Source organism: Callithrix jacchus, chromosome 16 (assembly GCF_049354715.1).
Source record: "Callithrix jacchus isolate 240 chromosome 16, calJac240_pri, whole genome shotgun sequence".
In the NCBI taxonomy this organism is placed as follows: Eukaryota; Metazoa; Chordata; class Mammalia; order Primates; family Cebidae; genus Callithrix; species Callithrix jacchus.
The window spans coordinates 70845434-70967329 of NC_133517.1; the positions used below are offsets into that span (position 1 = coordinate 70845434).

Consider the following 121896-nt stretch of genomic DNA (forward strand, 5'->3'; position numbering starts at 1 on the left):
AATGATACCACAAACATCTTGCTATACATGTTCTTGGCATATATGTGAGTATTTCTGAAGGATATAATCTCTGAAGTGAAATTTCTACATAAAGGTCATGCACAATTCAAATTTTGATAGGAACGACCATATGGTCCTCTATGAAAGATGGTGCCAATTTTCAATAATGCTAATAACATACTCTAATGTTTGAAAGTATTTGCCTATTCATAGGCAAAAAACAGTATATTGTTTAAGTTTCTATTAGTATTTTGTTTTTTACAACCTGAATGAGTCTTACTTATTCTGCCAAAAATTCAAAAATTCAAATCAGTGGGCCCCTAGTTTTCTTCTATTGCAAACATTTGAATTCAGTCCTAAGCACTCGGTTGCTGGATTCACTCAGTGAATTTATTTTCTTTTTTGTTTGAGACAGAGTGTCACTCTGTTGCCTGGGCTGGAGTGCAGTGGCGCGATCTTGGCTTACTTTAAGCTTTGCCTCCTGGGTTCAAGCGATTCTCCTGCCTCAGCCTCCCGAGTAGCTGGGATTACAGGCGTGCACCTCATGCCTGGCTAATTTTTGTATTTTTAGTAGATGAGATTTCACCATGTTGGCCAGGTTTTAAACCCCTGACCTCAAATGATCTGCCTGCCTTGACCTCCCAATGCATTGGGATTACAGGTGTGAGCCACTGCACCTGGCCCCACTCAGTGAATTCTAAAGTTCAATCTATGAACTTAACAGAAAGGTAATGGTGAAGAGTATCCGAAATTATATTTCTTTTAAAAATATAAATTAGGAAATACAGCTTTATATCCTCAGTGGCTTCCAATAGCACTTAGAATGAAATCTAAGGTCTTTACCATTTCTTCTTTTTTTTTGAGACGGAGTTTCGCTCTTGGTACCCAGGCTGGAGTGCAATGGCGCGATCTCGGCTCACTGCAACCTCCACCTCCTGGGTTCAGGCAATTCTCCTGCCTCAACCTCCTGTGTAGCTGGGATTATAGGCACACGCCACCATGCCCAGCTAATTTTTTGTATTTTTAGTAGAGATGGGGTTTCACCATGTTGACCAGGATGATCTTGATCTCTTGACCTCGTGATCCACCCGCCTCGGCCTCCCAAAGTGCTGGGATTACAGGCGTGAGCCACTGCGCCCGGCCAGCTCACTTCTTATCACCCTCTCTTGCAGAGTATATTCTAGCAGACAGGTCTATGTTTATTTTCCTAAACACACCAAGGTCTTTTTTGCATTATAGCAGTATCATTCAGACTTTCTGACTATTAACCTGCCTAAGAAATACACTGTGCATCATGACTCAATGCCCACATACGTGTGTTTACGTATGTATCTGACACTAAAATTTAACCAAACAATTTCCATCTGTATGATGATGCGCCCTAATATCATCTATTCTGACTTACTCCAGTCTTTCATTTAGGGAGAAAATGTGCTGTTACCCATTACACTGATTTTACAACGTACTAATTCAAGATTTAAGGTTTGCAAAATAAGAGGAGTCCTGAAGTGTACCCAGGTTCCTTCCTGGATGGCAGAGTCACTGGCCTCCTTTCCGTTTTTACCGTCTCAGCAAAAATGCTATCCTTATTTGCTGTTCTATCTTAATTTGCTGTTCTGCCACATGCCCTGTTTATTTCCTTTATGACAATTTTCCAAAATTATAATTGCCTATTCCCATCATTTTTTGGAAACAATCTATTTATTTTTATTAATTTATTTTTTTTGAGATGGAGGCTCACTCTGCTGCCCAGGCTGGAGTGCAGTAGTGCAATCTAGGCTCACTGCAACCTCTGCCTCTCAGGCGCAAGTGATTCTCATGCCTCAGGTTCCTGCGTTGCTGGGTTTACAGGTGCCTGCTACCATGCTGGCTAATTTTTGTATTTTTAGTAAAGACACAGACGGTTTCACCACGTTGACCAGGCTGGTCTCAAACTCTTGACCTCAAGTGATCAGCCCACCTTGACCTTCCAAAGTGCTGGGATTACAGGCATAAGCCACTGCACCCAGCCCCACAGATTTGTATCCCTCTATTGTATGTCTCTTCCCACTAGAATAAGGGCAAAGACCTCAATTGCTTTGAGCACCACTGTGTACCTAGTGCTTAAGATAGGACTTGGATAATAATAAGTGCTCAATAAATATTTCTGAATGAATAAAGAGATTCTTGTTTTTTACACTCTGAGATGTTGTTACATAGCTCAGCACATTTATATGCCCTGCTAATTTTGATCATAGAACATTTTCTCACATCATTTTTTAATCAGGAGCTTCCTAGTTTTCCCTTTTAAAATAAAATATCAAAAGGTGACAGTGCATATTCTATTTCCAGATGCATTTATATGTGATGCTAAGAGTAGGGACTGCAAGGCAGACTACTTGGCTAGCGTTACCCACCTCTTCATCCCCAAATGACCTTGAATGAAATGAGAAATAAAGGAAATGTGTAGATTGATTGTTTCAAGAAAATATCATAACCAACATCTGAATAGAACTTAGTATTTCACCCAACAATTTTTCATACATCTAAACCTTATAGTACTCCTGCTGGAAAAAGTAGAGGGCTTATGAAATAATAACAATACTGACTGTTCATTGAGGGCTCTCTTGGTGCCAGCTTCTACTGACTCATTCTCATTTTTCTCACAATAGCCCTGTAAGGCCGCATTTATGCCCATTTTAAGAGTGCTGCTGAGGAGGTTAGGTAAGCAGGGTGGCACAGCTGCTAAGTGATGAGACTGAGATTCCAGGGCCAATTTTTCCAATCCTGTGGTGAGATGATTTGGTAGGCAGAATACTGTCCCCTCTGCCAAAAGATCTCCACATTTGAATCCCTGGAACCTGTGAATATGTTACCTTTCACGGCAAAAGGGACTTTGCTTGTATGATTAAGCTAAGGATCTTGAGATGGAGAGATTAGCCTAAATTATCTGGGAGCACCCAATGTAATCCCAAGCCTCTTTACCAGAGGGAGGCAGTCCTGGCTGCTTCTATTTAACATAATGTTTTGAAGGTTTATTCAAATTATAGCGTGTATCAGTATTTCCTTCCTCCCCCCCGCCACACCGTTTTTTTTGGAGACAGAGTCTCACTCTGTCATCCAGGCTGGGGTGCAGTAGTATGACCTCAGCTCACTGCAGCCTCTGTCTCCTGGGTTCAAGTGATTCCCCTGCCTCAGCCTTCTGAGTAGCTGGGATTACAGGCATCTACCACCATGCCCAGCTAATTTTTTGCATTTTATTAGAGACAGGGTTTCAACATGTTGCCCAGGCTGGTCTTGAATTCCTGCCTCAAGTGATCTGCCTGCCTCAGCCTCCCAAACTGCTGGGATTACAGGCGTGAGACACCATGCCCTGCCAGTATTTCTTTCCTTTCTATGGCTGGTCTCAAACTTTTGACTGCAGGTGATCCATCCACTTCAGCCTCCTAAAGTGCTGGGGTTACAAACGTGAGCCACCGCGCCTGGCCTATAATTTCTTAAGGAATACAAATATTCCATTGTTTGTATATACTATATTTTGCTTGTCCATTCATTTGTTCATGGACATTTGGGTTGTTTACACATTTTGGCTCTTGGGAATCATTTTATGAACATTGGCATGCAGGTATTTGAGTTCCTGTTTTCAACTATTTTGGGAACATATTTAAAAGTGAAATTGCTGGATTATATGTTAATTCTACAGTAGCTTTTTGAAGAACTGCCAAACTGTTCTTCATAGCAGCTACACCATTATCTTTTACCATCTTTCATTCAATATTTTAATATGTAATGCTTCCTGTTTTCTTAAACTTTTTTGCAACATTTTACTATGTTTTGGACAACTCTGGATGGTCTTGATTAAGATCAATGAAAAGCAGAATTTTTTCAGCTTTTTAATTTGAAGGCAGGAGGGAGTCATAATGGTAGTGATGATAGTAAGTTTATACCTATATAGCACATGAAAGTGCGAGGCCCTATTGCAAGCAGTTTCTATATGTAAACTCATTTAGTCCTGCAGAGAACCCTAAGAAGTAGGTTGAGGTATTTATTATTAATCTCTCTATCTTGCAGTTAAGGTAATGGAAGCACAGAGAGGTCATGAAATTTGCTAAGCGCATATGAAATTAATTCCTTGCCTGTTTCCTAAGACAGTTGTTCTCAAAGTGTGGATCCTGTGCCAGCAATAGCAACATCATCTGAGAACTTGTTAGGAAAGCAAATTCTCAGGCCCGCGGCAGCCCTTCCGAATCACAAGCTCTGGGGGTAGGGCCCAGCCATCTGACTAAAGAAGCACTCCAGGTGATCCCGATGCAGCTGAAGTTTGAGAAGCACTGCCCCAAAAGATTTTCTTATAGAGTGAAGTTAGGATCGCCAGATAAAATACAGGACACTCAGTAAAATTTGAATTTCAGATAAGCAATGAATACATTTTTTTAGTACAAGTAAGTATGTCCCAGATATTGCATCTTATATTTTCACTTGCTAAATCTGCTAACTCTAATGTTCAGAGTTTCATTGTAAGGATTTGGCAACTGTTATGGATGTCCCATCATTTCCAATTTATTTGCAAATGGCTGAAATAGTCAACTGAGAGGAAATGACTGTGTCAAGGTTCTCAGTGCACTTAAGAAATTATAGGCCAGGCGCGGTGGCTCACGCTTGTAATCCCAGCACTTTAGGAGGCCGAAGTGGATGGATCACCTGCAGTCAAAAGTTTGAGACCAGCCTGGCCAACATATTGAAACCCTGTCTCTGCTAAAAATACAAGAAATTAGCTGTGCATGGTGGCAGGCACCTGTAATCTCAGCTACTTGGGAGGCTGAGGCAGGAGAATCACTTGAACCCAGAAGGCGAAGATTGCAGTGAGCTGAGATTGTGCCACTGCTCTCCAGCCTGGGTAATGGACCAAGACTCTGTCTCAAAAAAAAAACAAAAGAAAAAGAATGGCACGAGAAAAGATGGGCGCATGGTGAGATTCTTCCACATGCTACGTGTCAATGTGCATTCCAATGAATTAACTCACCTAATTGTGATGGCTTCTTACTATTTGATAGACGGCAAAACTTAGCTGACTCTCTTGTGGTCACAAAATGAGTAGCAGGAGGGCCGGCCAAAACACACACTGCAGGTTACTTTATGGAATCAATAAATCAATTTCGATTTTTGTAACCAGATTGTGTGTGTGTGTGTGTGTGTGTGTGTGTGTGTGTGTGAAATTGGATAAGAAAATGTCAGAGTGAATTACACCTATCTTTAGCAAGGATTCTACTGGGTTAAATTTTTATTATGTTTTTGCTTTATTATATGTATTAACAGTAAGGGTAAATTTCTTTTTAATGATTTTTGTTGTTTCTTTTACAAAGACCTCCAGTGTGTGTAGGTACAGGATATATTTTTGTGAACTGAGGTTAAAAAGGTAGGAAAAGACCAGGCATGGTGGCTCATGCTTGTAATCACAGCCCTTTGGGAGACAGGCTGAGGTGGGTGGATCACCTGAGGTCAGGAGTTCGAGACCAGCCTGGTCAACATGGTGAAACACTGTCTCTGCTAAAGATACAAAAATTAGCCAGGTGTGGTGGTGGGTGCCTCTGATCCCATCTATTCGGGAGGCTAAGGCAGGAGAATTGCTTGAGCCCAGGAGGTGGAGGCTGCAGTGAACCAAGATAAAGCCACTGCACTCCAGCCTGGATGACAGAGACAGACTCTGTCAAAAAGAAAGCAGTAAAGGAAGAAAGAAAGGAAGGAAAACACTGCACTGAAATGTTATCTCCATGAGAACAGCGATTTTCACCTGTTTTCAAAATTTTCTTCTAAGTCTCCAACACTTGTCACACACTCAACGCACATTTGTTGGTGAATGAATGCAGCTGGGGACCGTATTATATAGGTCATTGGGTTCCACGATAAAGTCTGAATTTTATTTTGAATGAAATAAGAAGTCATTGAAAGGTATTAATCAGGGGTGCAACTTGATCTGATCTGTGATTGTAGAAGGTCACCTTAGGTTTTGTGTATAGAACAGATTTGCAGGGAAATGAAAGATGTAAGAGTGGAAATGAAGGACTTTTCAAGTAGCTCTAGGATAGACCATGATATCTAGAACTAGGATAATAGGTACAGTAGACAGATTTGAAATATGTTCTCTAGGTAGACTTCCAGATGGATTAGATTCAGGGGGAGGGACTCAGAGTGAAGGAAATTAGAGTCAAGAATGATTTTTGACCTAAGAAAGTAAATGACAGTGAAGAAGTTAACCTGGTAGAGGATAGGCTGATGTTGGGGAGAAGGGAAAGTTGAGAAAGTTCAAGAATGAAGGGCAGGGGTGATCTCAACCACAGATTCAGCAGTGCCAGAGCTGAAACCTTTGATGTGTCCACAGCTCTGGGTTAGACACACTAGGAAATAGCAACTCTGTTCAGAAATATAGGTACTGCTTCATTAGTTGTGTACTTTCTGCAAAGATTAGATTAAGGAGCCAAAAGTTATTTGAGAGTAATAAAGGAATTATAACACATTCAACTGTGGGATGTGGTTGGGGGTGAGAGTAGGTGTGGGCCTTTTTGGTCATGTCCAACAGCAAAGGCAATACTCATTTGTAAAATAATGTGTTTCCTAATCACGTTTCACATTTGATCTTTGCATACTCTCTTTGAGGTATCATTACTCTCCAACTTGAATAAGTATGGAAATTGAGCCTCAGGGAAGGAGGAATAAAATGTTTATTGAGCATATCCTATAAGGCAGGCCCCATGCTTAGAACTTAACAAATGCTATTTTATTTAATCATAAGTATGACCTTGGAGGTTGCCACTGTGATTCCCATTTTACAGAGAAAATATAGCTTTCATATGATCATAGAGCTATGAAATATACCCACTACTATAGGACCAACAGGCTTATATGCCCACTGGGCAGTAACAGAGCCATTACACTGAGACAGCAGGGTTTACAGCAGAGAAAGTTTAATAATCATGGCACTGAGCAAGTTGATGAGAGGAGACCCTCAAATCTTCATCACCCCAAGGAGTTTTGGGTTGAGGTTTTAAGGGGATTGTGGAGGGTGAAGGGCTAGAAAATTGGAGTTGTTCATTAATCAAGGCAAAGGGATGAAGTCGTCAGGATGTGGAAACTGCATTTTTTGGTGAGTCAGCTCCTCATGGAATCCTTCAGATTAGCTGGCAACAGTGGGGTCCTTCAGACTAGTTGAGTCAGTAGATTCATATCTCTGCAGGACCTGAAGGAGTACCTCAAAGGTGTACTTAATATTTCTTAATCAAGCTGTTACCTACACAGCAGTTAAGGGAACTATAATCTCCTAACAGGGTGGACAAGGGCACCAAACAACTCAAACAACTATGAGGAAGCAGGTCAAAGAGTGAGCTGACCTCATGATTAATTCTGACCATGCTGTAAACTTGGTTTATGTTTATTTCTCCCCCTCTCTTTTTCCCTGAATAATTTTCTGAAGTTAATAGCAGTGGTTCACCACTAGGATGCAATCCCCAGTTATCTGAATCCTGGACCAAATCTCCTCCTGTGGCATGGTTATTTCTAGCCATTACACCCATTTCATTTCAAGCCTTTCCCAAATCACATAACCCCAAAGGCGTCTCTTCAGATTGCCACAATGTTGCTGAAAGTTTGAGTAGAAGAACATTAGACTTCCAGATTTAGATCTTTAGTGGCCTCTGTTACTCTGAAAAATGAGTTGATGAGGGCAAGAGATTGAACAAACCCAACTGAAAGATGACAGAGAGCTTGGGCTCCTGTGTGTAAAGGGCATTGGTTTTTTTTTTGAACTTTTTATTTGGGCATGATTTCAAACTTGGATGAATAAGCATTGTGCAAAGAACTGCCTACCCTTTACACTGATTGATTAGCATTTTGTAAAGTGCAAATGGAAGAAATGTTTTTAATATTATTCTTGTCCGAGGATTCTATGTCTAGCAGCTTTTCAATTCCTTATTTAATTGTACTTGAGCTCAGAACTCATGTTTATTCTTTTCCACTCAAGTTCTCCATTCCAGTCTTTTATCATTGCTCAGGATTTCCTTCTCTCTCACATGGCAGGTAAGAGTTTGGCCTTCCCACTACTCAGCTTGGATTTGGGTTACTGTTCCCCCACTTACCAGTCATTGTAACTTTTGAAGACGCAGTTTCCTCATCTGAAGGAGCATCTTCTTTTTTTCTGGAGACGGAGTCTTGCTCTGTCACCCAAGCAGATTCGATCTTGGCTTACCGCCGCATCCGCTTCCCGGGTTAAAGCTATTTTCCTGCCTCAGCCTCCTAAGTAGCTGGGATTACAGGGACACACCACTACGTGCCGCTAATTATTGTCTTTTTTAGTAGAGAAGGGGTTTCACTATGTTGATCGGGCTGGACTCAAACTCCTGACCTCGTGATCCACCCACCTTGGCCTCCCAAAGTGCTGGAATTACAGGTGCGAGCCATCGCTCCCAATCAGAGCATCTTAAGTGAGTATTTGTGACGATTACATGGAATTATGTGAGAGAGTTTAACCACTGCAATGAACTGAATGCTTTGTTTCTCCAAAATTCCTATGTTGAAATCCTAACTTCCAAGATACGATGATATTTGGAGGTGGTGCCTTTGGGAGGTAACTAGGTCATGGGAGTGGAACTCTCATGAATGGGCTTAGTGTCTTTACAAAGGAACCCAGAGAACTCTCTTGCTTTCTTTCCACCCCATGAAGATACCTAGAAATCGGCAGTCTGGAACCCAGAAAAGGGTCTTCCCCAGAACCTGATCTCAAACTTCTAGCCTCCAGAACTGTGAGAAGTAAATTTCTGTTTGAAAGCCATCCAGTCTATGGCAATTTTTTATAGTGGTCTGAACGGTCTAAGACAGTTACAGCACCAGACCAGAGTAAATTCTTCTAGAAATGCACTCTCACTTGCAAAGGACCCATATCTGGCTCATAATCACTTGCACAGCTGTACAAGTTGTTAGACTCTTGGGACACTTCCGCACCAGTTGGTGAATAGCAGCTTCCCTGAAACTCACCTCTCATCACTATAGCGCCCCCATCTTTCTGGGCACTTGGCCTCTTCCCTGGGACGCCTGTGGAATCTCCACAGTACAACCAACTGCTACATGCCTACAAAGCTGGGGCCTCAGCACCCTGCTGCAGTTCTATGTACAGCCTCTGATTGGTTGATAACTGCTGGAAAATGTTAATATCCTTGCTGGATATTAGCTTAGTGCCTATAAACATCGTCACCCCCATTTACAAATGACAAAGGAAATGAAAGAGGGAATTATGTAACCCTGCCCAAGGTCATACAGCCAATAACGACTTAAACCTGAGGCTGCACAGTTTCTAAAACCACTTCCAGTCTCCCTGGAATCAGGGTCCTTGTCTCCAGGACTGGTTCAGGCCCTGTACCCTTGGTCAGGGGGGATTTGATTTGTCGAAGGAGGAACAGAGCAAGTTTAGAATAAGTCTGTTTGGCTTCTTTGCCTGTATCGGCATTGTCTACACGGAGAAATTTTCCTTGCCTTTTCGTTAAGGGCAAATAGTCAAGTTCAATGGTCAATTTTAGCCCAGAGATCAAACTCGACTTGTTAATTATTCACACAGTTCGTAACTCTGCTCTTCTCTTGTAACTGTTAAACCGGTTGAGAGAAGTTAGAACTACAAAGCTGGTTTTAAAAAAAAAAGAAAAAAAAAAACTTTTTGAAAATAACTTTTTGAAGCAGAGCATACAAACATTTTTAGAAAGAAAATGTGAGTCAATGAAAGCAAAGATACACAGAGAGGGAAACTTAGCCTTGAGGGCCAGACAGAATCCTCACATGAGTTCTGTATTATCAGACATAAGAAGTAATAAGTAACCTCTGTTTCACCATTTGGAAAATAGGAATGAGTATGTTGAAGAATTGTTTAGAGTAAGATACAATGGGTGTAAGGTCAGTGCCTGGCACCAGGATTGAAAGGCAAAGTATTTACTAATCTGGACTACAGGCACAGGGGATAAACCAAAGAGGGTCACTGTGAATCGGCATTCCAGAGGCTTCTAGCATGCAAGGAGTTAACCCTTACCTTGCAGAATCATGGAGGACAAGGATTCGCTCATTTACCAACCTGTATGGAAATCTTTTAGCAGCTGTACCCACATGTCCGACTGAGGAGCAACCCTGCCTGGCAGTAGAAGAAAGTGCTCAGCTACTCTTCATTATGTGAGGAAGAGCACCAACAAGAGACAGCTAATAATTTAGGGGTTGGTTTGTTTCCAGTGGTACAGGAGGGGTAAAGTGAAAGGAGCAGCCCTTCTCCCTCCTGCCTCTCATCCCCACTCCCCAGAGACAACAATTAGTGAGCAGATTCTTATATCTCTTTCCAGAAATTAGCCAATTAGCCTTCTTTCCTTCCATACAAATGGAATCATAATGTAATAATTGCTAGTGTTGATCATGTGTCTGCTATGTGCCTGGACATGTTTTAAACCTCTTGTATGGACTATATATTGTTTAATCCTTACGATGGCCCTTTGAAATAGGTATTGCCTTTATTTACATTCTTCATATGGGGAAATTGAGGCCTCAAAATGTTCAGTCATTTGCCTAAAGTCACAGAGTAGACCAGGACCCAGGAAGGTAATATATTTTATCTTAGTTTTATGCTTGCACAGCATTTCTTAATATGAATGAATCATAGTTTAACTTATTGTTGAATATTGAAGTTGTCTGAATCTGTTTTAACAATTACGGCTACACTGAATATATTTGTGTATTTATCTTTGCAGTTTTAACTTTTGTTTCATGTCCCCTTTGTTCCAGATATTCTGGGATCTTCTTTACATACATTCTGTCATTTTAAAAGTGACAACTACTCCAATCAGTTAGGAATCATCCATTTTGCAGATAAGGATATTGAAGCTACAAATAGTTAAGTAACTCGCCCAATGTCCCAGAGTTAATGAATGGCAGAGGCTAAAATTGACTTTAGGCTACATGATTCCAGAGCCCACCATACCACTTTCTTTATGGAATATACATGGTAGTGCATGAAAACTCCCAAAAGAACTGCTCACATCTATAGAAATCTTATTTTTCTAATACTATCACCCCTCTATTATTTTTCTTGAGTATTGATCTCACTGAGACTCAGTCTTTTTCCTGATAAAATGGGATAGTAATACTACTAGGAACAGAGTTGTGTCCCCCCAAAATTCATATGTTGAAGCCTGAACTTCCAATGTGATGGTATGGGGAGGTGGGGCTTGGGGAGATGATTAGGGTTAGGTGAGGTCATGAGGGTGGGGCGCTTAAGGTAAGATTGGTGCCCTTGTGAGAAGAGACACCAGACAGACAGCTTGCTTTTGCTCTCTCTCCTGACCATGTGGAGACACAGCAAGAAGGTGGCCATCTGCAAATCAAGAAAACCCTCACCAGTAGCTAATCATGCTGGCACACTCAGTGTGGATGTCCAGCTTCCAAAACTGTGAAAAAATAAATATCTGTTGTTTAAGCTGCCCAGTCTATGGTATTTTGTCAACAACAGCTGGAGTAGACTAATATACCTACTTAATAAAATTATTAGAAAGAGTAGCAGAAACAAGGTAAAAAATTTCTAGAAAAATGTCTTGTTTCTTTTTCTTTCTTTCTTTCTTTCTTTTTTTAACACAGCATCTCTCTCATTCTGTCACTCAGACTACAGTTCAGTGGCACAATCTCAGCTCATTGCAGCATCTACTGCCTGAGCTCAACTGATCTTCCTAACTTAGCCTCCTGAATAGCTGGGACCACAGCCACATGCCACCATGACTAGCTAATTTTTTTGTATTTTTTGTAGAAACAGGGTCTCACTTTGTCACCTAGGCTGTTCTCAAACTCCTGAGTTCAACTGATCCACCCACCTCAGCTTCCCAAAGTGCTGGGATTATAGGTATGAGCCACTGCACATGGCCAAAATATCTAGAATAATTTCTAACATGAGTTATGGAGTTACTAGATATTATTTTTAGAGCTTCAAATGTGCATTAATTTCCTAGAGCTGTCATGATGAAATACCACAAAGTGGGTGGCTCAACAACAGAAATTAATTCTCTACAATTTTGGAGGCTATAAATCCAAAAGCAAAATGTTGCCAGGGCTATACTGTCTTCAAAGCCTCTAGGGCAGAATCCTTCTCTGTCTTTTCCTAGCTTCTGGTAGCCCCAGGTATCCAGTGGCTTGTGGGAGCATCACTCCAATAGCTGCCTCCATCATCACATAGCATTCCCCCTGCATGTCTGTCTTCATATGGCTGCCTTCTGTAAGGATGCCGGTCACTTTGGCGTAAGAGCTCACCATACTTTAGTAGCATCTCATGTTAACTAATTACATCTGCAATGGTCCTGTTTCCAAATTAAGGTCACATCCTGAGATACTGGGGATAGGGCTTCAATATATATTTTCTGGAGGAAGCAATTTAGTGCGTAACAATCTATAATAGATTACTTCATCCAATCTTCACAGCAACCCAGTGAAGCAGATAATATTGTAATTCTTCCCATTCTAGAGATGAGAACACAGATATGGTTTGGCGCTGTGTCCCCTCCTAAATCTCATGGTGAATTGTAATTCCCAATGTTAGGGAAGGGAGCTAATGAGAGGTGATTGAATCATGGGGGCGAATTTCCCCTTTGCTTCTTGTGTGCTAGTGAGTTATGAGATCTCGTTGTATAAAAGTGTGTAACACTTTCTCTTGCACTCTTTCTCCCTCTCTCTCCTGCTCTGCCATGGTAAGACGTCCTTGCTTCCCCTCACATTCCATTATAAGTTTAAGTTTCCAGAGGCCTCCCAGCCATGCTTTCTGTACAGCCTCTGGAGCTGTGAGTCAGCAAAACCTCTTTTCTTCATAAATTACCCAGTCTGAGGTAGTTCTTTATAGCAGTGTGAGAACGAACCAGTACAGACACTGAGGCTCAGAGAATACACATAATTTGTCTAAGGTCACCTAGAGACTAATTATGTGTTTTACTGCTTCTCGATTTATAAGAGTTTAGGGGCATAGTAGGCTATGATCTAAATGTTGGCATCTCCCTAAAATTCCTATGTTGAAACCTAACCCCAAATGCAATAGTATTAAGAAGTGTGGCCTTTGGAAGTTCATGAGAATGGAGCCCTCATGAATGGAGCCCTCCCATATAAAAGAGGTTTGTGGGAGCTTGTCTCCTTTTTCACCATGCAAGATCACGTGGAGGATCATCTATGAGGAATATCTATGTGCCCTCACCAGACACCAAATCTCTTGATCTTAGAATTCTCAGCATTTAGAACTGTCAGCAACAAATTTCTGTTGTTTGTAAATTATCCAGTGAATGGCATTTTGTTATAGCAGCCTGAACTAAGACACAGGCACTCAGAAGAAAAGTAAGTTCGTTATTTTTTGTTTTATTTAATTTTAAAATACCTCACAAATGACTGTATATCCTATCACAATGTTTAGCAAACATTTTCTGAAAAGGTGCAATTGATATTTTAGGGTTTGTAGTTGGTATGATCATTTTCTTCTGCAACAACTGAACTCTGATATTAGAGTATAAAAACAGCTGAAGATAATAAATACACAAGTGATCATGACTGTTTTCCAATAAAGCATTATTTGAAAAAATAAACAGTGGCTGGCTGTGGCCAATGGAGCCTTAGTTTTCCTGTCTTTGCCCCAGTCTTAAGTAGCTTCATGTTGTCCTAAGTGACTGTGGTTGATATGATTATTGTTCTCTATTCTCTTCCCTCTGCCATCCTGTGATCTTGCAGTGCACTGTAGTGTGGGCTGAGTATATGTCCCTACCCCATTATCATTGGCTTATTTAAATTACATATTTTAGCCAAGAGAATGTTAATAAATGTGATGTGAGACCTAAATGTGCCCTCACTCTGGCTGGCATCTTTCTCTTTCATAATCCTACATGAGAAGTGCATACACTGGGCAGCTGCTGGTCCCAGGAGAATATGGAGGCCTATAGCACAGACCTACTAAGCCCAATACACAGACTGGAGTCTAAAGTCTACTCAAGCCCAGCATATTGTAGCTGACTCTCAGATCCAGGTGAGAGATAAACGTTTATACTTTCAAGCCACGTGATTTGTGGATTGATTTGTTGCCCAATATTAGCTGATAAAGATTAAAGAAAATAGACTCATCCTTAGATTCATCCCTTTTCCTGGGAGATACTTACAAGTGGACTGGGCCACCCAACTTTTGTTTTAGAAACGGAACCAAAATATCAGGGAACATCTCACCAGAAGGCTGTGCTTATTATCATGCATCTCCCTGTAGTAGCAACAGAAACGCCAAAATAATGACAAGATGCAGAGGCAGCAGTGGGGAAAAGCATCTTAGTTATGTAATTGAGCTTCAAGTCTAGAGATTGCCTCTATGACTTTGGGCAGGAGATTGATGTGTTTCTCCATCTGCAAGGCAGGTCCAGGAATACTACTTTCTCTAGATTTGGGAAGAGACTGAATAGCAAAGCACATATCTGGCACAAAGTAAACAAGTTATAAACCTCGTAAAGTTCAGGAAAATTAGTAAAGCCGGAAGTGGCATTTTATATCCTAAGTAAGCCATGTAGGCCTTAGGTAGGATGTCCAAGAATTCTCTGAAGTCAGATGATTAGTACTATGACCATCACATAATAGACTTGCAATCAATGTTGCCCCAGTGTTGTTCAGGCCTCTGAGGGTAGGTAGTTCTGGGGACTGTCGTTGTTAGCTTAGTTTTCCAGTGTCAGACGCGGGTTTTAACTTCATAGAGCAAAACTTGAAGTTAGCAATCTAGCATTTTTCTTCTTCAGAGCTCCCTGTCTTCTCTTGCACCTGTACTCAATTGGCTCTTTATGCAAATTCTCACTAGGTACAAGTGACTGATAATGATGGAAGGTAAACTTTGGTAGGAATGTGATAAACGTTTTACAGCTATGGGCTTTTTATTGTTTTCTTTTTCTTTTTAAGTAGCAGCTTTATTGAGATATAACCGATATACCCTAAAGTTTATTTTTTCTAAGAGTACAACTCATGGCGTAATAAGAAGCCCATTGTATGGATCTACCACATTTTGTTTATCTATTTATCAGTTGATGAATACTTTAGTTGCCTCTATATTTTGGCAATTATAAATAATGCTACCATTTGCTGGTATTCTTTGATACACAACATTTTAGAAGTTTGATGCAGTCTAGTTTATTTTTTATTTTATCTTTTGTGTTTCAGTGTCATATCTAAGAATCGATGGCCTAATCTAAGGCCATGAAGACTTACTCCTAAGTTTTCTTCTAAGAGTTGTAGAATTTTGGACCCTACGTGCAGATTTTTGTATACTTTCGAGTTGACTCTTTTATATGGTGTTAAGTAGGGGTCCAGTTTTATTCTTTCGTATGTGGATATCCAGCTGTTCCAATAGCTGAAACACTGTTCTTTCCTCACCAGAAGGTCTTGGTACTCTTGTCAAAGTTCAATCAACTTTAAATATTTGGGTTTATTTCTGGAATCTTAATTTTTTACATTGATCTATATGTCTGACCTCATGCCAGTTTCTCACTGTCTTGATTTCTGTGGTTTTGGTAAGTATTGAAATCAGAAATTGTGTTCTCGCTTTTTGAATTGTATTGGCTATCCTGTGACTCTTGCATTTCCGTATAAATTTTAGAATTGATTTGTCAATTTCCACAAAAAATGCCAGCTGGGTTTTGACAGGGATTGCATTGAACTTGCAGATTAAATTGAAAAATAATTGCCATCTTAGCAGTATTGTCTTTCAAGCCACAAACATGGGATGTCTTTTCATTTACTGACTATTTCCTTTCAGTGGTGTTTCTAATTTTCACTGTAAAAGTCTTGTATTTATTTTGTTAAGCATATTCATAAGTGTTTTTTCTTTTTGATGCTATTATAAATGGAATTGTTTTCTCAATTTCATCTTCAGAGAGTTCAAGTGTATAGAAATGTATTTGATTTCTGTTTGCTGATTTTATATCTTGCAATCTTGCTGAACTCATTTACTAGTTCTAATATATTTTTAAGTTGATCTTTTAGGATTTCTACAAACAAGACTATTTTTTCTCTTAATAGAGATAGTTTTACTTTTTCCTTTTAAACTGGATGCTCCCTTCTTCCTTCCTTCCTTTCTTTTTCATTATTTCTTCTTTTTTTCTTTCTGTCTCTCGCTTTCTTTTTTTCTTTCCTCACTCTTTCTTTCTTTTTTTTAATTGATCTGGCAAAAACTTTTTTATTTAGATGGAGTCTCACTCTGTTGCCCAAGTGGCAACATGAGGTGGCATGATTATAGCTCACCACAACTGACACCTTCCAGATTCAAGTGACTCTCACACTTGTCTCCCAAGTAGCTGGGACTACAGGGTAACAAAACCACGCCTGGTAATTTTTCTATTTTTAGTAGGGACAGGGTTTCACCACGTAGGCCCGACTGGTCTCAAATTCCTGACCTCAGGTTATCCGCCCACCTTGGCCTCCCAAAGTGCTGGGATTAAGGCATGAGCCACTGCACCTGGCCACTGGCAAGAACTTTCAGCACAATACTGCATATAAGTTTCAAGCGTGGATTGGTCAGGCTTAGTGGCTGACACTTGTAATCCCAATGCTTTTGGAAGCCAAGGCAAGAGGATCACTTGAGCCCAGCAGTTTGAGACCAGCCTGAGCAACATAGGGAGACTTCATCTCTACAAAACAAAACAAAACAACAACAACAACAACAACAACAAAACCCCAAAAACAAGGCTGGGCACAGTGGCTCATGCCTATAATCCCAGCACTTTGGGAATCCAAGGTGGGTGGATCACTTGAGGCCCGGAGTTTGAGACCAGCCTGGCCAACATGGCAAAAACTATTCTCTACTAAAAATTCAAAAATTAGGCAGGTGTGGTGATGCATTCTGGTAATCCCTGCTACTCAAGTGGCTGAGGCACGAGAATTGTTTGAACGGGGAAGGTGGATGTTGCAGTGAGCCATAATTGCGCCACTGTACTCCTGCCTGGGAACAGAGCAAGACTGTCTAAAAAGAAAAAATTAACCGGGTGTGGTGGCATGGCCTGTGGTCTTAGCTACTAGGGAGGCTGACGCAGGAGGATCACTTGAAATCAAGAAAGAGGTTGATGTTTTGATGTTACACAGTGAGTTATGATTGTGCCACTATACTCCAGCCTGGGTGACAGAACAAGACACTGTCTCAAAAAAAAAAAAAAAAAAGTAGACATCTTGTCTTGTTCCTGATCTTAAAGAACTTTCTGTTTTTCATTATTAAGATAAGAATTGTGGGTTTTTTGTAGATACCTCTGTACCCCAGTTTCAAGCGATTCTCGTGCCTCAGCCTCCCAAGTAGCTGGGATTACAGGTGACCACCACCATGCCCGAGTAATTTTTTGTGTTTTTTGGTAGAGGCAGGGTTTCACCATGCTGGCCAGGCAAGTCTCAAACTTCTGACCTCAGGTGATCCACCCGCCTTGGCCATCTGCAACCTCTGCCTCCCCGGTTCAAGCAATTCTTCCACCCCAGCCACCTAGGAAGCTGAGATTACAGGCTCGAGCCACCATACCCAGCTAATTTTTGTATTTTTAGTAGAGATGGGATTTCACCATCTTGGTCAAGCTGGTCTCAAACTCCTGACCCTCAGGCAATCCACCTGCCTTGGCCTCCCAAAGTGCTGGGATTGAAGGCATGAGCCACCAGGCCTGGCTGATTTTTTTTTTTTCCTTAGGTTATTGGGAAACAGGTGATGTTTGGTTACATGACTAAGTTCTTCAGCGGTGATTCGTGAGATTTTGGTTCACCCATCACCCGAGCAGTATACACTGTACCCAATTTGAGTCTTTTATCCCTCACTGCCTTCCTACCCTTTCCCCCTGAGTCCCCAAAGTCCATTGTGTCATTCTTATGCCTTTGCATCCTCATAGCTTAGTTTAGATCCCATTTATGAGTGAGAACATACAATGTTTGGTTTTCCACTCCTGAGTTACTTCACTTAGAATAATGGTCTCCAGTCTCATCCAGGTCACTGTGAATTATGAATGCCATTAATTCATTCCTAAATCAAGTCTTTTTTTTTTTTTTTTTTGACACAGAGTCAAAAAAAAAAAAACTCTGTTGCCCAGACTGGAGTGCAGTGGCACAATATTGGCTCACTGCAACCTCCGCCTTCCGGGTTCAAGTAATTCTCCTTCCTCAACCTCCTGAGTAGCAGGGATTATAGGCACACACCACCATGCCCAGTGAATTTTTGTATTTTTAGTAGAGCTGGGTTTTCACCATATTGGTCAGGCTAGTCTCAATCTCCTGACCTTGTGATCTACCTGCCTCAGTTTCCCAATGTGCTGGGATTACAGGCATGAGCCACCGCACCTGGCCTAAATCAAGTCTTATATAACAAAACTTAATCATGGGAGTGACCATCTTATATTCACAGGATCTGCTCACACTCTGGGGAGCGAGGGGGCAATGACTTGCTCATGGGGACACGGCTGGTAAGAAGCAAGATAATTCTTCTGAATCTGAGTAGGACGGCCTCTGTTCTGCCCCCACACCTGCTGGCCAGGTTAAAGGTCAGTCCTTCCTATGTTTTGTTTGTTGCAAGGCAAACATTGAGGACATTAGTACCCGAGGCCTTTTGAAGGGACTTTGCTCTGAATTCGTCTCCTCGTGGGCTCCTGCATTCCCTGCCTGTGTGTTTGGGGAGAACACCTGAGCATAGAAAACAGTATTAACCAGGAGTTTTGATAAAATGGAGTTTTCAGGGGTGAATTGCAATTTAAATAGCTGAAAAATTCCATTTACTTTCAGCAGTGTATTTTGAATGCTCCCTCTGAGCCAGCTGAAAGGGAGCACACAGTCATCTCCTGCAGAAAGAAAATGGAATTTTTATTTTTGTCTTGAAAGTGCCTCGAAATCAACAATCTCAAGGCTAGCAGTGGGGCCTCAATGAAGACATCATCAGAAAGAACAGCAGAAGGTCCTGAAGGTAGTCAGCCATCAACCAAACTCACTCACTTTAATGGTTTTGCATATGCTAGAAGAAATTAACCATTTAAGACCAGCCTTCCTACCTCTCTATGCTCAATCTCCTGGTTCAATGTGTCTAATTATCTAAATGATAATGAATTTTCTATGGTGCCAATTCAAACCTTTTCATTATTCGTGTCTTTCTATAGTAACGCAAATAGCCGTTGATAGCCTTTATCAATCAATCCTTCAAACATTTCAGGACAGTGGAGCTGGGATGTGGGTTCCCGCTCCACATTTTCTTTAGCTGGCTCCTGCACAAACTCCCCAGCCGCTGTGGGAAGGTGGTCTCACCATCTACAGAGGCTAGCCCCCTTGTTTTAAAGTGGGAGCAAACTTGGTAGGTGTATTTCATGCTCCAGAGCTCCCGGTGCAATCAGGCTCGTACTAGACTCCAGCTGAGATGACATCCGGCTTAGCCGCCTTCCCATTCTACCTACTGCACATCCTCCCCACCTGAGAGCCCTCCCCAGGGTTTCACATGCATTCAAAATCAGTGTCAGGTGCTGCTTTGAAGGCACTGACCTAGGAGAGTGATTAATAGTAAATAAGGTCTGCTATACCCTTCCTGTATCTAAATTAAAAAATAAAATGAAAATTACATCCAGGAATTAAAGACCTTGCTGTAAAAAACATTCATTTAAGTAACGTAGTCCCACTTTTTCCCACTAGTTTGGAAGTCAGGTACCTCTCAACCTCGGTTATCTGGAACATAGAAAAGGCCTATAGGGAACTAACCTAGATATTGCAAAATAAAAGACAGTCTGTAACTTTATCTCTTTTTAAAGTGCAGGTTTTAGAATGACTCCTCTTTGACACGCTGGGCAGCTGCACCTGGGTGAGTGCAACCTCTCCAGCCCTTCAGTTCCTGTCTGTAAATGCGAGCTCACCCTACAGTCTCACAGTGTCCCTGGGAAGACAAATATATAATAATACAACAAATGGGTTAGTACATATCAGGGCTTCAAAGAACAGAGCTTTTGTTATTAAGGCCTTGGTGTGACAGGGTACACACAATTTTAGATTGGTTACAGGCCAATTTCTATTTCAATTCTGAGGTTCAAAGCAGATTTTTTTCTTACACACAAACAAAAACAAAACCTCCACAGCTCTGAGTGAAGCAAAAACGAACTTGAATGTTGTCTTTCACCGTGCTGGCTTCCCTTTGGAGAGGAAAGGGATGGACTGCTGAACCGGGGGAGAATAAGGGTGATGATGTTCCAGCATAGTGAGGTGGATATGGACAGCAAAGACAAATGGGCATTGTCCTGGGTCCCTGGAAGGCTGGTGAGCATCAAGTTTCTGGATCTGCCTCAACCAGAGAAAGGGAAGCAAATGTGTGAGGTTGCTTGTGTTAGCATTTATCGAATCGGGAAGCAGGTGCTCTGTGGATGTTTGTCTTACTGCCTGTAATTTTATGTAAGGTTGAAGTATTTAAAAATTAAAAAAATAGTAAATGTAACAAAGGACTAAAGGAGAATTAATTTTTTTTTAAATTTTTTGAGACAGAGTCTTGCTCTCTTGCCCAGGCTGGAGTGCAGTGCAGCTCACTGCAACCTCCGCCTCCTGGGTTCAAGCCATTCTCCTGACTCAGCCTCCCAAGTAGCTGGGACTACAGGCACCTGACACCACACCTGGGTAATTTTTTGTATTTTTAGTAGAGCCAGAGTTTCACTGACTTAGCCAGGATGGTCTCAATCTGCTGACCTAGTGATCCACCTGCCTTAGACTTCCAAAGTGCTGGGATTACAGGCGTGAGCCACCATGTCCGGATAAAGGAGAATTATTAAACCCACATTGTGAAATGAACTAAGCATGGTATAATTTACGTTGTCCTTAAGTCAAGTTAATATTTATGCACCATGTACATGCATGTGTGAATATATATACATGTGTGAATATATATATATGTGTGTGTGCATGTATATATCCATCAATCTCTCTATAGAGACAGTTACATGCTAAATGATTATATTCACATAATATATGCATATATTTTGCACACGTGATTTTAACTGAATCCTCTTACCAGCTTACATGGCATCTGCCCTGAGTTAACAAACGAGAGAATGTTTGGGTCCTGTTTTTACTCTGTTATTGCCCATTTCTCCTTAGATTTCAGGTTAGCCTCCTGGCCTCAGGTCTTTGATGAGTTCAAGAAGCGTTTTTCATGTGCAACTTGTCCAGCTTGTCTATTGTTGGAAGGGTGGGAGCAGTGTTCTTTCTAGCCCTCTATATTCTGAGCTGAAACAGAAGTCTCTGCATTAAAATGTTGAATCTAACCATGTGCCCTGGTTTAGAAAGCATTCCTTTTTTGTTTAAAATAATTATTGTAGTTAATTTCTCTTTCCCAGATTCCCAGTGAAGTTGAACATCTGTTCTGCTCCTCATCAGTCATCTGTAGCCCCCCAGAGTCAGCGTAGTCCCAGATCTGCTCTCTGGAGTCCTGGGTGGGAGGATCTGGGGATCTAGACAGGGAGGAAGATACAGAAGATTGATTTGGGGAGGCAGAAGAATTGGTAGAAGCGGTCCCTGGTCACCAGTCTCAGCTTGTTCCTTAGGGTATGCTCATCTCTTGGGTGAAAATCATTCTGCCACACATTCCCTTTCATTCCTCCAGGAGCTGACCTGCACTCCCAGGATAATTTATTTTAATGAGAACTTCATTCTCAGTCATCCTACCAACAGACTCCAGCTAGAAGACAAAGGACTCAGAACTGGACTCTGGCCCTCTCTAAAGCAAAGTGAAGGAAGTGGTATCCATCAGAGTGCTGGGAGGAGACACCACCTGCAGATCGGTATCATTCGAAGAGAGTTTAACCTTGTCCATAATGTGGTGAGCAGCATATAAGAAACCCAAGAGAAGAGGCAGTACCAGGGCTAGTAAGAACAAATTTCTTTTTTCTTTTTTTGAGACAGAGTTTCCCTCTTGTTGCCCAGGATGGACTGCGGTGGTGCAATCTTGGCTCCCTGCAACCTCTCCCTCCCGAGATCAAGCACTTCTCCTGCCTCAGCCTCCCGAGTAGCTGAAACTACAGGCACCTGCTACCAGGCCAGGCTAAGTTTTGTAGTTTTAGTAGAGATGGGTTTTCATCATATTGGCCAGGCTGGTCTGGAACTCCTGACCTTGTGATTTACCCTCCTCAGCCTCCCAAATTGCTGGGATTAGAGGCGTGAGCCACTATGCCCAGCCAGTAAGAACAAATTTCTTTTGTCACCCCTATGTCCCAGAAAAAGAAGGAGAGAGAGCTCTTTGAACCTGGAAACAGAGGGGGCTCCGTGAGAAGCTTCCTGACCCTAGTGAAACTCGAGGGGGAGGAAGGTGGCATCTCCAGGTATGAATCTGAGAGTAAATACGCCACCTCCTTCTCCCTCTCTCCCTCTTTCTTCTGCTGGCACTTAGAATTGGCCAAAGCCAATTGTGAGCCAAATGGCAACAAATCCATTGATACATGCAGAGAGGTCAGCCAGCCAGGCACAGAGGGGAAGGGTGGAGAGTGGATATGGACTGGGGAATGGGACATGTCCAGCACTAAGTTGATGGGGACGATATCTCATCAGGTACTCATAGCTATTCAAAGATTTGTTGAGTTAAATGCTAAAGTATGGTATACTGATATTTATTTTACACTGATAATTCAATCGCTATTTGAATCACCCTGCAAGGGGTTTGCTATTCTTACCTCCCTGGAAAGCAAGTCAGAGAGTGATTAGTTACATGCTGAAAGTCACACAGCTATAAAGTAGTAAGACCAGATTTCAGTGGAAGTTTATAAGGCTTCAAAGTCCTTCCTAATAACCACTGCACTAGGCAAACTTGTTCTTTCTTCTCTTTGTGTAGTGCTCAATACTAGACTCTTCTCCCTCAGCACCCTTAGGAGCCTTTTGGACCTGGCTCCTCCCCTCCCTTCCCGTCCCCTCTCTTCTCCTCTCCTCTCCTTCTCTTTCTTCTTTTTTCAGATGGAATCTTGCTGCTCTCTCGCCCAGGCTGCACTGCAGTAGTGCAATCTCAATTCACTGCAACCTCCACCTCCCAGATTTAAGCAATTCTAATGCCTCAGCTTCCTGAGTAGCCAGGATTGGCACCTGCAGGTGCATGCCACCGCACCCAGCTAATTTTTGTATTTTTCGTAGAGATGGGATTTTGCCATGTTGGCCAGGCTGGTCTCAAACTCCTGACCTCAAGTGATCCATCTGCCTTGGCCTCCCAAAGTGCTGGGATTACAGGCATGAATCACTGCACCTGACCTGGTTCCTTACCTTTCTTTCCTCTCCTACTGTAGTCTAAGTTACTGTTCACAGCATTAAGAAATTTGACTCGTGCACTACAAGTCAAGACCAGGACCTGGAATGCTGGCAAGTAAGCAGGGCACAAGGTGGACAGTCAGAGCCAGAGAGCCACAAAGAGTGACCCAGAAGAAGAGAAGGTGGAGGCCGCTTGTGTGGTGTCCTGCTTTACCTGTAGTGTGGCGGTCAACCTAGGGAAAATGAGATGCAAAGATGATAAGCCTAAGTTGGAACAGCTCCCAAACAAGTGTGTGAACATTCACTCCCTGAAGTGTGTGAAGGTGACATTGCTTTCGTCCAGCAAAATTAGCTAATATTTGTACAGCACTTTAGTATTTAAAACAATACTAATACACATTCCCAAGTATTTTCCCACTGGTTTCCTATAAAAAATAGAGAGCAGGCTGGGCGTGGTGGCTCACTCCTGTAATCCCAGCGCTTTGGGAGGCCAAGGCAGGCAGATCATGAGGTCAAGAGATCCAGACCATCCTGGCCAACATGGCAAAACCCTGTCTCTACTAAAAATACAAAAATTAGCGGGGCATGGTGGTAGGAGCCTGTAATTCCACCTACTCAGGAGGCTCAGGCAGAGGAACACTTGAACTGGGAAGGCAGAGGTTGCAGTGCGCCGAGATCGTGCCACTGCACTCCAGCCTGGGCAACAAGAGTGAGACGACTCCATCTCAAAACAAACAAACAAAACAAAACAGAACAATGAGCCTTCCTTACTGACATTTTTCACCGTGAGAGTGCAGTCTCAATGACCAAAAATAGGTTTGTGCCAGGCAGGGAAAGTGGAATATTTTACTAAACTGTGGGCTTCCTGAAGGTAGTGTTATTGTATTTTGGTGTCCCCAGCATCCAATATGGTGTCTGGTATTTAGTAGCCACACAGATGCACCTCAACTAGCAATGAGGTTATGTCCCAATAAACCCACCACAAGCTGGAAAATCCCAGACCAAACCACTGTAAGTTGGGGACTGTTTTTTTGGTATTTTTTTTGAGACAGAGTCTAGCTTTGTTGCCAGGATGGAATGCAGTGGTGTTATCAGTCTCGACCTCCCAGGCGCAAGTGATCCTCCCACCTCAGCCTCCCAAGTAGCTGGGACACAGTGTGAGCCACCATGGCCAGCTAATTTTTGTATTTTTTGTAGAGATAGGATCCCACTACACTGCCTAGGCTAGTCTTGTCTTGAACTACTGGACTCAAGTGATCATCCCACCCTGGCCTCCCACAGTGCTCAGATGATAGGCATGAGCCACCCTGCCTGGCCTATACTTATTAAATGAATGAATTAAAAGTAGAGTAAGTAATAGAACAATGAAGGGATTTGGGAGCAAGTAACAGCAGACACATAATTCTGGTTCTATTGCTTATTAAGTGAGAATCTTGGAGGGAAGTCATCTAGTCTTTCTGGGCTTTAGCCTTCTCATATATGAAATTGGGGAAAAGAAAAATTCCTATGACTGCATGATTGTTGGGAAGTAACACCACACACACACACACACACACACACACACACACACACACACAATCTCACTCTCAACACCACCATCGCATCTAGCAAGATAACCATGATAACGTGATGATGGTGATTATGGGGATTAAAGAGCACTTTCCATTGGGGGATCCTACATATTTTTTTCTGCCTCCATTATTTGAAAGAGTTTCTTTTCACTCTGTTGCCTAGGCCAGAGTGCAGTGATCTTGGCTTACTGCAACTTCCGCCTCCCAGGTTCAAGTGATTCTCCTACTTCAGCCTTCTGAGTAGCTGGGATTATAGGCACATGCTGCCACGGCCAGCTAATTTTGGTGTTTTTAGTAGAGATGAGGTTTTACCATGATGGCCAGGCTATTCTCAAACTCCTAACCTCAAGTGATCCACCTGCCTCGGCCTCCCAAAGTGCTAGGATTACAGATGTGAGCCACTGTGCCTGGCTCCCACCAACACACTAGTCTTAAACTTTCCATTTGAGAAAAGAGCAGATGAGAAAGCTGTTCATGAAGCAAGGTGACTTCTGTTATTAAATCAACACCACAGGGCAGGCTCGCTCTCCCCTACTTACTATTTTTACGAAGAAAGGTTTAAAAGCCACCCCACAGCATCCTCTCAGAGGTAAAACTCTTGCTGCAGGGATTGCGGAGCCTTCCAAGGCTGAGGTGTCACTGGGCCAGGAGCTGCATGCGTAAACAGTTCTACTCCAGGTAAGTTGCGATTTTTTTTCTTCTTTGATTTATTTACTTTCCTTTTGCTAGTTAACTTTGCTCAGTCTATAAAAATCAGAATGTTGTGGCTGGGTGCAGTGGCTCATGCCTATAATCCCAGCACTTTGTTAGGCTGAGGCGGGCAGATGTCTTGAGGTCAGGAGTTCGAGACCAGTCTGGCCAACATGGTGAAATTCCCATCTCTACTAAAAATACAAAAATTAGTTGGGCTTAGTGATGCGTGCCTGTTATCCCGGCTAGTCAGGAGGTTGAGGCAGCTGAATCAAACTCAGGAGGCAGAGGTTGCAGTGAGCTGAGATCATGCCACCACATTCCAGCCTGGGCAACAGAGTGAGACTCCATCTCAAAAAAAAAGTAAGAATTTTTCTCTTTCCTTCTTCTCACCATTAGAGTCCTATAACTTCCCTCTTGTCTCCATACCTCCTGCCACTTATTTCTCCAAAATTGATACGTTTAGTGATAAGATCAGTTAAGATAACATCTAATAGAAAGAACCATGGTCTGACTCCCTGTCACTCTGAGAAATAGTTCTTGCTGGACAGGGTGGCTCATGGCTATAATCCCAGCACACTGGGAGGCTGAGGTGGGAGGATTGCTTGAGGCCAGGAGTTTGAGACCAGCTTAGGCAACATGGGGAGACTTCATCTTTATTAAAAAATATAAAAATAAAGAAAAACAAAAAATAACTAGCTGTCTACTTGATATGTACCTATGATTTGATTGGGAGGCTGCAGGCAAGGGCTCTCTGTAACCTGTGTCTATTGTACTACCAACATATGCTGATCACTATCTTATTTGACCTGGATGATGGGGGAGGAGAAAGGATACTGGAATGAGAAGCCATAGTATACAAGGCATATAGCAACTTTCCTTTAAGAAGTTAGCTAAGGCCGGGCACGGTGGCTCATGCCTGTAATGCCAGCACTTTGGGAGGCCGAGGAGGGTGGATCACGAGGTCAAGAGATCGAGACCATCCTGGTCAACATGATGAAACCCCATCTCTACTAAAAATACAAAAATTAGCTGGGCACGGTGGCGCATGCCTGTAATCCCAGCTACTTGGGAGGCTGAGGCAGGAGAATTGCCTGAACCCAGGAGGCAGAGGTTGCGGTGAGCCGAGATCGCGCCATTGCACTCCAGCCTGGGTAACAAGAATGAAACTCCGTCTCAAAAAAAAAAAAAAAAAGAAGTTAGCTAAATATTTAAAAAAAAAAAAAAAAAAAAAAGTTTATGTCAGGAGCAGTGGCTCACACCTGTAATCAATCCCAGCACTTTGGGAGGCTGAGGTGGATGGATCACTCGAGGTCAAGAGTTTTAGACCAGCCTGACCAGCATGGTGAAATCCCGCCTTTACTGAAAATACAAAACATAAGCCAGTGTTGGGCACCTGTAATCCCAGCCACTCAGGAGGCTCAGGCACAAGAATGGCTTGAACCCAAAAGATGGAGGTTGCAGTGAGCCAAGATCACGCTGCTGCACTCCAGCCTTGGCAACAGAGCAAAACTCTGTCTCAAAAATAAATAAATAAATAGAACAAATGTTTCTATAAAATACATCAGATGACAAAGGTGTCTGGTCCATGGTACACATTATAATGATGCTTATCAATGTGAATCACAGTCATGAATCCAAGATGGGATCAAAGCAAACTTCCCTGAAATGCTCAGCATCAGTAAACATCGCTTTATGCTGTAGGAAAGTGCACAGGGAGTATCTGTTGAAAGTTTTATGTGCAGCACCTTTTCTTTTCCTCTTTCCTTCCTTCCTTCCTTCCTTCCTTCCTTCCTTCCTTCCTTCCTTCCTTCCTTCCTTCCTTCCTTTCTCTTTCTTTTTTTCTTTTTCTTTTTCTTTCTTTCCTTCCTTCCTTCTTTCTTTTCTTTCTTTCTTTTGTTCTTTCTTTCTTTCCTTCCTTCCTTCCTCTTCTTTCTTTCTTTTTCTTTCTTTTCTTTCCCTCCCTCCCTCCCTCCCTCCCTCCCTCCCTCCCTCCCTCCCTCCCTCCCTTCCTTCCTTCCTTCCTCCCTCCCTCCCTCCCTCCCTCTCTCTCTCTCTCTTTCTTTCTTTCTTTTTCTGAGACTGAGTCTTACTCTGTCACCCCGGCTGGAGTGCAGTGGCACGATCTTGGCTCACTGCAACCTCTGCCTCCTGGGTTCAAGTGATTGTTGTGCCTCAGCCTCCTGAGCAGCTGGAATTATAGGTATACGCCACCATGGCCAGTTAATTTTTGTATTTTTAGTAGAGATAGTGTTTCACCATATTGGCCAGGCTGGTCTGGAACCCCTGACCTCAGGTGATCTACCTGCCTCAGCCTCCCAAAATGCTGGAATTACAGGCATGAGCCACCACACCCAGCCACATGCAGCATCTTTCAATGATACATGCACCCAAGTGATCTTGTTTCCTCCCCTCCTGAACCCCTTAAAAGAGGAATGACTTTCGATTCATTGATCCTCTGGTTTTTAAAAATGTGCTGTGGGTGCAGCAGAAGGAAATGCTCTTGTCATTTCTGTGAGAACAAGACTCTTAGCCTGGAGTTCATTAATCTCTGGAAAATTCTGTGGATAGTGTTTATGAACCTGATATTTACGCACGATTTTTATGTCTTCTGTGGGCATGTTTTTCTGGAAAAATTTTCCATACCTTTTAGCAGATTTTCACAGTTGTGCATGTCTCCCAAAATGTTAAGGGTCATTCACCAGGAAGGTTTACAGAAACGTTCTAGAAATGATACACAATGTATTTGAGGCAAAGATCAGAGGAGAAAATGTAAAAACCTTCCCTTTTTCATGGCTTATATGATTTTCACTCCTTACCCAGAGTCAGTGAGGGAATTGCATTCAGAGATGATGTGGCACAGTGAAGGCATAATGGTAGGTCAGGCTTTGTTGTAGCCAAGACTCAGACACCAGTTTGCTTTCTGAATCTGTACCGTCTCTACTATGCTAGCCATGAAGTAGTCAAAGAGGAACACTTCCCCTGTATCACTATACCCGCCTCCCAATACTGATACAACCAGGAGGAGACACGTCAATTACACAGAAAGTTTGAAGGCTTACATGTGCTCCCACAAATGTATGCTCAAAAGTTAACCCACAAGTGTCACCCACAGTCTGTAGAACCAGAGAGTGGGTTTTCTTAAAGAATCATGCATTAGCCAGGCTCTGTCTGAGCGTCCTACATGTTAATTCTGACAAGTCCCTTCATGAGCCAGACTGTTTTCTCATTCGTTCAAGACAGGTGAGTTTTACTCACCCAATCTGCCTTTTGGGGCTGTAATGAAAGTGTTGGTGAAAAGCACTAAGGAAAAAAATTAAATCTAAAAGAACATAGAAACCAGGGTATGTTGGTCTCAAAGGAAAGAATCTGATTGTTCTGAAAGAATAGCTGTGACCAAAATAACAGGATAGACTCTGCTTCCTGGAAGAAGAAAGTAACAGGTAAGGTGGAATTTGTTGATAGTGGGCTTGGAAGCCATAGTCAAAATATTTTCTGGGATGCTTTAAGGTTATTTTTTTTCTTTTTTCGGTGGAGGGGAGATTTGAGACAGAGTCTCACTCCATCACCCAGGCTGGAGTGCAGTAGTGCGATCTCACCTCACTCCGCCTCCCAGGTTCAAGCGATTCTGCTGCCTCAGCCTCCTGAGTAGCTGGGACTACAGGTGTGTACCACCATGCCCAGCTAATTTTTGTATTTTTAGTACAGACAGGGTTTCACTGATTTCACCATGTTGGCCAGGCTGGCCTCAAACTCCTGGCCTCCTGTGATTCACCTGCCTCTGCCTCCCAAAGTGCTGGGATTGTAGGCATGAGCCACTATACCTGGTCTGCTTTAAGGATTTGAAAAATATTGTGTGACTCTTATACTCCAGCAACCAACTGATGGTGTGAGCTTCAATCAGACTGGTTCAATAACCATCATGAATGATTCTATGGCTTTTTAGTTACCTTTTGGTTACACTGGGGCCTGAGGTCCCCTATAAACAGATTACTGGCCTTGAAGCCCACTAGGGCAGCCACCTTCTACAATGACTCTGTGAGAATGTGAACACTTCATGTGTTCCTAACTTGCACGCTCAACGTACAGAGTGAAATCGTTAATAATAATGACAATGATGAGGACATATTCTTATCCTAGATACACTACACTAGGTATTACATTATGTTATTTTAGTTATGCTTCACACATACTCTGCAAAATAAATTTCTTGAAAATAGGTTGCACATGGGTGATACCATCAGGAAATAGCTTTGCTTTTCTCCCTATTGCCTTCAAATGAATAGAGTTGCATTTGCCTTCCCCTTTCCTGATGGCAGATTGAGAAGATTCTGTAGCTTCCTAATCACTTGGAAGCTACACTGTTTTAAAAGTCCAGTTCAGGCTGGGCATGGTGGCTCATGCCTGTAATCCCAGCACTTTGGGAGGCCGAGGCAGGCAGATCACCTGAGGTCGGGAGTTCGAGACCAGACTGACCAACACGGAGAAACCCTGTCTCTTCTAAAAATACAAAATTAGCTGGGTATGGAGGTGTATGCCTGTAATCTCAGCTACTCGGGAGGCTAAGGCAGGAGATTGAACCCAGGAGGCGGAGGTTGCAGTGAGCCAAGATGGTGCCACTGCACTCCAGCCTGGGCAACAAGAACAAAAATCCATCTAAAAAAAAAAAAAAAGGTCCAATTCAATCTAAATAAAAATTTAATCTCACATTCCATTTAAGGCTTCTCCCGTCTGCTCAGCTCAGGCTTGTCTGGAGGCTCAGGTGCCAGGAAAGGCATAAAGACACTGGGTCTGCTTCTCCACTCTTTGTAGCACTTCCCACCCTACTCACCTAACTGCTGATGGATTTTCCAATATAGAAGCAGTAGACAGATGAGAGATGGTGGCACATGCTGGCTGTGATGCTCTCTTGACTGTTGAAAGCCTTGCAAATGGTAGGATCCAAATGTTGGCTCTTCCGGTTGGCATTTTTCATGGGGGTTCTTCAGAGACCCTGACTTGGCCATGAGTTAGGTGAACCTGTGACATCTCTCAGCTCCTGCTCCTGGTGGTAGCATAGTCCCCTGGAGCAGAGAGAAATTAAGCTGTCTTCCTTCTGTATTTGCCTGCTCTGGCAAAATGCACACATGCTTGCTTAGCCATCATGGGTAGCTTTGCCAAGCTCCAACCTCAGTCTTCTCCAGCCAAACACCAGGAAGAAAAACTATGCTTTCAATGTCAAGAGAATATATTTTAAGATCTCCTAAGAACTCCATGATGTTTCACCTCTGGAGTAGCTTGAAACTAGCTCTGCATCTCTGTGTCCTCACAAGCATCCAGCCTAGGAGTGTGATGTTAGTCTACCATCTTGCCATAAATCCCCTCTCCAGGATTTTCCCATACTACCTCCTATTACTTCACTTTGCTTGTGAATGAATGAAAGCAAACCATCTGCAGTATTATAAGCCTCTGAAAGAATGTTTTTCCCTCTAAGGAAGCTGCTAGTCTTCTCATAAACAAGCTGTTGAAAGTATTAGATTTGGTCATAGGCTGGCAGTTCTCATGCAGAGTGGTCTACCTCCTCTCTTTAGAATATATGGCTACTTAGCTATGTTCAAATCTTTAGGGTCTAAACCAAAACTCAAAATCCCATTAAACATTTGTTATAATCCCTTTACCAATAGGGAATTGAATTGCAAAGAGATTTGTTGCAAAATGCCCAGGTTTACTGAGTTTATAAGAGCAAAAATCAGATTTAAACCCTGACCTGGTCCTTCTCCCATATAGTCTTTTGCATATTCCAGAGTACTCTTCTTAACTGAAGTTGCCTAGGACCTTGAGAAAGGAATTACACTTAATTCCATTTGACAGACAGTAAACATAGGCTCAGAAAGTTTAAGAGACTTGCCCAGGATTAACCTGTGGATTATAGGAGCTGAATGGCTCACTCAGAGGAGGCTACTTCACAATCAATTTAACAAAGGATTATTAAAAATGTGTGGGCAGCCTTAGGAAGCTACAGGGGATGGTACCATAGTCCAGGACCAAAGAGAAAGAAAGAACTAAAGAGAGAAGGGAAGGAGAGAATTGTGTTCAGAAGGCCACCTTGAGAGGAGTCAGGTTGTAGGATGAAGTTAGTCCTAAATCAGAACTCAGGGAGGGAACTGTACTACCCACTTCTCTCTATGCTTGCTGTCCTCTGGGAGCCAAACCCAGTGGGGAGCCAGACGGTATCAGAGCCTGAAGTTATTTCCACAGGTCGGTCTCCCAGGGAAGACAGCAATAGAATGAAGGGTGGATTTGACCTACTCAGCCAGGAATGGAAGAACTGGGTTTTCAATCTGTGCCTGCCTGCCCCAAACTCTATGTCACGTTTTGTTGCCTCTGTGCTTGTTTTGTTATGTGGCTGGGACACTTCCTCTGAATTGTAAACACTCTTCGGCAGGGACTTTTCCTTACTCTCCTTATAAATGATTCCATCCTGAGCACACATGTGGGATAGTCACATGTGCTTTTCAGTAAAAGCACACTGACTGAATGAATGAATGGATGGGAAGGACAGGTTTGAAATGCATGGGGACAGTATGAGCAAAGGGGGAGATATGGTGTGCACTGCAGCAGCTCCCTGCGTAGCTATTTAGATGAGACAGTTCATACATTTTGTTTACACATTTTTGTATACAAGGTCTCATTTAAACCTCAAATCAACTCTTCAGTTATCACTCCCAGATGAGTCCCCGAAGTTTATTTGTATAGTGACAGTAGTTGAAGCAAAATGTAAATTCGGACCATCTGGCTCTAAATCCAGTTCTCTTTCAAGTACCGCTCAACTGAATATACTATGGCGAGATAATAGGATAACCACAATTTATTCTTTCTCTCAGTCTCTCTCTCTTTCTCCCTTCCTCTCCATCTCTCTCTACCTCTCTTTTGGTTTTCTCCCTGCTGTTGATTTATTGTTGAAATCAAACCGCTTGTCCTTTAGTATGTCTCACATTCTGGATATATCTCTTTGCTTTCTTGTAGTTTTATTTAACTTGTTTCTTACGTGCTATATTTCCTGTAAGAGAGCTCTCATGGCCGGATTTGATAAAGATTCAGCTTATTCCAAAATGTTTTGGCAAGATAGTTCACAAGTGGTGCCTTGTGTTTCACACTAAATTAATATGACTATCCTACCTTTCATGAGGCTAAGAATGACTGGTGGGTTCAGTTGTCTTATGAAATTTTTAATTGTCATTATTAACAACTGCCATTATGAAGTTAAGCATCAGCAATATAGTGAGGGCTCTGCTGGGCATCAAACATGTTATCTTGTTGAATCTACACAAAAGCAATATGAAAAAGGGATTCCTATCCTCATTATCAAATGAGAGCACTGAGGTTCAGAGTGTAGGTGCCTGGAGTCATGCAGCTCATGAGTGACAGAGGCAGGATATGGATGCAAATCTAGTGGACTCCAGAGTCTACGTTCTGAACAGCTACATGATGGATATTATGTGTGGCTTCATTTCTTCTCAGCATGTTTTCCCAGACTAACTCCTACACCTTTTGATTCTTGCACTTTTAATAATCCATCTGTTAGAGTAATTTATCCAGTTAACTTATAGCTAGTGCTGGGAAAAGGACCAAAGGAAGAGGCCCCCTTGGTTCCAACCAAGCCACAGCAGAAGCGAGTAAAAGATAACAGGTTGTACAGCAAGGCACCTGGAGTAGGTGGTAGGTGGCAGCAAGCAGCAACATCGAGAAAAGAAATCAACCGAAATCCTTTTAATTATACTTTATAAGAACACAACCCCAAATGGCTTAAGACAAAAGTCCAATTGACTTCCTCAACTCATCAATCTATGGAAAGGCCAGAGATGGACTGACCTCAGGAATCACTGGACCCAAGTACTAGGCAGAATTCCATACAATGCTGTCGTCATCTCTCAGCCTTCTTCATGCTTGCTGGTGTCTTGCTCTCAGGCTGGCTGTCTCCACATGTCAGGAAGCACTACTACAGCCCCTTATCTTTACAACCCCATGACCAAAGAGGAAAGAGAATGAACTTTCTTTTGTCAACTCCAGTGAGGAAAAAATTGCAGGGAAGGATTCTAAGTGGCTAGGTTTGGATGAATTCATATAACCAAAGAAATGAGGCCCTATGTTCGGCTCACTTAGGTCATATGTTCCTCCTATAACTAGCGAGACAGGGTTTACCACTGATATGGTTTGGATATTTGTCCCCTCCGAATCATATGTTGAAAACTAATGCCCAGTATTGGAGGTGGGGCATGGTGGGAGGGATTTGGATCATGGAGGATGGGTCCCTCATGAATGGCTTAGTACCATCCCCCTGGTGAAGAGTGAATCTCACTGTTAGTTCACATGAGAGCTGGTTATTTAAAGGATCCTGGCACCTCCTCCCTCTCTCTCTTGTTCCCTCTGTGTGATGTGCCTGCTTCCCCTTCACCTTTTGCCATGACTGAAAGCCTTCTGAGGCTTCCCCAGTAGCCCAGCAAATGCTGGAGCCATGCTTCCGGTAAAGCCTAAAGAATCGTGAACCAATTAAATATCTTTTCTTTATAAACTACCAGGTCTCCAGTACTTCTTTATAGCAACACAAAATGGACTGATACAGTTACTGTAAGAAAGGAATGAATTGCTTAGGATAAGATACTAAGGATATTGTGAGCTGGGCAGTAATGCCAGTCTTCGTTTTTCACATGTTCTTGTTATAAAGAAATGGCAACAATATTCAGAGGCATACTCTGGGGTGACCAAAAAGAAGAAATTTAGGGGAAGGAAATCAATACTCATTAAACACTCACATGTGCTGTAAACATCCCAAATGCTGCATGTATAGCTCATTCAATCTTTACAACAGTACCGTAAACTCAACATTTTATTATTCTCATGTTAAAGAATAAACCAAGGCTCATAGAAGTTAAATGATTTACCCTAGATCAAAGTTATATATATGAAGTCAAGATTTGGATCTAGATTTTTATGGCTCTAATGCTACTCCGTTACTGAGGGACTAAGGATACAGGGACAATAATCAATTATAGACATTTATATATAAAGCAGGCGCTTCTTCACAGAAATGAGGCAGGAGCCTATTGATGCTATAGATCATCTCATCAGATTAGAATCAAAATCTATGCTGATTTATTGCTAAATAAAAGCTGTGATTTTTTACCAGATAAACCCAAAACTGAGGGACACTCTACAAAAAACCTAACTCATATTCTTCAAAACTGTAATGATCATCAGAAACAGGACTGAGATTGTAAAGACCATCTCAGTATAGCCCAGAGGACAGCCAAGAGACGGGACAACTAGATACAGTGTGATATACTGGATTGGTTCTTGCAATATAAAAAGGGCATTTGTGAAAAAAATAAAAATGGTAAAATCCAAAGAAAATCTAAAGTTCCTTTAAAAACAATGTACCCGGCCAGGCACGGTGGCTCACGCCTGTAATCCCAGCACTTTGGGAGGCCGAGGTGGGCGGATCACTAGGTCAAGAGATCAAGACCATCCTGGTCAACATGGTGAAACCCCGTCTCTACTAAAAATACAAAAAAATTAGCTGGGCATGGTGGCAAGTGCCTGTAGTCCCAGCTACTCAGGAGGCTGAGGCAGGAGAATTGCTTGAATCCGGGAGGCGGAGGTTGCAATGAGCCAAAGTAGTTACACTGCACTCCAGCCTGGCGCCTGGTGATGAAGTGAGACTCTGTCTCAAAAAATAATAATAATAATAACAATGTACCATTGATGGTTTCCTAGATTTGACAAATGCGCTACGGTAATGGAAGATATCAACAATAAAGGATATTGGGTGAAGAGTTTAAGAGTGCTCCATTATCTTTATGAGTGCTCCATTATCTTTACAATTGCTTTGTTAAGTTAATCTTTAAAATTGTTCTATACATTTAATATTTAATTTAAAATTATCTTAAGAGATGAAGTTTATTAAAACAAAACTGCTTTTCCCCTTGAGTAAGAGCATAATGTGTCACCGTGTCTGGGACGAGTCTGCCCAGGTAGGGGCTTGCTACTGACGGAGCAAAGAAGACTCTGGGGCTCCTGACACAGGGTGTCCTGGGTTGAATATTTGTGCATATCCCTCCCCCAACTCATATGCTGAATTTTAGACCCTTAGTATGATGGTGTCTGGAGGTGGGACCTGCGGGAGGTAATTAGATTTAGAGTTCAGGAGAGTGGGGCCCCGTGTTGGGATTAGTTACCATAAAGTGTTACCACAGCTCTTTCTCTCTTGCCGTTATGTGGGCACACAGTGAGAAGGTGATCATCAGCGAGCCAGCAGGAACGCTCTCACCAGAACCCAACTGTACTGACATCCTGATCTCGGTATTTCCAGTATCCAGAACAGTCCGAAAAAAATTAAACCAACCAAAACACCCTATTTGTGGTACACTTTGTTGTTGCTGATTAAGACCCCAGGGTTGAAATACTTTGTTATGGGTGCCACGCTAAAGAAACAAAACCCTAACATGAAATTAAAGGCAAGTGAGGCAGCTGGTTAATGGTAATGGTGAATTTTTGTTCATATTTCAGATTCCACCCAGGCCAACTTCTCCTCTACAGATGCCCTGCTAACATGCTCTTATTTCAGACTATGACATCTCTAAAGCTAACTTACTCTGGTGCCACATTTGAATCAGCAATCTAAGATTATGCCCCAAACAGTGTTTAAAGCTCTTTGGAAAAGTTGTCCCAGTTCCTACTAGGTGCTTCTTATCCCTGCTTCTGGCCATGGCTTCGCCTAGTTCTCTTGATTTGGAAACAGCACAGGCCAGAGGGGGACTTGCTAATTTCTAATGTTACCCAGTCTCAAATGCACTGCCTAGATGACTTACTAAAAATGAAGAATGACCCCTCATTAAAGTCTTTATGGACTATAAAACTGCATAAGCCATTAAGTATATTATAAACCTTCATTTCTGCCAAGGGTGTCAAATTTTTTACATATGTTTCTTAGGCAGCTATAGGAGGTAGGTTAAAAGGAGAAAAACAGGGTAGATGACTTAAGTCTGACTAATTGAGAGGAGAAGTGAAATTCTGAGGGTGTGTGCAATCGATTCTTCTCTTTTCAGGGTAAAACAGAGGGTCTTGCGTAAAGTGTATAAACTCACAGATTTCAGAGTGGGAAACACGGTGACCAACAGTCCCAGTCAGCTCAGGACTGAAGAGTTTCCCAGGATGAGAGACTTTAAGAGCCAAATTGGAACAGTTCTAGTCAAACCAGGATAGTTGGTCACTCATATAAAAGGGATTTTAAAGCTATCTTCTGAGACATAAAGACTCCAAAATATATTTTCTTCTTGGGGGATTTGCATATAGCAAATATGTTTTCAGGAAGCAGTGGGGAGTAATTGACAGAGATGGGCTTGGGCAGGACAGTGGGGCGAGAGGAGGCTGGTCCAACATACTCACAGTCAGAACACCTGTGTACCAATACTAGCCCTGCTGTCAGAAGCTGAGAACACCTGGATAAATGATGCCTGCTCTATTTTAGTTTCCTCATCTGCAAAATGGGGACAGTGCTAGTACTTCTCATAGGTTTGTCTTGAGCATTAACATTCAATAAGGCGGGTAAAGTTCTTCGTATTCTGTTTGGCACATAGGAAATGCTAAATAAATACATGTTAAATGTTATTATACTCTTAATACTATTAGCAGTCTGAATTCTTATTCCTAGTACTGCCACTTACCAGCGAAGTGGCCCTGGTAATTGCAGCCTCTTCATCCGTAAAGGGAGATAATGGCACCTTACTGTGAGGTTGGGAGGTTTTAGTGAAAGCACATGAGGGAAATGAAGGCTGCTCAGTCCCTGAGTGGCTCAGCGTTCACGTTTTCTTCTCTCGCATTTAACTACACTAGTAGAGTACAGAGACAACAGGATTTACAGACCGGGCCTTAATCTTGGCTATGCCGTTACTAGGGACTCAAGATAGTGACTTTTCCTTTTTAAAAAGCCTGAGATTTTCTTGGAAGGCTGAGAATTGGTTCTGGAGGCCGTTACCGAAAACGAGTTGTCAGTCATGTTTCAACAAATGAAATCATCATTGGAAGAAGCATGCAATTGCTTTGATAGCTCATTCTATCACCCGCATGTTAGCTTTGTCTTTATTCTTCAGTGCTAGGCCCTTCCCCACTGTATCTACTCACAGACCATCATTTCTAAGCCATGCAGTAGATGGAGGTTGTTTTCAGCACAGTGGAGTTGAGGCTGGGTAACACCACTCACCACAAACTCCAGATTCCTTTGTGCTATTTTGCTTTCTCCCTTCTCTGTTCTTCCCTTAGCCTTTCTTCCCCTCTTTCCCTCCTATCTTACCTTTGCTTTTGTTCATTTTTGACATTCCCCTCCTCTCAACCTTCACAGTAGAAATTACTATGTATTCCTCAAAGGTGGTTTTCTCTTGCTTTTGGCTGAGTTTACCCAATGGAATACGAGTAGAAGTGACATGGCCTGGCCCATGAAAACTGCTCAGGGACAATCCTCTCTCTCTTTCTCCCCCTGCTGGCTGGATATTGAAGTTCAGGGATTCTTGGTACTGATGCCTCCACCAGCCTGGCTCCCAGTTTGACTGTAGGAGCCAATCAAATCCAAACAGCAATCCTCACCTCTACCCCTTGCTGTCAGAATCATCTTTTGGAGGCTTACATGGGTGAGAAATAAATGAGAATTGAACTTCATATGAGTGAAAAATAAACTTTCATTTCATTAAGTCAATGATATGTCAAAGTTAATCTATGCTAGCAGCCAGGCTTACATAAAATAATATGGCCATGCCCTTGAGGACTCCTTTCCACTGTTTCTGATTTGCCATCCTCCAAATCTCTCTCCTCTTAATTATGATGAATACTGTAGATCTGAAGCAGCCGTTTCCATGTTTGCACACTCATAACCAATGTAGTACTCAGCAAAGAACATTTAGTGATAACCATCTCCCTTAAAAGGGGAAGTAGGTTAAATAATTATTTTATGTGATATACCATCCTTTTATTCAATAAGTAACCACACAAAGTACCTACTATGTGCTCTGTTCTTCTGTAGGCACTAGAGGTAGAGCAATGAAAGTAAAATACTACCCTCAATAGCTTTCATTGGGGGGTGGGGCCTTGCTCTGTTACTCAGACTGGAGTACAGTGACACGACCATGGATCACTGCAGCCTCGATCTCCTGGGGTCAAGCAATCCTCCTGCCTCAGCCTCCCAAGTAGTTGGGACTATGGGTGCACGTTACCATGCCCGACTAATGTTTTAGTTTTTATACAGACAAGATCTCATTCTGTTGCCCAGGTTGGGTGGGTTTAAGGTGTCCTCAAACAATCCTCCCCTTGGCCTCCCAAAGTGCTAGGATTATAGCTCTGAGCCACTGTGCCCAGCCCTGCCCTCAGTAGCTCTTGACATAGTGCTAAACTAGATAACTATTACTAAAACACAGTTTAGAAGTTACAAGATTTTATGGACGCCAAAGGAAGGCTATCATAATTCAACTTGGATCTGAATCAGGGAAATCTTCCCAAGAAGGACCTGAATTAAATCTCAAAAAGCAAGTAGGAATCAGATGAGAGGAGGAGGAAGGGTGTTGTGGTATGAGAATTGTGAGTAAGAAGGCAGTGAGATAGGCTGCACCCTGGAATCTGCATTTTGGGTCAGGCCAGAGTGAAGAGTATACATATGGGGTATGAGTGTGGCAGGAGATGAAACTGGAGGTTGGACATCATGAAGGACATCAGGCTAAAGTTTTTTGTCTGTTTGTTTGTTTGTTTTCTTTCCAGACAGAGTTTTGCTCTTGTTGCCCAAGCTGGAGTGCAATAGTGTGATCTGAGCTCCCCACAACCTCTGCCTCCTGGGTTCAGGCAATTCTCCTGCCCTCAGCCTCCCAAGTAGCTGGATTACAGGCACACGCCACCGTGCTCAGCTAATTTTTTGTAATTTTTAGTAGAGATGGGGTTTCACCATGTTGACCAGGATGGTCTCGATCTGTTGACCTCGTGATCCACCCGCCTCGGCCTCCCAAAGTGCTGGGATTACAGGCATGAGCCACCGCGCCCGGCCCAGCCCTTTACTGTTCTTAACAGCTTTTATTCACATGACTTGATTTGATCTTCCCTACTGTCCTCTGTGACTTGTAGAGTGAATTCTATGATCTCATCAAACAGGTAAAGGGCCTAAGGTCTAGAGTGTTGAGATAATTTGCCTCTCCTCATTTCTAAGTGGTTGATCCAGGACCAGAACTGCAATGAACAAATATTTTCTTGGCCTTGATCTCCTTGAGACCAAACATCACATCTTTTTATTGTTGTCGCCTTCCCAGTGCTTTATGTAGGCACTTAACCTATAACTTGAAATAGTGATTAAGAATATGGGCTTTGAACTCAAAGGAGACCTGGATTCAGCATCTGTTTTTTGTTTGTTTGTTTTGAGTTTGTGGGCATATTTTTTTTAACTTTCATTTCAGGCTCAAGGGTACATGTGCAGTTTATTATATAGAAAAAATTCATGTCGGAGGGGTTTGAAGTACAGATTATTTCATCTCCCGCGTTTTATGTCTGTTGTTCACTTCTTTGTGTCTGTATATACTCGATGTTTAGCTCTTACTCGTAAGTGAGAACACAGCATCTAGTTCTTGATATTCTTGGGCAAGTCATTTAAACTATCAGAGAAGCAGGGTTTTAATTTATAAATTCACTGTTGGCTGGGTGTGGTGACTCATGCCTCCCAAATCCCAGCACTTTGGGAGGCCAAGGTGGGTGGATCACTTGAGGTCAGGAGTTCAAGACCAGCCTGGCCATCATAGTAAAACCCCATCTTTAAAATAATAATAATAATAAATAAATAAATATATATAATAATAATAAATTCACTATTAATGCTTTCTCACATGGTTGTTGTGAGAATCAAATGAGATGATGTAAATGAGGCACTTAGCACAGTGCCTGGCATGTAGAATTGCTGAAATATGCTAAGGATTACTAGCTTGATCACGGTTTCTTGTCAGTTATTTTTTTATTATGCAGAAATTTAAATGTACTTAAGACTAGGCCAAACAGCACAGTGAACCACTACATGACTAAACACAAAGCTTCAAAAATTATCAGCTCATGGCCAATCTTGTTTCATCTCCATCCCCATCTTTTTTCATTCTTTCTATTATTACTGTTATTTATTATTATTATTATTTTGCAGACAGGATCTTGCTCTGTCGCCCAGGATGGAGTGCAGCTGTACAATCATAGTCCACTGCAGCCTCAAACTCCTGGAATTAAGCAATCCTCCTGTCTCAGCCTCCCAGGTAGCTGGGACTGCAGGTGTGCATCACTGTGCCCAGCTAAGCTTTCTTATAATATTTTGTTGAGACAGGATCTTGCTCCATTGCCCAGGCTGGAGTGCAGTCATGCGATCTCAGCTCACTGCAACCTCCACTTTCTGGGTTCAAGTGATTCTCCTGCTTCAGCCTCCAGAGTAGCTGGGATTACAGGCATGCATCACCAAGCCCAGCTAATTTTTGTAGTTTTAGTAGAGATGAGGTTTCACCATGTTGGCCAGGCTGGTCTAAAACTCCTGACCTCAAATGATCTGCCAGCCTTGGCCTCCTAAAGTGCTGGGATTGCAGGGGTGAGTTACCACGCCCGGCATGCACAAGCAGTCTTACAAAATGTGGGGAAGAATGATGTGGTGGACACAGCTAAAGGTGACCCTCAATGAGTTACCTCTTCCCTTTATCATGGGCAGAAACTGTGAATCACTTCTAATCAACAGAGAATGGTGACAATGATGGAATGTCACACCCTTGGTTAGGCTATGTTATATGAAAAAGACCATCTCTCTTTTCTAAGGCTTAAGAAGCATTTTTACGGGGGATTTCTAAGTTAGCTGAAAAGTCAAGAAAAGACAACGTTTGCTCCGAGGAATATCACTGTGCCGTAATACTCTTCTGGCATTCCCTGACTTTTCCATGGAGAAGGTTCTAGTATTTTTGCCATCTGCTGGATTTGACTGGTGGACCTGAACAAGAAGGTGCCAGGAAAGAGTTGTTAACTCTATCTAATTTCATTTAAAGATCTAGTAAAAAAAATTCCTCCTGCATAGATTAGAGTGAGGATTTGAGTCACAGCAGGGAGACTTTCAACTGAGACTGCTAGACAGAACTCCCAAGTACTAAGTCAGGTGACGCTGACTTGCACTCTCACCAATAGTAGTAATTAAGAGCTGGACTTCCAAGTATAGAAAAGGAAGGAGTCCTGAAGGACCTGATTTTTCAAGGTGTAATTACCCCAGAGAAAAACTAAAAATCTTCTTGGGATACCAGGGGAACTGAGGCACATACGTGTGTGACATAGGCATACATACACATACTGTCAAACATATACCGTCACAGAAGCTTCACTAAGTAACCCAGGACTTTGCAGTCAGAAAATCTTTAATTTTTAGAATACATGTAATGAGGCTGGGTGCAGTGGCTCACTCCTGTAATCCCAGTACTTTGGGAGGCTGAGGCAGGCAGATCACTTGAGGTCAGGATTTCGAGACCAGCCTGGTCAACATGGCGAAACCTCATCTCTACTAAAAATACAAAAATTAGCTGGGTGTGGTAAAATGCACCTGTAATCCAGCTATTCAGGAGGCTGAGGCAGGAGAACTGCTTGAACCTGGGAGGCAGAGGTTGCAGTGAGCCGAGATCATGTCACTGCACTCCATCCTGGGCAACAGAGAGACTTCATCTCAAAAAAAAAAAAAAAAAAAAAGAATACATGTAATGTTTACATTTTATCCTTTACAAGAGAGAATAAGGAGCAAACTTAAGAATTTTTCTTTGCTTGGGTCCCTAAAAGTCTGGAGGGACACTGTTGAGGCCACACACCTATTAACACTTGGAGAGGCTCTTGTTCATGGCTCTCCAAGACCCCTCCAACCTTTGATGATGGCAAAAGTACAGTTTTCCTCAGGCATCTGTTATCCATCTCTTTTTGGCTCCCTCCAGTCCCTAGAGATACACAGACTTGGGAATACTTTGAGCTGCCGGAATTTTCTAGAATACCCAGGTTACTTCCATCATTTGAGAGAGGAGGAAACCCAACCCCAGAGGAGTGGAGCAATGTAGTTAAGGTCACAGAGCCAGTCAGATGCAGAGATAGGACCAGCAGCTGCAGGCTTGTCCTCTCCCCACCCATCTCCTGTTGCTATCCCATGTATGCTGGAGGCAAGAGGTGGGTGGACATTCAAGAAATGCAAACTCACACTAATGTTTGAATATTAAAGTTTAATATTTTAATTTTAGCCTGAAACAAAACAGTATTAAAAAGGTACATCTGCTGAAACAAATTAAATAATGCATTTCTGGCCTCAGTACACACGACTGACTCATTTGGCCCTGTGATTTTCTTCCTGGTAGCAGAGCTGGCCTGCACAGGGTGGGCAGAGAGGCAGCAGGGCTTCCTGGGACCTCCCTTCTTTTTTAAAAAAATTTTTTAACTTAAAAAATATGGAATTCTTCATGAATTTGTGTGTCATCCTTGCACGGGGGCCATATGAATCTTCTCTGTATAATTCTAATTTTAGCATATGTGCTGCCAGAGCGAGCACCTGGGGCCTCTCTTCTACTGGGCATTTCTTCTTTCTCACAATTTCAGTCCTTGAAGCCCTCTGCTTCCACACAGTGGACCCCAGTTGTCTTGTGTACTTAAGGGCACCTTTCTGTCCTCACAACTGACGTTTCATGTGATCACCAGGTAACGTGCTTTATTGGTTTGTTAGAGATACCATAACAACGGACTATTAACTGAGTGGCTTAAACAACAGAAATTAATTTTCTCATGGTTCCGGAGGCTGGAGGTCCAAAGTCAAGGCAGGTGCAGCACTGGCTCCTTTGAGGGCTGTGAAGCGTGAGACAAAGGAGCAAATGCAAGAAGTCGTGTTTGCTCACTTCTGCTTGGTAGCATAATTGCACAAAGCCCCTGATGCTGAGACAAAGTGCAGCTCTCTGGGAGGATGCTTTGAAGACAAAACAGGATAGAGCACAGGGCCCCCTGTGTCTCTTGCCTGGGTCACTAAATTCCTTGAAAGATAAATGACCCTAGCCCTTGACTTTTCCTACTCTCTATAAAACAACATCTGATGGAATTAGTGATTATGCCTCTGTAGTCTATAACCAGATATACTGTGATACCCAAACCTTGACGTAACTTTACTTTAATGTAGCTTCTCGGCAAATCTGATGTGATTTTGCACAGACTAAGCCTCCACCATCTGTATATAAGCAACAGCTTAAATACTGTGTTGGTGTAGTCTGATAGAACCTCTCTACAGGGCTGCTCCTGGGCTATTGGCCTCAGTCTGTCCTCAGTAAGGCTTCTGAATGAGACTACCTTTAATTCTTTAAAAGCTTTGTTCTTTAGTCAACAGAAGAAGAAATCTTTCCTGGGCTCCTCTCACTGGTCTGCAATGGCTATCCCCTCCTCGTGTCTCCACATCATCTTCCCTCTGGATGTATCTTTGTCCAAATTTCATCGACTTACAAGGACACTAGTCCTTTAAGTATATATATTTAGTAAGTATCTATATTTACCAGTCCTTGTAAGTATACATATTAGATTAGGGCCCACTCATTAACCTCATTTTTGCTTGATTATTCTGTGAAGACCCTATCTCCACATAAGGTTATATTAAGGTTACATTTTGAGATACTAGGTGGGGTACAGTTAGGGCTTCAATATGTGAATTTGGTTGCAGGTGTTGGGGAATACAATTCAACCACCAACCCCCAGCCAAACTGGTAGCCTGTTTGCAGTGGGTAGGAGGAGAAGATAGGACTGGTTCTCACCGCTCTCAGCCCACCATTGCCCACCTGCATGAGCCAGGGCATATCCTGCATCTTTGTGAGCCTCCATGCCTGTGCTTTAAAATGAGCAGAAGTCACTCCTGCTTCTAGAGCTGCGATGACAAATACACAGGATAACCTTTGGAGATAGCTCTGGGATGACATCTGACACATCAAAGACTCTCAATCATTGTTCTCGTTCCTACTTTGGTCCATAATGAGAGACTATTCACAGATAAGAACTCTTTATATTCTCTAGAAGAGAAACCAGAACAAAACACAGGCACACATCTGCCCTTAGAAACTTCTGTTCAAATGAAACTTCATAAGTAAAAACAAACAAAACCAAGAGAAAAATAAAGAAAGTAGAGTGGTGACTCAAGTTTGGGGCCACCCAGGCCTCCCTCTGGATATTTACAGGCCCAAAGAACACTTGACCATAATTTCTTTCATTGCTTCTCTAACTAGGCAGAGTGGCTGCTTGGATGTTTTGTTAAAAATAATAAAAACAGCAACATTGTGTTGTTATTCTTACAAAAGGAATATGTTTTCTATAGTATAAAATGAATAAAAGGTCATATTCATATCACATATTTGGGAATATCATGTCATATTTTTCAATAAATCCTGTTGCCATTTTTATTGTAAAAAGTTAAATCATATAATAATTGCTATTTTTAGCAATTATTGCTAAATCATATTGCTAATATGATAACATCTTCATATTAACCATGTTGACAATGTACCCTGAACATCTTCTTATGTTAATGCATATTCTTCTCTATATTATTTTTAATGGCTACATAGGTTTTTGTCGTATGAATAATGAATCATTATTTACTTAGCTGTTCATTATTGATGAACATTTACGTTATATTCTGCTTTTGAATGATTGTATTTTTGTTAAAAATCAATGCATTGATGAGCTTTCTTAATTTTTCCACGTCTCCCTGTTCTTTCCACTGGAGGATCACTAAACTTTAGATGTATAGAGCCAAATGGGGTAGCTGGGGTGGTGGAAAAGGGAAAGAGACAACTTACCCACAGAGCTCCATTTACAATAGTAAAGGGAGCTACGCAAGGGTTTATAGATCTATCGGGAGAGACTTATTATACCTATACCTCAAATGAATCGGTTACCACACTGTTTCTGAAAAACAACAACTGCTAGAGGACATTCCAAAATGATGGGGAGAAAAAAATTAATCATCAGAGTTCAGAATAAGGTGCAAATGAGTGATAGAGGACTCTGGAGAGGGTGCCTGATTGGAGGGAAAATGCCCAAGGAAGGAAGCAGGCACACAGGCAAGACTGAAAAGGGAGGAGCAGACTTCCTCTGTGGTTTCACATCAAGGATATATTAGTCTGTTTTCACACTGTTATAAAGACCCACCCAAGACTGGGTAATTTATAAAGAAAAGTGGTTTAATTGACGGACAGTTTCCATTGGATGGGGAGGCCTCAGGAAACTTACAATCATGGCAGAAAGGGAACAGGCATAATTCACATGGCAGCAGGTAAGAAAGACTGGTGAGTGAAGTGGGAAGAGCCCCTTATAAGTCCATCAGATTTCAGGAGAACCCACTTATCATGAGAATAGCATGGGGGAAACCACTCCCATGATCCAGTCCAGCTCTCTTCCTTGACACGTGGGGATTACAATTCAAGATGAGATTTGGGTGTGGACATGAAGCCAAACCATATCAAGGGGGCTGCTACCCAGAAAGTGTTGCATGAGACCCAAAATTGCCTTCAGTAAGGAACCAGTTCACAACAGTTTGTGCTTTTGTCTTTGCTGGCCTTTGAGGCAAAGGGCTGGGAGGCGCTCGGCCAGGATTTTGATCCTGGAGCTTCAGCTGATTTTGTTGGACAAACTTAAGCCAGTCAATTATTGTTTCTGGTCTGAGCCTTCTAAATCTTTAAAATAAAGATAGTGGGTTAAAAAATAAATAAGGTCCTTTTCAGATTCTTTACTTAAAAAAAAAAAAAGTCCAGTCCTCCTGAGATTTCACAGAGAAAAAAGGAACAATTTCATGAATCAGGAGTTCATAGAGGGTAGGAGAGGAAACACGCAGGATCCTCTTCACAAAGTTTATTAAGCATCCTCTCCCACATCATTATCATCCTATCGCTCATGCTCTCCCTTCTGGGTCCTGTCAAATTGCTATTCAGACCAACTGACTAATTGTGTCTGAAAAGGGAACGGAAAACCTCCATGTCATCGGATACACTTTTCCTTTGATGGATAAGGCGGAAGTTCCAACGAGAGTGTTAGGCAGGAAAATCCGGCTCCTTCAAACTAATTGCTGCATATCTGATTTATTTCCCTCCTTAATGCTGTTTATTTTGTTTTTATTCAAAATATAAAATTGCTCCCTGAGTTGGGAGATTAACGTCTTTCTTCTTGTTCAGCAACAGATCATTTGTGGGCCCTGGTTATAAATAGGAGGTTGGAATCCATGACTCATTGTTTTTTCCTTTTTTGTACAGGATATCCCCTGAGATTAACTGTGGTTACTTTTTTTTTTTTTTTTTTTTTAAGTTAGAGACATCAACCTCTAATTATTTGCTGGTTGTTACATTACAGGTTTTTGTTTTTAGAAAATGTAAAGGTTTTCTTCTGAGCTTTCTTCCTGGAAGATTTTTGTGGTTCAATAAACTAGAATTTTACACATCACTGGGCAATGACTTGACTGCTTACATTTTTGATGGATTCTTCTGTTCATTCGTTTAATAAATATGCATTTATTTTATGCTTACTCTGTAAAAGTGACGTGAACATTCAGTCTCTTGAATGAGTAGGGCTCTGAGTCTAAGGGTGGGAGGAACACAGAGACAGGGAATTATTACCCAGGTCGATCTGTTGTGTGCTTGGAGTTTATTCATTTGTATTATTTATTTATTCACTGATTCATCCAATGTCCATGGCAGTCACATATCCTGCTGGGGTTTAACACAACTATGGTACATCTGGCATCCATTCCTTCATTTATTAACAAAAACAACAACCAAGCACAATCTCCTGCTAGGTGTCACTCTCCAGCTAGACTATAGACTATAGATGAAGAGAGGAAGATAATTATGAAGGGCTTTGCATGACATGCATAAGAAAACTTGACTTAATTTGGTACCTTGGTTTTTTTCTTTTTTCTTAAAGTTGCTTCCTAGCTGTTTACCTTGGGACAAGTTACTTAACCTCTCTGTACCTTGGTCTCCTTGTGCACTAAATGGTGTATCTGTCAGTGCTCAGTTAAGAAAGTAGATTGCACTACAGGCATTTCCAGCAGAGAGGGATGTAATACAGGTAGTTAGTTACAGTCTTTGGAAGAGGTAGAAGAGTAAAAGGGAGAAAGGAGAAACTCTGAGGCCAGGGAGCTCTTACCAGCCTTTGGCAGAAACCCAGCCTGCATGTGCTTATGATTTTCTTGAGGTGCAATTGCTGCTACTGCTTAAGGTCCCTGCAGCTGTGCAGGGGGCCAGAAGGTGCACTTCTGCTGATATGTCACCACTGGGGGTGAAAGCAGAGGTGAAGCAAAACCAAAACAGTGCAAAAACAAACTTCTTCTTCCCTCCAGCATTTGAGTCCCAGCCTAAGGCTTTTCACTGGCAGAGCCCAACCAGAAGGCAGCTGATCATAGCCTGTGAAATGTAGCTTGCAGGCTTCCAAACCACATGCATTATAAAGATGAACATAGGAAGTCAGGAATGAAACTGACAGCTAACAGACAAATAACCAGCATACTTGGGGACAATGATGACACCTTCCTCCTGTGCTTACAGCGAGCTAATAAGTTAGAGTATGTAAAAGTGTTTAGAATAGTGTCTGGTGCATAATTAACAATTGCTATTAGCTATTATTACTATTATCTAATGACTCCAGGGAGTTAGGGAAAGATGTGTAAACAGAGTAGTAATAGACTCAGAGTTATGTTTTAGAAAGCCACAGAACAGTATGAACTTTAATGGGTCATATGAGAGGCAGGGACCACTTAGGAGTTGGTTGGGATTTCAGTGCAATAAGGATAGAGAAGAGGAAATTGATTACAGAATTATTTTGGCTATAGAATGATCTAGACTTAGTGACTGATAGAATCAGAGAAGGAGGGTAGTCCCAACATGCTTCCAAATTTTGGATATGCGTGACTGTATGTAGTGGGTGGTCTGTTCATCATTATGTCATCAGGCTGCGAATGGAATGTGTCTAATTGAACATTGACTCCCCACAACTACATAGTGCTTGGCACACTGCACGTTCTTGATACATAGTTACTGAATGAACCAAGGAATAAATAATCTAGTTTTCTCACTTTATTAAAGAGATGATTGAGGCATGGAGACAAGCAGTCACTTTTCCAGAGTTCTAGAACTGATTACTAGCAAAATCATACACCTGAGATTTCTTATGTTTGTTGCACTTTGCGGTGACTGCACAGACCCCATGAAGGAAACATAATACCACCAACACACAAAATCATTAGTACCTATGCCAATTGCAATCCTGGAATAGCCAGAGACCAGATTTCCACTTTTGAAGAGAGAATTCGGGCAGGGAGTCTCCTAGGCGGAGAGTATCCAAACAAATTAACGTAATGCTTGCTAACATTTGCACAGGATACTTTATAGAAAATACAAGGAAGTCAGTTCCATTAATTGAGCAAGTATTTACAATCTACTTGGCCAGTCTATGCTAGGAGCTGGGAGGTGCCTTCAAGTAAGATGTGTCCCTTCCCTTGAAGAACTTGCCATAAGAAACACAATTTTTGAAAATATGTTTCAGGAGCTCTTCTGGATTTGAAAAGGTAGAACTTTAGAAGCAGACAAATTTCCCTTACAGTGCCATGTCCCTCTCATAGTGGGTGCTGTAGCTTCTGGGATTTTTCTTTTTTTTGCTAACAGAACAGATGAAAGGGTACATTTGAGTCCAGCCAGGGCAACAGGACCTTTGCACCACTCTTCACAAAGTGAGGTCTGTGGGTGTCCTGCATCTATGTCATCTGAGATGCTTGCTAGAGTATAGATTTTTGGGCCCCCACCCAGACCTACTGAATACAATTTCACGGGATAGGAGTCTTTGGCAAGGAGGATGTCAGGGTTGGCTAACAGGATGAAGCCAGATTAAGTATTTCTCAGCCTTCTGCCTAATTAGAAGCAAAGTCATACACCTGAGATTTTATAGCTCTTGCACTCTGTGGTGACCACACAGACTCCATAAGGGAACAATAATAATAATAATTTCTCAGCCTTCTGCCTGAGAAATGCTTAGTCTGGCCTCATCAAGCTAGGACCCTTACCTGTTCGCCAGCCTCTGACTTCTTCCTTCCTCTCAAGATAAAAGTAGTCGCTCCTATTATTTAATCTTTATTTCCTCCTCTGGGCCCTCGTTGTGTACTGTACATATTTGTATACTTGTTTGTCTTGTCACAAGCCTTTCTTTCCTTTGTGATGACACGAGTCATTGTCAAATTGAAATTCCCCAACTCTCTGAGGAACTATGTTCAAGTTCCTGAACGTGCTTTGCCTTTTCTTGACTTTAAGCATCTGTACACTTAGTCCTCAGTCCATTTCTCCGTTTTGTTGTCTTTTAATTATCTTTCCTAACAGCTCAAAATATTCTTTTCTAGGAATCCTTTCCACATCCTAGGACTGCCACACATTCTTTGTGATCCTTCATCTGAGTATTTCTCTTTACATTGAAACTTTCTCTTTGTCTGCCCCTTCGGCCTCTCACACATTCTGTGCTCCCATGAATGGAGGGGACTGAGTTGGATTCTTGGTATTCCCAGATCCTGGTCTGTAAAATAAGCATCCATGGAGTTACATAGCTACGGAGTTGACCAGTCAGCTACATGTCGTGTCCTGGCATGTGAGCTTGGTCCTGTGCTCTAGAGAGACAGAGAAGAACAAAGTTTTCCATCTGGACCATGAAGCCAGCTTAGCAACATCTGCTACTTCTGGGCAATGTGTCCTAGGGATGGGAGAGCCTTCTTGTGTCTATAATTTCGGGTGACTGTTCCTATTTGAAGAAAATCTTAGAGATAGGGAGGTAAGTATCTCCTGCCCCCAGGACTCAATGTCCTCTCCTCACTCCGGGTAACTTGGCTCTAGGAATGGGTGATAAGGCTTTTCTCTTTCTCCAGCCACTGTAGAGGACACGCTTCTCTACCCTCTGTCTCAGAAACAGAGGTCTGTCTCCAGCTCACTCAGTCATTTGTTTTCTTGGATTTGGAGCAGAATTAATTAGCTTGGAAAAACACTAGGACAATGCTAACTATTATTAATGACACAACAGTTCCTTCCTGCAGGGGATGGGTGGTTCCTGGTTCACTTGGCAGCTCTTAAAGATGGACACAGTTTTTTCCATCTTTAATCTAACAAGCTCTGCTCCAGGCTGTGGGACTCTCTGTCCCCAGCCACTCCCAGTCAGGGTTATTGCCAGAAATTCACTTGTGCCGTAATGGGGCTGGGTTCCAGGCTCCTGCCCTGTCTGTGGCAGAGGAAGTCGAAGGACTTAGGTATGTCTCCTTAACGTGAGAGAGAACACTTAAAAGATGCAATATAGAAGTAAAAGTAACGGGAATTAAGCACGTGCTATGTTCCAGGAAATATGCTTGGTACTTTTACACGTAATCTCACGTAATTTAACCCCATCACAGCCACATAAGGTAGATATTGCCTTCCCTACTGTATAGGCAAAGAAATTGGCTGGGCATGGTGGTTCACGCCTGTAATCCCAGCATTTTGGGAGGCCAAGGCAGGTGGATCACAAGGTCAGGAGTCTGAGACCAGCCTGACCGACAATAGTGAAACCCCATCTCTATTAAAGATAGAAAAATTAGCTGCCACTTTGGCTCACGCCTGTAGTCCCAGCTACTTGGGAGGCTGAGGAAGGATACTCACTTGAACCCGGGAGGTAAAGGTGGTGGTAAGCTGAGATCATGCCACTACACTCCAGCCTGGGCAACAGAGCAAGACTGTCTCAAAAAAAAAAAAAAAAAGAAATAGAGACTCATAAAGGATAAGTGCATTGGCCAGGCATGGTGAATCATGCCTGTAATCCCAGCACTTTGGGAGGCCAAGGCAGGCAGATGATGAGGTTAGGAGTTCGAGACCAGCCTGGTCAATATGGTGAAACCCATCTCTACGAAAAATACAAAAATTAGCTGGCTGTGGTGGCATGCACCTGTAGTCCCAGTTACTTGGGAGGCTGAGGCGGGAGAATCGATTGAATGCAGGAGCAGAGGTTGCAGTGAGACTCTGTCTCAAAAAAAAAAAAAAAAGGATTGGTGCTTTGTCCAAGGGCACTTTCCTAATAATTACCGGAAACAAGATTTATACCTAGCTTAGTTTCACTTTGAAATCATTACTGCTTCAGTCCCTATAATGGGTTGGGGTAACAAAAAAAAAAATTGGCCCAATGCAGTGGCTCACGCCTGTAATCCCAGCACTTTTGGAGGCGGAGGCAGGCAGATCACTTGAGGTCAGGAGTTCAAAACCAGCCTGGCCAACATGGTGAAATCCTGTCTCAACTAAAAATAGAAAAATTAGTTGGGCATGGTGGTGGGCGCCTGTAATCCCAGCTACCCCAGAGGCTGAGGCAGGAGAATCACTTGAACGTGGAGGTAGAGGTTGCAGTGAGCCGACATCACGCCACTGCACTCCAGCCTGGGCAACAGAGCAGGACTCCATCTCAATAATAATAATGATAATAAACAATTAAAAAGAAATCACGACAGCTCATCCAGCAGGTGACCTTGTCATGTAGCACTGATATGCATACTCTGTATGGTCTTGATGGCACAGATCTGCTTTACCACAATAGGGTTTGTTCCCATCTTTACCCCAAACTCTATTCCCTCCATGAGTCTTCTCTGGGCTTAGTACTTGGCCCCACCATGGATCTGACAACCCACGTCTAACCCATTCCGTTTCTTACTTTTGTTTGTCCAGTCTCCACTGGTATCTCCCCCTTTTTTTGATTTCTGCAGCAACTGAAATTACCATTTGAGTTAATGATTAAGAGTTAGCTTGTGTTGGGATCAAATACCACTCTGTTATTTGATAACTCTAGGCCTTGGGAAACATATTTAGTGATTCAGTGCCTCTGTTTCTTTATCCCTAAATTGGAAATAATGATATTTAACTCAAATGGTTGCTGACTCTTAGAACCCTTCCTCTTTCCTCACCTCTCCCGCTGTGGCAGGCTACAGCTCTTTCAAGGAGCCTTACATGACTTATTCCATTAAGTCAAGGGCTCTCCCTCTGTGCTCTGATAATACCCTGTGTATGTTTTTATTATTATTATTATTTTAATAAAGATGAGGTCTCACTACTCACTATGTTGTCCAGGCTGGTCTCAAATTCCTGGGCCCAAGCGATCCTTTCACTTCAGCCTCCCAGAATGCTGGGATTACCGGTGCGAACCACCAAGTCTGGCCTCTTGAATTATACTCACCATATTATAATATAAGAACCAATTGCACTTGACTAGACTGTAAGCTTTTAAAACAGAGACTATGTATTGTTGACTTTGGTTTCCCCAATCACCAGCATGGGTCCTGGCATATAGTGACCCTTCAATTAAAACTTGTTGGAAATTGAATAAGTACATGAATGAATGAAGTGATCCTTGAGTTGAGTTTTGAAAAATGAGTAGGTGCTCACCAAGCAGATAGAAAAGCAAGGGGTGGAAGAATAGCCATCCAACTAAAAGAGGCGACATGAGCAAAGACTTGCAGCCTGAAGCGCTTAGGGATTGTTGTGGGAGCTGAGAGCCCCTGGCAATGGCTAAGACACAGGGTGCAAGTCAGGGAAGCAGAGCAGCTTGAGTCGAGGGCCCTTCGGCTTCTAGGATCAGCATTTCAGAAGCCTTTAGTCTCAGGCTCCATTGAGGCTTGAAGAGAACAAAATATTGGTTCAGCTCTAAGGGTGTTTTGTTGTTTTGTTTGTTCCAGTTGAGTCACTTCAGATAATGCATTGATTTGGTCACACATTGAAGCCATCCAGTATGGCATATTTGTAAAAAGAAAAACAAAGACTAAATAATTTTGATTCAAGTCACAGTTCAGAACAAAGACCAGAGCTCCTTAATTCAAAAAAGCACTTAAAACCATTTTGGTATTTCTGAAATTGTCATCCATCATTTAAACTATTGCATCTGTGTTTTGGGGGCAGGGTCACATTATCTTTTTCTTCACATATTTCTGAGACCCCTCAAATTTCTTCCCCCTTGGAAGGATTAGGAAGGTGATGTCTAATTTTTCTCCCTCTCACTGCTTCCTAAGGAAGGAAGAATACTTGTCTGATTGACGGACGCAAGAATTTGACTTTTATGAGTTCAGAGTTTTTTTTCAAATCTTGACCAACTGAAAACTTTGACCGGGGTAATGAAATCAGTAAAGGTTGAGATCTACATAAAATAAAATACAGATAATATTGTAAGTATTGTTTATAAAACAATTTTAATTTGGTCATGTGTGTGTATATGTCTTTCTGTTTGTGTGTCTGTGTGTTGGGTCGTGGATATAAAACATGTCTCCCCCTTTCTGGCTGCTCTAGAAAATAAAATGAAGTAAACCAACCAAAAAAAATATCTCTTCTTGTGGTTTGATATGGTTTGGCTCTGCGTCCCCACCCGAATCTCATCTCAGATTGTAATACTGGCCAGGCATGATGGCTTACACCTGTAATCTCAGCACTGTAGAAGGCTGAAGCAGGCAGAGCACCTGAGGTCAGGAGTTAGAGAACAGCCTGGGCAACATGGCAAAACCCCATCTCTTCTAAATATACAAAAATTAGCTGGGTGTGGTGGCACACGCCTGTAATCCCAGCTACTCAGGAGGTTGAGGCACAAGAATCGCTTGAACCCGGAGGTGGAGATTTCAGGGAGAAAAAATCATGCTACTGCACTCTAGCCTGGGTGACAGAGCAAGACACTATCTCAAAACAAACAAACAAACAAAAAAAAAGAAACTGTAATCCCAATAATCCCCAGGTGTTGAGGACCTGGTGGAGGTGATTAGATCATGAGAGTGGTTTCCCCTGTGCTGTTCTCACTATATTGAGTTAGTTCTCACGAGATCTGATGGCTTTATAAGTGTTTGAAATTTCCTCCTACACACACGCTCTTCTGCCTCTAAGACGTGCCTGCTTCTCCTTCTGCCATGATTGTAAGTTTCCTGAGGCCTCCCCAGCCATGCAAAACTGTGAGTCAATTAAACCACTTTACTTTATAAATTACCCAGTCTCAGGTAGTATCTTTGTATGAGTGTGAAAATAGACTAATATATGGGTCTCGGTCAAAACTTTAAGAACCTCTGCACTAGTTGGTGTGCCTTAACTGGGTTGAAACTTCACAGGCCACTGATCCTGCGTGTCTTCATTTTTTTCCGGCCACTTGGGTGCTTAGTTAGTGTGATATTTCTTTTCTTTGTTTCATCTTAAACAAAGTAGTTGCACCTGGATGCAAGACTTCTTCTAGGGGAGGATCCAGAGGCCTACGGTTTCTCAGCTCCTCTGTTAGGACTGGACCATGCTAAAGTTCTCTATGCTGCAGACCGAGGAGTGAGTTCCTTGGCAGGATGACTACAAAGAATTGAGCAGTTTGTGTGTTGACAAAAGCACCCATTCACTCATAAGGACCAGCAGGGGCTAAAAAGCAGCCCCGACTTGATGTGCCAAACCATGAGCCTACGTGGCTGCCTTCACCCAGAAATGACATCTTGTCTATTGCATCCAAAGTTTCCAGATAGGTTGATGGTAAGCCTGTTGCTCTGGGGACTCATTTAAGGCAGTAGGGAGCTCTGGACCTGGAGGAAGTGTGCAAACCTTTCTTTCTGGCAGCAGATCGCAGCAGTAGCTCTCTAGCCCAACCTCATCCATGAGGTTGACTTTTTATTTCCTAGCTGACACTGGTAACTTTTCTCAATGGGTTTACTGACTGAGAAGAAACCAGAAGCCTGTAATTACAACCTCTGAGAAACCACCTCTGTGTGCACACTTAATGAAGGGTTAGTTCCCCACTCTCCCATTTCTTTCTGGAAGTCTTTTATTAAATCAGTGTGTGTCTTACCAGTGGTGATGTCTTGCAGTCAGACAGGTAAGACATGGTATTTGGGCTTCATTCAGTTTCACATATAGCTGTGGGTTTTTCCAGTTTGGACTTGGTTTTTCCTGCTGGTTCTCAACTAGTGCCTCAACTCAGAGCTGGAGCCTCTGTGTTTGTGAGAAACTTTTTCCTATTTCTTCCTTTCTTTCCTCTAAACCTATTTTCTTCTTCTTCCTTCTCTTTCTCTCCTGTCCTCCCTTAGTCCCTTCTTCCCTTCTCAAGTGTTTATTGAATTTTGTTTAATCCATATTATTCTTCCAGGAAGATTACATTATACCCTGTAATAAACATACAGAAACAACAAAAGGTGAATGCAAAGAAGCATTTTTATAAATCTGGTCTCTTGAATCCAGCCCACGCCTCTTTACATTTTACGTAGGGAGCTTGTTGTAATTGTAAAAACAGAAAGGAGCCAAGCTGAGAATTGAATGCGCAGGCACTGGAATGCATTTTCTACCATTATACATTGATTTACCTTTTGAGCCTCAGATTTTTAATCAGTAAATTGGGAATAAATTAGAAAGACTCATTGAGGATGAGTCTTTCTAATTTATTTTTCCTCTTCCAAATGAAGAGGACAAGTGAAGCCATCAAAAAAAGTTACCTAGTACTTTTAGAAAAGGTGGAGCTGAAAGGCCACCTTTAGGCTGATCTTCAGAGTCTTTGGTAGGAATGCAACTGTATGTCAGATGGTTGCACCCAGAGGAAAAGGAGAATCTAAAATTATATTTTCATTTAAGTCACTTCACATGGACTGTGGCCAGCTGCTCCTTGGCACAGGTAGAGTTCTGGAGAAGCAGACCAATTTGTTCAAGGGGTCCAGGCAGTACGCTGAGGAAGGACTAATGCCTTCCCCAATCCCTTCTCCCAAAATTCCAAGTTAGAAAGAGTTCAGCTGGGCGCGGTGGCTCACGCCTGTAATCCCAGCACTTTGGGAGGCCGAGGCGGGTGGATCACAAGGTCAAGAGATCGAGACCATCCTGGTCAACATGGTGAAACCCCATCTCTACTAAAAATACAAAAAATTAGCTGGGCACAGTGGTGCGTGCCTGTAATCCCAGCTACTCAGGAGGCTGAGGCAGGAGAATTGCCTGAACCCAGGAGGCGGAGGTTGCGGTTAGCTGAGATCGCACCATTGCACTCCAGCCTGGGTAACGAGTGAAACTCCGTCTCAAAAAAAAAAAAGAAAAGAAAGAGTTCATTGCTGAGCAAAGAGGCCACAGCCATTTGTGAGGTGGGTGAAATCAATGGGGCAACTAAGAGTAAGTTTCGTTATTGGTTTTCTAGGGCTGTTTTAACAAATGACCACAAACTTGGTGGCTAAAACAGCAGACATTGATTTCTCACAATGTCTTCTAGAGACTAGAAGCATGAAATCAAGGAGCTGACAGGGCCACTTTGTCTCCAGGATCCAGGAGAGCATCCCTCCCTGACTCTTTCTGCTTTCAGTGCATGCTGGCAGGCCTTGACATTACCTGGATGCTGGAATCACACCCCACAGGCTCAGAGCCTTACTGGATCTGCCTTGTATCTGGGAATGTCTTTTGTTTGGTTGCTGAAAGGACTGGCAACCAAGCAATAATGCCTGAGGTTTGGGCCTGTTGAATGTGGGTGTCTCATATAATTCTGTGAAGTGGTCCATTGTCCTTGGGGCAAGAGCTATGGATGCTCTGGAAGCCACGGGCTCCAACCCAACTCTGCCTTTTGACTTGACCCATTCCAAACTTTCTATTTAGCTATCAACACTCTTTCATCCCTTGCCCCCTATTTTTCATCACAGATATTGTGCCCAGATACACAGTAAAATAGTGACTATAGGTCCTACTCCAACTTTCTCTACTAGAGAATAGTAAAAACAATAGAAACAAATATAATAGGAATAGTGAACACATTAGCAAACCTTACTGTGGGCCAAATATTGTTCAGGGTGTTTATATGTATTAACTCATTTAATTCTCTTAAAGCCTCTTTGAGATAGGTGCTATTGAAATCCCCACTTTCCAGTTAAAATAAATGTGATTAAAGGGTGTGGAGCTGTGCTCTGTGGAGCCCAGACAGTGAAGGTGATGCAAACATCTAAGCCTCAGTTCCCATCATTCCCTGCCCCACAGGGGGCCGGGGGCTTCTGCTCTTCAGTGCAAAATCCCCTCCAGGCCTATGATGTGGCTGGAGAAGCACTGTGAATGCATAAACATTTAGATTATTAATGTATACTAACTGTCCAAGTCAGCAAAGGATAGAGTCGTCTGCAACACTGAAGATCTTCTTTTAGGGATCTCTTCATCTAACCCCATCCTTCTCCACCTGAAATTCTTCCAGACTTTCTCCCAGTGGGATTTTTTTTTTTTTTTTTTTTTTTTGATGGAGTCTCACTCTGTCACCCAGGCTGGAGTACAGTGGTGTGATCTCCTATCACTGCGACCTCCGCCTCCTGGGTTCAAGCTGTTCTCCTGTCTCAGCCTCCCAAATAGCTGGGATTACAGGCACCACACCAGGCTAATTTTTGTATTTTTGGTAGAGACAGGGTTTCCTCATGTTGGTCAGGCTGGTCTCAAACTCCTGACCTCATGATCTGCCCACCTCGGCTTCCCAAAGTTCTGGGATTACGGACGTAAGCCACCAGGCCTGGCTATCTCCCAGTGGGATCTTGCTAGGCCACATGTGCACATGGGTTTTCTGGTTATAACATCATGATTCTGAGGAAGGGGTGGCCAAGGTAACAGAGCTAGTGTCCACTAAGTCTTCACAGAGACTGCTTCTCTAATGAATTTGATTCTGTGTTCTTGGCTTACACCCTTCTTATGACTGCACAAGCAGAATGTTTTCTTATGTTCTGTAGTTTTCTTCTCCCTGTTTTGTATATTTCTCACAAACGTTTTCTGGAACTTTCCAAAAACTCAGTTTTTCTGTTATCTAAGCTTGAAAGCTTCCTAATTTCAATAAAATCGGCCCTTTTGAGTCATGCTTCCCCTCAATGTTCAGTACCTGGGACTCCTGCATGCATGAAATGGGGAAGAGTTAATGCCTTAGAAGGGATAGGCCAGCTATCCTTCCTATTCCACTGCAGACTCAGAGGGACTTGGGGATGTTATTTATAGTTCAAACAGCAAAGAGAGACACTCCAGTTTAAAAAGATAATCAACACCTCTTATTTTCCTAATGATTAAACAGACAGTGCTTTTAACGTTCCTGAGTTCTGTCATATCACCCTGTGCTTTAATATCCAAGTAAACTATCTCAAGTTCCTACTCTACACAATTGAGATAAGTTCAGTGTTCCTTCCGAGAGTTCTAATGAGAGAAGCGCTTATAAAGTCTCCTGTCAACATTCTAACTTTATTTATTTATATTTAATGGCTTTTTTTTTTTTTTTTTTTGAGACAAAGTTTTGCTCTTGTCGCCAGGGTGAAGTGCAGTGGTGTGATCTCGGCTCACTGCAACCTCCACGTCCTGGGTTCAAACGATTCTCCTGCACCAGCCTCCTGAATATCTGGGATTACAGGCACCTGCCACCAGTACCAGCTATTTTTTTGTATTTTCAGTAGAGATGGGATTTCATCATGTTGGCCAGGCTGCTCTCCAACTCCTGACCTCTGGTGATCTACCCGTTTCAGCCTCTCAAAGTGCTGAGATTACAGGTGGTGAGCCACCACCCCTGGCCAACATTCTGACTATAAATCATAGCTTTCCATCATCTCTTAATTGTTTACCTTTTCCATTCTTCATATAACCCCATCAAGCTGTTCTTGTCTTTTTTTTTTTTTTTTTTTTTTTTTTTTTAAGATGAGGTTTCTCCATGATGGCCAGGCTGGTCTTGAACTCCTGACCTCAGGTGATCCACCCATCTCGGCCTCCCAAAGTGCTAGGATTACAGGCATGAGCCACTGCGCCCAGCTGTTCTTATCTTTAATGACTTATTTGTTTAAATAAATAAGATCCAGTAATTACCACAAAAAGTTATATCTATTAAAGTTTTTATCAGACACCATTCTTTATAAATTTCCTTGGCCATTCCCAAGGATGAGCTGTTTTAAAGCCTTATTCTTCTTCTGTCCCAATCTGATAGCACTTCCTAGGAAGTGGTTCCTCCCTGCAGTGACTCTCTTCTGTTTCTTCCTCAATTTCAAAAACTCAACCAAAGAGACTGAGACCCTGGGCTGTAACTGAGGAGGTGGTGTGGGATAAAACATCCCCTTATTTGAAGATTGTGGATAGAAGGCAGGACCAGCTTGCAGCTCCTGGTTGGACAGACAAAGCAGCATGTGGAGATTTACATTATAAACTTTTGCTCTAAGACTACCACAGCAACATACCAGGAAAGCCGAGAGATCCTTTAAAGGAACTGGATCACTGTTGCAGGTACCCTGAGATGCTGAAACCTGTGAGTCCGCCTACTTTCTCTTTGGGGAGCCTGGTGGTCTGGGGCAAGTTCTCAGCCCTGGTCACCCACTGCCTGGAAATAGGCTTGGTGCTGTTGAGAGGGCATGGTGGGAGTGAGTCCGGCCTTTAGGACTGTGGGCAGCATGGAAGCTGGGTGAGACCTGTGACTGCTGACATTTCCCCTCTTCCCTGGCAAGCCATGTGACTCAGCAGAGCTGGTAGCTCTAATCCCCCTGGGAACATACTTCTGTTGACCTGAGAACAACGTCCCCATTCCTCACAGCAGCCACAGCAAGCCCTGCCCAAGGAGAGGCTGAGCTCAGACATGCCCTCACCTGGTAGTCTTTCTCTACTCATCCTGGTAGCTGAAGACAAAGGACATACTCTCTTGGAAGCTCTATAGCCCCACCTACCACATGATCCTCCCTATCCAACCACAGCTGATGTGCTCTTAAAAGCACCATCTCTGGCTGGAGGCCAATCAACACAAAACTACCATACTAAACAAAAATACAACCAAGGATGTTGACAGAGTCCACTTCACTCCCCTTTTACCTCCACTGGAGCAGGTGCTGGTACCCATGGCTGAAACATCTGAAGACAGATCACATCACAGGATTCTGCAGACACTCCTCAGTACCAGCCCAAAATCAACCACTGCAGTTTGGCTCTCGGGAAGTCCCATCCCCAGGGGAAGGGGGAGAACACCATATCAAGGGAGCACCCCATGGGACAAAAGAATCTGAGCAGCAGCACTTGAGTCCCGGATCTTCCGTCTGGCATAGTCTACCCAAATGAAAAGGAACCAGAGAAACAATTCTGGTAACATGATTTTATTAGTCTGTTTTCATGCTGCAGATAAAGACATAACTGAGACTGGGGAATTTACAAAAGAAAGCAGTTTAATTGGACTTACAGTTCCAATTGGCTGTTCCACGTGGCTGGGGAAGCCTCACAATTATGGCAGAAGGCAAAGAAAAGACATTCCCATCTTACATGGATGACAGCAGGCAAAGAGAGAATGAGGAAGCTGCAAAAATGGAAACCTCTGATAAAACCATCAGATCTCGTGAGACTTATTCATTACCATGAGAATAGTATGGAGGGAATAGTCTCCATGATTCAATGATCTCTCACTGGGTCCCTACCATAACACATGGGAATTATGGGTGTACATTTTATTCACCAGCACACGGAACATTCTCCAAGATAGATCATATGACAGTCCACAAAACAAGTCTCAGCAAATTTAAGAAAAGTGAGATTTTATCAAGTACTCTCTCAGATCACAGTGGAATCAAATTGGTGACCAACTTCAAAAGTAACCCTCAAAACCATGCAATTACATGGAAATTAAATAACCTTCTCCTGAATGGTCATTGGTCAACACTGAAATCAAGATGGAAATTAAAAAATACTTATAACTGAACAACAGTAGTGACACCACCTATCAAAATCTCTGGGATACAGAAAAGGCAGTGCTAAGAGGAAAGCTCACAGCCTCAAATGGCTACATCAAAAAGTCTGAAAGGACACAAAGAGACAATCTAAGGTCACAGAACTGGAGAAACAAGAACAATCCAAGCCCAAACTCAGCAGAAGAAAGAAATAATGAAGATCAGAGCAGAACTAAATGCAATTGAAACAAACAAAAATACAAAAGATAAATGAAACAAAAAGCTTTTTCTTTTAAAGGTAAATAAAATTGATAAGTCATTGAAAAGAAGAAAGAATACCCAAATAAGCCAGTTAGAAACAAAGTGGGAAATATTACTGCGGATACCCCACAAAAAAGATTATTCAAGGCTATTATGAAAACTTTTATGGACATAAACTAGAAAACCTAGAGGAGTTGGATAAGTTTCTGGAAACATACAATCCTCTTGGATCAAACCAGGAAGATACAGAAACTCTAAACAGGCGAATAATAAGCAATGACATTGAAATAGCAATAAAAAAATTGCCAACAAAAAAAGTCTGAATTACCAGACCTATTTACAGCTAAATTCTATCAGACATTTAAGAAGAATTGGTACCAATTCTACTGACACTCTTCCACAGGATAAAAAAAGAGGGAATCTTCCCTATATCATTCTATGAAGCCAGTATCACCCTAATACCAAAACCAGAAAAGGACATAACAACAACAAAAAAAGAGAACTACAGACCAATATCCCTGATGAACAGGGTTTCATCCCTGGCATGAAATCAACTTGATCATGGTGGATTATCTTTTTGATATGCTGTTGGATTTGATTAGTATTTTGTTGAGCATTTTTGCAACACAGAACTAGGAAAAAAAAATTCTAAAATTTACATGGAACCAAAAAAGAGCCTACAGAGCCAAAGCAAGACTAAACAAAAAGAACAAATCTGGAGGCATCACATCACCTGACTTCAAACTATACTCTAAGGCCGTAGTCACCAAAGCAGCAAAGTCTTAGAAATTACCACGAAAGAACTTATTCATGCAACCAAACACCACTGTTCCCCAAAAATCTCTTGAAATACCCAGGAGGCAGAGGTCACAGTGAGCCAAAATAGGACCACTGCACTCTAGCCTGGGTGACAGAGTGAGACTCTGTTAAAAAAAAAAAAAAAAGTATTGAAATTTAAAAAAATAAAAAAATCAACATTGTGATGGGTGCACCAAAATCTCACAGATCACCACTAAAGAACTTGCTTATGTACCTAACACCACCTGTTCCCCAAAACCCCATGGAAATTAAAAAAACAAAACAAAAAACCCTTTATTTTTCAGGGCACTTTCTCTCCCCTCTGTTTCAACTTCCTCCCCCAGATCACTGCTGAGCTTTGTCTTTCTTAACCAAAAAGGACATCGGAGTGCTTTCCTAAATTCATAAACTATTCATCCTATATACTCACTTTTAGAAAGGCAGAAACCTTGAAACAAAAAGTTTTAATTCTCCTAGTCTTAATAGGGGTTCAAGATGGAATTGTCTCAATTTGCAGCATCTCCTAATAGAAGGAGTAGGAGGATGATGAAAAGAATTTACTTTTCGCTGTCCAGAGCAAATTCCAGAGACCAAGATCTTTTAGTGTTTCTATTTTTTTTTTTTTTAATTTCGGATAAAGAGCATGGTGCAAGATTGCTGGAAGTCAGTAAATGCTGGCCTCCCTGTGTCCTACTTACCCCCTCCAGCTCCCTGCAAACATGAGGAGTGCGGAGTCAGGGATCCCTGGTGTTAAGGCTCTGTCCAATCATGACGCTCAAACAAACTGATTCACTTGTGAGGATGGAGCCCACTGCCCTGCCAGAAAACTTCAGGAGAAACTTGGACATTTTTGCAACTGTCTGTGGTATCTGTCATCAGGCTGACACTTATTGCAAAAATCTCACCCACAGCTGTTAGCGTCAGCATTTCTGTGAAGCTTGTGGTGGGGGTAATTTATGCTTCTTTCTGGCTACACTGCCTTCTAAATCCCCAGCGCGTCCTCCCCATTTTTTGAGACCATCATTTCACTGACCAGACCTGCATCATCTATCACCGTTCTCCAGATTCAGCAGGTTTTAAGGAGCCCAGCTGTCAAGTACTCTGCCCAGGAGAGGGGACATGGGAAGCCAACCCTAATTCACCTTAATGGGATGGTCACAGAAAGCAAAGTCTGGTTGGCTCCACTCTTTCTAGAATTTAGTTGTTATTATTATTATTATTATTATTATTAAGAGACAAGGGTCTTACTGTTAGCCAGTCTGGAGTGCAGTGGTACAATCATAGTACACTGCAGCCTCAAAGTCCTGGGCTCAAGCGAACCTCCTGCCTCAGCCTCCTGAGTAGCTGAGCCTACAGGCAAGCACCACCATACCTGGCCATTTTTATTTTTACTTATATTGGTAGAGACAGCATCTGGCTATGTTGCCCAGGCTGGTCTGGAACTCCTGGCCTTAAATGATACTCCTTCCTTGGCCTGTCAATGTGTTGGGATTACAGGCATGAGCCACTGAACCTGATAGTTTTTTTTTTTTTCTTAAAGTGATCCATGAACATGGTTTAAAAAGTCAAGTGGTTCTTCTATAAGCCTTATTAAAACAAACTCAAAAAGCTGTCTTCCACCGTCTCATTCCTTAAGCCCCCAGAGACTGTTTAAAGCACTGTAGACTTTTTTCTTGATATATTCTTCCACGTCCCTAAACACTTCTTTCCATTTTCAGTTATAGGTTTTATTTGCTATCCACCATAGAAAATGAGGATTTATTTTCACTCTCCTCAAACAGCGCTACGCATGTACTATTTTTCCATTCCTGTCCCTCTAACAGGTTTTATCTAATTATGGTGAGATAAATATTCAGTGTTTACCTTATTCAAAATATGTAAATCTTTATTTATATACATATATTTGAATACAGATAAATCATTTTAGATATGTGTATTTACAGGTAAATCATGTAGTTCATTAGTATTGCATTTCCTTTCTTGCACAGATTTTCATTTTTGCTGAAGTTAATAATTGCCTTTCCTTGTTTATTTCCTTTGCTGTACATTTATCTCACTAAGTAATCTCCAAAGTCTCTCTGCTTGCCCATATGTCTTCTCATCTTCTTCTGACACATGAAGAAGCCTCTTAATTTTATCTTCTTGAAGAAGACCATCTCAGAGCCCTCCTTACTCCAGGACACAGTCATCCTTCTTCCCACTTTTCCCCATCTTCCTGGGTCTTCACATTCTCTGATATTAGATCCCTTAGTCTGTTGCAACTCTTAAATCTCTTTCTTGTTTTTTGCCTTTATTTTTACAGAACTCATCCTCAATTAAATTTCAAAGAAAAAGGTGCATGAGAGTTAATATTTTTGAGATACTTTCTGTCTGAAAACATCTTTGTTCCATGTTTTTTGGTCTAAGTGTTTGTGTTCCCCCAAAATTCCTTTGTTAAAATAGAATTCCTAATGTGATGGGGTTAGCGGTTGCGTCCTTTGGGAGGTGATTAGGTCATAAGCATGCAGCCCTCATGAATGGGATTGGTGCCCTTAGAAAAGAGACCCCAGGGCTGGGCGCAGTGGCTCAAGCCTGTAATCCCACTACTTTGAGAGGCTGAGGCAGACAGATCACTTGAGCTGAGGAGTTCAAGACCAGCCTGGGCAACATGGTGAGACCCTGTCTCTACTAAAAATACCAAAAACAAAAAAATAAAATAAAATAGATGGAAGTGGTGGTGCTTGCCCATAGTCCCAGCTACTCAGGAGGCTGATGTGGGAGGATCGCCTGAGCTCAGGGCAGAGGCTGCAGTGAGCCAAGATCACATCACTACACTTCAGCCTGGGTGATGGAGTGCGACCTGTCTAAAAAAAAAGAGAGACCCTACAAAGCTGCCTTGGGAGAACACAGCTAGAAGGTGCCATTTCTGAACTAGAAAGTGGGTCCTCATTAGACACTGAATCCGCTGGTGCCTGGATTTTAGACTTCCCAGCCTCAGAAATGTGAGAAATAGATTTCTATTGTTAATAAACAACCCAGTTTATGGCATTTTGTTATAACCCAAATAGACTAAGGCATACATCCACTCTAAATTAGACTCACACAGTGTAGAAAACACTAGGAATCATGCCATTTTCTCAGAATTTTGAGGGCATTCTACTAGCCTGTCTTGTTAAATGGTCTAAAGCCATTTTGGTCCTTGATCTTTTGTGGAGAAACTGCTCTCCATCCTCTCAAGAAATTTGTAGCATCTTTTTTTCTTTCCTTTGCTTTTTCTTTATCTGTGTGGTTTGCACATTAAAAAAAATCCATTTACAAAGTATTAATGAGTGATTAATTAAATCCTAATTAGGTGGCCCTTTTACTCTGGAAACATATGCCTTCCATTCTGGGAAAATTTCTTGAATTAATTGATACTGTTGCCCTCATTTTTTGAATGATCTCATTATGGAGGTGCTATAATTAGGATGCTGGATCTTCAGGACTCAAAATTTTTGTTTGTTTATCTTTCTCTCATTTATCTCTGTTTATCCTTTTTTGCTCCACATACTAGGAAATTGACCCAACGTTATCTTCAAACTCTTTGGTTGAGATTCTTGATAATGATTACTGGTCTCATCATTTTGATTTCCAAGAGCTTTTTAAGTCTCTCTGATATTTTTCCACTTTTGATACATGAATAAAATATCTCATCTTGATAAATATAGTGTTTTGTGCAGCCTCTTGGTTTTGCCTTCTATTTTTCATGTTAGAGACTTCCTTCTGAAGCTGGGTAATACTTGGGCATCTCATAATTAAGTATGTGGCTCCCCAAAGCTGATTGGAGCCCTGAGTGCATGCACTGGGACCCTTGACTGTGGACTTCACTGTCGGAAGTGCTGCTTTGTCCATTTCGTTGGGAAACTGCTAATACTGGCAGACCTATACTTACACATATATCTAGGTCTTTTTCACTTGGTGCCTCTGTGGGTTGGTTTCCTTGAAAGCAGACACTGAAGCAAAATTGGGGTGCAAGATGATTTTTGAGAATCAACACTGTAACATTAAGGCCCACAGGTAGGAAAAATTGCACAAAGCAAGAAGTCAAACCATGGCCGGGGGTGGTGGGTGGCTCAAGTCTGAAATCCCAGAATTTGGGGAGGCCAAGGCAGGTGGATTACGTGAGGTTAGGAGTTCGAGACCAGCCTGGCCAACAAGGTGAAACCCCATCTTTACCAAAATTATAAAAATTAGCTGGGTGTGGAGGTGGGCACCTGTTATCCCAGCTACTCTGGAGGCTGAGGCAGGAGAATTGCTTGAACCTGGCAGGCAGAAGTTGCATAAGCTGAGATTGTGCCGTTACACTACAGCCTGGGAGACAGAGTGAGACTCCACCTCCTAAATAAATAAATAAATAAATGTTAAACTGCAAGGCAGGCCAGCCTGGCAGCGAGCTCTGGAGGGAGGGTTGCCCATTAGAGTGTTCTGTATTGAGCTGAAATGGCTTTGTCTATGCCTACCTCTATCAGTCGTTGGATGTGGGCCATCCCAGGGAGGGCATGACCTTGGGCAAGGGTGCTGTCTGCAGCTGAACCAGACATGTGAAGGAGTTGATGGGGTCCCTCCAAAAGGTGCAGTCAGCTGGTTCTGGAAGAGAGATCTCGGTAGTTTAGCAGAGAGCTAGTCAGATTCCCCAAGAAGGCTCTTTCAGACTCCCACATCTCTGCAGGATATTAGCTTGTTCTAAGGGTCAAATAGGGAGTGCTGGGGAGGAGGAGGAGCAGTGCGGGGGGGAGTAACCTCAAATCAGCCCATAAACTTTCTCATTGCATTATCTCTTGCAGTATGAAGGTTTCATCTTTATCTGCGCCTGGTATTCCACAGGGCAAAGACCCATATTTTATCCCTTTCAAGCCTTTCAAAGAATAAACCTCCAGGCTGTGATTTATAGAAAAAGAAATGTGGGGTTTAACTCCTGAATCCTACTTAAAAACAAACAAACAAACAAACACAAATCCTCCTGTTGTTAGCCACCCCCCACCCCACCCACACATACACAATCTTCCTGTCCCCAGAGGTACATAGTACCACCAATTTCTGACTGTCTTGGAATGTGCGTGGCCTGAGTCAGCTTGCCCAACTGGGTCTCCCACTGCAGGCTTGGGATCAGCGTGCGTGCAATTACTAAGCCATATCAATCATCCATCTGCTTTGCAGCTTCAACAATTTTGCTATTATGTCCTCTCCTGTTCTCGTTGTCCTTGGGGGCTTATACTTAAAATAATCCCTTTACTCTCTTTTTCCTGAGTTTGGATCATTGAAGAGATAAATGCATGTATATTGCCATCTTTAACTTCATTTTGTTTTTAAAGAGACACAGTATGTAATTTTTCTCCCCAACCAATTGTAGAACTTCCTCAGCACAAATTAGAAAAGCAGCATGGAAGTGTGAAAACAGCAAGGCTTCATAGCTCATGGCTCTTTCACCTGACTAACAAGATCTTTATCCATCTGAGCTACACTTAATTGTCAAATGGGGATCTGAGCAGCTTTCTGAAAGTTATATGAGATCAAGTGTGTAAACTACCGGGCTTGCAGTAAATAGATATTAAATTTAGTTCTTAGTTCTCTTTGAAACCACAGATTAATGTAGTTTATAATTAAAACATGATGAGGTTGAATAAAACACTTGCAATTAGGTTGTGGGTGGGCTTGCTTATGATCTCCATGTGTGGTTCCACAGCCTCTAATTACCTGGATACAGAGGAGTGGCAGAACAGGCTGCCAGAATCATCCTAAAGCAAAAGATGGCAGAGCTCCTGTTCCCCAGGTCTCCACCTTTGGTTTACTAAGAGGGCTCTGGTTTCTCAGCATTTTCTTTACTTTTTTTTTTTTCATCTCACAGCTCATTTATTTTTATTCCCATTCTTGGCCTGCGTATCAGGCTAATAAGCATGCACAAAAATCTACAATTGTTATAAACCCCAGTAGCTTTACTTCCGTGGTTCAACACTAGCTGTAAGAAGTGAAGACTAAATCACAGTTGGGTAGCTACATGGTATGCATTACTTGTTTACGACTTCATCTTTAAGTCTGAGAATGTGACATTCTTTGAGCTGTGCCTAATGAACTTTCTTGGGAAGACTTGCAGTCAGGCCTGACAGACTTTCCAGTCTCGCTTTCATGCACTGTTGCTCCCCCACACATCATTTTACCCCCAATTCCCCCACATCAGAAACACACACACACAAAGAAACAAACACACACCCTACAACAGGGTTTCTTAATGTTTGCTCCCTACTCTACCAGCATCAGAAATATCAGGCTTGCATATTAAAAATGGAGATTGTAGCCAGGCACGGTGGCTCACACCTGTAATCCCAGCACTTTGGGAGATCAAGGCTGACAGATCACCTAAGGTCAGAAGTTCAAGGCCACCTTGACCAACATAGTAAAACTCTGTCTCTACCAAAATACAATAAAATTAGCTGGGCATGGTGATGGGAGCCTATAATCCTAGCTACTGGCTTAGGAGGCTGACGCGGGAGAATCAATTGAACCTGGGAGGTGGAGGTTGCAGTGAGCCAAGACTGCACCGCTGTACTCCAGCCTGGGCAATAAGAACAAAACTTCATCTCAAATTAATTAAGGAATTAATTAATTAAATTAAAAAATAAAAATGAAAATTACTGGTACCTACTCAAGAAGAAATAATTAAACTTTTTAAAATATTAAAAACATTTTATTAGTGTGTTAATTGTACTGTATGTATTTCAGGAATTATAACCAGAAAGTACATTTAATTTAAAAAATAGATTTAGGGGGTACAAGTGTGGTTTCATTACATGAATATATTGTGAAGTAGAGAAGTCTGAGCTATTGGTATAACCATCACCCAAAGTGTATGTTGTATCCATTAGGTAAGAAGTAATTAAACATCTTGTGCCACAGACCCCATTGGCCTTTGACTCTCTTCTCACACCATGTTTTTAGATGCATGCAATTAAATACATAGGATTACAAAGAAAACGAATTATAGCGTGTCTATCTATGAAACTATATATTTTCTGATGCAGCAGTGTATGTGCTTATTTACTAACACAAAAAAAAACAACAAAATAAGATCAAGTTGAATAGCTTCTATTATTTTAGCATAAATGTTATTTTGAGAAATCTACAAAAGTAACGTGACATGAAAATGTTTGTGGTTTCTATTAGTGACATCCCAGATACCACTAATGCTACCTAGTTTGTTGTCTGTTTTCAAAATGCTAAATTTCTCTTATAGTTAAGTTAGTGAAAACAAAGACGTAAATTGTTTTCCATCTAGGTTCAGGCACTTCCTGAGTTCTAATTAAGTGCAATGTTAAAGTCCACTGGAGGCCATGCTTTTGAACTAGCCTTCTGTACCAGGCCGCACAGACCAGACCACAAACCAAAATGGACTCTCTCATGCTAAGTGCCACATAATCAAACTGAAACTGAAAGGAAACGGGTAAATCCTCAAACAGAAGATTCACAGCAACCAATCAGAAAGACCCTATTGTACCTGAGTCAGTGTAAAAAAGAAAGTCCCCTCTGCTTTAATCCTTACAAAAAAAAAAAAAAATGGTCTGTAGTAACCTGATACTAAACAATCTACTTTTTCTATTGGTCTGTTTGCTTGTTCCTACCTTAAAGAAACCAATCATTCTGTCATGCCCAGTGGAATATTTATTCTATTTTATAGAATGAAGTGTTGCCTAATTCTAGTATTGCAAATAAAAGCCAATTCAATCTTTAAACTAAATTGGCTGCAATTTTGTCTGTTGACAACACCTAGTTAAAAAGTGAGACAAACCAAAAAGTGCTCTTCCAAATCCACTGAATTTGTCTCAGGGACAAGGCCAAGAATCTGCATTTCAACAGGCTTCCAGAACAGAACCACTGATCAGTGCTATGTTTCCACAGCAGGACACAGTGCCAAGCCTCTATGTACTTATAAGCCTTGCCCTAGGCACCAGCCAGCCTGCTCACAAACACTAGTGGACACTATTCATGTAGCTGAAGTCTTACCGTGTCTTCCTTGACAATTTTTTTATCATCCCACCCTATTCTCAGAGGGATTTAGTTGCTCTTTTATCTGGGCTCCATGGACTTCTGGAATGTACTCATGTTATGTTTAGGCATCACTCTGTTCTGCAAGAGAAGGGTGGAACAGTGTGTGATAAAACGTTAATATCAACAGGGAAAACTCAAAGAGCATGTGAACTCCTGGACAATACATTTCACATTCCTGTTGATGCAACGCAACCAATGGAGAATCCTAAACATGATGGGCATTTTGGAGTGGCTTTGTAAGATCGTTTATCTCGTCTCTGAGCTCTGTTTTATGAATTTGAGGTATTTGTCCTGGGATTTCCAAGCACATTCACCACCCAGCTTCATCATCTGCAAAGTGACCTCCTCAGCCGTTCCCACTTATCTTCTGTTCTCTCAAATCCATACTCTGAGCCCTTGAAGGCTCTTACTCCAGTTTTCCCATCTTCAAGCAAGGGCCTCTCTTCGTTGATAGTTATTCTCTTATCTGAAGCTGGTAGCAGCCTAGTTGGGGCTTTAGATTTCGAGGATAGTGGAACGGAGAAGCAGCTGATTTCACAGTTCTCTGGTCTCCAATTGGATTATATTTTAAATCAAAACTTTATTCCACACTTCTTTCTGCAAACTCATCTATGCCTCATGATGAAGAGGGTCTATCGCCCTCTCTGGTTTGGGCTGCATTTATCAAAGTCATCAGGCTCCAAGAGAAGAAGGGAGTGTGGGGAATAAATGAGAGCAAAAACTTCATCAAATCAAGAGAATTACTTTTTCAAGTGCTTATCTATCCTATGAGACTTCATTTTTTCAACAGCAGAGCCCTCTGTTTAAAAGCAAGTGATTTTTTTTTCTGTTGGGCAAGTTAACCCTTTTAAGCTGAAGTTCTCTCATTCAATTATAATACTAAGTATGTTGTACTTAGTATTGCATGAATAGTAAATGTCCAATAAATGAGAACTTTCTTATTATTTCTCTCTATGTCCAACACCCAGCTGAGTGCTAGCACATAATAGGTTCTCAGTAAAGTCTTAAGTGCTTTAGTGCAGGAAAGAATTAAAAAACCTTGTCACGCGTAAGCAATGACTATCTGGACTGGTGGTGTGGGGGCAAAAGAATTTACCAAGACAGCTGTAGATAAAGAAAGGCAGATTTGGCTGGGTACAGTGGCTCTTGCCTGTAATCCCAGCACTTTGGGAGTCCAAGGCAGGTGGATTACTTGAGGTCGGGAGTTCAAGACCAGCCCGGCCAACATAGTGAAACACTGTCTCTACTAAAAGTACAAAAATTAGCCAGGTGTGGTGGCACACACCTGTAGTCCCAGCTACTCAGGAGGCTGACGCAGGAGAATCGCTTGAACCTGGGAGGCAGAGGTTGTAGTGACCCAAGACCACACTGCAGCCTGGGCAACAGAGTGAGATTCTTTCTCAAAAGAAAGAAATAAATAAGGCAGATTTATTAGAGAAGTAGGAAAATACATTGTAAGACAGCAACTGGAAGGCCAGCACACACTGACTGCAAGGAAACAAAGGCTTGCTGTGAATTTTTTTTTTTTAGACTGAGTCTTGCTCTTACACCCAGGCTAGAGTGCAATGGTGTGGTCTCAGCTCACTGCAACCTCTGCTTCCCAGGTTCAAGTGATTCTCCTGCCTCAGCCTCCCAAGTAGCTGGGATTACAGGTGCCTACCACAATGTCTGGCTAATTTTTGTATTTTTAGTAGAGAAGGGGTTTCATCATGTTGGCCAGCTGGCTTTGGACTCCTGACCTTGTGATCTGCCTGCCTCGACCTCCCAAAGTGCTGGGATTACAGGTGTGAGCCACTGCCCCTGGCCTGGATTTTTTAGAATAGTGTTCATGCTGTCTATAGAGGAGGGCTTTGATAGTGCAGTATTGATAATGCCAAGGTTGCAGTGAGCTAGCTTGCAGGTGTTTGCTGATAGTTGCACCCAGGAATTTTTTTATTTTTCGAGGCAGAGTTTCGCTCTTGTTGTCTGGGATGGAGTACAGTGGTGTGATCTTGGCTCATTGCAACCTCTGCCTCCCAGTTCAAGTGACTCTCCTGCCTCAGCCTCCCGAGTAGCTGGATTACAGGCATGCGCCACCAAGTCCAGCTAATTTTGTATTTTTAGAAGAGACAGGGTTTCTCTATGTTGTTCAGGCTGGTCTCAAACTTCCGACTTCAGATGATTCACCCACCTTGGCCTCCCAAAGTGCTGGGATTACAGGCATGAGCTATGGCACCTGGCCAATATCAAGACTTCTTAATAGCAAACACACTAAGCTAAGCCACAACCTATAGATTGATTAAATATTCAAACTCCCCTCTGTGCAATAGTAAAATATAAGTAAAGCCTTGATGCTATTAAATGAGACAAAGAAACACCACTTTTCCTCCTGCTAAATAGCAGCTGAATCAAATTCTTAAACATCTATCAACTGTTCATTGTATACTCAAGCTAAACTTTATCTTGGCTTCCAGAGGAGTGGAAGTTTGCTCTGCAGTTACCAGCTTCATCGCTGGGCAGTTTGGAGGGAGTAGGGTCTTTTGCTTGATGGTATCATTAAGATTTCTCTAGTGTGGACAGAAAAGTTATTAACTTGCCAATGAAAGATACTCAAATGCCATGAAAAAGTTTTGAATTTCTCATAATTTTCCATAATGGTGCAAAAATCATCTCTGGATTCCAGTTCTGAGATTTCACTTTCAAAGAACTCTGTGCTGGAAGTTTCAAATTACCTGATTACCATATTTATTGCCAGAATCTGTTTTCTAATCCCTGATGACTTTGTCAGATATATTTATGTCCTGTTTCTTTTCTTTTTTGGCTGTGGGTACTGAGCTGGTTTTGTTGCAACATGAATTGGAGAGCCCTTTGGTTAGGGACAATAGAAGGAAGCCTTGGGCAGCAATGGCCCTGAAGGGTACACCCTGCCGACATCAGACAGAGAGAGAAACCATGGCTGGCTTCCAAGTAATCATACCAGCATCAGAGACACCATGTTGCAATTGTAATGGATATAAGTTAGGCTACACAAGTAATCTGGCTCCTCTCCTGCTTAGACTACCCAAGCCAGGAGCCCACTAGGGTTCTGGTTGGATCTAGAAACGATTCCTCTTCACTCTTTCCCTAACTGATGCTCAGCCACAAAAAATTCATTGTCACGAGGAAGGAGATGACAAATTAAATGTTAATCATATTTAGGTGTCATGTGGTTCTATCCAATGGAAAGAATAGCTGTGACTCTAAAGTCTTTAAAAGAACTGTGGCTTGCATTATGGCTGCCAAACATCGATTGTTGTTTTTTTCATTTTGTTTTGTTTTTCTGAGACAGAGTCCTGCTCTGTTGCTCAGGCTGGAGTGTAGTCGCATCTCAGCTCACTGCAACCTCTGCCTCCCGGGTTCAAGCAATTTTCCTGCCTCAGCCTCCCATGTAGCTGGGACTACAGGCACCAGCCACTATGCCTGACTAATTTTTGTGTTTTTAGTAGAGACGGAGTTTCACCATATTGGTCAGGCTGGTCTCGAACTCCTGACCTCAGTTGATCTACGTGACACAGTCCCCCAAAGTGCCAGGATTACAGGCGTGAGCCACTGCGCCTGACCAATTGTCAGTTTTATACAGTTCAGTGGGCAGAGCAGTTGGGGTTTTTTGTTTGTTTGGTTTTTGGGAAGTTTGGGCATTATCAAAAACAACAAAACTTTGTTTTAACTTATCTCAAACATCCTCTGTGCAGCCTGATTCTCTGAAAAAAAAAAAAAAATGAACAAACTTGACTTGGAAGCTTCTTGGTGTATTTTCTTTTGCTTCTTCTCCTTAAGATAAATGAAGTACCATATACATACAAAACTAAATAGAATAAAATCGAAAATTAATTCTTCAAAATGCTTTCTCTTTTCATAATCAGATGTATCTGGAAGATCTTTCTGTTTACAGATTAGTATGGCTGGATAGCTTTTTACTATCTGTTTTTGAATTTAGATATTTTTAGCAATTTTTTCTCTCAATTATTGCAATATTTTCATATATCCTTTTCAAAAATTTCCTTCTAGGTTAAAAACTCGTCCTGGTGGGGTGCTGTGCCTCATGCCTGTAATCCCAGCACTTTGGGAGGCTGAGGTGGGCAGATCATGAGGTCAGGAGATGGAGACCATCCTGGCTCACATGGTGAAACCCCCTCTCTACTACTAAAAAAAAAAAAAGATAGCTGGGCATGGTGGCATGTGTCTGTAGTCCCAGTTACTCAGGAGATTGAGGCAGGAAAATCACTTGAACCTGGGAGAGGGAGGTTGTAGTGAGCTGAGATTGCACTCCAGCCTGGGCAACAGTCTTCAAAACAAACAAACAAACAAACAAACAAAAATCTATCTTTCTTTAATGGCTGGGTGGTTTTCATAGATCTTTTGAATTAAGATGCTATTGCCACTTTCTAGATTCTTGCAGTATGCTGCCAAACACACACACGCACATTTCCCTTTGGAGGTTAAAGACTGTCTTCTTTCGTATGTATCCTTTTTTGTTTTGTTTTGTTTTTGTAACAGAGTTTTGTTCTGGTGGCCCAGGCTGGAGTACTACAGCACAGTCTCGGCTCAGTGCAACCTTGGCCTCCTGGGTTCAAGTGATTCTCCCGCCTCAGGATTACAGGCATTAGTAGAGACGAGGTTTCTCCCCAATTCCTAACCTCAGGTGATCCACCCACTTCCGCCTCCTAAAGCACTGGGATTTTATATGTATCCTTTATTATTTCAAGATACCTAGTTGTCATGTTCCTGAATTAGGAACTGCACTTAGCACTTAACAGTCCTTGGCAAGGGACTCTTTGCTTGCAATATGCAAATAGAGATTTGCTCTGGGAAATACAGAGCAAAACAGCGTGCCTAGTAGGTAAAAGCACTGACAAAACTGGATCTGACGGCTTCTTAGATGTGCCCAAATACAACAGTAAACCAACATATAAATGATAATGATGTTATGTGCCACAGAAACTAAATTGGACATTTGTGGTTAGAAAATGAAGGAAGGAAATTTAACATTCACTGAGCATACACAGAAGAAGGAACTGAGCCCAGTGCTTTCTCAAGGTTTCTTTTAACATTAATTACTCAAAAGGCCACATGCGGTGACTCATGTCTATAATCCCAACGCTTTTGGAGGCCAAGGCAGGAGTATCACCTGAGGTCAGGAGTTGAAGACCAGCCCGGCCAACATGGTGAAACCCTGTCTCTACTAAAAATATGTAAATTAGCTGGGCTTGGTTTTGCACACCTGTAGTCCCAGCTGGTCAAGAGGCCGAGGCGGGAGAATTGATTGAACCCGGGAGGTGGGGGTTGCAGTGAGCCAAGAACACACCTGTCTCAAAAATATCCTGTCTCAAAAAATAAAACATATCCTGTCTCAAAAAATAAAACAAAACAAAATAAAATAAATAAAATTTGTTCCTCACAAGAATCCTGCAAGATAGGCCTTATTATCCCAGTTAGATATTTTGTCTCTTATTGATTCATTCCTTTTTCACATTCTGTTAGAATAAAAAATATATTTGGTCTTTGTCCCTGGATCTCTGTACAGAACTCCTGAAACCCTCATGATTTCTTGAGTGATCAGGATGATAGGAGCATGTTTTGTTAAACTTGTTTTTTTCTATAGAGCTCCTAAAACCCTTGGCATTGGTAAACAATGAGTGTCTTTTGTTATTCAGATCACACCTGACTTTATGCTAGTAAAGTGACAGAGGCGGGGCCCTTACTTAGCCTCTGGATGGGGCTAGTCACCAGAAACACCAAGTAAGAAATTAAGAGGGCTGGAGGCCAAGAAAAAAGAAAAGAAAAAAAGAAATTAGAGGGCAGGAATTTTCAGCCCCACCTGACAACCTTCGGGAACAGAAGAATGGCCCTGGAGATTAAAGTTCTGTAAAAACAACACAATTTAGGGGCGGGGTGGCTTAAGCCTGTAATCCCAGCACTTTGGGAGGCCAAAGCGGGTGGATCACGAGGTCAAGAAATCGAGACCATCCTGGTCAACATGGTGAAACCCCGTCTCTACTAAAAAATACAAACACTGTACCCTGAGTAGCTGGGTACAGTGGTGCGTGCCTGTAATCCCAGCTACTCAGGAGGCTGAGGCAGGAGAATTGCCTGAACCCAGGAGGCGGAGGTTGTGGTGAGCCGAGATCGTGCCATTGCACTCCAGCCTGGGTAACAAGAGCGAAACTCCGTCTCAAAAAATCCAAACAAACAAACAAACAAAACAAAACAGAAAACCACAACTTGCTAAACTTTTGCTTTGGTGAACTCAGCCAGGTACTAGGAAGGTGGCACACTCTGAGAGGGCATGACGCTCCTGGAACCACCAATCCGCCCCCACCGTATCTTGCTCTGCTCAACATCTCTTTCATTGACTGTGAGCCCTTATAGCTAATTATCAAGCTTCAGAAGGGTGTTGGAGGAAGTCAGTGAATTTATGGCCAGTTGGTCAGAAGTTCTGGTGGTCCAGAGCCTTACACTGACGTCTAATGTGGGGTCAGTTTTGTGGGACTGAGCTGCTAACTTATGGGATCTGATGCCGACTCCAAGGTAGTTAGCGTCAGAATTGAATTAAACTTTAGTGCAGCCAGCTGGTGTCTGGAGGATTGGAGAATTGGTTGTTGGTGATGGAAAACACCCCAGATAATCAAAGACACACATAAACTCACTTATGTATTTACTCCATACCGGCTATGGGCCAGGCAATCTGCTAGGATCTAGCATGAGTCAACCTAATCTTTGAGGGGCTTATAGTTTAGTGAATAGATAGGGGTAATTGCAGAAGGTAGCAAAAGATAAATACTGAAATGTCAAGCACATTGCAGGAATATGAATACAGTGTTGATGAGACTAAGAGCTTTATCAACCTGGAGTCATTGAGAGATCAAGGAACTTTCTCTCCCCTCCTTTCCCTAGATAGAAACTAGAGAATGAAGGCTTTCAGCTACAAATTTAATTGAATTTTTGCAAGAGCAGCAATCTCACTAATTTTTTCCCAGCAATATAGGAAGCTGCTCTTGCCATAGGCTCTGTTCTTTTTTCCTGCAAGCTCCAAAAGACCCAATTTGGAAGCAGGGGTGGTTGAATAAAAGGACCAAGCTTTATGCTGCAGGATAATGTGATTTGCAGACACTATGGATAGTGAACAGCTTTTCAAATTGTGAAGCCCTTCCAAGTTAGTTTCTCCCTCCTTATGGTTTAGACTTTTTCCCCAAATTTGTCTTGGGACATTGTATCTTGAGAGTGTTTTGCTTCATAAGTATGTCTGCATTCTCACTAGTGGTGTTACTAGAAAGGGGTCCTGATCCAGACCCCAAGAGAAGATTTTTGGATTTCACGCAACCAAGAATTCAAGACAAGTCCATAGAATAGAATGAAAGCAAATTTATTAAGTATATTAAGAAAGCAAAGGAATAAAAGAATGGCTACTCCTACTCCATAGGCAGTGCCGCAGCATGAGCTGCTGAGCTGCTTATACTTATTGTTACTGCTTGATTATATGCTAAACAAAAGGTGGATTATTCAGGAGTCTTCCGGGAAAGGGGTGGGCAATTCCTGGAACTGAGGGTTCTTCCCCTTTTCAGATTATATAGGGTAACTTCCTGGTTGCTATGGCTTCTGCAAACTGTCATGGCACCAGTGGGAGTGTCTTTTGGCATGCTAATGCATTATAGTTAGAGTATAATGAGCAATGAGGACAACCAGAGATCCCTCCTCACCATCTTGGTTTTGGTGGGATTTGGCTGGCTTCTTTACTGCAAACTGTTTTATTAGCAAGGTCTTTATGACCTGTATCTTGTGCCTACTTCCTATCTCTATCTCATCCTGTGACTTAGAATGCAGCCCAGTAGGTCTCAGCCTCATTTTACCCAGCTCCTATTCAAGATGGAGTTGCTTGGATTCAAATGCCCCTGACAATGGAAAGTAAAGAATGGGACAGATTTGGAGAGCCTGAGAATGCTTGGACCGTGCTTCACAATCTCCCTTATTCTGTGAACTATAAATGGCAGTCCACGATGGTGGTTGTGTGGCATTACCACTTCTGACACTAAATGTATATTGTTTTTCCTCAATGCTTCTTCAGTTCTCTGACAGTAACTCCAACAATTCAATTTGGTTCTGACACTAACTACCCAGTTAGTGAAGACTTCACTGGAGGAGGGCTCAGTTTTATAAGATTGCCTTCACTGAAGATGCCACCTGCAAATGGGATTCTGAGACTGTCCCCAGTTCTGCCTGACCAATTACGAACTGGGGGGTTCCCCAAAACCCCACTCAGGGTTGATAATTTGCTACAATCTCTTGGAGAAATAGATCACTATACTTATGTTTACCCACATATTATAACAGATACAACTCAAATAGCTAAATGGAAGAATACACAGGGCAAGGTGGGAGTGCCATGGAGATCCCATACCCTCTGGGGGCACCACTTCCCTGGCACACCAGTGAATTCACAAGCCCAGAAGCTGATTGAGTCTTATTGTACAAGAAATTTTATAACCCAACATCTTGCCCTGTCTCTACACCCCACCTCCACCCTGGCCATCCCCACTCCACGGGGGAATCTGGGGATGAGGCTGACAGTTTTCACCTTCTAATCACGTTTTGTCTTTCTGGGGACCAGCCCCATACTGAAGTTGTTAGGGGCCACCTCCACCGATCACCTCATCAGGATAAACTCGGTGTGATTTAAAGGAGCTCATTAGGAATAACAAAAGATAATCCTATCATTGGGGAAATTTCAAGGATTTTAGTAGCTCTGTGCTAGAAACCCAGAACAAAGACCAAATACATGTTTTATTCTGTCATGGTCATATAACCATCAATAGAGGAGAAGCATTTTAACTGAACACCTGAGTGTTGCTTATGACTCCACATTATTCCCCTTGTTTATCCGACTCTTGCCATTAATACAATTATTGTATCTTACAGAACACTTAAAATATTTTTTTTGGTAGAGATAAGGTCTGTTATACTGCTAAGGCTGGTCCTAAACTCCTGGCCTTCAGTGATCCTCCCTCCTACGCCTCACAGAATGCTGGGATTACAGGTGTGACAACTATCATATATATATATATAGCTTTTTTGAGACAGAGTCTCACTCTTGTTGCCCAGACTGGAGTGCATTGGCTTACTTCAACCTCTGCCTCTGGGGTTCAAGCGATTCTCCTGCCTCAGCCTCCCAAGTAGCTGGGATTATAGGCAGGCACCACCATGACTGCTAATTTTTTCTTTTTTTGTATTTTTAGTAGATATGGAGTTTTACCATGTTGGCCAGGCTGGTCTCAAACTCTTGACCTCAGGTGATCCACCTGCCTCAGCCTCCCAGTGTGCTGGGATTACAGGCATGAGCCACATCACCTCGCCCAACTGTCATATCTTTGCCTGTAGTCTCTGCTACTCAGGAGGCTAAAATAGGAGGACCAAGGCTGCAGTGAGACATGATTGTGCCACTGCACTCCAGCCTGGGCAACAGAATGAGACCCTGTTTCAAAAATAAATAAATAATGACGAAGATCACAGGAATGCTAATTCAGACCCTAATAATAGCTCATGCTTACTGTTTATTATGTGTCAGGCACGTGTAATGGCCTGACATGAGTTATCCCATTTAATCCTCATAATGTTCCCACAAAGCAGGTGCATTGTTTCCCCACTTAGATGAGCAAACCTGTGAGGGGCATGGAACTTGTTCAAAGGCACGCATCTAATAAATACTATTGCTGGGCTTCCCATCCAAGACTTTTATTCTGAGATCTGAGCTCTGAACCATACTATGAAAATCTTTCTCTATAACAGGGGAGGTAAACTTCTTATGTAAAGAGCCAGACAGGAAATATTTTAGGCTTTGTGAACCAAAATATAAAATTGAGAATACAATATAGGTTCTTACATAAAAAGCAAGAAAACCAATTTCTACCAATTTTTGAACAAAATCCAAAATTTTATTTATAAATACTGAAATTTGAATTTCATATATACTATAGTTTTCACATGTCACAAAAATACCATCACTCTTTTTATTTATCTTCAACCATTTAAAGATGCAAAAAAATTCTTAGCTTGGAGTTTAACCACACACACACACACACACACACACACACACACACACACACGAAAGCGGAGTGTGGATGTGTAGTAGTTTCATGACTACTGTTGGATTTGAGGTGATAACATTGGAATTGATGGCCTGGGACTATGAACGAGAAAACAAAACTAAACAAAAAATACAGAATTCCAAGAAGGAAAACTCCAGCTATGTTGTCATTTAACTGAACCTTTTCTGGCATAGCCAAAAGTACTATCTACTTTTTCCTTGAGTGGTGAGGTTCCCATTTTGAATTTAACAATATAAAAATTTCTTAAGGGAGAATGAACAGAATCCCTGAAATTAGAACTGGTCTAGAAAATCCAGCATATGTTTCTTTAGCTGTGGGTGAAGTTTAAATGTTATAATTGGTTTGGAACTCTGCCCATGTCTATCTCTTTTACTGTAACCCACTTGCTCAAGTACAAGGAAGATGAGGAAAAGTTAGAAGCAAAATGAGGACAAAGAAGAGATGGGAGAAGAGCTATATTTATGACCCATATTTCCTTTATTCTTTTTTTAGGAACTCCAAGATTTCATTATATCCCTTGACAAATTCACTTACTTACATAGTATTCTGGAATTCAGCCAACTCTAGTAGAGGATAATAGAGACAGAGGATGCTGAGAGGAGATTCAGGACATGGTGCTCCTCCCCATCTGGCTGGGGGACCATCAGCGTTAATTAACCTTCCTGGAGTTCTGTGTCATACTCTATAAAACAAGGAAGAGTCCAAAATTAGATAATCCTTATGAACCAGGACCCTTGGTTACATCCAATTTAGAACTAACAATTGCTTCTCTGAAATTAGGATTAGAGAGTGCAAAGAATGTACATGATCACATTTTGTGTCCCGACATTAAGAACACTCTTACACTCTCCTCTAAAGAGGCAAACCTTTGGAGTCCCTTGAGATCCTGCATCGTAGTTTATAATTTTGAAGCTTTTTTTTTTTAACTTTTTATTAATTTCTTTTTTTCTTCTGACACAGAGTGTTGCTCTGTTCTGCTCCAAGCTGGTGTACAGTGGCGCAATCTTGGCTCACTGCAATCTCCGCCTTCCGGGTTCAAATGATTCTTGTGCCTCAGCCTCCCAAGTAGCTGGGATTACAGGTGTGCACCACCATGCCTGGCTAATTTTTGTATTTTTAGTAGAAATGGGGTTTCACCATATTGGCCAGGCTGGTCTTGAACTCCTAGCCTCAAGTGATCTGCTCACCTCGGCCTCTCAAAGTACTGGGATTACAGGTGTGAGCCACCTTACCTGGACAATTTTGACTCATAATTAAGTTTCAATACCAAGGTTAGGCATGGTGGCTCACACCTGTAATCCAAGCACTTTGGAGGCCAAGGCAGGCAGATCACCTGAGGTCAAGAGTTCAAGACCAAAAATACATTATTAAATCAGAACACAGAGCATTGACACACAAATGGTAGCAGCCGACCCTAGGGAAAGAAGTAACACAGCTCAATATCTAACAAGGTGTGGTTACTAAGGAATTTTCACACATCAATAATTAGCAGACAGACTCTTGTGGTTTCAAATTCCTAGAGAATCAGCCCCTAAATTGACATGAGGGACATAGTCAGAAAACCCAGAGGTGTCCTGCTCCCTCATCGTTTCTAGTTGTGTGACTTCAGGAAAGTTATCAAATGCCTTCAAGCCTCAGTCTCTCCACTTTTAAAATGAAGATAAGATTTATTTGAGTGTCACGAGGCTCAAATTCATTCAGTCATTTATTCAATGAACATTTATTAATTTTCTTCTCTGTTCTAGATCCCAGGAATAAAAATATGGTCATATACTTGAAGAATTTGGCCAGTTGTGGTGGCTCACACCAGTAATCCTAGCACTTTGGGAGGCTGAGGCAGGAGAATCACTTGAGGTCAGGAGTTGGAGACCAATGTGGCCAACCTGGTAAAATCCCATCTCTACTAAAAATACAAAAATTAGTGGCTGGCATGCCTGTAATCCCAGCCACTCAGGAGGCTGAGGCAGGAGAATCATTTGAATACAGGAGATGGAAGTTGTAGTGAGTGGAGATCTCATCACTGCATTCCAGCCTGGGTGACAGAGTGAGACTGTGTCTCACCAAAACAAAAAGAAAACAAAAACCAGAAAAGAGAGAAGCTCACAGACCAGAAAGGGGTGGTAGACAAACATGAATGAAACAGTAAATGGTATGAACTGGATGCTGTAGAGCCAAGATTAGGAATACCCTACCCTGACTAAATGGGTAACAGGGGTCTCAGAAGAAGTCAAGTCAGAACTGAATATTAGCTGGGCATGGTGGCTCATGCCTGTAATCCCAGCACTTTGGGAGGCCAACGTGGGAGAATTGCTTAACTACAGGAGTTTAAAACCAGCCTGGGCAACATAGCAAGATGCCATCTCTATTAAAAAAAGAAAAACAATCTTGTTGGATTGATGGATGAATAGGGATTAGCCAAGGCAAAAGGAGAAAGTGTGTTCCAGATAGACATGGCAGCATGAGAAAAAAATAAACAGAAGAAAAACGTGTTATGTTTTGCAATCTGCATGTCCTTTGCACTCCTGAAAAGTATAGTGTTATAAGTATTGGCAAATAAAATGACATAGTTAAAAAGTGTGTCATATCATTTTTATTTAGTCCAGTTCTCTTAAGTTCAGTTTCAGTTGACCGATTAATGTATATCATACTCAAATCTTTGGGAGTGAGTCAGTAAGCACAGTTCATACTAAAGGGGGTGTGTATGTGTGTGTGTGTGTATAAATATATATATGCGTATACACATGCATACACATAGACACATACCCCATCGCGTGAGTGTGGGCTGTATTTAGTGACTCACTTCTAAAGAATCAAGCATAGGAAGGGAAAAGAGTTACCTTAACACTGGAGGAACCTGGCAAACACTGTCTCAAACAGGTGATCAAGGTAAACACCACGAGTGACAAGTCATGTTGTACCTTATTTTTTTTTTTGATGGAGTCTTGCTCTGTCACTCAGGCTGGAGTGCGATGATGCACTGTCGGCTCACTGCAACTTTTGCCTCCTGCGTTCAAGCAATTCTCTTGCCTCAGTTTCTCAAGTAGCTGAGATTACTGGCACACGCCACCATACCCAGTTGATTTTTGTATTTTTAGTAGAGACAGGTTTTCGCCGTGTTTGCTGGCCTGGTCTTGAACTCCTGACTTCAGGTGATCAGCCTGCCTCAGCCTCCCCAAGTGCATGGATTACAGGCATGAGCCACTGCACCCAGCCACATTGTACCCTTGATATGATGTGATGAGAATGGCACTTCAACTCTGCGGTTTTCCCCTGAGACAACAAATAACTCCAGTTTAGCTGTGAGAAAGACATAAGACAAACCCAAATTGAAGGACAGTATATGAAATCTCTGACCAGTAGTCCTCAAAATTATCAAGTTCATCAAAAACAAAGCCCTAGGAAATTGTCACAGCCCAGAGGAGGCTAAGGAGACCTGATGACTAAATGCAATGTAGCTGTCTACATGGAATCCTAGAACAACCAAAAAAAAAGGACACTGGCGGAAAATCAGTGAAATCCAAATAGAGTTCCCGTATAGCCCTTACCCAGCTTCCTCTGTTGTATATTAACATTATACATTGCCATAGTATAAACTCCATGGAGTTTAAGTAATAATAATTAGCAATCTTGGTTGCTTAGCTGTGACAAATATACCATGGTAATATACGATGTTAACAACAGGGGAAACTGAGCAAGGGGTATATGGGAACTCTCTGTATTATCTTTGAAACGAAAAGCTAAAACTATTCTAAAATAGAAAAAAAATTGTAAATATACAATGTTAAATGAATAAAAAGATACAATATTCTATCTCTTTCATATTGGTTAAGAAATGTAAAAGGCAAAGAGCTTTTAAAGCCATATTACCATCCCTGAGGACATTTTACAACTTCGTCATTATCTGGGAGGGAACTCCCATCTCCCAATATAAACTGTGCTGAGAAAAATGGATATTTATGAGATCAGTTCCCAGTAAGACTTATTTGAAGTGCAGGAGTTCAAAGAGAAACAGAGCAAGATAGAAAAGGGTCTTTGGAATTAAGATTCCTAGGAGCTCTTTCATCCGACGCTTAATTTGATGTGATTGTGTTAGAATATTTCCTCTGACATCTTGGAGTCTGGAAGAAGGCCAGTAGAGTTCAACACTTTTAAAAAAAATTTTTTTTGTTTTTTTAAAGATGGGGTTTCACCATGATGGCCAGGCTGGTCTTGAACTCCTGACCTCAGGTGATCCACCCACCTCGGCCTCCAAAAGTGCTAGGATTATAGGCGTGAGCCACCACGCCCGTCCCACTCCAACACTTTTCAACTGTCTTCATAAATCCCAATCTGATAATTGGAATAAAATGTTCTCTCAAAAAATTGAAGATGTGAAATCCTGTCCAATTAGCAAGCTAAAGGGGATGCAAAGACCTTGACCTGAGAGGTACCAGGCCTGGGCACATCGTGGGCAAGCAGCTGCTCTGCCTCTCTATCGATAGCATAAGATGAGAATTTTGGAGCAGTTTATTTTCTCCTTCTAACACTAATATGCTAGGATTCGTTTCCTAGACAGTTTTAAACATTTTCATGGGCATGATATCTCTCCACAAGACTGATTAATTTGCAGAGCTAAGAGAATTTCTAAATACTAATTTAATACAACTATATTATGAAAGGCAAACGTACTTTTCAAACTAATGAGTTTGGATGGATCAGCCTGCAGGGGCATATATGTTTCATAGAATTAACCAATCTGCTCATCTCTTCTTTCGGTTTTACTTATATCAGCTGGGTTAGTCTTAGGGAAAGTGTGTTTCTTTTTTTTTAATTTCCAGAGTTGCCCTCTAAAGTGTGTGTTGCTCAAACTCTTCCTGTTGTTCGAACTTGTTCACAGACAGCCAGGACTCTCTCTGTGTCTTTCTTCCAAAAAAGGAAAGAAATTGCTTTATTCATTTATTAATTTGGACAAACATTTCCTTAAACATTGACTTCTTTCTTTCTTCACATACTTAGATTATGTAGAGATAACTACATTTGGTTAGTTACTAGACGCTACCAAAAAGCTCATACTTACATAGAAAAAGAAACAAAGAAAAAATATAATGTAGTGTAATAAAGCTATACAGAGGGTGCTCAGGAACCTATAGGAGAAATCGCAAATCCAGCTTGATTTGTCAACCCTGTTCCTGATTCTGGGCCTTTGTACTTGCGTTCCCTAAGTCTGGGACACTTCCCCAAACATAGTCATGGCTTGCTCTGAAGCTTAATTTAGTTTTTTTGTTTGTTTGTTTGTTTGATTTGGTTTGGTTTTTGTCGAGATGGTGCCTCACTCTGTCACCCAGGCTGGAGTGCAGTTGTGCGATCTCAGCTCACTGCAGCCTCTGCAGGGGCAATCACATGGCAGTGCGTGCTACGCAAGGAAGAGGGTGGCCTTGGGGTGTGGCTGAAGAGCCATTAGAAGAACCCACAGAATGCCCTCATCTTCCCAAACTTTCTTCTGTTTTTTTCTTCAAATCCCTCAACAATTCCAATTCTTTTCTGTTGGCTTTCCTTTAAATAGAGGTCTTTCAAAGTTTTTGGACTATAATCCACAGTAAGAAATACGTTGAAGATGATGTCCAGTTCATAAGTAGGCCAACAGGTAATTGATAGATACTTAATCCTTACTATGTCTAATGTACTCTATTTTATTCTATTCTGTTCCGTTCCTTTGATTCCATCCTATTCCATTCCAATGGTGTAATCTTGGCTCGCTGAAGCCTCCGTCTCCCAGGTTCAAGCGATTCTTGTGCCTCCGCCTCCCGAGTGGCAGATATTTTATATAGGCATGGTCCACCATGCCCAGCTCATTTTTTTTTTTTTGTATTTTTAGCAGAGAACAGGTTTCAGGCTATTCTCAAACTCCTGAACTCAAACAATTCACCCACCTCAGCCTCCCAAAGTGCTGGAATTACAGGCCTGAGCCTCAGCACCGTCCACATTCCAATCAATTCTTAAGACTGCTAGTTGTTCCCACTAAACCACTCTACCTACTGTTTTCAAATACACCTGTAACTGGATCATGATGTAAATATCTTTTTACTTTCTTTTACTGATGATTACCTTCTAAAAAGTCTGAGCAATACTTGTCTATAGCCCAAGACCCAGGCCCAGACATTTCTGCATCAGAGATCACACCCCAGGCAAATGGCCCTCAACCTAAGATTCCTCAGATCCCATGCTGGGACACTTCTGTGATGAAGAACTGGAAGGCCAGTTAATGGCCCTTGCCTTCAGCAGCGAATGCTTAAGGAGTGGTCTGCTTTCTGACAGAGTGCCTCTGTGCATGCCAATAGTAGTTACCTTTCAAAGCATAGTTGTATTAAATGAGTTCTTAAAGTGACCTGGATTCCAGACAGGGAGCCCTGGGGGATGTGCTTGCATTTCCTGGGAAGATCATCATTGCTTATATCAGTCATCTTAGCAAAAGGCATTTAGCTGACTTGCATGTGTCTGGCGTAGTTGGAGTCTGCCTGGTTTATGGGTTGTTGATGTTAACTTGCAGGAGGGAAGATGATTTTTGAAATAAATCTTTGCCCAAAGCAATCAGAAGTCTCCGGATTATGTTTAGTGAAGGAGAAGGCAGTGTGCTGATGGGAACGAGCATGGAATTATGAGTTGGAGGAGGTGGAATTGAGTCTAAGTGACCTCTTGTGACCATGGTCAAGTTATTTAACTTCTTTAAACTCAGTTTCCTTATGAATGAAACAGATGTAATAATTCCCTCCCTTGACTTTGCAGAGACATTTTAGTACTAAAAATAATGTATGTGAAAGTGCTTTGCCATGCCCCAAACAAGTGATAACAGTTTGTTCTGAACATGAATGATGATAATTAATAATGCCTTCTAAACAACTATAAAACTACCGTCTTAAGAAAAACAGACTCCAGAGAGATTAAAAACTGATAAACAAAGAGGAGAAATGAATGATGAAGCTAGAATTCAAACCCAAGCCACTGTGGTTTTAAAGTCCTGCTGTGAACCACTCTGCTACATAGGAGACAGCCCGAAGAATGCATGAGCTCCATGCTGGGTGCTTCTTGATGGGGGGGATGCTGGAACAAGCTCCATGCTCGGTGCTCCTTGATGGGGAGATGCTGGTCTGTCTCGTAGCATTCACAATGGCTGGTACATAGAACGTGCTCAATCTGTGTGCCTTGCACATAAATATTCTCACTTGTCCTTCTCTTCCTCTGTCTTTCTGGGATTCTTAAATTATTGTTTTATATATATTTTTAATTACTCTGTTGACCAGGTTAGCTTCCTATAGCACTTGGAGTAGCAATAAATAAGCAAACCTGCTCTGGGTTCAGGAATAGAATTTGTTCAGGCTGAAAAACATATCTAATGAAATACCTGTTTTTGTTCATTTTCAAATATGGGCACCTTAAAGGCACACATGTCACCCGGAAGTCATACAGAAAGGCTCACACTACAACTGCACTTGTGCTATTGAGATAGATTTGAAGCCTGAGATCGGTATCCTGCTTGGCTGAGTTGTATCTGGCTCATTTTGGGACAAGCACATCTGGAATTTCTTGCGTTGGCCTGGCCCAGCAAAATAGAAATTATAGATTTCTAAGCCAGAGTTCTGCTCGCATTTCTTATGCACACACTCCAGGAAAGTCACTGAATTAGTCTGCTAGGGCTGCCATAATCAAGTGCCACAGACTGGGTGGCTTAGACAACAGAAAGTTGTTTCCTCGTGATTCCTCAAGGTGTCTGCAGGGTTGGTTTTTTCTGAGAGTCTCTCTTCTTGGCCATCTTCTCTTGACGTGTCTTCCCTCTGTGTGTGTGTGTCCTAATCTCCTCTTCTTATGAGGATCCTAGTTATATTGGACTAGGGACTACTCTAGTGACTGCATTTAACGTTAATTACCTCTTTGATATAGTTTGGACATTTGTCCTTTCCAAATCTCATGTTGACACATGACCCCCGCCCAGTGTTGGAGGCGGGGCCTAGTGGGAAGTGTTTGAGTCATGGGGGTGGATCACTTATGAATGGCTTGGTACCCACCCTGCAGGGATGAGTGAGTTCTAGCTTTATTAGCTCATGTGAGAGATGGTTATTTAGCAGTTTGGTGCCTCTCTCCCCTTTCTCTTGCCATATGGTGTGCCTGCTCCTTCTTTGCCTTCTGCTTCCTAAGGCCTCACCAGAAGCCACGCAGACCCTGCTGCCATGCTTGTATAGCTGCAGAACTGTGAGCCAAATAAACCTCTTCTCTTTATAAATCACCTAGCTTCAGGTATTCCTTTATAGCAATACACAGTAGACTAATACACCCTTTAAAGACTCTATCTCCAAATTAAGTCACATTCTGAAATGCTGGGTGTCGGTACTTCAACATATGAGTTTGGGGGAGGGGCCACAGTTTAATCCATAACAATTGCACAGTGGAATGAGATTAAAATGATGACAATGGGATCTATAAGAGACATCGTTTTCATAAAATCTTGGGACCTGGAGGGGAAAGAGAGGCAGAAGCAACCTCCTTTAGGTTTGTATATTATTTTACTTTCAGAAAAGAAATTTATTTCAATTCCTTTTCATGCTTCTGTTTTTATACCAAAATGTCCCTTTCTGTGCAGGAAAAATAGTACATTACTTCCAAAAGAAAGAGACTATTTGATGACATCAAGGTGCTTCATTTATTCTGTGAAAACCACTCGTTGTACATATACATGCATTTCTTGTAGGCACCCTGGAGAAAAGATAAATATTTTTTCATAACAAAGAAAACTACCAGAGATCAGATTTATTTTGTATTCTTCTAGAGATGATAAGGAGGTAGAATTGAAGGCAGGCCAGTAAGGTGGCCTTTGATGAACTCATGCTTCTGTGTAGGGCCTGTACCCAAACTGATGTGAGACTCACCACTCTGTCTAGACTTTATTGTCTGAAGATGGTCTTTAGACAGATGTTATCAGACTATTCTCTATGCTAATTTTTGCTATTTTGGACTCTGCCTGGATTTTTTGCTCCCAAAGAGTTACTTTTTTCCTTTTTTAAAATTCAAGTATTGAGGTATAATGTTTGTACAGTAAAATTCACCCTTGTTTTAAGTGTAGAGTTTGAAGACTCAAAAAAAATGTATACATTCATGTAACTAACACTACAATCAAGTTACAGATCATTTCTACCAACCCCACGAAGAGGTCTACTGGTCCTTTATAATCAACATTGTCCCTATTCTCAGTCCCTGGCAATCATTCATCTTATTTCTGGGCCTATAGCTTTCCTTTACCATCATGTCATATAAGTGGAATAATAATATATAGAATTGTTTAAATGAATCTCCCAATGCTTTTGAGATTAATTTCTTGTTACTTCAGGTATTAATAATTTGTTCCTTTTTATTGCTGAGTAGTATTCCATAATATGGATGCCCAATTTGTTTATACAGTTATCAGCTCATGGGCACTTAGGTTGTTTTCAGTGTTTTGATGTTATGCTTAAAGCTTCCATAAACTTTTATATGCAGGTCTTTGGGTGGACAAGTTTACATTTTGAGGATAAGTACTTATGAAGTAGTTTGAGTTCTCTAAGCAGTAGATGCGAAGACTGGATTAGACAGGCAAGAGATTTAGGGAAATGCTTATGAAATGAAAAGTGGAGGGAATAGTGAGAAGGTAGGAAGAAATTTCCGATCATGATGCAAATCTGATACCTGCGAAGAATAAGAAGAAGGAAGAGAAACTCAACAGAAAAACGTTGTAGATTTATGTAGTTCTACTATAGCTTCTGCTAAGGCTGTGGGGAGTCCTTGAACTAAACTTATCTTTGGAGGAGTGCTTTGTCTTACAGGAATGGGCTTGGTTAGTATATGCACTGGGTTCTGAGCAGGAGCTGGGAGCAGCCCATAAGAAATGTGTCATTGGTGTGACTGTACCTAATGAATTTAGAGAAGCAGCCACTAGGCCATGAGTCAGTTATGTTCCTACAATAGAGATCTGAGTGGCTTATCTTCAGGAGTTCTGCAACCTACAAGTGCCATCCCAGGGTCCTGTGGCAAGCATCTTTTTAACTACAAGAAACTGCCTATCTTATCCTAAATGACTTCATCATTTTGCATTCCTGCTAGCAATATGAGAATTCCAGTTGCTCTGCATCTTCACCAACACTTTGTAATTTCTGTTTTAACTTCAGCCATTCTGGTAAATGTGTACTAATAACTCTTGGCATATTAATTTGCATTTCCCAATGAATAAACATATTGGATGTCTTTTCATGTACTTATTTGTCTCGTATATTTCAGCTTTGGTGAAGTGACTACACAAATCTTTCACTCATTTTAAAAATAGGATTGTTAGCATATTGTTAAGTTATAATGGTTCTTTATATATTCTGGATACAAGTTATTTAGTAGACATGTGTTTTCTAAATATGTCTCCTAATTTGTGGCTTTCCTTTTTATGCTTTAAAGAGTATCTTTCAGAGAGCAGAAATATAAACATTTTGATAAAGTTCAATCTATCCCTTTTATGTTATGGGTCATGTGTCTTATCTAAGAAGTCTTTGCTTACACAGATTATACAGAGTTTCTCCTAGCATTTTTTTTTTTTTTTTTTTTTTTGAGACAGAGTCTCGCAGCATTTCACCATGTTGGCTAGGCTAATCTCAAACTCCTGACCTCAGGTAATCTGTGTACCTTGGCCTCCTACAGTGTTGGGATTATATGGGCAAGACACTACAGCTGGCCTTTCCTAGGTTTTTATCTAGAAATTTTATAGTTTAAGTTTTGCATTTGTTCACCTATCATTGACATTTTTATATGGTATGAAATATCGGTGGAGATTCCATATTAGCACATGGTTGTCCAATTGTTCCAGCACCGTTTCTTGAAAAGGATGTTCTTCCTCCATCAATTGCCTTAGCATTTTTGTCAAAAATTAATTGACAGTATATTATATTTACCATCTGTTTCTGGACTTTCATTTCTGTTCCATTGATTTATATTTCTATCATTATGCCAATGCCACATTGTTTTCATGACTATGGCTTTAGAATGAGTTTTGAAATCAAATCGTGTTTGTCCTACAACTTTACTCTTCTTTTTCCAAAATTGCTTTGTTATTCCAGGTTATTTGTTTTTTCTTATACATTTAGAATCAGCTTGATAATTCCTTCAAAAAACTTCTAGGATTTTGATTGGGACTGTATTAAACTTATAAATCAATTTGGAGACTATTGACACCTTAACAATACTGAGACTTTTGATTCATGAACACAGCATATCTCTCCATTTATATAGGTCTTTAATTTATCTCATCAAAGTTTTATAGTTTTTATCATACAAATCTTACAAATATCATGTTAGATTTATTCATCTTCTTGATGCTATTGTAAATAATATATTTTCTTCTGATTTTCTTTTTAAAATTTAACTTGAATTCAGTTTAATAAAAAAAAACAAAAATAAAAAGAAAAAATGTATTGTCCAATTGTTCATTGTGAGTATATAGGAAAGTCATTAGCTTTTGTATATTTGTATCATATGACCTTTCTTAACTAATTTTTTTTCTTAGTTCTGGTAAGTTTTGAAGGCTTTTTTAGAATTTTTTATGTAGGCAATTGCAGGATTATCTTTAAAGAGATTTTTACTTCTTTCTTTCTACTAGTTGTGATTTATTTCTTTCTTTTACCATATTATATTGGCTAGGAATTCCAATATAATGATATATTTAAATGATAATAGCAGACATTCTACCCCTTGCTTTTGATCTGTGGGAAAAATCACTCAGTCATTTACCATTTCATATATTAGCTGTATGTTTTCTCTGATGTCCTTTATGAAACCAAGGAATTTACCTTCTATTTCTAGTTTGCTGATAGTTTTGTTGTTGTTGTTGTTGTTTGTTTTAAAATCATAAAAAGTATTTTGTGAGGGCCAGGAATGCTGGCTCCCACCTGTAATCCCAGGTGGGAGCTGGGCAGCTGGGAGGCTAAGGCAGGCTGATGGCTTGGGCAACATGGAGAAACCCCATCTCTATTTTTTTTGAAAAAAACAACAATTAGCCAGCCATAGTGGCAGATGCTTGCTTGTAGTCCCAGCTACTTGAGAGGATGAGGTAGAATTGTTTGAGCCTGGGATGTGGAGGTTGCATTGAGCCAAGATTGCACCATCCTGGGCAACAGAGCAAGATCCCGTTTCAAAAGAAATAAAAAAATTTTGGAAATTATTTTTGTCTATTGAGATGATCATATAGTTATGCTTTTTTATATCTGTTAGTATGCTGAACTACATGGATGTTTTTAAACACCTCTATGAATGCGTAAGTTGTATACAATACCATTTACCCATTTACTGTGTGCAATTCAACGATTTTTAGTATGTTCACTTCTATGGCATTTATTACTACAGTCAACTTTAGGATATTTTCATCATCTCAAAAAGAAATTTCATATATTCTTTAGCTTTCAGCATCCCCTGACCCCCCTATTCCCCCAGCCCTAAGCAACCACTAACCTAGTTTCTGTCTCTACAGTTTTGCTTATTCTGAACATTTTATAAATGGAATGATGTAATATGTGGAATTTTGAACACTTATTTAAATGGAATGATGTAATATGTGGAATTTTATGACTGGCATTTTTCAATTAGCATCATGTTTTCAAGATTTATTCATATCGTAGTATATATCAGTACTGTGTTCTTTTTTATGGCCAAATAATATTTTATTATATGGGTATATTACAATTTTTATTCATTCTTCTGATTATCCACTGGTTCATATACTTAAAATTTTTTTTTAATCACCTGGCTCTCATGAATAATGTGGCTAGAAATATCTGCATATATGTTTTAATGTGGATGTATTTCTCTTGGTTATTTACCTAGAGTGAAATTGCTGGATCATATGGTAATGCTGCAATGCTGCTATTTTTTTTTTTTTTTTTTTTTGACAGGATCTCGCTCTCTCACCCAGGCTAGAGTGCAGTGGCGTGACCTCACTGCAACCTCTACTTCCTGGGTTCAAGTGATTATCGTGCCTCAGCATCCCAAGTAGCTGAGATTACAGGCGACTGCCACCATGCCCGACTAATTTTTGTATTTTTAGTAGAGATGGGGTTTCACCATATTGGCCAGACAGGTCTCGAACTCCTGACCTCAAGCAGTCCACCTGCCTTAACCTCTCAAAGTGCTAGGATTACATGCCTGAGCCACCACGCCTGGCCTAATATGGTAATTCTATGTTTAACCATTTGAGAAACTTCCAGACTGTTGGGCAAAGTGTTTGTACTGTTTTTACATTCCCATCACTAGTATATTGATAGTTCTGATTTCTCTACCTTCTTTGCCAGCGCGTTTTATTATTTGACTTTTTGGTCTGGTCCCAGCCATCTTAGCAGGTATGAAGTGCTGCTGTCTTACTGTGTTTTTGTTATTGTTGTTGATTTTAATTTTAATTTTTGGAGACGGAGTCTTGCTTGGTCCCCCCAGGCTGGGGTGCAGTGGCATGATCTCTGATCACTTCAACCTCTGCCTCCGGGGTTCAAGTGATTCTTGTGCCTCAGCCGCCTGAGGAGCTAGGTCTACAGATACATACCACCATGCCTTGCTAATTCTTTGTATTTTTAGAAGAGACAAGGTTTTGCCATATTGCCCAGGCTTGCCTTGAACTCCTGAGCTCAGGCAATCCACCTGCCTTGGCCTCCCAAAGTGCTGGGATTATAGGTGTGAGCCATCATGCCCAACCTTACTGTGGTTTTGATTTGCTTTTTCCTGATGACTAATGACATTGAGCACATTTTAGGGCAATTCCTGGCAATTTGTATACCCTCATTGAAGAAATATCTTTTCTGATTATTTGCCCATTTTTAAAATTAGGTTATTTGCCTTTTATTAAGTTGTTAAGATGGGTGTTTAATATATTCTGCATACAAGTCCTTTATTAGATACATGACATGCAAATATTTTTCCCATTCTGTGGATTGTCTTTTTACTTTCTTGATGGTATCCTTTGAAACACAAATGTTGTATTTATTTTTATGAAGTCTAATTCATTTATTTTTGTTTCATTGCTTATGATTTTGGTTTTATATCTAAGAATATTTTGCCAAATCTGAGGTCATGTAGATTCAACCCTATGCTTTCTTCTAAGAGTTTTGTAGTTTTAGTTCTTACATTCTGGTCTTTGATCTATTTCAAGTAAAATTTTGTATATGGTGTGAGGTAATGTAATATTGGGGTTCAGGGGTTCAGAGTGCCCTCAGCTCCCCCGAAGGGATGTTTCTCCAGGTTCTTGGTCTCCTGCCCTCTCAAGAATGAGAGAGGGGACCATGGCACAGTGTGCAGTAAATGCCTGACTCAAAAGTGTTTGTAGAAAGTGATTTATTTAGAGAGAGAGAAACCAGAGAAGGAAAGAGAAACAAACGGCTAACTCTCACACTGAGTGAGAAGAATCCAGAAAGATGGAATCCGGGAGAGGAAAGCAACTTCCACACTAAGTGAAAGGAAATAGAGAGAGATGGAGTTTAGGAGGGGAAGACAGGCTTCTACCAGAGAGTGTTCAAAGGGAGCTCCAGAAGGAAAACCCAGGATAGAGAAAAACAGCTTCCATGAGCACCAGAGTGTTTGTGGAAGGGGATCCAAACATGGAGTCCGAAGGGGTGTGGAAGAAGGGGACTTTTAACCTGGGAGGAACCCCCACCTCTCTAAGACCCCCGGCCAATGAAAGGAGTTCCTTAGAACTTCCACAGGAGTGATTGACTCTTAGTTTCCTCCCGTGCCTGGGAAATTGAAACATAAACCTTTAAATCTCCAGGATGGAGAGAGATGGGAGGGGAGGCATGGCGCTAGGAAGTTCTTGCCCTTAAAACTACGCCGCCTTGTGGACATGGAAAGAGAACACATTTCCTCAGTAAGGCCCAGCTTCACTCTTGCATGTGGTTATCTGCTTGTCCCACTACAATTTGTTGAAGATCATTCCCCATTAAATGATTTTGACTGCCTTGTCAAAAATCAGTTGGCTATAAACATGTGGTTTTATTTCTGGGCTTTTAATTCTAGTCCATTGATCTATATGGCTATCCTTAATGTAGTATCACACATTGTCTTGATTACTGTTGCCTTGTAGTAAGTTTTGAAATTGGGAAGTATGAGCTCTTCTACTTTATTCTTCTTTTTCAAAATAATTTTGGCTATTCTAAGTCCCTTTCAAATTTCTATAAATTTTAGAATGAGCTTCAATTTCGATTAAAAATCAGCTGGGATTCTGATAGGCGCTGTGCTGAATCTGCGAATTAATTGAGATAGTATTGTCATCTTAACAATATTAAGTCTTCTGGTGCATGAGCATGGGATATTTTGTTCTGATTTGGTCTTCTAAACTGCTGGAATTACCGGCATGAGACACTGTGGCTGGTCATTTGACAACTTTTCACAGTTTGCCTTGTAATCCCAGAATTATCTTTAAATAAACTATTGCTGAAGTGTGATGAAAGACTAGAAAGAAATTTGGTTTCAAATACTAACCACCAGCCATGACGATGATGGTGATAATAAAAGTAACACTTAGGGCTGAGCGCTGTCACTCATGCCTGTAATCCCAACACTTTGGAAGCCTGAGGCTGGTAGATCACTTGAGGTCAGGAGTTCAAGACCAGCTTGGGCAACATGGTAAAAACCTGCCTTTACTAAATAAAATGCAAAAAAAAAAAAAAAATTAGGTGTGGTGGTGTGCCTGTAGTCCCTGCTACTCAGGAAGCCGGGGAAGGAAAATCGCTTAAACCTGGGAGGCAGAGGTTGCAGTGAGCCGAGATCGAGCATTCCAGCCTGGGTGACAGAGTGAGATTCCATTTCAAAAAACAAAACAAAACAAAACAGTATATAGTACATGCAGTCTTCATGCTTAGTGGTTTATATGGATTATGGATTATATCACAACTAATTTTATTTGATATTATAAATATGAAGTGAGCTAAGTACCCTAAATTTATATCAGCATTAAAACTTTCTGCATCTATTATTACTGCTACATATGTTTTCCATTCATTATCAGTCTTTTGACATGAGGGATACAGGTAGGGAGCTTTTTTTGAGTGGCGCTGAATAGTGGTTTGGCAGCATTATTAAGTAACTTCTTACTCAGGTGTCAGGATCAAAAACCAGCAAGGGATTTGGAAACCAGCTACCAATCTGTAATTCATCTAAAACTGTGTGGTCAGATATGTTTTGAAACTCAGAATTGTCCTTCTATTTATTTATTTATTTATTGAAACCAAGTCTTGCTCTGTTACCCAGGCTGGAGGGCAGTGGTGCGATCTCAGCTCACCGCAGCCTCCGCCTCTGGGTTCAAGCGATTCTCCTGCCTCAACCTCCCAAGTAGCTGGGACTATAGGCGCACCACCGTGCCCAGCTAATTTTTGTATTTTTAGTGGAGACAGGTTTCACAATGTTGTCCAGGATGGTCTCAATCTCTTGACCTCGTTATTCACCTGTCTCAGCCTCCCAAAGTGCTAGGATTACAGGCGTGAGCCACCACAACTGGCCGTTTGTTGTATTTTATAAAGGTAATAAGGTGCATGTGTTTTCTCTTCAGTGAGGTCTGGGGTACCATTTCACGGCATCTCATTGTTTTAGGGAAAACAATGACGGTAAGTAATCTCACAGTGTTTGCTATCAAATGAATTGCTTCAAATGCTGTTCTCAAGTAACTTTTGGTTGCTGAGATTATATATAAGACTATAAACATATATGGTCAACATTGCCCATGAAAATCTAACTCTCCCATAAAATATGATACATTAGTTTTGTGTAGTAGCTCATCTTTACACTAAGGCTAATACAGACAATGGTTCCTCCAGGGTCGAACAGATTGCTGTTGCCTTAGCTGAGCACCAGATGAAGTAATTGGCTTGCATCAGGGGCTCATGTTCAATGAAAATTATGTTCTCTCTCTTTACTTTTTGGCCGAGCTTGTACAGTTGAATGTGGGCAGATTAAAGCAATGTATGCTTGATACTACTCTACCATAGAATACTTGCTTGAACAGTTTCACGTGAGCCAACAGGCATAGACAGGGCTAAAAATAAATACCAGTGCCACACTACAGCCTCCTAATCAGCAACACATTTAAAACGTGTGCACAGAGATGGCAGAAGATGGTGTATGCCGAGGTCTGTACAAAAATAAATTAATGTGGCAACACAAGTTAATGAATTGGTGGCATCCAATGTGTTAACATTTCTAATTATGAGTTTTGTATTGCAGTTTTTAAAATAATTCAAATATATTTTTAAAAAGTGAAATTTGTATCAAATCTTAAGGCTCCACAAAATAGTTGTCTCTATGGTTTATTCTAGATGTAGACAGCAACACAACAACAATAACAGAAACAACACATTCCTCATAATGAACATAATTAACATTTCTTGAGTACTTACTATGTGCCAAGCACTGTTCTATATGCTTTAGACATAGTAATACCATTACTTTCTATTTATTTATTCAACACACACTTACCAAGCATTTGCTTTGTGTTAGGTATTGCTTTAGACCAATGATACTGACCAGGGACAGAGTCTGCTTCTTGGTGAACATGTGGCAACATATTCAGAGTCATTCAGCATATTTTAACTGGGAAGGTGCTATTGGCATGTGGTACGGAGAAGACAGAGTGGCTGCTAAACATCCTACTACATACAGAAGATTCTCCTGCAACAAAGAATCCTCCTGCCCACAATGGGATTAGTACCAAAGTTGAGAGATGCAACAGTGAACAAAATAGACAAAAATTATGTCTTCTTAAAACTTATATTTTAGTAGAGAGAAACAAATGATTTAAAAAGTAAGTATCAGCCTGGTACGGTGGCTTACATCTGTAAACCGAGCATTTTGGGAGGCCGAGGTGTGTGGATCACAAGGTCAGGAGTTCAAGACCAGCTGGGCCAAGATGGTGAATCCCTGTCTCTACTAAAAATACAAAATTAGGCTGGCACAGTGGTGGGCACCTGTAATCCCACCTACTCAGGAGGCTGAGGCAGAAGAATTGCTCGAACCCAATAGGTGGAGGTTCAGTGAGCTGAGATCATGCCACTGCACCCTAGCCTGAGTGACAGAGCAAGACTCCATCTCAAAAAAAAAGTATCAATTATATCAGTTATATTACAACTTTTATTTTTAGTTTTTTGAGACAAGGTCTGGAGTGCAGTGTTGCGATCTCAGCTCCCTGCAACATCGCCTTCCTGGGTTCAAGTGATTCTCTTCCCTCAGCAGATGTTTTCAAAGCATCACGCTGGCCACTGCTTTGAAAAGTGACCATAGAAGGCCAAAGGTGGAAGCAAAGAGACCGTTAGAAAATCACCGTGAGTGATTGTGGTGACTCAAACAAGGTTTCCACCAGTTAAGGGTGAGAAGTGGCTGGATTCTGGGAATATTTCTCAAGGTTAAGGTGTCAGAATTTTGCAAATGCACGTGGGATGTGAGGAAAGCGTTAAGAAACTTTACTTTTATGTTCGCGTGTTTTTTGAACTGAGCCACTTGAAGAATGGAATTCCCAATTAGTGAGATGGAGAAAGTTAAGGTAGGAATAGTTTGGGAAAGGGAATCAGAATCCCCATGTTTAATTTGAACATGTTTGGATATGTTTAATTTGAGGTGTGTATTTGAACATTCAAATGGAGATTTCAAAACATCCTCAACCACTCTACGAAGTAGGTACTATTAGCCCCATTTTGCAGGTGCGAACTATTAACAAAGAGGTTAAGCAACTTGTCCATGATCATCCAGCTATTAAGTGGTACAGCTTAGACTCCAATGATACAAACAGGTATCTTGCTAAAAGGTCTCGTCAGGCCCTCTCTCCTGGGATAGCATCTCTTGATCTCCTTTCCTATGGATTGCCTTGACACCAGCTCTCAGAGGGAAAACTTTTCTGCATTGAAATGAGGTCTTGAGAGACATTTTATGTAGTTAGTATCTGAAATTTAAACTGTTACCTCTGTCAAATTTATTTGATTTGGTCATGCTAAAAGTCAACCACAATGTAAAACTGAAGGAAAAGAGAATTCCACAGTTGCAGGTAGCTTAGAAAATGATCAGTTATTGGGCATCTACTTAAGATACACACAGTATGATCACTTACTGAGCATGCTCATCAGAAAGATCATAGAGGCCAGGCGTGGTGGCTCAAGCCTGTAATCCCAGCACTTTGGGAGGCCGAGGCGGGTGGATCACGAGGTCAAGAGATCGAGACCATCCTGGTCAACATGGTGAAACCCCGTCTCTACTAAAAATACAAAAAAAATTAGCTGGGCATTGTGGTGCGCGCCTGTAATCCCAGCTACTCGGGAGGCTGAGGCAGGAGAATTGCCTGAACCCAGGAGGCGGAGGTAGCGGTGAGCCGAGATTGCGCCATTGCACTCCAGCCTGGGTAACGAGAGCAAAACTCCGTCTCAAAAAAAAAAAAAAAAAAAAAGTAAGATAATAGAATCTGGAGTCCCACAGACTGACCTGCATTAAAACACAGTCTCCGTCACCCATTTGATATGATATTCTGGAAATAAAACTGAACTTTCTAAGTCTGTGATGAACCATTGAGGTAATGCATGTCAAAGATTCTCTCGGTGATATGTTCAAGCATGCCAATGAGTTTTTCACGCAAGGATTAATCTATTTGTTTTTCATGGGTAGCTATTCACTAATAGATACCAGTTTCAGTTTGGGCTGATGATAAGCTTGGGAGATGAATTGTGTCAATGGTTGCACAACATGAATGGACTTAGTGCCACCAGACTATACACTTAAAATGGTTAAAATAGTATATTTTATGCTATGTGTATCATAATGCAATTTTTTAAAAAAGGAAGAACAACAAACAACAATAAAAAGTTTTGTGTGACTTTCCTTGAGGTGAGTCAGAGTTGTGAGTGAGGGCAGGGGTGAGGCACACAGTTAGAAACGGAAGGGTGTAGCGGCTCACACCTGTAATCCCAGCACTTTGGGAGGCCAAAGCAGACAGTTCACTTGTACTCAGGAGTTTGAGACCAGCCTGGGCAACATGGCAAGATGCCCTGTTTCTACAAAAAATAAAAAACTTAGTCTGGCATGGTGGTGTGTACCTGTAGTCCCAAATACTTAGGAGGCTGAGGTGGGAGGATTACTTTAGCCCAGGAGGCAGAGGTTTCAGTGAGTCGAGATCACACCATTGCACTTCAGCCTGGGTGACAGGGTGAGACCCCCTCTAAAAAAAAAAAGCCAGGCCAGACACAATGGCTCATGACTATAATCCTAGCACTCTGGGAGGCTGAGGCGAGTGGATCACCTGAGGTCAGGAGTTCAAGACCAGCCTGGCCAACATTGTGAAACACTGTCTCTACTAAAAATACAAATTAGCCAGGCATGGTGGCACACACCTGTAGTCCCAGCTACTTGGGAGGCTTAGGCAGGAGAATCACTTGAACCTGGGAGGCAGAGGTTGCAGTGAGCCAAGATCATGCGAGTGCACTATAGCCCGAGCAACAGAGTGAGACTGTCTCAAACAGAAAAAGAGAGAGTGAGTAGAGGGCTAATCCTGATCAGCCCGGGAAGAGTTTGGTTCTCTATTGCTTCAACTGCCCTATAGTCTGGCTGCCTACTGGTACTTCTCCAAATACAGGTTGAAGAGGAAGAAGAGAAATACTGTAAGTGCACTTCATACACACAACCTCCCTCACAGAGCAACTGGTTAAGGCACTTTGTTGACGGAACCTTTGTACTTAACATGTACACACACACATATACACACATAGAACCAATGTCCCTAAAATGTGTCTGAAAGGTTGGCATGTTAATTTCTTATTGGTGCCATAACAAATTACCACAAACTTAGTGATTTAATGTAACACAAATTGATTATCACATTGTCCTATGTGTCAGAGGTCTCGGTTGGCTCAGCTGGTTTCTCTGCCCTGTTACCCAGGGCCAAAATCAAGGTCTGAGCAAGGCTGTGTTTCTTTCAGAAGGACCTGGAGCTTAATCTGTTTCCCAGCTCATTCAGGTTTTTGGCCAAGTTCAGTTCTTTGAAGTTGCAGGGCTGAGGTCACAGTTTCCTTGCTGGCTGCCAGCCAAGGCTGGTCTTTTGCTCCTGGAGCTTTTCTTATACTTTTCTTGTAAACTTTCCTTCCTTCTCATACTTTCCTTGTGGACTTTCTCCAGCAACAGGGGGTGGAGTTTCTCGTAGGTTTTGAATCTCTCTGATTGGCTTTTCCTCCTTCCTCTTCCTCTTTTAAGTGTTCATCTGATTAGATTGGGCCCATTCTGAATAATCCTCTCTATTTTAAGAACAACTGATTAGTGACCTTCATTACACATCCAAAGTCCCTTCACAACATTAGGCAGTTTAGAGTTTGATTGGATAACCAGAAGACAAGCTTGCTGGGGACAGCTTCAGAATAATTTTGCTTCTCACAGTCAGATTGTCTGCTAGAAAGCATTGTGGACTTAGAAAGATTTCATTGTTGTCAGTAGGACTGCATGGGTCCCCCTGCTTCTGGAAAGAACACCCAGGCTTTGATGATGAGCTCTGAATGCTAGCTTCCCCTTTCTTTATGCTGGATTTTCTTTTCTTTCTTTTTTTTTTAATTAATATATATTTTTTTAAAAAATGTACATCTTTTACAAAGATGGGGTTTCACCATGATGACCAGTCTGGTTTTGAACTCCTGACCTCAGGTGATCCACCCACCTCGGCCTCCCAAAGTGCTAGCATTAGAGGTGTGAGCCACCACACCCGGCTATGCTGGATTTTCTTAGTAGACATGTATGTTTTCTTTATTGCTGGCTGTTTTCTGTTAGGATCACGCCAATACATTTGGACATGCATAAAATTGTTTTGAGACTCAAAGGGTGTTCTTGCCTGCTGCCCAGAAAAGAAAAAAAATGTACTGAAAACAGCAGGTTTTCCAGCAAAGAAAGAGTTTAATAATCACAGGGCCAGCTAAGCAGAAGGATGGGAGACATTTTTCAAATCCACCTCCCTGAGAGGTTAGAGGTAGAGTTTTTTTGTTTTTTTTTTCTTATACAGAGTCTCACTCTGTTGCCCAGGCTGGAGTGCTGTGGTGTAACCTCAGTTCACGACAACCTCTGCCTCTCAGAGAGTAGAATTTTCAAGGATGATGTGTCAGGCAGGTGTCTAGGAATGGGTGCTGCTAACTGGTTGACGATGAAATCATAGGAGTGTCAAAAAACATTCTTCATGTGCTGAGTCAGTTTCTGGGTGAGAGTTACAGGACAGGTTGAGTTAGTTCCTTGACATGAGTCATGCGGGTTTGGGTTCCCGGTGGAGTTGGTCATCAGAATGCAAAAATCTGAAAAATATCTCAAAGACAAATCTTAGCTATTAATAATAGTGATGTTATCTATAAGAGCAATTGGGTAAATTACACTTCTTGTTACCTCCAGCTATGTGACTCTTGAGCAGTAAGCGATTATAGAAAGGCAAGCAAGCTAGGGAACAATAACTGGGTATGGTTTAACTACTTCAGCATCTCAGCAGAATTCGGGTTCCTCCCATAATCTTTGTGGTCTTACAAAGGCAGTTTTAGTCCCTGAATAAGGAGAATGTTGGTTTCGGGAAGGGACTGTTGTCATCTGTGTCTTAAAGTTAACAAAGGCATGTAAGGTTAGAGGCAACATGGAGTCAGCTATGTCAGATTTCTCTCACTGTCATAATTTTTGCAAAGACAGTTTCAAGGGCAGGGCTGGAGGGCTGGATTGCTGCTCTACTAGAGGATACTTTTTCCCTGTATAAATTTGGTCATCAGTGCCCATCAACATTATTGCTCAAGGGTGAAAGGAGCATGAGGAAGGAGTTGCATCACTCTCCCTCCCACAAATGGGAATCTTAGGCTTTTGATACACCAAAGGAAACAGCAAACACACACACAATGCTACATAGCTAAACACACAAAGCTACAAAAAAAAAAAATCTTCACAACAGCCAAATGAAAACAAGCCTACTATTTACTTTCTTCTCCCAAAAGTGTGACTATGGGAATGCCTACTTATTTTTAACATGTGCCTAACTAAAAAGGGTCTTTTCAGTGGTCCTTTTCCTCAGAAGCAAGGTCTCTTCCAGAGAAATTTTCTATCTCCACTATTAGAAAGAACAGTAACTACTATTATTTTTAAATGAAAATTTAAAAAATAATTATTTTGCTTTACTGGGCAGGCAACTACATATTTGTTAAGTACCCATGTTGTAGCTAGCATTAGTAAAACATAAAAAGCTAAGTGATTTTTATGTTTTACTTTACCTAAACTGCAAATTAAATACATGAGATCCTTTGAAATGTTGTGTTGCCCAAATGTCACATCCTCATTGAGGACTTTCCTAGACCCCTCTCCCCAATGGAATTTTTGTTTGTTTGTTTGTTTCTGAGATAGAGTCTTACTCTGTCGCCCAGGCTTGAGTGCAATTGTGAGATCTCTGCTCACTGCAACGTCTGCTTCCAGGGTTCAAGCAATTCTCCTGCCTCAGACTCCCAAGTAGCTGTGACTACAGGCATGTGCCACCATGTCCGGCTAACTTTTGTATTTTTAATAGAGATGGAGTTTCACCATGTTGGCCAGGCTGTTCTAGAACTCCTGAACTCAGGTGATCCACTCACATTTGCATCCCAAAGTGCTAGAATTATAGGCATGAGCCACTGTGCCGGGCCCGCCTTTGAAATTTTAACAGCCCTCCAACCCAGCACACTCACTCTTTAAAAGTACTTTATATTTCTTTAAATAGCATATATTAGCTTCCTATTTACTATAATAGTTTTGCTATAGTTGTATTGTCTCTTCCCCACTCTATCTTATTTACTGTAGGTTCCCTGAAGGAAGAAGTTTTGTCAATTCTGTTAGTCATTCAGGAAAGTGCCTGGCACACATTAGGAGCTGAATGAATAGCTTTTCAATGAAGTAGTGAATAATCATTGCAATTACCTCTTTGGGCTTGGCTCTATTTTCATCTCTGTTGAACAAATGTGGAAACTGAGACTTAGTAAAATAGAGAAAGCTACCTGGAGCCGACTGGTAGCAAGGGGCAAAACCTAGCCACGTGATAGTAAAATGGTTACGGAGTTTGGAAAGCCCACCACTGGGCAGATTCGCAGCAGTGGTGTAACGCTAACAAATCTGTTGATCAGTGCGCAGGAAGTTGACACACCTGGAGGAGACCCTGGGTTGCAGCAAAAAGAGATTTAACTGGAGGGCCGCTGAGTGAGGAGATGGTAGGAAACCTCAAATTCGTCTCCCAAATTTGGGGCTAGGGTTTTTTAGAGTACTAAAGTGGGCCAAAGTGTGAAGATTGTTGATTGGTCAGAGTGCAGGGTGAACTCATAGGACAGGGAGATGAAGAAACTGCACTCTCGTGCTGATTCTGTAATTCTGTGGGTCTTCCCATTGGTTGACATCAGCTGCTTTTCTGGAATTCAGGATCTGAAAAACATCTCAGGCAATTCTTAAGCAAAAGTCCTATGATTCTCACATCAGAAATCTTGTCTCTAGAAACAATGGGAATGCAAATGGTCAGTATCCAGTGCTACATGACTTTTGATTACCGGAAAGTGGGTCCAAGCTCAGCCTGATGAATGCTTAATAACTATAATTCTGTCCAGAATTCTTGTCAGTCCTATGAGGATGGCTTCAGTAGTCTCACAGTTATGCACATGAACTCTGGGGCCAGTCTTCCCGGGGTTCAGTGTCCACTTCTGACCTTGGGCAAAGTACTGACCTTCTCTACATCATCATTCCCCATCTGTCTGTTGGAGGCGAAAATGACAGTACAACTATACCATACAGTATCTGGGAGGATTAAATGAATTAACACAAAGACAATGCTTAGAAGAGGATAGCCAGTGCTATTTAAAATATTACATTTCTAACATTTATAATCTATATCTAATATAGATTGTATATATTTATTATTGTATATATATTTATTACTTATTATTGTATGTAATTATAGATTATTGTATATATTTGTATATTGTATATATTTGATTTTCTATAATTTGGAACTCATATGTACCTGGTTCCCATCCTCCACCTCTCCCACAGTCTAGGTGTTTTACATTCTCCAAATGTGTCCAAACTTCAGCAACATATTTGTTTATACATATATTTAGCTAATGTGTGTGTGAAATTACCCATTATGTAAATGGCTTTGGTTTAGTAAGCAGAATGTGCGAGGATGTGGTTAATGGGAAATTGTTTTGTGCAACTTGGAAAACAGAAGAATCATAAACGAATCCTCTGGAGCCACAGTCTGATGGAGGGATAACCAATACATTTGCAGGTTTTTGTTTTTAAATAATAACCAGCCACTAATGGCCCAAAGCAGAACATTGATTTATCTGCAGCAAGGTGGGCTCTGTTTCCCTGCTACATTACCAGCTGTCCTCTCCAGCATTAAACTCCCTCGCTTCAATCCAGTATCTGTCAATCCAGTTTTCAAGGAGGAAGCTACAAAACAGTGAGGAGGGCTGGAAACAGTGGCTCACACCTATAAGCCCAGAGCTTTAGGAAGCCAGGGTGGGGGAGATCACTTGAGGTCAAGAGTTCAGGACCAGCCCGGCCAACATGGTAAAATCTCCATCTCTACTAAAAATACAAAAAAAATTAGCTGGGTGTGGTGGTGGGCACCTGTAATCCCAAGTACTCAGGAGGCTGAGGCAGGAGAATTGCTTGAATGTGGGAGGTGGAGGTTGCAGTGAGCCGAGATGAGATTGTGCCACTGCACTCCAGCCTGGGCGACAGAGTAAGACTCCATCTCAAAAAAAAAAAAAAAAAAAAATAGGCCAGGTGCAGTGGCTCAGCCTGTAATCTCAGCACTTTGGGAGGCTGAGGTGGGTGAATCACTTGAGGTCAGGAGTTTGAGACCAGCCTGGCCAACATGGTGAAACCCTATCTCTACTAAAAATACAAAAATTAGCCGGGTGTGGTGGCAGGTGCCTGTAATCCTAGCTAATCAGGAGCCTGAGGCAGGAGAACTGCTTGAATGGGAGGTGGAGGTTGCAGTGAGCTGAGATCACACCATTGCCCTCCAGCCTGAGCAACAAGAACAAAACTCCATCTAAATAAAGAAATAAATATAAACAAACAAAAAACAGTGAAAAGGCATTGTCATTTTCGTGGATGGGTTGCTGGAAGATTTTTCTGAGCTTTATTTAGTAGGAGCCTTTTACTTTTTGCTGAGCTAGAATCTAGCCTGCTAGGCACTGTGCAGTCAGATTCCTTGGCAGACTGGTGAGGCTCTTAAATTCTTTCAAAAAGAAGGCTCGGGAAATTGGCTCTTCCTCAGGTGCCCTCTGTTGCCTTGGGCAGAGCTCCCCTTCCATCTGTGCAAATCTCCCTCTAGACTGAGAGGGCCTGGCCCCTTTATGCTGGATGAGAATAGCATTATTCCCTGTAAGGTGATGATAGTGGAACAAATCCCTGAGGAAACTTAAAAAAAAAAAAAAAAAAAAAGTGCCTAAAAGACAAAACCAAAACCAAAATCTTAACACTGAGCTTTCTGCAACTTTTGTTTTTTTTTTTTTTTTTTGCAAAGCAAACAAACAAACTAACAACAACTAAGCATGGTATGCAGATACCAGTGGATACCTTCAGTTCAGCCTAAGTGAAAAACTCTTTCATTCATTCATTCTTTCACTTATTTACTCAACCCTATTTATTGTGGGCTCACTATGTGCTAGGTATTTTGCTAGACAGCACGGTGGGGGTGAGGGGAAGCAAGGAAAGTACATAGTTAACTAAGACAAAGATAGTTTTGTTTTTTTTTTTTTTGAGACGGAGTTTCGCTCTTGTTACTCAGGCTGGAGTGCAATGGCGTGATCTTGGCTCACCGCAACCTCCGCCTCCTGGGTTCAGGCAATTCTCCTGCCTCAGCCTCCTGAGTAGCTGGGATTACAGGCATGCACCACCATGCCCAGCTATTTTTTTGTATTTTTAGTAGAGACAGAGTTTCACCATGTTGACCAGGATGGTCTCGATCTCTTGACCTCGTGATCCACCCGCCTCGGCCTCCCAAAGTGCTGGGATTACAGGCGTGAGCCACCGTGCCCGGCCATATACTTTCAATATTATTTTCTTTATGAAAGCTGAGATTGAAAAGCAGATGTCCCCAAGGAAGTCTTGTATCTCTATTCAGTGTTAACCCACATTTTGCTAGAAGTTGTGCCAGACATGGAGAGTAATGGAGGTTATCCTCCAATTTTTAAAAAATATATTTTCCCCTCCCTTCTTTCTATCCCCTACTCTTAATGAGGAGAGGGATATACTATGTCTATATTATTAAATAGACATAGTATACATATTTAGGGTCATCTTCTCATAAGGTCATCATATTTCCTCCTCCCTAAGATATCCAGTCTTAATCCTCAGTTCTGTGGATAAGATGTGATATCGCACTAGGAAATTATGTTGCATTTTATGGCAAAAGGAATTTTGCAGCTGTAGTAAAGGTTACGAATCAGTGGACTTTGTGTTAGTTAAAAGAGCAATTATTCTGGACGACCTAAATCTAATCACTTTCAAAGCAGAGATCAGTGGCTACAGAAGCAGCGAGAAAAATAATAAAAAATGATAATTAAAAAAAAGACAAAGTTGAGAGTTTCTCTATATGGCAGCAGAAGAGGAAGTCAGAGGGGGAAGCGTTAATGTTAGTGGGGTTTTTCGTTGCTGAGATGGAGAGGACCATGGGCGAAGGACCTAAGAGTAGGCCCTGCATGCTGAGAGTGGTATACAGCTGTCAGCCAGGGAGAAGATGGGGACCTCAGGCCTACAACCCAAGGTGTTAAGTCCTGCCAGTAAATTCTGCTCAAATGAGCTTTGGAGCAAATTCGCCCCCAGAGTCACTAGAGAAGAACCCAGCACACTTTGATGTCAGCCTCATGAATCCCTAAGTAAAGAACTCGGTTGAGTCTGCTTGGACTCCCAGCCTTCAGGCTGTGAGATTATAAATGGGAGTTGTTTTAAGCTGCTAAATGTTTTGGTCATGTATTATGCAGCAATGAAAAAATGAATAGTCATCCTTGGTTATTCTGCATTTTTATAGATCGTTTGTAGTTAAGATGTCTTAAAACTTAAATGGATCCTGAGAGGCCTATGTGGTTCTTTGCAATTGACAATGGAATTACCTTCTTATATTTGTATAACCCCATTTACAAAGTACGTTTCCATGCAATCTTCTTATTTGATTTTCACAGCTTGTGAGGAATCTTTATTTCCAGTTAAAGACAAAGAAAGTGAGGATGGGTCATACTGTGCCTCGCTGACGCTTCCTGCCAAGTGATAGAAAAGGGATTTGATTTCAGACTCCGGCACTCTCACTTGACCTAGGCCCGCTCATTAGAAAACTGACGGTTCCCTTCCACACAGGTTCTTTTTCTATCTCGTTATCTCTTCATTACTAACATCGTCATTGTTGTCATCAGTGTTGAGGACATCCTGCTTGTTTACTAAATGCTCATGAACTAAATCATGACATTTAGAGCAAACCTTTTAAAAAGCCAAAGCATGTATTGAACACCTATTATGTACCATGAAACTTACCAGTAACAGGGCAAATAAAGGGATGAGTGTCCTCTTTGTTGCATGCCATGACATTGGGTTTTGGAAATCCACCAAGAGGATGCTCTGCCAATGCATGTGGAATATATAAAATATATAAATAAATCTCTTTTTTTTTTTGTAGGTAGCTCACAAAATGAAATAATCCAGCAATCTTTTTGGCCTCTGTAAAACTTTAAAAAAAAATCTGTATAAACTTATTTTTTTTCTGTGAAATAGTTGTTTGGGGAATTATTCATATTTCCAGATTATTCTAGAAAAATTATTAGGGGAATTTAATTTGTGTTGGAGAGATTGGAATCTAGGAGAACATGGGGTAAGATTCCCAGTGTGTATTCTTACTGGTCTGGTAACCTAGTAAATCTCCCTCAGCCCTCCTCCCACCATACCTACTCCTATAAAGTGGTGGGCCTATGAGCAGGACTTGGGAAGGCCACTGAAACCTGTGCTCCCTCTTCCACACAAATCTGCCTTTCATCCCTTTGATTCAGTCCAACTGCCCTAGAAGCAGCCTGTCTGATTGAAACCAAAGGCTAAGGCACTCTCAACATAGAGCAGAACATCCTACTCCCCTGAGCCATGGTTCCTTGCTGCGTTTTTCTTTCTCTCTCTCTAAATTTCACCTTCTGCCCAGGAGTTTTGTAGAATAGAACGAAATAAAGTATAAGACTAAGGTATAATGTGGCTTGAGCCACTGAGTGTCTGGCTTGCCTATCATCATCTATTCAGACAATTTGGGGTTAATGTAGAGGACTTAATCTGTCTTTCAGTGTCTGCTGCAATCTGCCCCTGTAACAACTGTTGTTATGGGAATGGAATCATGTGAGGATGACTTCCCTCAATTGCAAGAACATCCTGTGCACAGATGATGCTCTGAGGAATTATGGAGGGCTTGGAAAGGGCTTGCTTTATGACAAGGGGTGGCTCTGAAAGGCGTGTTTAGGAGGGGTTTATGGGCTGCAATCTGCTGGGGCTTGTATTGAGGCTGAGATTGCAGGGCATGCCCATTCTGCATTTAGACTACAACAGCACGTGGGGTAGGTGAGGGATAATTTCCACCTCCCCTTACCGTACCCCCTGCTCAGCCGTCACTCAGTACATCATTGTTGATAAGCCATTGCCTTGTTGCCTGTAAGTCTGAGGACACCCTTCATGTGTGGCTCCCATGACTGATTTTTTTTTTTTCTAGATAAAAGGGACATGGCACCAATAACCTTCGACCTGTTTGGTTAATGAGAAAAGCAAGGCCTGATCAACCAGAGACTCCTACTTACAGAAATAACCCATGACAAAAACAAACAGAGAGAGAATGGAAAGATTCTGTGTTAGGTATGCATGTGATAAGAAAAAAATAGAAGTCCAAATCCAAAAAAAAAAAACAAAAACAAAAAGAAAAGAAAAAATCCTTTATGCCTATTTCTCTTCTATCAAAAACAAATTTAAAAAAAATCAAAATCCCATCTGTTCTGTGTCAACATTAGAGATTGTACATTGTCTTTCATCAAAGGCAGGTTTGCCATGGCAGTGGGGGTTGTATTTTTGGAACGTGCTTGGAAACCCAGAGCAGCTGAAAGCAGAGCCTGGCACCTTGCAGACTCTCCTGCTGCCTGTGTTTGTGTTCCTCCAGCACTTGATGTTTTAAATTGATTTGTTTGACCAGAGGTCCCTGGAAAAAGACAAGCAGGTAAGGGCAGTTGCCTGGGCCTCTGGAACAAACACGGGTAAAGGCCCAGGGCTTTCAGAAAAACAAGGCAGTTATTATTATTATTTTTTAATTTTTATTTTTGAGACAGAGCCTGGCTCTATAACCCAGGCTACAGCGCAATGGCACAATCTCAGCTCACCGCAACCTCCGCCTCCTAGGTTCAAGCGATCCTCCCTGCCTCAGCCTCCCAAGTAGCTGAGATTACATGCACCTGCCATCACTCCTGGCTAATTTTTGTATTTTTGTAGAGACGGGGTTTCACCATGTTGGGCAGGCCAGTCTTGAACTCCTGATCTTAGCCACCTTGGTCTCCCAAAGTGCTGGGATTCGAGGCTTGAGCCACCACACCCAGCCAGGGCAGTTTTCTTGAATGAATTTGTACTCTGAGTGCACAGGAGCAACCACACTCACCCTGCAGTCTCAAGAGTTCACATTCAAGGGGAGCTGGCTTAATCCATTCAAGAGTTACGTTGGGGTAGAGACCCAGTCCCAGAACCTCCTTTCTGATCTCCTTCATCTGTTCCCCAGGCTCACCCTCAGCTGATCAGCTAATAAGCACAGGTAGACTTGCTCCTAATTGCTTAGCTTCCGGGCCAGAAGAGAAGAAGATAGACAAAGCCATCTACCGTTCTGGCTGCCTTCTCTCTCTGCCCTGACCAGTGCATCCAATGTCAATTCCATGCCACTCTAGTTACTCTGAGGACAAAACATGATGCTGTGTTATGATTAAAAGGAAAAGACTCCCAATCTCATTCATTCACACCCTTCAACAGTTGCTGCTTTCTGAATACGTGTTGTTGCTATTAAGATCATATTGCTGCTCCTGAAAAATAATACCAGCCTCTTCTGGAACTAGAGGTAGTGAGAGAAGTCCTGAAGGAAATGTTTGTTCAGGTGAGTCACTGAATAATTCTGTCAGTTGCATAGATTTAGAATGAACAGGTATCCATGAGGAAAGCGGTGATTGAGAAGGGCAGAACTTTGGCCAAGGTGTCATTCACTGAGATGTCTGGCATGTAAAGCTGATCTCTGAAGAGAAAAATAAAACAATAGTTTGAATTAAAAGCCTAATGACAGAAACAAGTGAGGAAGATGGGCCAGGATGGACCAGGGTGATCCAGCTGATGCCTAGTGACAGAAAAGATCAGAAAGACCCCCGAAAACTAGCTAGCTTATGTAGGTGACCCAGGCTCTAAGTGGAGGGTGAAGAGGAGAGCCGGCTTTGTCAAAGTAGTGGCTGAAACTGTACCCAGGCACCCTGGTTAAGCTTTGAAGCCAAGAGACTACATTTCGTTTGTCATCCGCCATGGAGATTTTTTGTATTCTGATCGATGACTTAGATCAAAAAGGTCATCTCAGTAGCAGTGGAGGTGCATCAAATATCAGGTTAGGCAGGACCAGTCTCATAGTGGCACAGTGTGGCAGTGAGAAGAAATTATAGTTAACAGATCAAACATCAGTTTTTTTCTCTTCTTGTTACTGTTGTTACTTGTTACTTGTTACTTCTTGATATAGCCGGCCTAGAGTTAGAACCTGTACAATGCCATTTTTATAAAGAACTAAACTGTTTCCATTCTCCTCACAATGACTGCTAACCTTGGCTTTTGTAAATTGCTAGATCATTAGCAGGATGCAAATTGAGGTAAAGCTGCATACCTCCTCTTATCTGTAAATGCCAGAATTGCTGGCCTTTGTTTACCAGAGTAAGCACCCCCAGATAATTCCATCCTGGTGCCAAGTAATTAAAAATCTATGGATCCCACCCCTACCCAAACGATGTGTAAACGAATGTTAATCTCAGCATCTGTGAACCCCTTAAATAACAATCAGAATGTCATAGTCCCCTGGCCCTCGAAAAGTCTGGAACCCCCTCACCCTCCTCTCCACCCAGGAGGTGATTTGAATCCACTGGCCCTCGGAATGTCTGAAGCCCCTCACCCTCGTTTTAGCCTGGGAGGTGATTGACAGCTTTCATTCCCATCTCCACCCCCACTCCCAAGGTGGTTTTGTGGGTATAAAAAGGTCTTGTCTCTCTTCTTTCGGGGCCACAGGTTGGAGAGACGTGAGTCCTTCGTACTCGCCGGCAATAAACCCTGTAATTTGGCATACTTTTGTTCTGGTGTTGACTTTCTGTGCTCAGTTCGATATAACACTACTAAGAATCAGAACCCCAGCCCTGGCCCCACTCCCCTTAAATGGAGTGGATATGCTGATACACTTACACAGCCACTGCTGGAAAACGTCTCAAATCTGCATCTTTCTGCTAATAGGCTAGGTGGATATTCTCGTGATTATTTGAAAAAATGAAAGAGCTATAGCCATATTTGGAAGTCACGTTGCAGCAGGCATATTTTATAATTTCACCTCACATACTCTGAGCTTGAGAGTGAAATTTATAGCAGAATTTTTAGAGTTATTTCAGGAATAAAGCTCCATTTTCTTTGCCTTTTTAAAGTAAAAGCTAATCTGTCCTATCCCCAAAATATTTGTATTGGGGAAAGTGTATTCTGAGATATGTCTGACCCCAAAAGGAGTAGGTATGGAAATCTGAGCCACATCTTTCAAAGATGTTTTTGTGGGGATTGGTTCAAAACCCCTATTTACATCTAAAGAATGTGCTGATCATTGCTACATTCCTGGAATTCCCCAAAAGACTTAAGCTGGAGACCCTCCACCAGAGAGCACAGTTCTCCTGGTAGAGCCAAGACCCAGCCGCTGAAAAGAAAATTGCTGAGGGGATTAAAGGGGCCCTCATTAAGCTTGTATTAGTGAAAACAATTTAACTTGAGGCTATATTAAATCAGGGCACCACTGCTAAATGCATTTAAAGAAATGTTCCTTGGTGCCTCTTTATGGCAGTGGTCAGGGTGGGGGTGTGGGTTAAAATGGTGGAGAACTGACTAGCTCTCACTTCAGTTTATGATCAATGAACTCTTGACGTGTTCACATCGGAATTAAGGCTGTGATGGGATTAACGCGTTTTGAGAAACATTTTCTCTGGGCTGTAATGATTGCTTCTTCCGGGGAAGAAGACTGACTCTTTTTAGTTATAATGTTCAATCTAATATTTATCGAATAAAGGAAAGAATAAGCAAATATTGACTATGCAGGCAGGAGGCCTGGGTTTCAATCCAAGATCCAACATATTGATTTTTGTCACTCTGCTGTCATTGCTCTGATAGTGCATCTTATCTTTTTTATCTCCTTGAATTGTAATGATCCAATATGCGTCAGGTTCCCCAAACTAGCCTGTGAGTTCCTTAAGGATAAGTGTTAACAGTTTATTGTTTAGCAAGAGGCCACATTTGCTACAATTTATGGTAAAAACAACGGCTCTGGAAATAGATTGCCTGACATCACATCTTGACTCCTCCATTTCCTAGCTATGTGATCTCAGGTAAGTTGCTTAACCTCTCTGTGTCTCAGAATAAAACTAGACAATGTTACACCAATCTCACAGAGTTGTGCAGAAATTAAACCACCAATACCTTTGACATGTTTGGGACAGTGATACATGCTCAGCAAAATTTGCAACTACTAATTTCCTTATCATCATTGTTGATAATATATATTTGTCAATAAAGGCACCAATACTTTATTAGTCTGTTTCCACACTGCTGATAAAGACATACCTGAGACTTGGTAAATACAAAAGAAAGAGGTTTAATAGACTTACAGTTCCACATGGATGAGGAAGCCTCACAATCATATCAGAAAGCAAGGAGAAGCAAGTCACGTCTTACCTGGATGGCAGCAGGCAAAGCAAGCCAAGTGAATGGGTTTCTCCTTAGAAAACCATCAAAACTCATGAGACGTATTCACTACCATGAGAACAGTGTGGGAGAAACCACCCCCATGATTCAGTTATCTCCCACCAGGTCCCTCCCACAACATGTGGGAATTATGAGAGTACAATTAAAGATGAGATTTGGGTGGGGACGCAGAGCCAGACCATATCAAATACTCTATCTCCCTGACCCTGCTGTTTTCTTTTGTTTTGAGATGGAGTCTCACTCCAGCCCAGGCTGGAGTGCAGTGGCATGATCTCGGTTCACTGCGACCTCCACCTCCCAGGTTGAAGCAATTCTCTGCCTTGGCCTCTTGAGTAGCTGGGATTACAGATACCTGCCACCATGCCCAGCTAATTTTTGTAGTTTTAGTAGAGACAGGGTTTCACCATCTTGGCCAGGCTGGTCTTGAACTCCTGACCTTGTGATCCACCCACCTTAGCCTCCCAAAGTGCTGGGATTACAGGAATGAGCCACTGAGCCCAGTGACCTGTTTTCTTATGTATAATGTAGGGGCTATTATAAAATAATAACAATAATAACCTGAAGTAGTGTTGTGAGGCTCAAATGAGACAATGGCTGAAAGTCAAAATGTCTTTTTTGAAAACCACAAGGCACTTTGAAACTCTGTTATTGTTATTTCTAATATTGACTATAGCACAGAAAGAAATGATTTTCTCGTACGTCCACAGTGTGAATGAGGCCATGCTAGGCTGAAATATTCTTGATGCTTCCAAGTGCCCAAAGTACTGCTTAGCTGGGATGCAAACTGTCTAAGCCTCTGTGATTACTGTGCTTTTTTCAGTATTTACATTAAGGTACAACCACAGGTCTTTCAGCAAGTGCTATGTTTGAATCAAAGCTGCCCGGGCTTTACTGTCCTCATCTCCACTGTCCTTGCTGAAAGGTCTGACACCTCTCAGAGCTGACCCTTGCTTTTGAGATGCTAGATATCAACAGTCAACTCTTCACCTGCAGACTGGATGCTTGATGCATAGATTTTATTAGGTGCTATTGAGAACTCAGAAGGGTCACAGAAAAGCATGGAGCAGGAGTTGAAACACATGGGATAGGGCATCACACTTACCACTAATAAATCATGGTGCCCTGGATAAGCTCCATCCTGTGTGGTTTTTTGGGATTCACTTTCCATATTTATAAAATAAAAGCAGTTAGATTATTTCCAAGATCTCTGCAGAGTAACTGCCTTAGGAATCATGAGTCCTATTCTACTGGTACCTCTGCCATTGACTTGCACTGTGATCTTGGGCCAGTCACAGCCTCCCTTTGGATCTTTGTGTCCTCATGTGTACAAGGCTTATCCTCAAACAGCTAATTTTTGTGCTCCTACTATGTCAGTCACTACTCCAGTTAGTAACAGTGGTTGCATATACACTCAGACAGACACACACACTAGTAAGTGTCAGCAGTGGTTATTCTGTGAAAAGACCTATGGCTTGGCGCTTTGCATGCTTTTTTTTTTTTTTTTTTAAAACAGGGTCTCACTCTGTCACCCAGGCTGGAGTGCAGTGGTGCGATCTCGGCTCACTGCAACCTCTAATTCCTGGGATCATGTGCTTCTCATGGCTCAGCCTCCCAAGTAGCTGGGACTACAGGTACGGGCCACCATGCCCAGCTAATTTTTGTATTTTTAGTAGATACAGGGTTTTGTCATGTCGGCAAAGATGGTCTTGAACTCCTGGCCTTAAGCAACTACCTTGGCCTCCCAAACTCCTAGAATTACAGGCAGGTGCCACTGTGCCCAACCATTTGGCATGTATTTTTAAATGTAATCTTTTGTAACAACTTTATGAAAAATGTATTTTTGTCTTTATTTTATAAAATGAGAGAAGTGAGGCTAAGAAAGTGTAATTGAATATAGCACACCACCAGAAAGTAGTATAGCTAGAGTTTGAATCTAGCTAATCTAACTCCACCTAACCATTATGTTATGTCACTTAAGAATTTTCCTTGTCTGCATCGTATCAATACTAGCATAACTTCACTTATTTATTTATTTATTTTTGTTAAGGTTACTCAGTTACTGGGCATGTGGGAAATGCTGATTTGTGAGGTGCCTAGATTTTAACCTGAGATGTAACACATGAGTTAGCTGGATCCATAGCGAATTAGAAGACTATCCTTGTTCAGTGGAGTTGCTGTCACTGAATCCAGCAGCAGCCTGAAGGGTCCTGTCCTTTTCTCTGTTAATATTTTAAGCTACAGAATGAAGGAGGGCATGAACTGGGCAAATTCATTGTGACATGATTCTGGAAAGGCTGGCAAATAGATCAAGTGACAGAATCAAAATGGAAAAAGGTGTGACCTGCTAAGCACTTTATATGCATTATCGCATTTTAAAACCCGCAACTCTGAGTAGGGCTATGATTATCTCCGTTTAATGCATGAAGAGACCGAAGCTTAGGGAGTTGACAATTCAAAGATGACACAGCCTGTGTGTTGCCTTTTATTCCTCCAAAATAAACTTTAAAAATATTTTTGGAATAATTTTATATTTATAGAAACTTGTAAAGTGAGCACACAGAATCTGGTATAGTCCTCACCCAATTCACTCTATTGAGGACATTGTACATCAGGGTGGTAGGTTTGTCAAACGAAGAAATCAACGTCGGTTCATTATTATTGACTGAGCCTCAGCTTTGATCTATATTTTACCATTTTTCCATTCATGTCCTTATATTCGTTTTTCAGAGATGTCACTACAAAATACCACAGGCTGGGTAGCTTGCCACGACAGGAACTTACTCTGTTGTTTAAATCTCTTGAATCTGGGAGGCAGACGCTGTAGTGAACCAAGATTGTACCACTGCACTCAAGCCTGTGTGACAGAGTGAGATCATCAAAAAAAACAAAAACAAAAACAAAACAAAACAAAACAAAAAAACAAATGAAAAAAATGGAAGCAAAGAGCCAAGCAGGTCTTTGCACACACTAAGCACTGACACTTACTAGTGTGTGTGTGTCTGAGCGTGTATGTGACCACTATTGTTAACTGGGGCAGTAGCTGACATAGTAGGAGTACAAAAATTGACTGAGGCTAGGTGTTCAAAATCAAGGTGCCCAGAAGGCCGTGCTCCCTCTGAGGGCACCAGGAAGGCATTTTGCATTTCCTCTTCTAGCTTCTGATGGTTGCTGGCAGTTCTTGCTGTTTCTTGACTTGTAGATGATCGCTCCAATCACTGTCTCCCTCTCCACTTGCTGTTTTTCCCTATGTCTGTGTCTCTGTATCCAAATTTTCCTTCTTTCATATTGCTTCCATGGCCCACCCTAACCCAGTGTGACCTCATTTTAACTTGACTACATCTGCACAGGCCCGATTTCCAAATAAGGTCACAGTCACAGGTTCTTGGTGGAAATACTTTTTTTGGGGGGACGCTACTTACCACAATACAGTCCTCTCTGTGTTTTACCAGGCAATCCAGAATACCACATTCCATTTTGTAGCAATGTCTTCTCGTTCTCCTCTGTTCTTATTACAGTTTCTTAGTCCTTCCTTGCTCTTATGACTTTTACAGTCTTTTTGTTTTGTTTTGAGACAGAGTTTCACTCTTGTTACCCAGGCTGGAATGCAATGGAGCGATCTCGGCTCACTGCAACCTCCGCCTCCTGGGTTCAGGCAATTCTCCTGCCTCAGCCTCCTGAGTAGCTGGGATTACAGGCACGCGCCACCGTGCCCAGCTAATTTTTTGTATTTTTAGTAGAGATGGGGTTTCACCATGTTGACCAGGATGGTCTCGATCTCTTGACCTCGTGATCCACCCGCCTCGGCCTCCCAAAATGTTGGGATTACAGGCTTGAGCCACCGCGCCCGGCCGGACTTTGAGAGTCTTAAAGTGTCCTGGTCTGGTATCCTGAGGATGTTTGGGTTTGTCTAACATGTCTGCTCTCAGGTCTTAGTTACAAAGCGATAGAGATGAGGCATTCCTGAGAAGTAACTGTTGGCTTGTTCATCATTTGCTTTTTCACTTATGGGCTTGCTTATCACTAAACACATAGGTGGAGGCTCAATACATAACTGATAAATTGATTGATGTAGAGCTTGTTGTCTGCCTGACCCATCCCAGCTCCCTTTCCCCAAACATGGAGCTGTGGTCTGCCCTCTTGCATGTATAAGACAAAGCTGTTCACATTGTTAGTTTCAATAATGGATTAAATGCTGCTGTGAACACAGAGTTGGGCCTTACCCCTGCCTGGTGGGCTTGGCAGGGGCAGGAAAGCGGAGATCACCTGCAGGAGTTTAGCTGCATACAAAGTCTCCTCAGTTTGTCCAAGCCCAGGTGAATTGACAGGAGGAAAAACTAGAACTTGCTCCTCTTTTATGATAAGTGGATTATGTGGATTCAAATTCTTCATTGAATATTGATGATAACCAAATAAAGAAAGCTCTCTTATTAAGCATACCTAGACCTTCAATTCAATTTAGGAGTGCAGGTGAGTATATATAAATAAGTGGATTGAAATTCTAGAATTCCAGCCTAGTCATGTATTTGCCTGTTTATTTATATATGTACTCATATATTAATGTATTCACTCTGGGATTGGGCAGACCGGTGCACTATGTGGTAAGTAGAAAGACTCCATCATTTAGAATTAGCAAGGTGTCTTATAATTCCTAGATCTCTTAAGATGTCAGTTACCCCTAAAGCTAAGTCTCAATTTCCCCAGCTTTTACCTCGGTATGTTATGTCCACCTGTGGTGCTGTTTTGCCTACTCAGCTCTTACTCCCCTGGCCTTGATATCTCTTTAGGGTACTGCCTGCTCCTACTAGATTCAGCCTTTTTTCCGAGTGTCCTAGGTTCCACAAGCTAGAGTGGACACATGTCTCAAGATAGCCTTGTTGAATTTTCTGTCTTTGGAATGTGACTCTGAAGGGATGTGCTGTAATGGCAGAAGTAACACACAGATTCATTCTGGAAGACGCATTCTGAAGTTCTTCATCGGTTCCTGCTATCCAGACCTCTTGGAACAACTTCTGTTTATTTTTTCACAAGACGTGCTCTGCATCTTTTCCTTGTATTCTGTGAGTCTCCTCATATTCTTCCCAGAATTTAAAAAAAAAAAATCTCTTTATGGAAGCCAGAGTTGGTTTTGATTGCTGTGGCTAAGAGCACTGATGCACATTTTGCTTCTTCCTCAAATCCCTGACACACTTCAAGAGCTAGAGATAATTCCTTCCTCTTAATTCCCACAGGTATTAGGTTGGTGCAAAAGTAATGGCGGTTTTTGCATTGTTGAAATTGGCCGTTTGACACTAGAGTACATTCTTAAATCAATGTGGTTATGTTATACATCATTTTAATGTGCATTTCTCGCTTTATGTTTTTTGTGAACATCTTCGTGCTGTTTATGTTTATTTTAGGCTATGGACAAAAAGCAAATTCGAGCAATTGTCTTATTTGAGTTCAAAATGGGTTGTAAAGCAGCAGAGACAACTTGCAACCTCACCAATGCCTTTGGCCCAGGAACTGCTAATGAACGTACAGCACGGTTATGGTTCAAGAGGTTTTGCAAAGGAGAGGAGAGCCGTGAAGATGAGGAGCATAGTGATCAGTCATCAGAGGTAGACAGCGACCAAGTGAGAGCAATTGTTAAAGCTGATCCTCTTACAGCTACAAGAGAAGTTGCCAAAGAATTCAGCATCAACCATTATACGGTTATTTGCACTTGAAGCAAATTGGAAAGGCAAAAAAGCTCCATAAGTGGGTGCCTCATGAGCTGAGTGAAAAAAAAAAAATTGTTGTTTTGAAGTGTCATCTTTTCTTATCCTATGCCACAACAATGAACCATTTCTTGGCCAGATCGTAATGAAAAGTGGATTTTACAGTCAACCAGCAACAATCTTCTCAGTGGTTGGACCAAGAAGCTCCAAAGCACTTCCCAAAGCCAAACTTGCACCAAATAAAAGGTCATGGTTGGCCTGGTGGTGTGGTGGCTCACATGTGTTGTAATCCCAGCAATTTGGAAGGCCTAGGTGGGTAGATCACCTGAGGTCAAGAGTTTGAGACCAACCTGGCCAACATGATGAAACCCCCTCTCTACCAAAAATATACGAAAGGTTAGCCAGACATGTTGGCGGGCGCCTGTAATCCCAGCTACTCGGGAGACTGAGGCAGGAGAATCGCTTGAACTTGGAAGGCGGAGGTTTTAGTGAGCTGAGATCATGTCATTGCATTCCAGCCTGGGCAACAAGAGTGAAACTCTGTCTCACGAAACAAAACTACAGAAGGTTGTGGTCACTGTTTGGTGATCTGCTGCCGGTCTGATCCACGATAGCTTTCCAAATCCCACCGAAACCATTACATCTGAGAAGTATGCTCAGCAAACTGATGAGATACGTCGAAAACTGCAAAACCTGTAGCTGTCATTGGTCAACAGAAACAGCCCAATTCTCCACGACAGGACCCGACTGCACATCATACTCCCAATTCTTCAAAAGTTGAACAAATTAGGCCGGGTGCTGTGACTCATGCCCCTAATCCTAGCACTTTGGGAGACCAAGGTATGCAGATCACTTAAAGTCAGTAGTTCAAGACCAGCCTGGTCAACATGGTGAAAATATAAAAATTAGACAGGTATGGTAGTGTGCGCCTGTATTCCCAGCTGCTCAGGAGGCTGAGGCGACAGAATCTCTTGAACCCAGAAGTCGGAGGTTGCGGTTAGCTGAGATCGTGCCACTGTACTCCAGCCTGGGAGACAGAGACTCTGTCTTAAAAAAAAAAAAAAAATTGAACAAATTGGATTACAACATTTTGCCTCATCTGCCCTATTCACCTGACCTCTCGCCAACTGACTACCATGTCTTCAACCATCTCAACAACTTTTTGCAGGGAAGATGCTTCCACAACCAACAGGATGCAGAAAATGCTTTCCAAGAGTTCATCAAATCCTGAAGCATGGATTTTTATGCTACAGGAATAAACAAACTTATTTCTCATTGGCAAAACTGTGTTAATTGTAATTGTAATGGTTCCTATTTTGATTAGTAAAGATGTGCTGCAATTACCTTTGCACCAACCTCAGGTTGCAGTTTATTTATTTGTTTATAAATTAATACCCTGGGAAGGCATTTATTTATACTTTCCTGAGAACTTTCCTCTTACATTCTGTTGTTTTTATACCCAATGTTGTTTGGCCACTAAACAGTGTGGTTGTTATAGACTGAACTGTGTCCCCCACCCAAATTCTGTTGGAGTCCTAATCCCCAGTACCTCAGAACATGGCTGAGTGTCTTTGCGGACAGACTCTTTAAAGAGGTCATTAAGGGACAGGCATGGCAGCTCATACTAGGAATCCCAGCACTTAGGGAAGCTGAGGTAGAGGATTGAGTAACCCCAGGAGTTCAAGACCAGCCTGGGCAACAAAGTGAGACTGAGTCTACAC

General features: G+C 41.7%; 1 non-coding gene and 1 pseudogene across 1 annotated transcript; one reads left to right on the plus strand and one right to left on the minus strand.

Moving 5' to 3' along the window:
• Nucleotides 1-35753: 35753 nt before the first annotated feature.
• On the plus strand, nt 35754-121499 carry LOC128929860 (histone-lysine N-methyltransferase SETMAR-like; annotated as a pseudogene).
• LOC118148653 (U6 spliceosomal RNA) lies at nt 42983-43089 on the minus strand. Its single transcript, XR_004735574.2, has one exon. It is a non-coding gene; the product is annotated as a U6 spliceosomal RNA (small nuclear RNA).
• Nucleotides 121500-121896: the final 397 nt, after the last annotated feature.